Source organism: Bacillus rossius, chromosome 12, assembly GCF_032445375.1.
Source record: "Bacillus rossius redtenbacheri isolate Brsri chromosome 12, Brsri_v3, whole genome shotgun sequence".
NCBI classification, from domain to species: Eukaryota; Metazoa; Arthropoda; class Insecta; order Phasmatodea; family Bacillidae; genus Bacillus; species Bacillus rossius.
The window spans coordinates 49,967,521-50,111,699 of NC_086339.1; the positions used below are offsets into that span (position 1 = coordinate 49,967,521).

General features: G+C 38.3%; 2 protein-coding genes across 13 annotated transcripts; one reads left to right on the forward strand and one right to left on the reverse strand.

The window, feature by feature from the left end:
* Positions 1–27,205: 27,205 nt before the first annotated feature.
* On the reverse strand, positions 27,206–48,819 carry LOC134537927 (uncharacterized). Of its 10 annotated transcripts, XM_063378901.1 has the most exons (5): positions 42,886–43,113; positions 42,328–42,533; positions 40,650–40,762; positions 39,537–40,521; positions 27,206–28,615 (listed from the first exon to the last, which is right to left on the reverse strand). In XM_063378901.1, exons 4-5 carry the CDS (start codon positions 39,768–39,770, stop codon positions 28,304–28,306), a joined length of 546 nt encoding a protein of 181 aa, XP_063234971.1. In that variant the 5' UTR covers positions 39,771–40,521; positions 40,650–40,762; positions 42,328–42,533; positions 42,886–43,113; the 3' UTR covers positions 27,206–28,303. The 10 variants fall into 10 exon arrangements, with proteins under 10 accessions (XP_063234971.1, XP_063234970.1, XP_063234969.1 ...); XM_063378900.1 differs by lacking the exons at positions 40,650–40,762; positions 42,886–43,113 and adding an exon at positions 48,801–48,819 and having other exon boundaries at positions 39,537–39,775; positions 42,356–42,533; XM_063378899.1 differs by lacking the exon at positions 40,650–40,762 and having other exon boundaries at positions 39,537–39,775; positions 42,356–42,533; positions 43,079–43,096.
* On the forward strand, positions 43,393–119,233 carry LOC134537926 (mutS protein homolog 4-like). Of its 3 annotated transcripts, XM_063378891.1 has the most exons (9): positions 43,393–43,732; positions 54,437–54,576; positions 74,264–74,367; positions 78,137–78,356; positions 78,909–79,010; positions 92,993–93,106; positions 104,981–105,189; positions 112,103–112,292; positions 117,144–119,233. In XM_063378891.1, exons 1-9 carry the CDS (start codon positions 43,711–43,713, stop codon positions 117,378–117,380), a joined length of 1,338 nt encoding a protein of 445 aa, XP_063234961.1. In that variant the 5' UTR covers positions 43,393–43,710; the 3' UTR covers positions 117,381–119,233. The 3 variants fall into 3 exon arrangements, with proteins under 3 accessions (XP_063234961.1, XP_063234962.1, XP_063234963.1); XM_063378892.1 differs by lacking the exon at positions 92,993–93,106; XM_063378893.1 differs by lacking the exons at positions 43,393–43,732; positions 54,437–54,576 and having other exon boundaries at positions 74,315–74,399.
* The last annotated feature ends 24,946 nt before the right edge of the window (positions 119,234–144,179 follow it).

Sequence of the window (144,179 nt, forward strand, 5' to 3'; positions counted from 1 at the left end):
TGAAGAAAAAAAGTCGGTAAAATGGCAAGCAACGGGTTCTTTTTTAAAAATATACTTTTCTTCAGTAATGTAAAATGAGAGAATTGGCTAAATTATGTTTTTTAAATGCTACAAATTGCTAAATTTCAAATTCAAAATGCGAAATGTCATTATTTTAAATGCTATAAATCACCATCTCTAGTTATAATTTGTTTAAAATTAACAAGAGCAACAGTAAGCAGTGTTGCCAAATGCGTAATATTCAAAACGTTAATAAACTGAAAGACGCCATCTTGGTTTCACATTATTATGCCATTATAAACGTCTTCATAAACATCAGAGGGTTTTATGTTTTAGTAGTTGGTCATTATGTAAAATGAAAGTGAACAATTAAAAACAAGTGGTATTTTTAAAGTACGCGAGATAATTATTTCCGGTTTATTTCATTATTAAAAAAAAAAGGGTAGTTTATACACTTGTGTGAATGATGGAACCTGGCATTCCGGCAGTACCTAGCAAAAGTGAACCAGGTGTATCTTCTGCGCCTATTTGGAAGTTCTTTAAGAAATTACCAAATAACAAGGTGCAATGTACTTTGTGCCCTTCTGTCCTGAAAACGGAATATTGTTCCACAACAGGTATGCACAGACACTTAACATAACATCCGAAGGAAAAAAATGAGTTGGCCATTCTTCAAGAAAAATACACATCTTTCAAATTATCAAGCACAAGTGAGAAAAAGGTAGTTAAATCAGATGTACCAACAAATCAGCCCAAGCTAGCTAATTTTGTCACCTGGGGTATTGACCACCCCTAAGCAAAAGGCTTTGACAAAAGAAGTACATAGGTAAATGGTTAGCAAATGGTTGCCATCCATACAGCATTTTGTCGAAAGAGGCCTAAAAAATGTTTTAAAACTGGCTAAGCCTCTGTACAGTCTGCCATCGAGCAAAACATTCAGCAGGAAAATAATTCCAGAGCTGTACGAAGAAACTGTCGACAGTTTGAATACTAAAGTAGGCAGTGCCGTTTCCACTGATAATGTGGATGGTTTATTAAAAAAAGACTTTAAAATATGCACATTTTAAAAGTAAATATAATTTTCTGTACATCAAGCTAAGAGACATTTTACTGCTCTTGCTCCCGATCCCGATCCCGAAAATCTAATGTATTTCCCGACCGAATCCCGTCCCGAAGTAAAAATGCTATTCCCGTCCACCTCTACTTTGAAGCTATTTTCACTCCACGCCGCTAGATGCCAGTACTTTAACACACTTAAAACACATTGTAAAAAAACGTAGTTACACTCCACACTGCTAGGTTCGTTAACATCACTTGTCTCGCGTATTTATTAAGCGTTTACTTCCCCTATTACAATATTTGCTGAAACTACGTGTTTTATTTGTCAATTCTTGAGTGATTTTTGGATTTTAATTACGCTGTTACTCTTTGCATAAAGATTGAGGGCGTACCGGTGTTGTGGTGAAATTATCGGTGGAAATTAATGGGCGCCACCACATGAGTGGGCACGTGGACCCGGCTGAAAGACTCTACTCAGGGCGTTACGTGGCCCGTGTGCGGGGAGATATTAGCCCTCAAAATGTTATACGCAGCTCCTGTCCCGACCTAAGCCCGCTCTCAGCGTCGGGCACGCTTCTAATTCCCGCAGTGGGCTCTCAGGGCGTCCCACACACCGCTGGCCAGGTTAGGGACCCACGTGGCCCCCCGAACACAAAACACGTAACACAGTTAATTGGCTTTCATTCTACTCACGGTACACGTCCTTACACGATCCTCCACTGATAAAACTGTAAAACGCCGGAGGCACGAATCAGCTTAGGTGAGGAGGCGAACCACGCACGTGGCCGCCTCAAGCCGTTACTTAATACACCGGTGAGATAAAAACTCCGAAGAGTGAATAATTATTACGTAAGCAGTCTCTCCGACCGAGAGAGGCCCCGAGGATGAAAAGAAAGCGATTTAAATAAAATAAGTTACAGAATTACTACTCTGTGAACCAACGGTGATGTCCTCGGGGTGTCCGCAGAGACGTCTGCTCTCGGCCGGCTGTAGAAGGAGACTGGGCTGAGCTCATCGCTTGCAGGTGGCAACATGGCGCCCCTTCGCGCCGAACACAATTACCGTTACACTTTGCTGTAGCGTGCCCCGAGTTACTATTATAAAATACATAAATCCTTTTACAATAATTATTAGATTACTTCCATGTCCAGACCGTCTGTAATAATTACTTATAAACATAAAGCAGGGTTCAAATGAGTTTCATGCTAGTTCCTCCGTCGCCCGCTAGGGAGCGTCCTTGTTCGTGCTTGGACTTATAAAAATAACAAAAGATCATGAAGTTATTAATTAAAAACACATACATGCATAGCCATCGTTACACTGTTTTGGGGCGGAAAGAAAAAGGATTACAATATTAATTATCATATTTAGGGGTGCGGCGCACTGCAGCTAAGCGCCCTCTTGCTGTAGTTCGTGGCGCGCAGTTTGAATCGCACACGGCTACGTACGTCACGACACAAATGCCGGGTAGGAAAGGTGGTGGGAAAGGGAACGGAGGATGATCAGGCTCGTAGGGCGAAGCCCCGGCTGACGTCAAGATGTTGATTGGATTATGCAGTGATGAACAAAGTATTTTTCTTATTGGACTGCCTAGCTGTCAAACAATATGGTGCAATTTTCCCGTCTAATTAACAAGTACCGTATATACTCGTGTATAGCGTGCCCTTTTTTCCCCTCAAGTAAAGGAAAAAAATAAGGATGCGCGCTATACACGGAAAAAAAAAGTTTGTGGTGGGGGGGGGAGGCGGGGAGGAGTGGAAGTCGTTAACTGCCGGGTGATGTTTCTGGCCAGCCCCCACACATATGCACAAGCAACAAGGCATCTGTTTTTCACACACACACGCACGCACGCATGCACGCACGCACGCATGCACGCACGCACGCACGCACGCACGCGCACACACACACACACACACACACACACACACACACACACACAAACACACAGATATATGCGCGCAAGCTCGCACATCATGGTCTCTTGTTTATTTTTAGACCTCCCCTTTTTACAGAAAGCCAGCTCAGAAGCTAGTAAAAAAAAAGAGAGAGAGAGAGAGAGAATGTTGTCACCAGTTCTCCCCCCCCCTCCTGTCCACTTTCTTCACTTCCTCCATTCCTCGTCCCAGCAGCGACCGGTGAGTCATCTAGTTCTCCGCGCCAGCTTAGCAACGTAGCGCGGCACGCCTCCCTCCCTCCCTACCACGTACCAGATGTGACGATACAGCGCTTCATTATCTTCCGTCTACACAGCAGAGTTTAAGTATTTTCCTGATGCATCACCACACATCAATTTAAATTATCAGGTACCACAAAATGTTAGTAAAGTTTATTTATGGGAAAACAAATTTTTCAATTTTTTTTTCTTTGGAATTTGTTGCAAAAATCGTGGTGCGCGCTATACATGAGGGCGCGATATACACGAGTAAATACGGTACTCGCTGTCTTGTTTTATAATATTTGTGAAGTCAAGCTGACTGTCAGTGAAAGTGTAATCTTGTGATTAGGGAGTTCATTATATTTTGGGAAAAAAACAAGAATTCTCACAAAGCCATTTATTTACAAACTGCATGAAGAAACTCGTTGATTTATATCATGTTTGGAGAGACCTGCAAATATTGTAAGAAACATCAGGAGACTTTTGAGAATCGTGAAAATAATTTTAAAAAAGATCTGGATAACTTATTTAATATTGCACATGCTGATGCCTTTAAAATAATGAGAATAGCAGAAGACAAGGCATTTTTGAAGAAACAGAAGAATTTGGTCGACCGGGTTGCTTGGCTGGTGTAGACAAAAAGTTGGCGGACAAAGAAAAGAAGAGAGAGCTAGGCAAAGACGATTACATGAAGAGGAAAGAAATATAAGACAAAGAGAGTTATTGGCTGTTGCATCTACTTCTACTGCACATAACTTGGAACATCCACAAGTTTCAGATGAAGAGATTCTAATCTCTGAAGTCAGCTTGCCGGAGGTTCTTTGCACAGAAACAAGTTTGAAAAGAGGTAATCTGATAACACCTAAGCTTGTTTAGACTTTAGATTGATGCCAACTAAGCATAAGAGACTGTTTGTATTCTTCATGCGGTCGTAGAAGCGCTCGGTCTTAGCAGCAATGATTTCCCCATTAACAAATCCTCGATCCAGCAAATTTGTACTCAGACGAGAAAATCCAGGGCTGCAGCTATAAAAACTGACTTCCAGAACAACGTGCCTGATGTAGTTACAGTCCGTTGGGATGGAAAACTACTATCAGGCTTGGATGTGCGAAGTTCAAGAGAAGAATGTTTGCCAGTTATCTCTTAGTTTGATGACAGAGAACAGCTTCTTGCAGTACCAAAACTTAAGAATTCTTCTGGAAACATCAAGCCAAAGCTGTATCAGCTGCCCTCTATGACTGGAACCCTTAATGACAAGGTACAAAGAATGTGCTGCGACAAATCATTGAATACTGGCAGCTGTGCTCTTCTGGAACAGACTTTAGAAAGAGAATTGTTACTTTTCGCTTGTCGCATCACATTTATGAGTTGGTACTAAAAACTGTATTCGAAACCAAGTTAAAGAAATTAACTAACAGCCCAGACATTCCGCTCTTAAAAAAAATAAGAGACAATTGGAAAAATATTGATTAAAATGACGTTGAGCTGTGTCTTGATTTCGTAAAAGAACATGTTGCTGAGCCACATCTTTGTTAATGTTTTATAAGGCAGAACTGGACAAAACGTTTGTAAAAGATGATTATAGCGAATTGGTTGAACTATGTGTGGTGTTTTTAGGAGGAGATTCAGAGAAGAATATAAAAATCAAGCCCCCTGGAGCTATGCATCAGATGCAATGGATGTTTGCTTCAGTCTCAACTCAGAATGATCGTGAAGGATAAAAAGGCCCTACAAAATGTTTGCTTGTTTATTGTCATATTGTATGTAAATGTAAAACCTTGGTGTGAATGCACAGTGGCGATTAAGACACCTAACCAAGATTTGTGCTTCTTGATGGTGTTAAAAGACTACGAAAAAGTTAACCCAACGATTTCTAAAGCTGCTTAAAGCAAGTTTAGCCATCACCTGTAGTATTTACAGTGGAACCTCATTATTACGAGTACGGGATACTACGAGACCTTCGAAGATACGAGAGTTTTGTAATGCACCGTCAGTTTGACTAATCATACTTAATTTGTCTGGTAATTACGAGTGTTTCCCTGTTGCCCCTTCCATAAGTACGAGTGATTTAAATGGTATTTTGAAAAAAAAACATTCACGCAGTTAACACAAAGACTGTTAAAAGAGTGACGAAGAAGGAAGTGGCATGACTGGTGACAAGCAACATGCCTTGTCTCTCGTTCCGCTTCTTTCCCCAGCAGCAGGGAAGGGGGAAGAGGAGAGGCCGTGGGCGGGATCGTGGTGACTGACATGCGCTCACTCTTTCTCTCGCTTGAGGCAATGGCTACTTCCCCTTCTTTCCCTTTATTCCCCAGCATTGTCCTCTCTCTCTCTAACCTAGGTTGAAGGTTGACATTGAACAAAGGCACATACTGCAGGGAGTGAAGAAATTTTTCAGCACCTTAGAGTGAATGTGTGTGTTGTTACGTCAGCCAAGGTTCTCCCCTAGTAGCTAGCTGCTGCGCTGGCTTTCGACTATGGGGGGAATCTGAAAATAAACCAGCCTTCACACAGCCTTCTCTCGCACTGTGATAATAGGCCTCATCACAGAGGTTCTGACACGTGTCGTGTGGTTTGTTTATTTTATTTTTTTCTTCGTTTACCGTCGCCTGGCAACGAGACGTGTGCAATAACAATCTCAAGTGTTTGTTTACATTTACTATAAAACAGTTTTATGTACCAAAGACATTTTATATTTATTTTGATTAATTTAGAACTGATTATTTTGGATAAAACCACCCTAAATAACTTTTTCTTTCGGCCGTTTTCTTTGAATTTTGTACGTTATACGCAACGGAGGCCGGGGTTTGGCCCGAGGCCGGCGGCGCCTGGTTTGAAGGACCGGCGCTAGGCATGCCGGGGAAGAGAACGTTTTGGACCCATCTTGGGAAGTGCGTTTGGTCTGACGACAGCTCTGGTCGTCAGGCGTTCAGTGATCCAAAAACTCCGTGTGCGAGGCTTAAAAACATTGTTAAAATTACAGCGACATTTCACGGCAGTCGCCGATGTAAGATTTCCTCCGATCTGCACAATACACAGGATTATATGAATGGTTGAAATTGGACCCTGCGCATCACCAGGTAACCTTATAATGGTTCGTTATATACAAAATAAAACAGTTCAACGCCGATTGCAAATTTTGATGTTTTTTATTATTTTTTATTTTTCTAAACAGAATGCCCGACGAATCCAAACACTTACAATAGTTCATTCACTCGTTCCACACATATATCTGCCCATCGAAAAACTGCTGGTAGCTCGCATGACGAGAAATTACCGAAAATTAATGACGTAGATGAAGTCCCTCAGTAATGTTTTACTGCGAGTACACGAAGATGGTGCGACCTCGAAGAGGACCGCACCCAGCGAAAACGAAATCCGCCCCGAGCCAACTGCCGACGAAGGTGGCCGCAATTTCTAATTCATTGTCCGAAAGAAAATAAAACAAATTAGGTTGATTTAATATTCGGCCTGGCTCCGACCACCAACGTGAAATTATCTATTAGTACATTACATAATAATTTGGTGAGAAGCCACCGAACGCGACCTACTTGTCCAGCGTTCGACAGACGACTGGTGAAGTCTGGCCACTCTCTTCTCCACGCAGGGAGGAGAAGTCACCTGACCTCACCGACCAATCACACGCACGCTTCATTCACTCTACAGATATCAGCCAATCAGAGAACAAGTTACAACACATGAAAAAATCTTGTACACACAGAAATCTGGGCTTCCCCTGATCAGTCTCTTTTCAATTTCACTTCGAAATCGGGGACTTCCATTCTCGTTCTCTCTCCCACACCGTGAGAGAGCAGTTATCACCCGGTTCCCATGCAGGGGGGGAATTACCGTCTTTATCTCGGTTGGCGGGGAAGCACTGTTCCTTTCTCACTCCCACTTACAGGCCTCTCATGCCTCTCTTTCTAACCATCACACCAGCCCAGACACAGTCCCGTGATTTATAATTATATTACAATACGTTAATAAAAATTAAGAACAGTAATCATAATACAAATTACTTTACAACATTAAAATCATTTAGAAATAACCTGAAAAAGTAGGCCTAAACACGTAAAAATCTAGAATAGCGGCTCATTTGTGAATAATTACATAAAAAATAGTACTGATTGAAAATGTCTAATAAAATAATAAATACCTTCTTAAAAACATAGCAAGTGAAAAATATCAACCCTAAAATATATAACAAACGGTAAAATATCATTAGAAAGACTTTTTAAGAAATATTTACATTCATAAAAATAGTTTAAACGAAAAATTATTTAATTAGGATGGCAGGGTCTTGCAACATTACATTACCCCCCAACTTTTCAATTAAATTAACACTATATTTAATTGAAAAGTTACAAAAGTGAAAATCTAACTCGTACAAAATAAATACAAAAACATCCTGAGAAATAAATGCATCCAGTAATTAAAAACACTTGTTTATATAGAAATTAAAAAATTGTTACTTAAAAACTGTAATAACATCAATTCCTTTGTTAAAAAGCCAACAATTTTAAAACATATCTCTTACTACAAAGTGTCAACAACTCTTCACAAACGGTTATCTCCCTCTCATCAGTGCAAAATACAAATAACTTTGAAACTGGTTTCTCTACAAGCTTCAAGCAGACACCCCTGGTCAACGAAGAATCTTCAATAACAACAAAAAACTCTGAACAACTTACTTGTACAACTGTGGAAACCTCAACACCAGCTGCAATAAACTCCATAACTACCTCAACGACGACGAAAATCTTAAACTCCAGGAATTACGTCTCCATGACCACCTTAACAACGACGACGATAAAAACAAAAACTTCAACTTCTCAAACACTTACACCTCGGCAGAAACCTCAACGACGACAATGAAAAACCTCAAAACACATTATTTCCTTTAAAATCCCTTAAAAAACCAGTTACCATTATTCTCTGCTGCTCATGGAAAAACTCCTCAAATCCCATGAAATAACCACTTTAACCCACAAATCCACCAAATTCTTCATTCTTCATATCCGCACTAACAAAAACTTGACAACACTATTACTTCAAAACTGTTGGCACAAAATTTTCCTAAATTCCATCCAAAAAAAACAAATTCTAAAATTCTAAATATCTCTACAATAGCTCCATCATAACTTCAACCACTGGACAACACTTATTTCAAAATCAGAACTAGTCTGCTCAACATTGATAACCCATGAACTATAATTTCTAATATAGATGCATCAACTTCATAAGACACAAACTCCTAGTAAACTTTCCACAACAAATACAACTCCAAAAAACATTAAATTAGTTATTTGAAACTTTAAAAATTTTTTTTATAACACACTACCTTATCACTCATCATATTCAAATTTTCTTATTAAAAAGTTACACCACCTTATACTATTTACACCAAAATATAAACTTAATTCTGTTTTAACACCCTGCATTTTCATTCGACATTATTCGCTTACATTTCTTAGTATGTATCATTGACCATAATATAAAAATTACACAAAAACATTAATATCATCACCCATAAAAAATACACACATTTACTCTTATTCCAACCTCCTTCTCCATGATTCCTAACTCCTGAGCTAGCCGAAAGGTAAGGGGCGCTCAATTACAACCCTTTTAGCTGCTAGTCAGCTCGGCCAACCTATACACATAACAAATACCACAAATTACATACAGTTTTTCCAAACTCCTCTATCATTCCTTCCTAACTCCTGAGCTAGCCGAAAGGTAAGGGGCGCTCAACTACAACCCTTTTAGCTGCTAGTCAGCTCGGCTAACCTATTATACATAACAAATACACACAGTCCTTCCAACTCTCTTCATCTTTCCTAGCTCCCGAGCTAGCCGAAAGGTAAGGGGCGCTCAATTACAACCCTTTTAGCTGCTAGTCAGCTCGGCTAACCTATTATACATAACAAATACACACAGTCCTTCCAACTCTCTTCATCTTTCCTAGCTCCCGAGCTAGCCGAAAGGTAAGGGGCGCTCAATTACAACCCTTTTAGCTGCTAGTCAGCTCGGCTAACCTATTATACATAACAAATACACACAGTCCTTCCAACTCTCTTCATCTTTCCTAGCTCCCGAGCTAGCCGAAAGGTAAGGGGCGCTCAATTACAACCCTTTTAGCTGCTAGTCAGCTCGGCTAACCTATTATACATAACAAATACACACAGTCCTTCCAACTCTCTTCATCTTTCCTAGCTCCCGAGCTAGCCGAAAGGTAAGGGGCGCTCAATTACAACCCTTTTAGCTGCTAGTCAGCTCGGCTAACCTATTATACATAACAAATACACACAGTCCTTCCAACTCTCTTCATCTTTCCTAGCTCCCGAGCTAGCCGAAAGGTAAGGGGCGCTCAATTACAACCCTTTTAGCTGCTAGTCAGCTCGGCTAACCTATTATACATAACAAATACACACAGTCCTTCCAACTCTCTTCATCTTTCCTAGCTCCCGAGCTAGCCGAAAGGTAAGGGGCGCTCAATTACAACCCTTTTAGCTGCTAGTCAGCTCGGCTAACCTATTATACATAACAAATACACACAGTCCTTCCAACTCTCTTCATCTTTCCTAGCTCCCGAGCTAGCCGAAAGGTAAGGGGCGCTCAATTACAACCCTTTTAGCTGCTAGTCAGCTCGGCTAACCTATTATACATAACAAATACACACAGTCCTTCCAACTCTCTTCATCTTTCCTAGCTCCCGAGCTAGCCGAAAGGTAAGGGGCGCTCAATTACAACCCTTTTAGCTGCTAGTCAGCTCGGCTAACCTATTATACATAACAAATACACACAGTCCTTCCAACTCTCTTCATCTTTCCTAGCTCCCGAGCTAGCCGAAAGGTAAGGGGCGCTCAATTACAACCCTTTTAGCTGCTAGTCAGCTCGGCTAACCTATTATACATAACAAATACACACAGTCCTTCCAACTCTCTTCATCTTTCCTAGCTCCCGAGCTAGCCGAAAGGTAAGGGGCGCTCAATTACAACCCTTTTAGCTGCTAGTCAGCTCGGCTAACCTATTATACATAACAAATACACACAGTCCTTCCAACTCTCTTCATCTTTCCTAGCTCCCGAGCTAGCCGAAAGGTAAGGGGCGCTCAATTACAACCCTTTTAGCTGCTAGTCAGCTCGGCTAACCTATTATACATAACAAATACACACAGTCCTTCCAACTCTCTTCATCTTTCCTAGCTCCCGAGCTAGCCGAAAGGTAAGGGGCGCTCAATTACAACCCTTTTAGCTGCTAGTCAGCTCGGCTAACCTATTATACATAACAAATACACACAGTCCTTCCAACTCTCTTCATCTTTCCTAGCTCCCGAGCTAGCCGAAAGGTAAGGGGCGCTCAATTACAACCCTTTTAGCTGCTAGTCAGCTCGGCTAACCTATTATACATAACAAATACACACAGTCCTTCCAACTCTCTTCATCTTTCCTAGCTCCCGAGCTAGCCGAAAGGTAAGGGGCGCTCAATTACAACCCTTTTAGCTGCTAGTCAGCTCAGCTAACCTATTATACAAAAAAAATACACAAAAATACTCGAAGTTCTTCAAACCTCTTCTATCCTCATTCCTAGCTCCTGAGCTAGCCGAAAGGTAAGGGGCGCTCAATTACAACCCTTTTAGCTGTTAGTCAGCTCGGCTAACCTATTATACAAAAAAAATACACAAAAATACTCGAAGTTCTTCAAACCTCTTCTATCCTCATTCCTAGCTCCTGAGCTAGCCGAAAGGTAAGGGGCGCTCAATTACAACCCTTTTAGCTGCTAGTCAGCTCGGCCAACCTTTTAATGAAATTTAAAACAAAAAATTATACAAAGCTATACACAAATATACACTGCACTTGTCATTACCCCTCAAATTTTAAGCTTTAGATATCTCACTTAAATTTCCACAAACAACAAGTTGACAATTCTATAGTCATGGCATGACAAATACTTCATTAAGATTCAGACGTTTGCTTCTATTCTTCAAAAACAAATTACATGAACCAATGCCCTTCCTTAGGTTTCAAACCATATCTTCCCTTTCAGCAACAGCAGCACATAAAATTAACCTTGATGAGGGGTGGGAGCGACCAAGGAGAAGGGTTGCACCCTTGCAAAAAGAAAAAACATCGGACTCCAGGCCGGAAACATATTTAAAATTAACCTCCTGGCCCCCCAGCTGCCTCACACACCACATTAATGTGTGTAGTATTTTCATTTGAAATATTTAACCATTTCAAAATTATATCATTTCCCAAAAAAAAAATAACTCATAATAAATTTTAGTCAACATCTTCCCATGTCACAGCATTAAATAAATCAAACATTAGCCAAGTGCAATACAATTCTCATAATGTAAGCATTTCTTCACATAATATTTAATAACTGTCTACTCAAAAATAATTTATACCATTATTATTATTACAACAGAAAATATTCACATTAACTTTGATGTATTTATCTTCCTTATCTCTAAGAATCTGGTAAAAATTTGCTTTCATAAATCTTATTTGTGTATTTCTATATTATACTATAACTATTCTTCAAAAAATACAAAAACTCTACAAAATACAAAACATTATTAAAAAGTACACAATTCAAAAATACCAAAAAATTTTGAAAAACTTTACAAAAAAAATGGCAAACATGGCAACAAATTTAAAAAACATCAAACACCACAAAACTGGATTTGACTACACCCCTCCATCTAGGCCGTGGGCCAAACACGCCAACACTCACTGTTTCCAGAGGTTGCATCACCCCTGTCCATTTACTATTACTTTCTTTTGCCTTTGAATAGAACAAAAAACTGTTTACTATCTCGGCGATAGTTCTGTACACATGCTTCCACACAAACACCCTCTGATCATGTTGCACAATTTTTCTCACATGAATCAGTGAGAGAATTTTAGTTTGTAACCTATTCGTTACACACAACCCACATCTTGGTACATTACTGCTTACACTTGGAAAAAATCTCCATTTTAACATCTCTCCGCAATCTGCAAAATTTAATTCACTGATTACTTCTTCATCAAATTCATCCTTAAATGTATTTGAGAATGCTTTCATCTCATTCTCCACTCTTTCCATCTGTTTACACAAGAACCTGTTCACATGTCTATTAACTCTACATTTACTAATTTTTTCCACCACATTGTCCAAACATTCCCTGTTTACCTCATCTAGGAAATTTTCACATTTATTCTCAATGTTTACATGCTCATGTACATCAGGCACAATAAATTCAACATTTTCTTTTGACACTATTATTTCCCTTTCACATGTTTCTAAACCAGTTTGTTCCCTTTCCACTTGCATTTCTGCCACATTATTTGCACACCCATCTACTTTGTTTGTATTTGTGGCTACCTGTTCATTAATTTTAAAGACATCAAATTTGTTCTCCACCCTGCCGAATTCCTGTCGCAACTGTGTGCCTATTTCACTCCTTAACTTAGCAATCTCTTGTGAATTTACCTCAATTTTGTGAATTGCCTGATCTATTTTGTTGTTGATTTCATTCTGTCCCTAAACAATTTTCTGTGTCATTTCCTGTTGTCCCTGTTTCATTTTCTGGTTCATTGACAAAAGTAACTGCAAGATTTGGTCTGACCCCCCCATAACCTCAACTGGGCTACAAATCGTCATAATGAAATATAGAAATTACAAAATTTTAACACAAATATTATTTGAATGCTCAAAACAAAAAACAAAAAATGCAAACAATTAATTTAGTTCCATTTTTCGACTTGCTATTTTCGGCGATTCATCCCGCGATGTCCCGCGAAGTGACGATCTCGATGTCTGGCAATGAGGACCTGAAGTCCCTCGTTGAGACAGGCCTGAAGTTCCATGGTGCCTTGGGTCGCTCTGTCCCGCGATGTACCGCTTTCCGCCGTCTCTCTGGAACACTTCACTCGCCGAAGCAGCCCGTCGTCTCTTGCCGCAATCGCCGCTCAGCTGCACCGACAGTTCTGGATACACTCGCCGTTTTCTTCCCAATTGTTCAATATTAATCGTAAAATTTTTGTTATTGCAGGTTCTCGTAGTCACAAACTGTTTTAAGAATGTTTATATTTTATATTTATTGCCGAAAATGTCTGTCTTAATCTCAGGGTCGTGTCCAAATTCAAGCCGCGCGGCCGGGCGCCAAATATAACGGTTCGTTATATACAAAATAAAACAGTTCAACGCCGATTGCAAATTTTGATGTTTTTTATTATTTTTTATTTTTCTAAACAGAATGCCCGACGAATCCAAACACTTACAATAGTTCATTCACTCGTTCCACACATATATCTGCCCATCGAAAAACTGCTGGTAGCTCGCATGACGAGAAATTACCGAAAATTAATGACGTAGATGAAGTCCCTCAGTAATGTTTTACTGCGAGTACACGAAGATGGTGCGACCTCGAAGAGGACCGCACCCAGCGAAAACGAAATCCGCCCTGAGCCAACTGCCGACGAAGGTGGCCGCAATTTCTAATTCATTGTCCGAAAGAAAATAAAACAAATTAGGTTGATTTAATATTCGGCCTGGCTCCGACCACCAACGTGAAATTATCTATTAGTACATTACATAATAATTTGGTGAGAAGCCACCGAACGCGACCTACTTGTCCAGCGTTCGACAGACGACTGGTGAAGTCTGGCCACTCTCTTCTCCACGCAGGGAGGAGAAGTCACCTGACCTCACCGACCAATCACACGCACGCTTCATTCACTCTACAGATATTAGCCAATCACAGAACAAGTTACAACACATGAAAAAATCTTGTACACACAGAAATCTGGGCTTCCCCTGATCTATCTCTTTTCAATTTCACCTCGAAATCAAGGACTTCCATTCTCGTAGTCTCTCCCACACCGTGAGAGAGCAGTTATCACCCGGTTCCCATGCAGGGGGGGAATTACCGTCTTTATCTCGGTTGGCGGGGAAGCACTGTTCCTTTCTCACTCCCACTTACAGGCCTCTCATGCATCTCTTTCTAACCATCACACCAGCCCAGACACAGTCCCGTGATTTATAATTATATTACAATACGTTAATAAAATTTAAGAACAGCAATCATAATACAAATTACTTTACAACATTAAAATCATTTAGAAATAACCTGAAAAAGTAGGCCTTAACACGTAAAAATCTAGAACAGCGGCTCATTTGTGAATAATTACATAAAAAATAGTACTGATTGAAAATGTCTAATAAAATAATAAATACCTTCTTAAAAACATAGCAAGTGAAAAATATCAACCCTAAAATATATAACAAACGGTAAAATATCATTAGAAAGACTTTTTAAGAAATATTTACATTCATAAAAATAGTTTAAACGAAAAATTATTTAATTAGGATGGCAGGGTCTTGCAACATTACAACCTTTGAAAAACGTTATAGCTCCAGATGACGCTTTTTCGATTAAGGCCGAAATAATCATCTGAGTGCAAAAGTATAAGAGTAATATTTTTCATCATTTGGGAACAGCTACATTTTGATATATAAATCTTAAAGGCCAATTTTTTTTTTGTTGACATTCAAATAACACACAAGACTTTACGACCGCAGGTCCAGAAGTCTTGAACGATAGAATTTCGAGCCCTAACGACGTGATTTAGCCGGAAGACAACCCTGAGATAAATTTAATTTGATATTTTTTTCAACATAATCTTAATATTGGAACTTTTGTTTTGTTGTGTCCGACGTATTGGCAGCGATCAGTTTGTTGATTCTTGGCCCCCTTTTCATACTCACTGTATAAAGTGCTGGAGTGGTCTAATTTATGTAAACAGCAATAATAAATTCAATACCATCTTGGTTTTCCATTATAATATGTTTGTTACTACTTTACTAGATTCGCCATTCGCCCGTCACACAAAATTTTTCTATTTCCAGTATTTGTTTACATATTTTTATTTATGTTGATAGCCCTAGTTTTTACAGTTATGCACCCTACAGAGTCACATCTGTAGTCCCCTTTTAGGTAGGTATAGTTAGAGCACTTCTTTTATTTTCCTTTCTCTGCTTCAGCGACCTCCACTCCATGTCGCGACCGTGGCCCCAGCTGCTATCTTAGCAGTGTTCCGTGCTCCCTCATGCGCCAGACCAATTCAGTCCCGATTAAAACGAAAACCATTGCAGATACAAAATAAATCATAGAGTCCTTTTCAATTTGTACTTTAATTTGCTACAACTTTTATTCAATGCATTTTTCACTAAAATGCACCGTTTTCAAGTTAAGGGGCCTCCCTAGTAAAAATGTTTAGCGCGTAGGGCCACTGGCCACGTGCTACTGCCAGTGGTTGGGCGGGGCGATATACCTGAGACTGTCGCCTGCGCCGGGGTGGAGGGGGGATAGGGCGATTCAGCGAGGGGGGCGGCATAATGGGAGGGTTGTCATTGTGTGGAGTCCATTTACTACTTATAACTGCGTTATCTGCGAACAAGATTGTGGCAAGAAAGGTGACTGTTTTTCCCTTTCGCTACATTCAACCCAAAGGATAATGTTCTCGCATTGCCTTGCTTGCTTCCTGACAGTGTTTATCATCTTGAAACATTAAATTAGTGTTGCGATCCAGTCCATATCCATGAAAAGCAAACAATCGTCAATTCTGTTTAAAACATGTATTTTTATTTTTTAATTAACGTTCTACATAATTAAGAGATTTACATACATTACAAAAAATGCTGTCACCAACAATCAATGTGTTAGCTTGTGTTTTCAGGAAAAAAATTGTAAAAATTATATAATTAAAAAAATTTCCAACATTAAACTTTCTAACTGACATTTGTGTGATGAATGGTTTTGCATGAACTGTTACGCTTTCATTCATAAAAGTCTTCCGCACCGCGACGAGAAATCACGTCCTACTAATAGATTGAGTAATAAAACTGGGAATAAAATGATGAAAATAATATTAAATATTTTTACTCTTAGACACAAATCAACTTTATAAATCGCAATAACGACAAAGAAATTTTTAACTTACTTCCTGAAGAAAAAGTGCATGTCAAACTCACTTTAAAATTCTGTAAAGAAAAAAAAAATGTCAGGAACAAACAAGTGTTCCCACCAATGTCACATCGTCAACTTTGTATTCTAGGGTTCACGTCGTATTTAGTTACACTAAATATTACTGCATATTATTATTTTCTGGCACTTATTACATGTTTAGCATTTTATTTTTGCATATTTTTTAATGACTTTAACGTTGCATAATATGATGAATAAGTATACACGAATGAACTGGAATCCCGTTCCGAGTTACATACAGACTGTTCACTACGAGCAGTGTAAATTTCTTAGCTGTTGCAACAGCGGCCTACAGGTGGATTCAGACTGCAGGCTTAGTCAGTCATGCTGAATCCACCTGAGTTCAGATTTTATCGAAGACAAGCGCGGGTGTTATGTAAGAACTCAGTGTGCACTGACTGTTGTGCTCAAGGTGTCAGTGAAATGTATAGCTGGAATCACGGGCGAAAATCTGTAGGATTCCCATGAGGCCCGCGGAATAACGTGAAGATTTTGCAAATGCAAGCGGGCCCCCTCAGACGGACTTTTTTATTTCAGGGAGGTTCGGGCCACCCTGAGATTCTCCCCTCCTCCCGGAATCTACGCATGCAGCTGGAATTAATTTTTAGCCAAGTACGTCATTTGGTGCTGTATTTAGGCTGTCAAAGAAGATACGAAATATGGCTGCTTTGATAATTGACGATAACTCCTTTTTATTGTGAAATAGTAGTCTACCCATCTACAAAGAAATCCCTAAATATACCACCACTACTGTTGGGGATTTTCTATACAAACTATCAAAATAATTTTGGTTTTGTCACTGTCACTAGCTGTTATTGTATCATACGAAAACATGTATGTTTTGTGTATTAATTTACGGTATTAATCACTGTCAAAAAAAAATCTTTTTCGATAATAGAGTGTAAGCAAGGTAGAATACAATGGCTAATTTTTAAATAAAAAAGGAATAAAGTATTTTTTGCTTGCAGTAGTTCAAATTTTTGAATTAATTTAGTTGTTTGTTTAAAAAAACCTTCTAAAATCAAAGAAACTACCTACTTCCTAAATAGATAAATAGTGCTTTAAGATCACACGCTTTCTTAAAATTATTTAAACGCCAACATTTCAAATGTAGATTTCACATAATGATAAAATCTTATCTATTTTCATGGTCACGCCTAATGGAAATAATACACAACAATTCGTCATATATGTTTTTTATGCTTTTAACAACTACTCTACACATGAGCAAATTTCAATATACATAAAACTGAGGAACTGCATTACATTTTTAATCTGTGTACGACACTAACAGAAATTGAAGCATAAAATAACATTTTTATTTTTTAATTAATAAGTATTTCATCAACGTGAGCTTTACTTTCATCTCAATGAAGCCACTCTACATAGAGTAAGTGCACATGTATTCAGTCATAACAACAGACCCTCCGGATCACAGAGTAAACGAATGAATGGAATTCATAACATTACGCAGGGTTTTAAGACATATTTTCCCTTCTACTCAATCGCAACATCTCACTAGCGCGTATATGGTTTCAGTAAACATAACATAAAAAATATTCGCCCCATGTACAGTAGAGGAAACTAAAATGTTTGGAATACTGTAAACTATGTAATTGTATTGTCATTTCTGTAGTCGCTCGAAGCGGCAAACTATGTATCTTTGTTCAATAAAACGAAATATTAAAACAAACAAACAATAACATTACGTTCAGACAATTCGTTACGTGAAGTGAATGTAATAAAATACACAAGACAGTTACACACACCATTACCAAAACACAATCGAATAAAAATCATTTAATATTACATGTCGACTTAAAATTATTATTATTCTCCATTATAATTTCTTGCGGGTAGCCAGCAGCAAAGGGACACAATTTTTATTCATTTAATTAACTTTGACAAAACTTGTAAAACCTGGCATGAGCAAAGTAAGCTAATTCACAATTTTATTTTGCGTCAAAATATTAAACATCAACTAGTAATGAATTAAGAGTATGCTTCGCTTGGTAGAACACCGAATATAGTAATCTCCAGGTATTAAACTGAATTTTGAAAGAGGGACTCAAGTTTCTGAACAAGTTGTTGACATTCCTGATGATCCATCGACAGTTCGTAAACGGTCTCATCGTCGGGATGTCGAGCTTGGGACCTTTTTCCTCACTATAGACCCGTGGTCTGTTCTACCATTCGCACAGCTATCCCAACCTATACAAATAGCCGAGTGCTACTACTCCCGTTGCTTCTATCATGGAGCTCGCCCGCAGTCGTACTTCCCCATCCAGCCTGCGTAATACACGCGTCCTACCTGCTAGTCGCCAAGAACGCGTCCATTTGTGAAAAAGCCTCACCCGCCAACAATACTAACTCATTAATTATAATATGCAAAACATAAAAACATTACATATGCGATAAAACAAAATTTGCTGCTGTCATAAGCCGAAGAAAAAGAATCAATTTGAAATACGTATAACATAGACAGATAAATATAAAATAGAGTTATCGATACTAATCTATATATATATATATATATATATATATATATATATATATATATATATATATATATATATATATATATATATATATATATAACTCGAAGGTGACTGACTGACTGACATAGTGATCTATCAACGCACAGCCCAAACCACTCGACGGATCGGGATGAAATTTGGCATGCAGGTAGATGTTATGACGTAGGCATCCGCTAAGAAAGGATTTTAATTCTACCCCCAAGGGGATAAAATACCACTCACTGACTCACTCATCACGAGATCTCTAAAACTATACACCCGATTGACTTGAAATTTAGCATAGTTACTCATTTTGTGATGTAGACGCTCACTAAGAAAGGAGTCTGCGGAAATCCGATCCCAAGGGGAGTTTCGGGGGCGTAATATATCAAAATTTCCAGTTTTTTGTAGGAAATCACCATGGCAACGGCTGTTGCTTTGTTGATGCTTTATTAGTCTCTATGGCAACGACTATTTCATTGTTAGTGCAGTCCTCATCACCGTTGAAATTTTGGCGGGTACTTAAAATTTTCAAAAATTGCCCTTTTTTTTCAAGTATATATATTTTACAGACTTGAAACTTCATGGTAATGTACCTTATGTTACGTAGGATGACATTATCCGAAAATTAGATCCCATGGGTGGTTAAAACCAGGCAACACTGGGTAGTTTGTCTGCATGAGAACAGGATTTTGCATTGTTCATGCCTTCTGCGTCTCCATGGCAACGGGCATCGCGCGGCAGTGGCGTACCCACAAGGAGGGGCAAGTATAATGAGCAGCGGAAGAGTGATCTGCCTGTAGACTGCCGTAGCGAAGTACGGGTACATCAGTTGTACGTTGCGTGCACGAGTCGGGAAACCATCGGTGCTATTCATTTTCTCTCCGGTACATTATTCAGCATTGTAATAAATTTTCACTGAATTTTTTTTTATTTACCATTACTGTAAATGGGAGATGTGGTTTATTTTTTTTTCCATTAGTATAGCCGTGCGAAGCCGGGTCGGGCAGCTAGTGTTTTAATAAACAGAATAATATATGTCGTATTACACTAAATACGCGTTCTTACTGACAACCGAATTTAAAAATAATATAAATTACTTTTTTTCTTTTTCAACCATAACCGCATAGAAGAAACACTACTTTTGATACAATTTTTTGCATAATTATACGACAGGATTAAAAGTACATTGTACGTAATAAGTATTTGCTTATAGGAATTAATGCTGCAGAATATACGACTAGATTCAAATGCATAGAATTTAATATATTGTAAAATTTATTTGGCAATATGCATGTAACAAAAGATTGAATTTGTAATGAATTATCTGTTTTTAACTACAAATATAATTTTATCATATCTCACTTTCATTCAAACTTAAGAGTGTCATTTTCAACAACAAAATAGCCACAACTTCACTTAAAAATATTTTAACTTGATACTTATATTGTATAACTTTTGATAAAATTAAATGTTAAGAGGTTCATTTAAGTTTGTAAGGAAACATAAATATAACGTTCAAAATAAATAACAAAAATTTTGTGTAGTTAGGAGCTCCGCGTCATGCAAATAAAGGAAAGTTAAACTTTTCAGTATACGGCTGCAAAATTATAGAGGAAAATGTTATTTATTCATAACTTTTAATTCCCGTTTGGAGAAAATAAATCGAAAAGTGCTATACCGAAAGTATAAAGTTGAAGTTCAATATCGCTTGTCAAGTAATTTCAAGAACAAAAAAAAAAAAATTTGTTTTCTTGAATCTACTTTTTTTCAGAAAAGTATACATACATACAATATTATTTAAAATAAAAATAAAATTTTTTAGTCCTTTAGTATAAATTTACTGAAATATTTTTTTAGTTAGTTAATTTTTTCATGCGAAGAAATATTTAATTGTTGAAATCACGAGAACATAATTTATTATATTTATGTATTCCAAAAGCTTATGTTAAAGATCGACTATATGCTATTCAATTTGCCCAAAAGTTTTACTGCAATAGGAGAGCATTACAAAAACACAATTTAAATAAGGTAGGTATTATCACAATAAGTTATGTTCATAAACTATATTAATGGGAAACAAATATTTATCATTTAATGATATGCAACTTTTTTCCTTTGAGGTAAAAATTGAGGTATATTTAATGTAATAAGTAAATCCTCTCATAAAATTTACTGAAACTAATATTCTTCATTGTCCGTCATATTATGATTCCAAACAGTTTAAATCAACTGAAACATGAAATAAAATAGTAAGGTTAACCATGAGGTGTGGAAGAAATTAGAGATTGCTTTGTAAAATGTTTTAAAATTTTCTCATGAAATATTGTGATTATTATGTTCGTACATAATGTAAAAAAAATTAAATACATGAAATTCAACACATACTTTGTATTGCAAGTTATTAAACATATATTTTAAAAACACATGTGCGTATCTAAGTCGAATTGTTATGTAATACATGATGAACATTACAGATACAACTTCCCTTCCAAATAACTTTCACCCAAAGTTAAGGCCGCGGACAAATTATACACACTGGTCGCACGAGGAGCTGAAATAAGTCTTATAAGAAAGCCGGCCGGTATAATTCTTTTCAAGCCACAGCTGAAAGTAATGGATGTTGTTTGTCTAAAGCAGGCAGTGAAATGACATACAAGTTTACAGAATAGCCATATAAGATCTTTGACGCTTCTTATCCCATCAGTGGACTGTACGCGAAGAACCAACTGCATCATGGCCCGCCTCCAGTTTTATACTTACGTATGAATACACTTGTAAACGTTGGTTTGTATACTTATGTATGTTGCCGACATCGATAGGTATTCTTTGGCAGCTCGATGTGGATTCATTCGAACACGTTTGCGCTAAACACGACATATTTTTACATAAGAGTGACATCGCGCACTGAAAAAAGTTGCAGGTCTGTAACGCAACAGTGATACGAATATTACATAGTTCGAACATTTTCTGGAGCACGACATTCACTTTGGGTAATGCTAAGCTACTTGATATGTACACTTTACCCGCTTTAAAAGTGATAACTTAAAAAAAAAGTGTACATGAAAGCAGACTCAGCCATATGTTTATTGCTGTTGTATTTTCATAAACCTACTACGTTCAATACGGCCTGTAAGTAGAACCATGTTTTTTTTACGACTTGTGTACAAGCTGTGGTTGTAAAGCGAATTTATTTTCTTAGTTAACTAACGTCTATCATAACATATTTGGAATAAGGCTACCTTCATTTTTTTTTCTAGATTGCTCTATATATATATATATATATATATATATATATATAAAAAGTATTACTTCAACGGAAATATCTGGTAATAAAAATAAATGAAAAAAAGCATGAAAGATTAAGGATTATTTTTTTTCAACAACAAATAATTTATGGTTTTAACTGCTTTGTGTACTATATAAAAACAGAACAAGCTTTCAAAATTTCACAATTTCTTTGATTATCCGTTATAGTTATGTTTTGTTTTAACTCATAAATATTTAAGTTGATTGCCAACGTCACGAATGTACAATAATTTATTTCACACCGCTCCGGGTTGCAGGTAAAGTAACAGGCGTGCAATTTGATCTGAAATGCGTTCTACTTATTCAGGCCCTTTAATTGGGCGTGACGTACTATGTGCCAAATATGTAACAATTATAAGTAAGTGAAGTATTTTAAAAAATAAAGAACTTGAATGCAAAATAATGCATCTAACAAAAATAATTTGCAAGGTTCTTTCGTGGATGTTGTAATGTGTGGGCAATATTTACTTTTGGTTTTTGGATAAATTAATTGTGGTTAGTAAAATTTTAATAATTTTGTATAATTGCTGTAAAAAATTTATTTCCTGCCCTTATTAATTAATCGAGCTGTAGAAATAAGTTTATCTGAAAATTTACGTCATCTTTATTAAACATTGCCACTAATTATACTTTTTAACATCAAAATGATTTTTGAATTTTGTAATTAATAACGTACCATCCATAACTACATATGTGAGCGATCGGTCACTGACCTCATCTTCAATCCTCCTCGTGATTCCTGCGCCAGGAGGAACATTTACATAATTCTGACTAGCTTATTTAATATAGAACTTCCCTAGTTTTAATTTTTTATTTATCATTCCATGAACAATTTTAAAACAGTGCAGACAATCAGATATCTATCTAACCAAAAAGCATAGCAAAATGACATTTAGTTTTCAAAATACGATTTTTCTTTTAATTTAAAATACATTTTATATAAACCTACATTTTTAATTATTAAAACTTTTGTAAATAGTTAACAATTTGGTTAATACCATTATACAATTTTTCCCCGGCATTGTAAGATGTGTAAAATCATTTTGGAAAACTAAAATAATTAAAAAAAATATTGGGTAGTATAATAATTGTTTCTTGAATTTTTATTAAAAACAGAAGGAAAGACAATAAAGTGTATTTTCATGTTAAAAATTAAGTATAAATTTTGTCGAATTAGCTAGCGAGACTGTAAAGCCACCAATAAATAGTTTGTAGGACAACTTTCAATGTGTTGATTGATTAGTTTCGATACTTTATTTCGTAATACATGTTCTAGTATGGTAAGCTTTAGGATATTTGTAGTTTAAACAAAAGCAATGTTTTAGAGATACACGAATATACACACAGAGTAAGTCGAGCACATGGTACTCTGGCGAGGCACACTAAAAGCAATTCTGAGAATTTCTTTCAGTCACGGGATTATCTTTTACCGGTGCCGGTTGTGGGTTGTCTCCCTCTCACGCACGCACACACAGGTAGCCTGCCTCCCCTTCGGGCACTGGTTCCCTCACCCCGCTACCTGAGCTGTGGGCTGCGAGCTGGCTTCGCCGAGCGGCAGCACAAGACGGTGGAAAACTTTCAGGATTTTCAGAGATTGCGGAAAAGATATCTCGGAATTCAAAGCGATGACTATATGTTTTAAATACATGAATTTCTTCAGAAAAAAATTATCTTTTTTTCTAGACTTTTACTTTTTTTCTGTCATTCTCCTAAGCAGTATAAAATGGCCCCAAAGTTGGACAAGTTGGTGATTTTTTATTTCATATTTTGATAGAAAAAAACAAAAATGTAAAAGTATACAGACAGTTTGTGTAGTATCTTCTCGTGGTGAAAAATTTTCAGATTCGTTGTGTCGATTAATAAAGTCCCATCATTATTTTAAAAACATAGTGTTCCGCTAACTTCTGATGCTACTAGGGAGGCCCCTTAAGGTGTGAAATTAAGACATTTTTAGAAAGTTCAAGAATCTTAACTTTGACTTCAAATTTTCTATGTTCGGTTATTACGAGTATTTGTAGTAGTTACAAGAATTTTTTCCACCATTGTCAACTCTCGTAGTAACATTAAGAGACATTTGTTTTATCACTCTTTTACAATGAAGTTGATAACCGAAGGTGAAAATTATTGCCAACTTAACCAGAGACCAAATGTCAGATTTTGGCAAATGCTGCTTTCCATCGAAGGAAGAAATATCGGAAAAGTTGTTCTAAGCTAAACTTTTTTTGTAATCTTTTGATTTTTTTTCAGAGAAAATGCTGAATGATTTTGTATATCGGAAAAGAGCAAACAATTTCTTTAAAGTTTTTTTCATGAAGATGTATCTTCTTGATGATAATACAGCTTTTATGGAAGCTAAAAGAATAATACCCTGTTTTATCGCATAATCGTCACACATGCATAATCATTACACCGCTGTTTTAGGGCGTCAAAATTTGGATAAAAAAAAACTCTCGCGTAAACGTTGCATAATGTTTTTGGTTCCACTATTAGATTCCCAGCGCTTTGTGTAGGTTTTTTCCCTGTATAAAATGATGTATTTTAAAGTAGAAATCGTGTTTTGTCTGTAAAATTTCGTTCTTATGTAAAATTATTAAAAATTCATTTTATGAAGTAAATAAAAGACAAAATGAAAGAAGAGAAATATGTGTTTACACAATGCAAACACTACACTTCAGCCAGTGGTTTTGGCGTTAATCCAATGTGGGACAGGCCATGAGTTGATAAAAAAATTTGGCTTCACCCACCTACTATGTAACCATGCAGACATGGCTCTCCCTCGTTAAGTCAATACGTAATAAACAGAACAACATGCAACTATTTCCATATCACCCTAAGTGCCTTTTGAAGTGAAATGGAAAAATAACTAAAGCTGGAACATTAAAACTCATGAAAGTTATATCCCATAATTTCACAAATTTAGCAGTAAAGCAACACGTTAACGAACTTCAGGATAACGTACACTTCACTATAACGAACATCTCCTACGGTCCCGCCAAAATGCAATGCAATTATATGTAAATTATTTTCAACTATACAAATTTTCCAGCAATATTTTGCGGGAGGTTTACAAAATATTCACGTTAATGAACACAATATATACGCTGGACAGTCATCATAAAAACTTCCGTCTCAAAATTCTGTTATAAAATGATAACGAAATGTAAGAAGCACAACAATACGGCACACAATGTCAGCAGAACACATCAATTAGGTAACAGCGCTATTAATATCTAACGTCTTTTGTTGACACGCCTACAGTGCTCCCACTTCTAGCATCTGCCGCCACCTTGCATTGGCGCGCCTGCTGCGCTCCTACTTCTAGCATCCGCCGCCAAAGGCCATTTTCCGTTGCGGATGTTTTGTATTCAGCATTACGTCATATCTGTGTTGTGTGTTTTTATTTCACGCCCGCAATACAAAACATGTTACATAAATTGTAAAGTATCGTGTGAGTTTTAAGTTTGTGATTTTTTTGTTGACGTTTTGATATTGTTTTGGCAAAATGTTGCTGAGAAAGCAAAAATCAATTGATAAGAAAACGAAACTAGCTATAATTAAAGCAGTAGACGACGGGAAGAAGAAAACTGACATCGCAACAGAATTTGGAATCGCGAAATCTACTTTGTCCACGATTTTAAATCGGCTGTCTGAAATGATGACAAATGATTTTTTATCCCACAGCCGAAAACATATTTCAGCGGCACCATATGAAGTGCTGGAGAAACGATTGTTTGATGTAACTCGGGAACTGGGGGCAATGAAAAAGCAGTCGTGAATTAAAGACTTTTTTTTTCCAAAATCAAAGTGAATTGAGTTTTTGTTGTTGAAATCAATTTAGTTTACTTCATATAATTACATAGTCTTACTTTTTTATTTTAGAACAGTGTTTTTTAATGTGTTCCCATGAACTTGAGTCTGCACCATCTGTTTTTAAGAGATCAGTTAAACTAGAATTGATAAATATTACAAATTTTTATTCTTAATGTGTTTACAGTTATTTACAAGTTTTCATGATTTTTTTATAGTGATGAATTGAGAAATAAGTAATTTTTATACAGTTGCTAACGTACTTTTTATGTTGTTAATAGGCACAACCAAAAATAATGCAATTTTTATGATTTCAGTATAAAGAACTTCACTACAACAAACCACTGGCAATCTTGGGCCCTTCAAGTTTGTTGTAGAGAAGTTTTACCATATATCTTTTACTGAATAATATTAGGTTAACATTTTTGACATATTTTAAAATATATACCTAATTGTAACATGAGCAGTTTATTTGATTTGTAAATCTGTAAATAATTTTAAAATTAAATTTAAATAAGAATGAGATCTTTATCCTGTAGATATCTAGGTTTTTATCATATATATATTTTAATAAACTGCCCTAATTTTCTTATTTCAGATTTTATGCACTATCAGCCGCAGCAGCCTTGCTTAGATACATAGAATATTCCCGGAACAAGATATTTGTTGCCAAGTCCTTAAAAGTCGAATACCAAGGTTCACTCAACACTACCATCATTGGTAAGTTGTTTCTTTGCTATCCATACATTTCACAGTCTTATACATCCAACAAAAGTAACCACTTTTTTATTACTTATTCTCAAGGGCGGCGCCAGCCGATGGCCTGGGGGGGGGGGGGGGGGGGGGGGGGGGCAAGTTGTGGGAAAAGTATGTATTTTTTTTGCATTTGGCTACATTATTTTATATCTCTAAGGCTCTAGGGGGGGCGGGCAACTTCACCCCCCCCCCCCGCCGATGCCCATGCTTCTTCCTGAAACTCAAATTTATGGCTTCTTTTTGGCTACAGCAATAAATTATTTTAGTGTGGCCAACTCCCCTTCTACCGGGGTAGTCGCACACGTCCGCACTCACCACGCCAGTCCCGCGTACGCGTCACCACTGACATACTGATAATGAGAGTGGTAAAGAAATTAAGTTTAACAGACGCGCATCGACTGGTGTAACATTCGGCATGCGCGCAAAAAAATATATTAGCATACTAAATTTACCGACAGTCCTGGAAACTCTATCGTGATAGGTATAATAATGAATTACCAAACCAAAGATGCTCAAACTTAAATACCGTAAAAAGGCAAAGGGACTTAAAAGGTAAATTCTAGGTATCATTTAAATTGGTATAATTACATTCACAGTGTAACGACATTGGTTTACAGACCCTCTTGCAGTATAATTAATTCTAATCCAAAGTCCCAAAAAAGTCTATTACGGAGGAGGGGGGAGGAACGGAAATTATGACGTTCTTTAGTCTATATAATCCAACCACTAAATCCCGTCGCCACACTCTGTTTTCAATACACATCTTCTGTAAATCGTACCAGCCGGGAAAATAAAGTACTAAAATCCAGTTCTCACACTTACTTGGTACTGAAGCATACCTCTGAAGCCGGAGACTCCCGGGGTCGGGCGTAAACCCCACTCACTATTTGCGCTTCTAGCAGCGCTCGTGTACCACCACGTTTTTCGCTTCGCCAAACGTGCCATGGCATTACCGTCATATTCCCATTAATTCTTGTTCACGTAACATAACACAACTTCCCCATGGCTGGGATGCGATTCCTCATTCACGAACAGTTCCGCGGCCGGTGGTCAAAAACACACTCCTCGCAAAACAGCTGGCAGCCGCCTCCCACTCGTCACGTCAGCTGACGTCACCCCCCTCCTCTGCTACCACCCCTCACTCCGCAAGATCGTTCTCGTTACTTCTCGTACGTCCCACTACAGAGTAAGAGTAGGTACTTAACGTAAAATAAACCAAGTATACTATTAAAAAGTTACAATAAATAAATATTAAAATACACCATTAAATAATATAAGGACATAAATAGTGTTATAAAAAATTAAATCATCTTAGAATAAACTTTACGCAAAATAAAAATAATAATAATAATATCCAAGACGACTGAGGCCGCCACAAGTGGCCTCATTAGTTAAGTTACATGAAGATAGATTTCCTTTTTGAAACTTGTTTCTCTATACTATTCATACTTCTTTGTCTTATTGTCAAGGAGATAACTTAATAAAACAACTATTTGATTATTCAAAAGACAGTAAACACCATTTTTACGAACTTCATTAGAGCGAACAATTCATTACTACGAACTATGTCTTTGGTCCCGTCAGGCGTCATATAACATAACGTAAAAAAATTTCACTAGTACGAATTTTCTCGCTATAATTTTTAAAATATTCTATAAATATTCATTTGAACGAACACTTTTCTGCCCGGCACGATAAACGACAAACAGATAAAATCGTCGCCATTGGTCGCGAGACTGTAAGAGCAGGTGGTGTGCAGACGTGGGGACGGCGCGCCGCCTGGAGCTGGTGCGCAGCCAGCGCGGCAAGGAGGCGCGCCACAGCCTGCTGGGCGTGCTGGACCGCTGCTGCACGGGCGGGGGGTCGCGCGCGCTGCGGGCCAGCCTGCTGCAGCCGCCGTGCCTGCACGAGACCCTCCAGCAGCGCCTGGACTGCGTGCAGGAGCTGGTCGACAGCCCCGAGCTCCTCCGCGCCCTGCAGGTACCACGCCCGCCTCCTCAGTCACAGTTCACAACAACACAATTTACAATTTACAATTCTTGTTTTCCTCAAAAACAACATTTTAAACAGTTTAACAACTAAAAATAGTTCCGTATATGATTTGTGAAATGGCGGCGCCATTAATTTCCCTGGATGTTTGGAACGGTGTAGTAGATCCCCAAGCATAAGCTTATCTTCACAAAATAATGTTTATAAAAATATTTTATGTTTGTTTCTTAGTAACGAGACGCAACCCATTTGTGTCGATTGTTGTGGTCATGTCTCGGGACAGCCGTAAAATCACCTCGCTCTGCTATCGCACAGGGTTGTCTAAGGAGGCGGATACTGAGTTTGTGCGCCACCACGTGGTTTGTGGGCAAGTGCACCCGGCGAGACTCCTTCTCGGGCCGTGACGTCGCCCGAGTGCGACGAGACGATGCTTCGCTGGTTCCTAACACCCGCTCTCAGCGGCGGGCATGCTGGTACACTCGCGTAATGCCCTAATCTTTACCTAGGTGGGCTCTAGGCATCCCACATGCCAGACAAATACACCGGGGCACCCGTGACCGAAATAATATACACTCGAGATTCACACCTGATATTTATTAAACATTGCTTGTCTCTACATTGTTCATGCGAAGCGGATATAAAGCCGATGGCAAACAATCGGTTTAGGATGTGGGCCAGGTCACCACGTGGCCTGACCAAAGAAACATAACGAAGTTAAATTTAAAATGCTCGAGGAGCTTAAATTCTTATTGAAACGGTCTACCACCCGGAGTAGGCCTCGAAGACAGAAAGAAAGCGATTTAGATTAATATATGCAAAACGGATGCTAACGGATCAGATAAGGTAGATGTACCAGTAGTCGTCATGCTAAGAAGAGTTTTATAAAAAAAAAAATTGTGTACATAACCTTGTAGGTGTATTACTGCCCCTACATGTTTGTTTTTAACCTCAAACTTTACTCTACAATGCTATCCAACACTCTTCGATAAACACAAATTATTTTTGTAGATTTATAATTTTGAAAAAAGTGTGATTTCGAGCCAGTAGTCGTCATGCAAATTTTCGTGTTTGTCAGTGTTCGTCACATGTTTGTGCCAGTAGTCGTCATGTGCGATTTCGGCTGCATTAGTTTTAATTCATGGATCCAGAATGATAGTATTGTACTATTTGGGCTTCAAATTTTATTTGGTACTATATTTTAAACATCAAAATGGCATTTCATAAAGATCGTTCAGTAATATAATGAATAATCCTCATTAAATTTTGAATTTACTTACAGCACTCACGGAACAAAGAGGGACAGCACATAGAGCTGTAGCAAACCGAATGTATTCGTTACTGAGTAACGGGTGTGCCGTCTAGTAACGAGTAACGAAACGTTACACACGGCTGCATTTTGTTACTCGCATTTCTCGTATATTTTACGCATGCGCGCGCATATTCAATGAATTTACGATACAAAGAACGATGTTTGTTTATTAATAAAGTATAATTTGGAAATTCCTCGTCTAAGTTTTTTTACTGTTTATTAAAGGTATTATGTGTGTAGACAAAGTTTGAGATTGGAACAGAAACAACGTAACAAAGTATTTTTTTACAAATTAGAAATATGTATGTTTTTGTTTTTCACTATCGCGTATTTTCACGTTTTTTTTTGTTCTTATCTTAAAAGAGATATAATAAAGCCGCTCTAATGAGATTTAATTGTTTCTTGGTTAACAAAAACTGTTTAATTATCAAATATTGTTAATTGTTTATATTATATTTATTATTATTTGCGCGACGTCATACTGTACGCGTACGCAATACGACTCAATTCGTTGCTGCAACATAACATAGCATGTTATGCGGTATCACAAGTAAAATATAAAAATGAATCAGGGCCCGCCCATCTTCCTACCCAAGGGCGATTTGCCTTTGTGTTTATCGGACAATGTGTTCCTTGGCACACTATTTTTTTCCGCTGCTCATTTTATACTCATACCATTCGCTACATCTTTAAGAGCAGCTTCCATGGCTGACTCTTCATACAACAGTATTTTCCGTTTTGGCATTTTGCCCTGTAATTAAAGAACGAGACACATTACAATGTTTAGTTTACTTATTAATGTCAAAATATATATCGAATGACCCCTAAATTAATGTAAACAACAATGCCTACACAATTTTTGCAATCAATAAAGTAAAGTAATTTCCGACCCAGAAGTCGTCATACACATGCATCGGAAGTCGTCATAGGTGACGACTACTGGATCTGATCGTAATAACGTACTTTGTCTATTAACAACAAAGAACCAATATTATTTAAGAACTTTAGGGTGTAACTTAGCACAACTTTAAATAAAATATTAAATGTACCAGTGCTCCTCAGGTATGACGAACACTAGCAATACAAGGTTTTTATTGATCCGGTTTTCGTCACCCTAACTAAATCATACAAAGAAAACGAATTTTTTTAAATAAACACTTTCACCTCTTCAAGAACATTTAACTAACACATTCAGCACAAAACATCACGAATAAACATGAAAAATTACAGAATTAGAAGTAAAAATGTGCACTAACGTCCTTAGTGTTTTAGTATAGGAATTCCCCTATTTATCTTCACTGCTCTACGAACTTTTGATGCACGGACTTTTTTTGATTGAAAATAGTGTTTGTTCCGAAAACTATTGTGGTAATTTCAGCTAGAACGTCGACCAAATTTTTGTCAATATTTAAGTTGGCGATATATTGAGCTACTTCACTATTATTTACATTTGAAGTTGCTAGTGACGACCATTGGAGCAGTGACGAGTACCGGGGCACTTACCTTATTACCAAACAATGAAGTCGACAAGGTGCGGGAGCATCCCACTCCGGGCAGCCATATATATTATATGCGACGGTGATTCATTATAGATATTTAAATGAAGTCTCAGAATTAACGTAATATTTTCTTGAAACGGTAATCTTGTGTACCATAATAATTTAAGATGTTGATATAAGATACAATGGCTGCCGTTCACTTTCTGTAAATACAAAAATAACAAACATCCAAAAAATGTTTTTCTAAGATTACGTTTTTAATCATTAAAATATTACACACTAAAGCGCATTGCTTTTACTGTTTATTTAAAATAAAGTACGTAGGGTACGGAAATAAAATTAACCCTGCTTAATGTAACATCTAACAATTCTTTTCACTTGAGTGAATTATTTTTAATATCAAATGTTAATTATTGGAAGTTATTTATTTCTAACAAACTTCAGTACGGTAGAGCTTTTACATACATTCTAGCTTTCTGGCAAGATAACATATGCATTATATACAATACACAGGGAATGGACATTAAATAATAAATAGTACATGTTTATGTCAGTATTAATTTTCACGTACGTATGTTGCACATTAAAATTTTATCACTGAAATAAAATCCTTCGCTGGAAAATTCTTTCGATCGGTCACTGGCAGAAACCTTCGTTTTAGGCATTATCAAAATATTTTTAATCACATAGGAAGAATTTAACCTTTTAATACGCAAAAACTTGCCGTGCTGGAAAGATCAAAACAATGGAGAATAGATGCAAATACAAACGCATACCGAATACCAACATACAGCATCTCTGAAATTTAATTTTATACTTCACAATATATTATTTTTAATGTTATATCGTAATATGATTGACAAGTATATCCTAACAATGGGGCCAACAATGTGTAAAATGTTAGATAAAAAAATATAGGTGTTTGAAAATCTGAACAAAGGCACATGTTCAATGGTTATGGCATGTCCACTGCCCCGTCCCTCCCAAGTTTCCCGTACGGCTTCCTTGCTCGTCTCATCTCGTCCACGCTCTTCGAGGAAGCCACAGTGAACCCACGGCAATTAACAGCGCAATTTGCTGCACTGCCGGGCGACCTCACGAGAGCTTCAGTGTTGTACTGTCAATAATATACAAGTCTGCTTCAGAACTATATTTAAATTTCTACGTCACTTTCAAGCTAACTATGAAAGTGGGACGATGTGAGTTTATTATATTTATGAATAACTAATATGGGAAATAGTTTGATGTTTTATGCGACCTCAGTTATCCAACTTTCTTCTACCTAAAGAAAAAACAACTTTAAATGAAGCTAGTTCAGTCATTTATGTGGGTTTAGATGACTCCCTTAAATGAATCACAACATGCTCCAGGACTTTTGATGACGGGCACCGAGCTCATGCGACAGCTGCGAAGAAGTCATGCGCGTAAGTCAATGACTTTCCCGCGCTTGGTTTCAAATCTTCCTTGTTACACCCAGTTACACAATCAGGTTTTCCACAATATTACTTCGGTCGATTTCCCTGAGTTTTTCCATATTTCCATGAGCCACCTAAAATACAGGATGTCGATAAAAGAATGTTCCAGTTTAATGATATATAACAGTTTAATTTAGACTATTTACAACAAATCATACATCAAATTGAAAGTAAACTAACCTAGTTTTTTCTAACAAATGTTCAATATGTGCACCTTTAGTTATATGGCACACCTCCAACCTAAGGTCCAATTCTTTCAAAACTTGGTTAACATGTCCGGAGTAACTGAAGCAATAGCCTCTTCAGTTCTGTGTCTCAACTCTGGTAGCAGCGGAACGTAGGCTCAATCTTTTGTAAAGCCCCAGAGGAAAAAAAAATCGCACCGCGTTACGTCAGGTGAACGTGGAGGCCAGCGAAAAAGAGCTCTTATCTTCTCGACCATTACGACCAATCCAGCGGTCAGGGACTTGGACGTTCAACCACTCTAATGCAAACAAAACGCACGTTAAACGGAAATTACAGATTCACTCTTATCAAATTGCGAAACAAAAAACGCTTTAAGTAGGTGACGCTGCATACAAGAAAGCAAAAGCAGTAGTCACGCATGCTCTTATCTAGAACTGTTTGAGTAACATCTTAATTGTAACCTTGAACCAACACGCCACAACGCTTACAGTTAATACTATTAAAATTATAACTAGGACATTCTTTTACAGACATTCTAGCTTTCTGGCAAGATATATGCATTATATATAATACACAGGGAATGGACCTACGTTCTCAGAGAAATTGTTCTTCGCTCATCCCACAAAACGAGACAGATACATAAGCAAAATCTTTTTCCGTGGCTACTGTACGTTCCTGGAATGACCCGAGTCCATCAGACATCAAAATTACCTTTCCATGTTTAAGAAAGCATTATTCAGGTACTTACTTACCTAACTCCCGTGCTCAGGTTAAATGCGCGTGAATACGTGCAAAAAATTATTAGTAAATGTCTTAGTATTTTAGGATTAATAATGTCTTTGGTTTGTTTTAAAAAATGTTGTCTGTAAAAATGTTAATTTATTCATTCTTTATAATATAGGTTATATCTCATGTTACGTTAAATCACTTATAGAATATTATATGTTTTTAATTTTAACATTTTTTCATACTTGAAAGTAATTTTATATTTAGTTTCTATTATGTAAAATGCTTGTTTTAATTTTCTTACTTATCGTTTTATTTAGGTTTACTTAGTTATGTAAATTTTCTTCGATTATAACTATACAGATAGGTACAGTAGAACCCCGATTTTGCGAACACGGATTTAACGAAAACAGCGATTTAACGTAAAGGTTTTCAGGAACCAACAAAAATCACCAATTTATTAAAATAATAATATAGATTTCCAAAAAATGCAAGTAAATAGTAATGGAATCTTATTAAAAAAATACACTCTGTGGTGTCAGTAATAGAATGGAGGTACTATATATTAATACCGTATATACTCGTGTATAGCGCGCCCTTTTTTCCCCTCAAGTAAAGGAAAAAAATAAGGATGCGCGCTATACACGGGAAAAAAAATTTTGGGGGGGGGGGGGAGGAGTGGAAGTCGTTAACTGCCGGGTGACGGGTGACGTTTCTGGCCAGCCCCCACACATACGCACAAGCAACAAGGCCTCTGTTTCACACACACACACACACACACACACACACACGCGCGCGCGCAAGCTCGCACATCATGGTCTCTTGTTTATTTTTAGACCTCCCCCCTTTACAGAAAGCCAGCTCAGAAGCTAGTAAAAAGAGAGAGAGAGAAAGAGAGAATGTTGTCACCAGTTCCTTTCCCCCCCCCCCCCCCCCGGCAACTTCTTCGCTTCCTCCATTCCTCACCGGTGAGTCATCAAGTTCTCCGCGCCAGCTTAGCAACGTAGCGCGGCACGCCTCCCTCCCTTCCTTCCTTCCACGTACCAGTTGTGACGATATAGCGCTTCATTATCTTCCGTTTAGACAGCAGAGTTTATGTATTTTCCTGACGCATCACCACACATCAATTTAAATAATCAGGTACCACAAAATGTTAGTAAAATTTATTTATGGGGGAAAAAAAATTTCAATTTTTTTTTCTTTGGAATTAGTTGCAAAAATCGTGGTGCGCGCTATACACGAGGGCGCGCTATACACGAGTAAATACGGTATGTGCCTTTGCATCATCTGTCCAAATACGAAAAAAATTAAAAAAATTGTTCAAATTGCTTAAAAACTGCGGGCGCTGTAACTGAATTGCGTAGGTGCGTGCCAATGCGCGCGCCTGGATAGATAGACTGTCCGCGACACATGACGTCATGAAGGGTTTCTTTGTCCGCATCCCCCTCCCCCATCAATATCCCTGGCTTGACTCACCACGTTATCTTCCAAATATGTACGCCCGCATAGTAACAGTGCTAGCCAATAATCACACGTATCCAAATAATCCCTTTTCCATCCTCCAGGTTTTTTCAACTTGTGACCACGTCACACCAATACGCCATTATCATTATTCTCTAGATGTGTAAAAGTAACGAAAAAAAGCGTACCCGTATGTATTCGTTACTATAACAATTAGTACTAGTTACTATCGTATCGTTACGTTACTCGTTACTTCTGAAACCGCATTAATAAGCTATGTTATGTTGCACCAACGAATCGAGTCGTATTACGTACGCGTACATTATGACGTCGCGTAAATAATAATAAATAGAATATAAACAATTAACAATATTTGATAATTAACAGTTTTTGTTAACCAAGAAACAATTAAATCTCATTAATGCGGCTTTTTTATATTATCTCTTTTAAGATAATAAAAAAAAAACGTGAAAATACGCGATAGTAAAAAACAAAAACATACATATTTCTAATTTGTAAACAATACTTTCTTACGTTGTTTCTGTTCCAATCTCAAACTTTGTCTACACACACAATACCTTTAATAAACAGTAAAAAACTTTGACGAATTTCCAAATTATACTTTACTTAATAAACAAACATTGTTCTTTGTAAAGCAAATTCATCGAATATGCGCGCGCATGCGTAAAACATACGAAAAATGCGAGTAACGAGATGCAGCCGTGTGTAACGTTTCGTTACTCGTTACTAGATGCCGCACCCGTTACTCAGTACCGAATACATACGGTTTGCTACAGCTCTATATTCTCAGTAAGAGCTTTGTGCGCTGTGTTTAGTTTTTGGAATACGTTTTTTATAAATGCTGCGCAGCTCAGCGAACAAAGAGAGTCAGCCGGCGGCCACGCCGCGCCGTAACAGCAGCTGACCGAGTAAAATGACCTTTCTCCGCGTACGGCGCGCTATGGACGGTAAATTTCCATCAATTTGCGGCCTTTTTTTTTTTTTTTAATTTTTTACTGTGACGCAATGTGTATGTAGCTCGTATTTGTTATAAACGCTGCAGGTTGCGACTGTATTTTAATAAACTTTAACGTATTTCTTACACTTTACATATTTTTAAACTTTTTTTTATGCCTCATTTTTCACGGTTTCTAAAAATATGTATGTACGACCGAGGTGTACGTACGAACCGGGGGCCGTACGAGCGAGATCAAAAACGTTGAAGATGGAAAGTTGACGAAGTCTGAGATAGCACGGCAGCACAAGATATCAGCGTCGACCCTGTCTACGATATGGAAACGTAGGTACGCGATTATGAGTGCGGGGGTCATTGAAAATCGGTAAATCGGATTTAACGAAACATCGATTTAGAGTAAACATTTTCGGTAACCGTAGCACTTCGTTAAATCGGGGTTCTACTGTATATAATATAAATCAAAAAATATTTCAGCAAACATACAACATGCAGAATTGACTATAAAACGTTTTACTGTACAATATACAGTTGAACCTTTACCATTTTCAACTAACCAACTGCTACTGAATTATGGTAAAAGAAATTTTATTTTTTTCCCCTTTAAATTAAAATCAAATAAAAAATACTAACTTAAATTTTGTGGCAAATTCACGATTCCTTGGACTTGAGATTGATGAATTTTTATCATGGGACAAACATACGTTTGGTTTGCTAAAGAAATTAAACAGTATGTGTTAAATGTTCAAAGTACTTTCTCATATAACTACCAAACAAAGTCTATGGTCTGCCTACTTTGGCTATGTTTATTCTTTAATCAGCTATGGAATTATGTATTGGGGGAGTAATAGACATCATCTACAATCAGTTTTTATTATACAAAAAAAAATTAATCAGAATTATACTCCACATGAAACGTTTGGACAGTTGTCGTGATATTTATAAATCCTTAGGTCTTCTTACTGTGCCCTGTATTTATATTTACAAAGTATTATTGTTTATTCATAAAAACAAATTAATTTATTTAAAAAATACTAATATTCATGAGCATTTCACGCGAATTAATGCAGATTTTCATCTGCAAAGGGTTCATAAGAAAGAAAACTCTACAGTCAGTTAGAAATGTTGGTATTAGATTATTCAATAAATTACCATAAGTTCTAAAAAAATATGGACCAATATAATTTATTTAAAAAATTTTTATTTCTTTATTTAGCACATAAGGCTTTTTAATATAGACGATTATGAACAGGAGGTAGCTTCGTATTTTTTTTTTTATGTAAATCAAATCAAATCAACAACCCACCAGTCTGAAAAAATAAAATTGCTTGATCCAACAATAAAACATCGAAATAATATACTACTGACGAAAGGATATAATATAGTGATTCAGTTCCAAATTAGTACACAGTAGCTTCAATCATTTACGTTTTTAAAAATGTTAAAAATCAGATACGGATTAATAACGAAACGCGAATTTATAATTAACTAGCGACCCGCCCCGGCTTCGCACGGGTGTAATGCTGATACTAAATATACTAATCTATACTAATATTATAAAGCTGAAGAGTTTGTTTGTTTGTTTGTTTGTTTGTTTGTTTGAACGTGCTAATCTCAGGAACCACTGGTCCGATTTGAAAAATTCTTTCAGTGTTGGATAGTACATTTATCGAGGAAGGCTATAGGCTATATTATATTATCAATAACATTAGTGATCCTTACTATAAGTCCAATTTAGAATCAAATGCATTGGAGGGGGTTACCGTATTTACTCGTGTATAGCGCGCCCTCGTGTATAGCGCGCACCACGATTTTTGCAACAAATTCCAAAGAAAATTTTTTTTTTTTTCCCGTAAATAAATTGTACTAACATTTTGTGGTACCTGTTAAGTAATTACGTATGAAACAAATGATAATTTAAATTGATGTGTGGTGATGCGTCAGGAAAATACTTAAACTCTGCTGTGTAGACGCAAGATAATGAAGCGCTGTATCGTCACAACTGGTACGTGGGCGGGAGGAAGAGAGGCAGGCAGGAATGTGACACGGAGTAGATGACTCACCGGTAGCAGCTGCGACGAAGCGAAGGAAGTGGGAGGGGGACTGGTGTCAACATTCTCTCTCTCTCTCTCTCTCTCTCTCTCTCTCTCTCTCTCTTTTATTTTACTAGCTGTAGAGGGGGAGGTCTAAAAATAAACAAGAGACCTGTGAGCTTGCGCGCGCATGTGTGTGTGCGTGTGTGTGTGAAAGAGAGGCCTTGTTGCTTGTGCGTATGTGTGGGGGGCTGGCCAGAAACGTCACCTCCAACGGGCAGTTAACGACTTCCACTCCTCCCCGCCTCATCTACTCACTTTTTTTTTTCCGTGTATAGCGCGCATCCTTATTTTTTTCCTTTACTTGAGGGGAAAAAAGGGCGCGCTATACACGAGTATATACGGTAGATACAACATGCAGTACATGTACGAAGTGTGTGTTGACAATGCCGCAGGCGCTAGAAGTTTATTTCCTATTGCCTATTAACATTGTTGCCACGCAGTAGATGCCTTATCATTCTTAATTTTCCCATACAAGTAAAAAACACCCGTGTGATATTAACAACGAAGCAATCAGTACCCTCATTAGAGTTCAATTAGTATTTAAATACTTTTTATCACTTTAAATCGCAAACCTAAACTATTGTTTTTTTCCTCTCTCTCTGTGTTTAATTTGTTTTTTTATTGCCCTTTTTTTTCAAGTACATATATATATATTTTACAGACTTGAAACTTCACAGTAATGTTCCTTATGTTACGCAGGATGACATTTTCCGAAAATTGGATCCCATGGGTGGTTAAAACGAGGCAACTGTGGGTACTTTGTCTGCATGAGAACAAGATTTTGCATTGTTCATGCCTTCTGCGTCTCCATGGCAACGGGCATCGCGCGGCAGTGGCGTACCCACAAGGAGGGGCAAGTATAATGAGCAGCGGAAGAGTGATCTGCCTGTAGACTGCCGTAGCGAAGTACGGGTACATCAGTTGTACGTTGCGTGCACGAGTCGGGAAACCATCGGTGCTATTCATTTTCTCTCCGGTACATTATGCAGCATTGTAATAAATTTTCACTGAATTTTTTTTTATTTACCATTACTGTAAATGGGAGATGTGGTTAATTTTTTTCCATTAGTATATTTGTGCGAAGCCGGGTCGGGCAGCTAGTCCCTAATAAAAAGCAAAACAGGTTTAATTGTTGGTTGTCGAGGTTCCACTGAAAATACTAATGTAGGTATGAACATAACCTGGCGGCAGGTGGTGATGCCGAGGCTGGCGGACGTGGAGAAGCTGCTGGGGCTGAGCCTGCACTCGCCCCAGCAGGAGAGCGCCCGGGCGTCCGAGACGCAGCTCAAGTACGTGATGCTGCTGAAGACCAGCCTGGAGCTGCTGCCCGCCCTGAGGACCACGCTGGAGCCGGCGCGGTGCCGCCTCCTCGTGTCCGTCAAGCAGGTGGTCATGTGCATGTAGACATGCTGCATTTGGTCTAAAACATGTAACAGACCTTCGATCGCCTTTTATAAATATGAACAATGCGACCAAATCGGAGAGGCTTGGAACGTGCTCAGCAGAACAGTTACTTATCCAGAGGAGGAGATCTGAAGGAGCACGTAAATTTAGTATACACACCGCTCAAGTCGAGTGTAAGTGTGGATCGACAAAGGCAAACTCAATAAAACACTGGATATCTGGTTCTAATTTACTGGCTAGTTTCGTTGTCACCATATTCAAGCGTACAAAGATATATCAGATAAATAAAATAAACAGGTTACTTTCAGTCATGGTAAGAATTAGGCAATCACCATTTATGGATGCCAAATTTGTAACAGTCGACAATTCATTTTTACAGAACAGAATTATAATTTTATCAATTTTACATAATAATTTTTCTCAGGCCGGCTTGTTAGTTGTGAAAATACATTAAGCAATTTTTCATGATACTAAATTAAGTCAAGGCTATTACTGTATAATATTACAAAAATATATTTGTCTATTTTTCTAATTTCTCAAGATCCTAAAAGGTCCATTATGAAAGGTCTTCGCACTGTGGTAATCTGTTGATTATGTGCTTTTTTTTTTAAAGGTTTTTGGAGATAATAAATGTTACATTTCAAATGTATTGTCTACTCATGCTGCCGGCCAGTACACGACGCAAGCACCGGGGTGGCACAGGCGGAGAGCAGGGGTGGTCCTCGGGCTGGAGTACGATTCCCGCTCGGGACATGGAACCCACTGCGAAACAGAAGGTCACACAGTGGTAGAAAAAGGAAAATAGCTAAGCCGGAAGGATCAGAGGTTAATTATAAGGCCAAAAGTGGGGCTAGTGATATCTTAGTGATAGAGAGGGAGAGAACACTTACCACAAAAGTGGGTACGATCCGGAAGATTTACTCCATGGATGGGGATCGGAGCACCGCGGGAGCCAATCCGAAACACACTACCGCACGCGACATGGTGACGACTTTCAATACTTCTATAAAGGCAATATTTACACTTTATAGAAAGTAAATATTTAATTTCCTTTAATATTTATTTAATTTAATTATATTTTATTCCATATGTTTATTTGTACTCTATGATTAACCCAGACTGTAAATTTCTTTCGTTATCGTTTGTCTATGTATTACTCTATGTTATTTTAATTTTAAATATTGTCAAAGTTAGCATAGCAGTATTTTTTGAATTAACTATTAATTTAAAGATGAACACACCAGAAATGGTCAGTAATTTTACTATCTTTTGTTTTAACAACAAACTAAAGAAAATCGTTTACTAATGACGGAAAAATATTCTTTTAGAACGAATTAAGACTTGAGGAAGACAACAGCTAAAACGCAACGATTATGAAATTGATTTATTATTGAATATTTTATAGAAGATTGGAAATGGTCATTAATGCAAATATTAGCTGAGTTTGGAAGAGAATAATAATTTTAATCTACGATGATTCTACTCAGATATCAAGATTTCAAATAATTCTTTAACCTCTTAATGCATTTGCCCGAGTTAACTCGGGATAACAAAGAGTTCCTAAAAAAAATCTGCCCGAGATAACTCGGGTTCAGCGAAATTGTGTGTGTAAAATTTTATTTTCCCCGAGATAATTCGTTCTCCTTTTCTTTATGGAATTAGTTTACTCTTTATTCGCCAGATAGCAGCCTAAGCGTATATTGAAATGTGTCTCTACGTTTCCTCGCTAGATAGCAGCACTTGTTTTGAACATGGAAAACATCATTTACCGCAGTGATTATTTGGCCTTATTTAGTTGCTCTGTCTCCTAACAGATCACACTAGCGTATACATAGTGTATAGTTATTCAATATCCTACAGATAGCAGCATGTATCCGATAGCAGACAGTAGCAGATAACTCCCGCTATTTTTTCGGCTGTGCTTATTAGGTATTGCACTGTTTGCTTGCATGTTTATATTACGTTCGCGGAAATAATTAATTTTAGGGAAGGTGAGTTATTATATTAACTTTTGTGCAGTTTGTAGTACATTTTATGCAGTTTCCACTCATAGTTTAGTAGGCCTTTGTTAATATTCAAATTTTTGACTATAAAAATGAACAGTTTATTATTCGTATTTGATTCAATTTTGATACTAATACTTAGAAAAAAAAAAAACAAATATTCAATCGTTTACGAATATGACTGTGTGGGATCTTGAAAGTGTGGAAAAATTTCAAGATAACAGATTTTCTCGTAGAGCGGGACAAAATTTCCACAGAATATTCGTAATTTAGAGTTATTTATGTGGATTTTTTTTTATTCATTTGGCCATGTAAATTTTGAGGGACTACTATAGCAAACCGATTTAACACAGTAATTAGGAAACATTATTAGCTAAAGTATTTTAAATTAAATCCTATAGTTTATGAAATAAGTGTAGTACATCTTTGCCGAGACCAATATATTCGCAATTCAATTTGACTAGGCAAATATTTTAAACATTCTATTTGATATTTGTTTTGCATGAAGAAACTAGTATTTGTCTGTTGCAGTGTAATAGTGTAATGTGACTGCTGTAGCGAGTACCTGTACTGCATGCAGTGCTTGAGCTGACCTGGTTGCTCGCGCGGCCAGGCCCTGGTGGACGACCGCTTCCAGCTGATCCTGGACAAGATCCTGGAGGTCATCAACGAGAGCGCGCACCCGGAGAAGAACTACGCCAAGTCCCAGATCCAGCAGTGTTTTGCAGTCAAGCCCGGGATCAACGGCCTCCTGGACGTAGCTCGGAAAACCTACAGCGAGATTGTGGGCGACATGCTAGGTATGATTTCAACAAAATGACTGAATTCAATGTGAGGAAATTGATGGTGTGTAGGTTTTAAATATTGTATTTAGTGATGGGTCGATTCCGATTCCGGAATCGGTCGGTTCCACCGATTCCAGTATAATCGTGGGATTCAGAATACAATGGTTTTGGAATCCACCATGACCGATTCCTGCATTGTTTTTAAGTTTGCAAAATACATCTCCTACGCAACGTAAGAAAATATTAAAATGCATGCAAATATAATTTTTAAACTACATAATACAATCTTTTTTTACGTTACTGATTTACGAAGTACGGTGATAAACGTATTTATTTACTTGCACCGCCATTTTCCTTACAGTACAAATGCAGTATCTACTTTCCCGCTTTAAGCGAAAGCATTTTTCGGAAATTACGTTGCAGAAGCACTGCATTTAATAGTAAACCTTCAAAAATAATTAGACAAAACCATAAATGTTAAATGGAAATTATGTAAATGTAAACAGCAAGTAAAATAATGTAAACATTAACTATTTGATCATGGCAGCTACATTTGCCATTGTAAACAACCTAATTTTTTTTTTTTGTTTGTTCTACCTGCCATGGTAAACCATACGGCCATGAACCAAATCCGGGTGACGTGAACGTGAAAATTAAGATGTTTCACATCTCTGCACTTTAAACTTTAAAGAATTAAAATGAAATAATTTTTGAATGAGATTTTACCCAAATTAACAGTGGAATACAGTGGCGGCCATATTAAAATAAGTTTAAAACTTTAAAAGCAACATAACCAAATTGCTGAAAATCGGCGTTCTTGTGCGTGTTTAGCGATGCTCGTTTTACGTTAGATATATTTTGGAAAGGCAGTTGGCTAATCTGAATTTCCAAACATTGCTGCTGAAACGTTCGTAAATTTTTTTTACCAAACATAAACAATCTTTTGAAAGTAGTTGTGTTAGTTTAACAGAATTGTTTCCGATAAATTTCTGAAATGAATTAAATGTTAACACGCGATTATTTGAAGACTTTAAATATTTTGTGTAAGAAAATCTCACCATAAAATGTGGAAATTTTGAGATGCTAAAACATGCACATAATTTTCTTACTCAAGAACCGAAAATTTATTTTCTCTTTACGGTTGTGAAGAACTGCAAGACTGGATGGATTTATTCTTTTCACCAGGTGAGATAATTAAGTTCTAGTTAATATATTAAAAAGTAAGTATCTTATTTTAGTGTGGTGCATATTTGTTTCCATCATGAGATAAAAATTTTATTTTTACATTTCCCTCTTTTTATTTTTTTTTTGTTTGGCCCTGGTCCCTTGAAATATGTATAAACGAGGTTATATTGTCATTTTGTTTGGATCATTATTTAGTTGTGCTTGAAAATAAAATTCTTTACCTTACCATACAAACCTCTTTTTTTTTACAATTAATTAATGTAAGGTATCTAAAGTTGGTTAAGTTATAACATTATTTACAATTTATGTCATAAGACATTTTTGATTATTGGCAGTGTTTGAACACGTGTTTCGTCTAACTATATGCAAGGTTAAAAGGCCAAATTGTGCTAGAAATTCAAGGTAGCGTAACTTGATGGAAATGAATATACTTTTTAACATTATATAAGCTGTATATAATGTTAATTTCTGCACAGAAAATGAAACATAACGCAATTACATTTTTAAAATCATAAACAACCTTTTCTTTTCTCTGTATATTACTCTGTTGAACATTGTCAGATAAAAATTAAGGAATCAGAATCGGATTCGAAGAATCGACTCTTTAATTTAAGAATCGAAAATGGAATCGGAATCGGTATATTTTAGGAATCGGCCCAACACTAATTGTTTTGTTACAAACGTACACTAGGAGGAATTTTTTTTTGTATATGCTGATGTTAGTTATTCCAGTATGTACTTCTGTTGTCAAGTGAACAGAATTATTGACTTGTATACGCTACAAGATATATATATATATATTTTTTTTGGAAATTTGTATTCCGTAATGTGCACTATTTAATAATTTAACTGGATTTTGTCTTGATTGTTACTTTATGTTTTTTTTTTTAATTATTTTACAAAGCATTTTCTTGTAAATAATTTCACTAAAATTTTCATATTAAATCAGGTTAGAAAATTGGTCTAGATAAATTCAATTTAAGTACCTGAAAATCAGACTATCATAGTATGTACAGTAAGATTATTTTATATCAAAATTACATTGCTTCTATCAAAATACTCTGTACAGCAAATTAATTTCTTAGTTAGGTCGAACTCGTAAAAATTAATTTTCAAGTTCTTCCAAAAGCAGTGATGAAATGTGTGATGAAACTTTGCAGAGAAAACTCTTCAACCCCTAAAAATATTAGCCACATTTCTTTGCAGAAACTTTAGGTGATCTTTCAAGCGAAAAGTATAGTAATTCAAGATAGCAGCGTGGTTACGTTCCAGGTTACCCCAGCTGAGCAACCAAGAATAGACACGTTAATCATTTGAAAAGTTTACATACAATGATTTTGAAGTTTTTTTTTGTTAGTTTTGTTGCCAACATCAAGGATGAATTATTCCCTTAGGATAAAAGTTTGTATTAAGTTGTATTAAAAAAAATTTTTTTTTAACTAGTCTTTTGTTTTATTATTACTTCTCAAAAAAACACTCAAATCAAACTTACATATCCAGATGATTTTCTACACGTTCACTGTAGGCTTAGCTCATCGCTCGATTACAAAAAAAAAAATAATTAAAGACCCTTTGTTAACTTGAACAAAGGTACAATATCCTGTGGATATGAAGTAGCTTGGCTTCTGGGTTGTAGCCGTGAAGATGTTCACCGTGGGCCAATGCCTATGCCTGGGGTCGAATTTCGATTTTAAAGTCCAAAACTAATAAACAGAATTGTTAAGATGCAGCCTGGCCTCGAGCAACAGGCGTGAAACTGGCTATTCAAAAAATCTCACTGCATTTTTGTGAGTTGCCGATGACGCGGTGGCACGCAGTGACGATCGAGCGACAACTTTTTGAAAACCGAAGTTGTCGTCCCTTACAAAGGTGATAACAAAAGGGATGCAACCCCATGTCAACTGACCAGTCACAAAGCATAAACAGTTACATGATCATATAAGCAATAGTACTGGAAAAACATTTTTCTCTGAAAGTCTGGAAAGACACATCACCCTACCTCAAGGTGTTTTCTGATTGGCTGGCAAGGCAGCACCCAGCGAAAGTTCTAGTCCATTGTTGCTACGTGCTGGGTTTTCCCAACAAGGCACTAACTTGAGGTGTGAAAATATAACTTACTGGTGACAGAGTGTTGCACCCGTGTCATTCTTTCTTTTTAAACCTTCTAGAACCTTCAAGAATGTTACGGTCTTACTGCCCAGAGGATGCTTTAAAATTTCAAAAACTTAATAGACATTAATAGACAGTAGAAGCCATGTGTTCTAACTGGACGAACGTGCTTGCGTGAGCCCTCCTGGTTATCTATGTATGAGTGTTTATTTCCTTTGTGCATGCCGTGATTTATTGTCATTAATTCACTGCTGACTTATCAACGTGTTTTTCGGAGGTTTTCATTACCCCTACAAGATGTGACAGCTATTATATTAGAACAAGACACCATTATATTACAGTAAGACGTCCAGCAAAACATATTTCGATCTCCGCCTAAAAAATCTGACTCAAATGTTTTATTTAAAGAAAAACAACGAACAAGTAATGTTTTTAAACTTGAAGTGTCTAACATGGATGAACTCATAAAATCTGTTCAATCTTTATGTGATAAAGTTGAAGATCTGAAAAATTCAAATGCAATCTTAAATACCTTCCTGATGGATTCAAGATCTGAAACAGCCGAAATTAGACAAGAACTGCTACTGATCAAAGTGTTATTCCTCAGAAAGATTACGACAGCACACATAGTCAATTGTTTGAAAAAGCTCCCCAACACAAGAAAGCCGACCGTGTGGTAACATCGGGAACATCTGGCAACCGCACACCGACCAGTGACCTGGTGCGACTCTGCAAGAATCCAGTCACGAGCCTCCTGGACAACAACCAGCGTGTCGACAGCGACAGATTTACCGTTGTGCAACATGCGCGCAAACCTCGTCCCGACAGGAACATTGATTGCCATTCAATGTAATAAGACAAAAAAAATACAAATTAAAGTTGGAATTAGAAATAGTGCTACCTTAAAAACTGTTTCAAAACCAATTCACATGAAGATAAAGGCCTTTTCCGTCTTGGAAGAGGACTTTGATAGATTAAACAATATTGTTTTCTGGCCGAGTGGATGTCTTGTAAGCCCCATTTTACAGGAAACTTCAGATCAAGTAGCCAGCAATGTCATGATCACTCAGGAGCCTAATAATGCTATCAGCGTGACCTCCAATCCTTCCATTTTGGCCTCTACTTCATTCCCGGTGCCAGGAGGAGCGTTTTAGTGTCTTTCCGTGCAGACATAGCAACGATTGGGTAATTTCTTACCAAAACATCAGGGGACTTTGAAAAAAATTTCTTGAATTTTATGAAAACCTTGTTAACTCCACTAATTACATTTTTTGTCTTAAAAGAAACGTAATTCAACGAAAAGTGTAGTAATTTGTATTAGGTATTTCACGTACCAATACCTGATTTTCGGAAAAGACAAGAACCCTATAGTTACTAATCTGTTCAACTTATTGACAATTTTGATTTCCTGGGAATTGAAGCTGTTTGGCTTTGATTCAAAATCTCACCTTCCAATTTTCTCACACTCTGCAATGTTTACTTACCCCCTAATGTAACCTCCAATACATACCAAGCCTATTTTGAGACTTGAAAATAAACTTGTCATTTGCAAAGATAATTTGTTGGTTCTTGGAGATTCCAATGTTCCCGGTTTCAATTGGTCAAATAACAACAGTGATAATATCCTCCATTACCACATTAAATCAAAGGCTCAGTTATTACTCAACTTTACTTCAAGTCTCGGTCTTATTCAATACATAATAATACTCAGCCAATGTTTACCTTATATTCCTACATGTACTGTTATGCATGCTGTAGAAGCACTTATTAAAGATGATATATATATGATCCAGCTTTATCCATTAACATAACCGTGAGAAAGTTCCCCCGTGTTATTAACATATCTCCTGTGCTAAGAAATTATAAAAACTGCAATGTTATCGGTTTTTACAATTCAATTAAAAACCATGATTGGTCAAATTTTTATAAGTGTAATGATGTCAGTGAACTCGTTAATCAACTATACTCTTGTATTAATGGTAATATAAACAGCTTCTTCCATCTTTATATTAAAAAAAAAAAAAAAACATCTAAACCTCCTGCATGGTTTTATAAGAATTAATCCAAACTTTGAAATCAAAGAAACATTTCCATAAATTCTACAAACAAAGTAAGAATATGTACTATTACTCTTGCTTTTCTCATTCTCTTAAACAAGTAAAATTTTTAATTAACAAAGACAAAATCCAGTGGTCTCAAACGATCAAGAAATCAAGCATAATCCAAAAAATGTTTTACATTATTTAAAATTAATGACTGATGGTTATTATGATCATATAGCACTAAAATTCAATGGTGCTACCATTAATGATCCTGGAGTGTTATCCAAAATGTTTGCTATTTCTTTAGCGTACCTATATTTACCTTCTGTTTGCAATCACCAAGTTCCTATAATGGACATGTCTTGATACTATATTTGTTCCTAATATTACAGAAAGTCTTGTACTATGGGGTATTAGGTAGGGCTTTAAAATCTTCTTTATCAGCCGGTCCCGATGGGATTCCTAATTTCATTCTAAAAGGTTGTTCTCATTAACTTATCCCTCTTTTAACACATATTCATACTATTAATACATATTCTAGTCTAAAATCTTAAGTTTTTCCTTGTAAATTGCAAAAATAATTCCTATACAAAAAATGTTTCAAAATTATCTATTTCAAATTATAGACCAATCTCTTAGTTTAATGGGTTTTAAAAAGTTTTTTAAACAGTTGATATAAATTCTTAAATTTTGAACTCGGTAACAAAATATCCAGTAATTCAACATGGTTTTAGACCTGGAATGTCAACATCTTCTGATCTTATTACATTTCTAAATCCCATTTATAGTGAAGTTACAAATAGATGTCAGGCCAGTGCCTGCTAAAGTTATTTTAAACTTGGAGACAGTGACATTTATCATCAGGTAAAGACCATAATGCAACTTATAGTCAAGTAATTAAGAATTCTTCCACTCACTAGACAGCGAACGTGTAATTTCTCAACGGGACACGGTAAACCGCAGCCAGCCGCGTGACCTACTTACCAGTCAGCAGGAATCCCGCTGCGTCATGAGACACGATGACAAAGAACGTGTCGACAGTACACCATTCACGTTAGTGGAACACAGGCGCAAGTCCAACACAAGAGATACCAGTGACATTAAACGTTCAACGGAAATGAAGAAAACTCCTATGAAAATTGGGATTCGTAACATTTCCACACTTAAAATGTTACCCAAACCAGCACCCAAAAGAATGAAAGCTCTTTTTGTGACTCGTTTTGACCCAAGTGTACAAGAACAAGAAATTGTAGAATACATTTCAAGTGAACTGAACTTAGATCATATTAAAGTAATGAAGATGAAAACTAAATTCAATTCATATGACTCCTTCCATGTTCAGGTTTTAGAAGAAGACTTCAGTCGAATTAATAACATTGTGTTTTGGCCCAGCGGCTGCCTAATAAGCCCCTTCTATGGTAAATTACACCCACAACAAATCTTGAGCAACTCATCCACTACCGAGGAACTAAACACCTGCAACATCGCAACTAATTCTACTGCTATTTCTAAGCCTACATCTGCTCCTACTTCTGCCTTAGCGCCTGGAGGGGCTTCTCACTAGTTCAGTGTGAAACTTAAAAATGAGGAGTTTATTTTATTTTATCAGAATGTAATAGGCTTGAGAACCAAAGCAATTGAATTTTTTGAAAACATCTCGCATAGTGATAATGATTTAGTATGTCTAACTGAAACTTGGTTCACCGATAATAGACTGAATTCTCATTATTTCAACAATAATTACCTTATTTACAGATCTGATAGGGACCCTGTATTAACTTTGAAGAGTAGAGGTGGTGGTGTCCTGACTGCTGTTAATAAACATAAATTCAAAAATGTAACATCTACGCATGAATATGACTATCCAGGAATAGAAGCTGTCTGGATAAATATAAAAACACATGATAAACCTTTAATCATTGGGAATATCTATATTCCCCCTCAAACAACTCCTTCAGCTTACACTTCATACTTAAGCCCTTGAAGTTAAGTTTGTGAATTCTGATGTCTCTTTATTAATAATTGGTGATTTTAATGTTCCAGGCATTGACTGGCCTCAATTGCATACCCAAAATATAGTTCATTCAAATATTAAGTCGAAAGCCAGATCATTAATCAACTTTGTATCAGCAAGAGGTTTAATTCAGCTTAATCATCCTCAACCTTCGGCCCAACTCTTGGACCTATGTCTCACTAATATTGAATCATGTCTGGTTAGCAAAGCTCTGGAACCACTAGTTAAAGAAGATAGCTTTCATCCTGCATTAGAGATAAACTTCCAATTTGATATGTCAATAAACGATAATACATCGTCTTCATATAAAAACTATAAGATTGGTGACTATCTCGGCCTTTTTATTGCTCTTAGGGACCATGACTGGTCAATTTTATACAATTATAAAAATATAAATACCATGGTTGACTACTTAACGTGTACAATGAATGATCTTATAGATTTATTTGTACCTACTACTATTAAAAAGGTTAAAAAATATCCCCTATGGTATTCCAACCAACTAATAAAATCTCTTAAGAAGAAATCGCACTATCATAAATTATATAAACGAAATCTGAATCCTTTTTACTATTTATTATTCTCAGGTTACCGTAAGGAAACTAAATCACTTATGTGTAGGGATAAAACAAACTGGCTTTGTAATATTAACAATAAAATTAAGCAAAACCCTAAAAAATTTTGGAATTATGTTAAAATAATGAGAAAGGGTTATAGTCAGCATCGCTCAATTAAAATTAATAACTCAATTACGGATAATAATTATTTAATTGCGAATTCCTTTGCTGAATATTTTTCAAGTGTCTATGTTACTACAAATAACACAAATAACCAAAACATATCTCCTTGTTGTTCATACAATATTCCAATGTCTAATATCTCGATTAGTTTAGTCCTATGGAGTATAAAAACCATAAAATCTACATTGTCCACAGGACCTGATAACATTCCAAATTTTATCATTAAAGGTTGCTCCTTAATCCTTGCTCCTCTCTTACAGCATATGTATAATTTCAGTATTCTAAATAGCATCTACCCTGATAAATGGAAAATTGCCAAGGTTATTCCTGTACACAAAAAGGGCAAAACTTCTATTGTTTCAAATTATAGGCCTATATCCCTGTTAAATGGATTTGCCAAAATTTTTGACAAAATAATATTTAAACACTTAGCATTTAACGTAAATAATAGATTGTCTGATTCACAGCATGGGTTCAGAACAGGTAAAACAACCATGACAAACTTAGTCTCCTTTCTTAATCCTATTTATTCAGAAGTCATCACACGTGGTCAAGTAGATGTTTGTTACTTTGATTTAGCTAAAGCTTTCGACACTGTTAATCATCAAATACTACTAAGCAAATGTTCCAAAATTGGGCTAAGTGATAAATATTTATCATGGTTAACAAGCTATTTAAATAACAGAAACTTTTATGTTTCAGTACAGAATATAAGTTCAGATCTCCACCCAACTCCTTCTGGCCTCCCTCAAGGTGTGGCACACTATCTCCTTTACTTTTCAATATCTACATTGATGATATAATATCTGGATTAAAGAACTCAGTTGGCACTCTTTTTGCCGATGACTTAAAGATATATAGAAAAATCTCTTCATATCATGACAGCTATCTACTACAATGTGATATTACAGAAATTGCAAATTGGTGCACAAATAATTTGGTTAATCTAAACATGGAAAAAACTGCTATCATTACCTTCTCCAGAAAAACCTACCCGTCGCAATATGAATACAAACTTGATAACTCACCTATTAAAAAATCTCAACATGTCAAAGACCTAGGAATTTTACTGGATCAAAAACTATTTTTTCATCTTCACATTGAAAACATTATCTCGGTATCTAACAAAATACTTGGTCTAATTAAATTTATCACCTTTAACACCTCCAATATTGACTATTCTCTCCCTCTATACCGCTCTAATAAAATCAAAACTTGAATATGGTTCTATTATATGGAATAGCATCAATAACACTGATATTGAAAAGCTTGACAGGATTCAATCTAAAGTACATATCTGACTATATTAACAAAAAATTAAATACCATCAATAACATAGATTTAAATTCCCTCCTTGGTTCATTATCAACTAGAAGAAAGATCTTAGATGCCATTTTTGTCTTCCATTGTTATTATGGTAATCTTATATGTCCTCATATACCCTAGAGTCCCGTTATAGCGAGGTGTCACGGTTCCGGGTTTGATCCTCGCTATAACCGTGTCCTCGTTATAACCGAATTGAACAAATTTTGGGCCCCAAAAAATAAAAATTAACCGGAAATAGCATAAAAATTGTGTTTAAACCTGTATAATTGGAAAATAACAGGTTATATTAACGAAATCTTAATTTCTGTGAGTAGATGTGTGAATTCTCTTTAAAACGATACCCCATAAGTACGGATGCGATCACCGATTGCGTCAAAAGAATAACACGCCACGTAAGTATAGCATCTCAGCCCGCGGCCGACGCAGCATTGTCCTGCTATCTATTGTCGACGCGGGCTGTCTGCTGGCGGCCATGTTGGTTCGGGATGTTGCTAACAGGCGGCGCTAGTGTAGCGTGACGATTTAATTCCTTACAAAAAAAGCAGGAGTGCGGCAACGCACGTACGCCTCAAACGAAATAGTTGCTGGAAAACTATACTGTTTTCATTTAAAGAAACCTGTCAACCTTTTTTAGAAAATAAATTTGTGATTAAACTCAACCATCACCACCCCTTTCCCGGACAGATACCCCAACAACTGACCGAAACAAAAGTTACAAGAAAACTGTCCTAGCGATTCGGAAATAAATACGGTAGTGCCTACTAGAGGTGTAAAAGTAACGAAAAAATGTGTACCCGTATGTATTCGTTACTATAACAATTAGTACTCGTTACTATCGTTACGTTACTCGTTACTTCTGATACCGTATAACATGCTATGTTATGTTGCAGCAACGAATCCAGTCGTATTGCGTACGCGTACAGTATGACTTCGCGTAAATAATAATAAATAGAATATAAACAATTAACAACATTTGATAGTTAATAGTTTTTCTTAACCAAGAAACAATTAAATCTCATTTAGAGCGGCTTTTTAATATTATCTCTTTTAAGATAACAACAACAAAAAACGTGAAAATACGAGATTATAAAAACAAAAACATACATAAACTTGGACGACGATATTCCAAATTATACTTTACTTAATAAACAAACCTCGTTCTTTGTAACGTAAATTCATCTAATATGCGCGCGCATGCGTAAAACATACGAAAAATGCGAGTAACGAGATGCATTCGTGTGTAACGTTTCGTTACTCGTTACTAGATGGCGCACCCGTTACTCAGTACCGAATACATACGGTTTCTCTAGTGCTGACGGATGTTTGATAAAAGAAAGAACGGACGGGATTCTATTTTTAAAGCCACGCACTTAGGTGGCGACTGCAAGGCTGAAGAATGTGACAGGCGTCAACGGCAAGATGTCTAGTGGCGAGCGAAAGGGGTGGAGATAAAGCAGACAAATAACAAAAGCGCGCTTCAAGCGATCACGCCGTAAATTCCTCAAAAATACCTCGTTATAGCCGTGTTCTCCCTATTACCGTGCTCGCTATAACGAGATTCTACTGTATTTGATGTTCCTGGCATTAAAATTCCTTCTTTTAATAGCCGTAACCCACCTTTTTTGTGCACACTTTTAAATACAAATGATATTATATATAGACTTGTTAACAATTTTAATATGTATGTTAATCACTTACAACCTATCAGAGAGAAAAAACTTGTTAAAAAAATTATTCTTTCGGCATCCAAAGATTAATTATCTTTATGCTCTAATGTTATTACCTAAATGATTTAATACCAGATGTATTAATCTAAGGATACTAACTGTATTTATGTACATAATATTATATGTTCTGTACTTATACATTTATTACTCTCATGAAACATTTTTGTTATTTTAAGTACTTTTTAGAAGTTAAGCACTCATATGGATATTTGTATGTTATGTTGTCTTGTCTTTGTTTTTGTCCTACTATTTGTTATTCTTATAATTTATTGTTTTGTTCTTATTTTTGTTCTGTTACTGTATTTGTTTTTTTACATGTCTTACATGTTGTGCGCACCGTTGGAGCCTTGTGCTGTTGGTGTGGCATGTAACAAATCAAATAAATAAATAAATAAAATAATTATTGTGTTACACTTTTTTTTAACATGGGATGGCAGCAAAAATTAATTCTCGAAACAAATTTATTTTAATAACAAAGTAGCAGTTTTGTCAAAGAATTCTGATACCTACATTCTTAAACAACCAAAACACTAAAAAAATGTTTTCATTTCAAATTTTTGCTCTGGTTTTATTTTTGTTTGCTGCAGTACATTTCATTTTCAAGATTATGCAAGTAATTTTTTATTATATCAAAAGCTAAATAGTTTTTAGTATTTTGTGTGTGAGTGTGTGTGTGTGTGTGTGTGTGTGTGCATGTGAGTGTGTGCGTGAAGGGAACATGAGGGTAGCAGTGATCTCTCCACCAGACACCATGAAGGAGCTGTCGGAGAAACACTCCTTGCCGCTGACGCTGACGAGCACGGCCACGCGCGGACTGCACCTGCAGCTGTCCGTCCCCAACAAGAAGCTGCTGAAGGACTTTGTTCTTCCTGCTGAGTTCATACAGGTGCGAGCACCAAACTTTGTGTCATTTTCTGAGCATTTATTTGCTTCATCATCTCAAATAGATTCACCCAAGTTTTGCAACACTGTGGCTTGCTAGCTCAAATATGTTACAGGATGTCCAAATTATGGAAAGGAAGGGAAGTTGGAATTGTTCAGGGAAAATCGGTGAATTTACTTGAAAAGTCATGGAAATTCCCCTTTTAGTATGTAATATGAATGGGAATTGTCATGCTGCAGTCTATCATCACCCAGATAGTGGAAGCAGGTATTTTATCCAGTGGTATTTTTTAATTTACAGTCAATACTCAATGTTAAACCTGAAAGGACCATAATTTTGTCACTTTGCAATAACAAGGTTAGTAATAACTACTTTATAAAATTTCTAAATTATATTAAATACAGTTAAAATTTGAACACAATTTCATACTGCACCGAAAGTACTTTTTTTAGGGATTGTAAAATACAATTTTGGGATTACACTTATGGAAAAAAAAAATATTTTCTACTGTATCTCACTAACGATTTAAGAAAAAATGTATAAAGTAAAGGTTGTTACGTTGGGGCAGTGTAGGTAAATAAGATTAAATACATAAATACTACCATTGACATTACACACTGCTGTAACAGTGGACCTTTTAGTTTAACAAGGACATGAGTAATGAACAGAAACAAGGTGTGATTCCGTCTGAATATAATTACTCAATATTTATTTAAATGATGAAACTTATAACAGTTGAATGAGAGACAAATAAATAAGAGGTATTAAAATGCGTTAAAATACAAATTCAATTGCATAATTAAAAAAAGCTCTCGGATATGTTTAAAAATACGGGCCGGCCCTAATTAAATTATTAAAGGTTTTATTTAATATAAATAAACAAAATCAATTAAAAAAAATACAAAGAGGCACAAACAATCCCAATGTAAGCGCTTAAAGTCCAGAACGAAAGATTTGTATAGTTCTTATCTCTTCAAACGTAGTAATTAAAATGATATTCCAAAGGTTCATCAATATTGTAGGACCGGAGGTCTGATGCTCGCTGGCCGGAGTCCTGCAGTCAATATGGCGTCAGGGCGCCTTGTTTGTTGGAGAGGGAGTGTGCGAAAATGCGGCTAGGTCCGCATCCGGCTCTTGGACCTGTCTGTGAACAGTCGGAATCAAACATGATCAGAACTGGTACACAGACAGTTAGCAACTGATAGGAAGTCACCAGACAGGGAAGGTAGCTTCTGGAGCCCGAAGCGTAGCACGTCCGGATCTGAAGATCGCGGAATCGCAGGAGTTGCGGGCGTTTACATAATTTCAAAAAAAAAAAAAAAAAAAAATTGGTTGTCTGTAAAGTCGGTTTACGGACGATAGTTAAACGTGACAACGTAATAATAAAACATTGATGAAATTATTGATCCAGAAGAAAATGAAATATATTCGGCCTGAGACTGAGCCGTAATAGGTTTTTGCAACCAAATCATTTAGGCATTAAAAATATTATATTCTTTGAGGAAGAAATTTTTAAAATTGTTTCTATATTTTGTATGATAAAATCTACCTCTGCATACTTTTATGAATAAAATTGAATCATTTTTATTGAATTATCACTATTTTGTATGGATACAAAGAAGGAGTGAAATGAAATCTACATGTTAATTAATAAATTTACTTTTATTTGCATTCATTAATTCAAATATATTTATTACTTCTGAAGTTTCGTGCGCGCCGTATTTATTTTTACAAGTACAAAAAAATGTCAGCCGCCGGGATTTCAACCGGCAACCTATCGATTGGTAGACAGCGTCGCTAACCGCACAGCCACGAAGCCATATTGGAAATAATTGTTTCAGATGTTATAGAATAATAATATTCCACGCACAATATTTGTTTGAATTTCTTTTAACTAGCATATTCTCTGTTGGACTGGAAATATTTACACGCTCGTGGGCTCATAACTATAATATGGTGTGTGATTTAGTTGATCAAATAATAACTCATGACAAATAATTACCAATATCAAACTAAAGCGTGAAAAGTATCATACCAGCAATAAATACAATACTCACAACTAAAACAATTCTCATACAACACTGTTTAAATATACTGATTTACACTAGTAATTAAAATAATACGTACTTGTAAGAACGCCATTTCCTTGCAAATATACTCCCGTGGCGCGGTGCACAACAATAACCTCGAACCCCGGCCGAGTTCTCTGTACCGTCCGCAACATACCAGAGAGATGCCACGCATACACATCCGTAGTGGGACATCCGTAGTGGGACATCCGTAGTGGGACAATTTTTCGTGCATGCAGCCAGCCTTCATCGATTTATTTGACGTCACGTCAAAAATTATTAAAAAAAAAAAACAACTATGCTGTGTACAGACGAACTAAACTACTTAAAAGAATTTATAGGGATAGCATCCCTTGTCTAACTGACTACATCTTTCGTTACGGCCGGTCAGAAGTCTTGCTGTGCGTCTCGCCGATCCGTCGATAATCTAATGCAGTCCATCTGGAATCGCGACGCGAAGTGTCCCCGGAGGGGCCGCGTCTCTTAATTAAAAGGAATAACTCAATCAAAAGGTGAGGGGTGGTGTCCGGACCGAAAGGCTCCGAAGTTACACAAAGATCCTAGAAGGGCTAAGCAGTAGGGTTCTGCGAATATTCAAAATTTCCAAATTCGATTTAGAAATTTTTATATTCAATTTGTAAATTCGAATCAAATTCATTTAAAATAATTTGACTTGCAAAATCTGGCCCGGGTATACTAATATAAGACATCCCCCTCCCCCATTTTTAAAGGAAATGTAAATGGACGATTACATCTTCCACCTACAAAAAATTATACATCAAAACCCCTTATTTACGTTACCGTTATTTGCGTTTTCACGTTATTTGAACCATTTTATTTCTGTCCCGTTGTTTACAACGCGCCTATTGCTTTACGCAGTTTACGCCGTTCGTTCTGATAAAACTGCTTACTAACTTAATTAATATTATTACAAAGTAATCTGATGTGTAAATCGTGTTTTAAAGACGTTTTTAAAAGTTAAAAACTTCATCTTTAACGTCTCGGGAGTCGCTTTATACCGCTTATAAAAACGTAAGCAGCGCCAGTTTAGTTGTGTTGATTCCTGTATTCCTGTATAGAGCGCGCGCACGTAGTCGAAAATTGATATCGATAGCTCGCAGACTGCATGCACGCGCGCACTCTGTCAGAAACCGAGTTAACCTGCACAATCGTTATGCGTATATTTAGAAATCACGTTCTTGTTACGGGTTTCTTTTTTTTTTTTACGTTTTAAAGGGCAACCTTAATTAAATATATGTATGTCATGTTTATTTTAATATTATTTAATATCATTGATGTGTTAGTTATAATTTGTGTATTATCATCAATCTCTATGGTTGTTTAAAATTTATAATCAATGCTGTAGTCTAGTACGATATATTTTATCTTTGTTAAAAGAATGGAGAGATAATAAGAATGTTTGGCAGAGCCATTAGCTTGTGAAAGGGATTTTATGAATAAATGTCAAGTCCGATATCAGTAATACTAAATGTTCGTAAGTTACTGAAGTCGCATCATAAAATTATTTAGTAGAATTATAGAAATAGACTATAAAATTACTTCAGTATTTTTGAGTGTACTCTCAAGATTACTATATACTATTGTTGTGGATGGATTCATCCATGTCGGTACGATTGATTTGTCGCGCTAAAGAAGAAACTACCGACTTTACAAGTGAATTAATCGTGCGATTATACATACCGAGAGACGCACTATTAAAATTTGATCTACCTTAACATGAGAGTCTTTGAGAACTGATGGTGTGCGTGTAATCACTTCAAGAGCCGCACCTTTACCATTCTATGAATCAAAGGAAGAGTCTTCGAACAAACACCAGTCCTTCGAAAACTACGACCACCAACCTATAGAAGCCGGATTCGAGCATCATCCGTGTTAAAGATCACCAAACTGTGATAGACGACGCGAATTACGTTGATTTTGGTGACGTCGGCGACTAGATTGTCGGAAACACCGAAACGAATATACAGACTTCGGTATTGATATGCAGTAAGTGCAACATGTAAATACCAGAAGACGGAACATGTTCGAGGTTCTAACCCCCGGAAAAAACATCAAGAGGAAACTACGACCGATACAGAGACTAAAACTTCAACAATTGTGCGAACGCTGGACATCCTTGAACTAGAGATAATTTTTTCATAATCCTGAAGTAATATTGAAAAGAAATGAACTGAGTAAGTAATTAATATGTATGTATGTATATATGTATGTAATTAATATTGAGTTCAAATTATAAATAAGCCTTACTTCTTGAACTTTAATAATTTAAGAATTTATTAAAGTACAGAACCTAGCTTCTAAAATTTGCCCACAAATACCCTGCTCTTTAACTAGCCGATGGCAGATATTATTATATCTATAGTAATATTTTACCGACTTAGTTTAAAATTTTCAAATAGTTATGTAGATAAACAACTTTCAACAAATTACTCGTTACAACGTTGAATAAAATGGTTTTATTGCATCACTCATTAATTTAAATTATTTAGCGTGTTTTCGCAAAGTCTACTTTTTAAATAAACGTACTTTCCATGAATAGGTTTTGTTTTTATGGATTACTTAACATTTTTTTTGCATAATAGTATTCTCCGTTCACTCTTACCTGAGTTTTGGAATAAACAAACCCTCTTGTAAAAAATTTTTTTTTTTTTTTCATTGGCTGCTGGCCGCCGCGCACATTATTCGTGCGCAAGAAATAGTCCCTGGGTTACGTACCTTTTGTAAGTATTTTTACACTGCCTTTTTTATAACAATTGTTGTTATATAGCATTATAGCGTTTCACCATTAACAGGGTGGCGACCAACCGGGAAAACCTGGAAAACCGGGAAAAGTCAGGGAATTTTGCCAGCAGGGAAAAGTCATGGAAAAGTCAGGAAATTTTTCAAATAGTCAGGGAAAAAATTAAATCTTGTCTAAAGTTCCTGCTGCAGCATTTTACAGCTCAATATTATTCATAGTCTTTGTTAATTGTATGTAGCGAATTATTAACTGAAATTTTGAATACTATTATTTATAGGAAGTTTGACATTTTAATGAAGCCATTTTTGATGTCGCGGGTCCATGAAAAACTCTTTACTGTGTTTGCGTTGCTGATAACAACTGGCTGGGGCGCGCGCGCAAGCATTGTATTGCCTCCATAGTCATGGTACGTGTACCAAATTATTCTATGCTTACTAGTTTTATAGCTCATAGTACACCGAGATGACCGAGATAGTTTTATTTTTGTTTCTCGTACTATTGGCAACTGTGGTACAAGTACACGAACGTTTTGGGATGAAAACGTGTGTGCTTTTTTTTTGTTCCCTGTCGTGTAGTGCTTCTCTACGTTTTACTTTTCAGATGTACTATTTATTTTATTTTAGTGTCCTCTTTGTGTAAACGTTTTGAATAGTGGCGTGTACAGGTTTTCAGTATTATTTAGTAAGCTAGTCGGGCTTTGTTCTGAAGATAAATAGGAGAGAATAGAAGTAGAAGACAAAGATGAAAAAAAAATGTGCGCGGGATCAGATATGAACGTGTGGGCTTGGGAAGAATATTGCGGTTGCTGAAAGCTAAGAGTAAACGTGAGTAATGAGTTAGTGTTTATTCGGTTGTATTGAAATTTTTAGCCCATTACTTTTATGGAGTAAACCATTTTTTTAATGAATTTCAATACAGGATAAGAAAAGTGAAAGGTAAATATTAAGCGTAGCTAATCATTAGACTTGCGCATAATAGTTCGCGACCGGGAGCGCTCCTTTTATGCTGGAATGACAATGCCCTGTCGGCCCCGACACGACAGGCCCATCAAGTTCAATAGCCAATGAAATACAAGCTCGCCGTGATGTCAGCCCGACAAAATACGCACCCCGACGGCCCGCAAGGAATATATTCTATTTATAATTTCGTCGTGTGGGGCTGCCCGACAGAAAAGAAAACGGCAACGGAAAGGAAACAGTACAGAACTAAATTTCAAAAATATATTCCTACTTGGTAAATATTTTTGCTGAAAAGTGAAATTTCGTTTTACGTGTGGGTGAATTGAAAAATTTTTAGCTTGCCTTAGTCTGTTTGTATGAACATAAACAGATAGTATCTTGATGGTTAAAGACGTTACTTTAGAATCCATCTTTTAACATTTCGTTTCTTTTAAATTCTTCGCACAGCTAACATCAGGAGTATTTTTCTGTCCTTCACTGACATATCTTTATCTTGTTTCCTTGTAACTATAATAAACTACTCTTTGTTTTACAAATCAACTTAACCTTAATTCGTATCGCAGACGACTAAATGTTTTTTTTCGCTTCAACTGTCAATAATAAATAAAAGAGCCTACTTTGTTTTTAGCACATTCTATAATGCATTTTAATTGTTGTATTTAGCTTGGCACGTTTTGCCGAAGGCCAAATTGAAAATCGTCGGGTTATTTTTGTCGTGGTATTGTGACCCTACGCTTTTAAATCTGTCGTGCTGAGATGCTGCACGACAGTTTGTCGGGCCTGTCGTGTCGGAATGGCGTATATAACAGTTCTGTTTTTTATCTTCACTTAACATACACTATAATCGAAAAATTTTAATTTATAAAAGGATTTATTTTACAGCTAGTTAAAGAAATATTATTTATGAAATGTGTTTATTTTAGTGAATAAAATACTGTTTTATAAATATACAAATTTTAATTTTTTTTAAGTTTTAGAAATAATCAACAAAAAATGCTTTATTATTTACAGGCAACAACATTACGTACATTATTTAGAAAAAAGGCCTATTACTCTTCTAATTTGTTACCTTACAATTAGACATAGAAAAACTAATAAAAACTCTTAAGAAAGATTGTTTGCTAATATTGCTTAAGAATGTGTATGTTCATTAGGACCTATATATAATTCACTAAATATTAGCACGTTTATCATCACTTAACATACACTATAATCGAAAAATTTTAATTTCTAAAAGCTATTGTTTTGTCTGATTTTGGTTTGACATATTTGTGTATTTTATCTGATAAGTTAGTTAATATGCAAAAATAAGAAGATTTTACGCTTAAAAAAATTCATGAGATTGTTAGGCATGGTCAGGGAATAAAAATGATTGTCCTGGAAAAGTCAGGGAAAAGTCAGGGAATTTATTCTTCACAGTTTGGTAGCCACCCTGATTAATATCCAATACAGTTTAATGTGTCAGCAAGTATTTACTTACAATTATTTTAGCAGACGCCGTGTGTACAGTGTACAGTTGATGTCTGGCGCAACAGTTGTATTTCGGATTCAGAGCGCACTGTTTGTTATGGCTGACGCCGGACAGAGTTTTGTAAAGCACAGAACGGGAAAGCCTTTGAAAAGTGCACAGAAAACTATTGTGTTGAATGTTTTTAAAACATTTTCAGACAAATATCCGGATCGTCGTGTGAACGATATCGCAAGTTTAACTGCCTAATTTATGAGTGTTTCGAAATGCAGTGTGCTTCGTGCAAGGAAAGAATGTTATATAATATTACTTCTCTGTTATTTTATTATCACCGACTGTACTGAAGTGATACGACGGTGTTTGTTTATTTCAAAACTCAGCTAAGAGTGAACCCACGGTCTCACCCCTAATTATAAACTTGATTTTAGAATAAAATGCTTAAGCGATTAAAACTGTAAATTTGTTATTTTTATTTTGTACCACTTCCTTATGCTGTGATATTTTTATTAATATTTTTATCCTTGAAAGTCAAACATGCTAAATAAAGTGGCAAGTGAGAGAGTTTTCTCTACAGCAGGCAACATAGTTACCAGCCGCAGAGAATTGTTGTTGCCGCACCATTTCGATTAACTCACCTTTCTCCATGACAATTTGAAATGATTTGCGAAGTGATTTATGTTAGTGCTATAAACATATATTTTTTTTTTTTTTTTTTTTTTTTTTAAATTTTGAGAATCTGGTTTTGCTTCTTCAAAATAGTCTCACTTTAATTTTAGTTACTTGATTTAAACTGTGAATTATGTGACAAGTTTTTCAAAGGTGGTATGTTAAAATATTTTAATAATCTATGTTATTTTAATAAATATTCCCAAATTCGATTCGAAACTCGTGAATTTTTTTGAAATTTGATTTGAATTCGATTCGAACGAAAAATCACAATTAGCAGATGTCTACTAAGCAGACGGAAAAAGCGCTCGCCGCGCGCTTACCAGGGTCGCGAGTGAACTAAGGTCGCAATCGCACCGCTACTGCTTCCAGAGTCGATTATGACAAGCTGTCTCTTATGGGAGGGATGAGTAGTGCGCTCTGGCGGCCAAGAGGAGAAACTGGCTGGAGGGTCACAGAAACGTCCGCCAGAGTGCACTGGGCGCTCTCGCAACCAACGGACAGAGCTAGGTTAGGGATTTTTGCTGCCGCTAGGGCTCGCTGAGGGCTCTGTAGGACAAGGACGTATGTCCTTGGAGAGACCATGTACCCTGCGCGGGTTCACTGGAGGTCAATGATCCGGGGCTAAGTTCCCAGAAGCCACAGGGGGGAAAAGAGGGAAGGGGGGTCAAAACTTGCTAAGTCGCCTGGGAAAAGCATCGTGTGGACTGTAACATGCTCCTTGACGTGCTGCCAAACAGATTACCTTTGCTTGCCTCCGAGAAAAGAAAGATGCTGGGGCGGGGCTTGGGGTAGCGTTCGCTAGCACGAAAAGTCATCCTGTTACAGGGAGAAAACGTGATGCAAACTGCGGCCGAGATGCTGCGATAACCAATCGTCAGCTAAAGTATCTGATTGTGCCTGCGAACAAGCGCAGGTGCACTGGGTTGCACAAGATTACGTCGGAGAGTACAGTAATGGAATCAAAATTAAATGAAATTTAAAATGCTACTTTATTTTTTGAGTTTCCTTCTTTAAAAATGAAAAATTAAACTTAAAATTCAAAACTTGTGCCCGAAAATTTATGATAAACGGCACTAGGTTTATTAGTTACAAAAAGACATACTACAATCATTTGGAAGAATATAATTTCTAAGATTTTCTCCCAACCTTCAATCAACCAAACCAATGATATCAGTATTATTTTAATTAAAACTTCACATTGTTTTTTACTAAGATATTTGTATAAATCATACTTTACTACATGTAATTGTTTACCTTTAGAACAAAAATAACTTTGTATTATATTACTTTTGTATTAAACAAATTACTCAGCACTTTAACTCCAATATAATTTCTAGGGGCTTTGTATTAAAATTAGTGTATATTACAGGGTTTTTATCAGCGAGGTTAGACGGTATTGTCATACACTATAAAATGGTGTACGCAAGGTTTTGTTTGAAATTAAGGAAGTGCAGAGACAACTAGGCCAGCTGTGGGGATGCTGGACGCTTGAATTATTTAATAAATGAGTCAGGGAATTGGTAATTCCAGTTAGGGAAAGTCAGGGAAATTCCATTACAGATTTGTGTGACCATTATAAAAAATCATATTGTATATATTTTTTAACAGTTCTATTTTTATTGATGTTTTCGACTCTTATACATGTCCTGTGTTATAAAATAAATGCCGTAATTTATGTATTTTCATCAGTCGATGGCTGCTTACGACTTGCAAGCAGAAAATATATAGCTGATAAGTGCATTAACACTACTAGCTGAAGAGCGTGATTTGATTTACTTAGGTTTAGTTTTATTTCTACAAACAAAATAATTAATTTTATGTTTCAAGACATTACAACAAGGAAATTAAAAAGTAAAATGTCTTAAGACAATTTTTTCTTTATTTAAATGGATGTTTATTCCAAAAAATTTCGGTATATATGTATGTTGTTTTTTGCTAAAATACATTTTTCAATTAATTTTAGAAATTACAAAATAATTTCTGAACTAAGGTTTAAAGTTTAAAACCAATTAAAATTTGGAACATAAACGTGACTCAACTTTAAAAACTGTTAAGAATCAAAATGTGTTTCTTTATTAATGGATATAGAACCAGTTAATTTTTTTAATGATATGCATGGCAACTATTTTATGTAGGATTTATAGATTTGAGGTTATTCCAAATTGTCGGTTCTGGTTCTGAGAGAACTAAACCAATAATTACCAAATATATTTTATTTTCACTTCACTGCAGCAGCCAGTCATTGGAATTGATGTAACAACTACGCTTGGTGGTAATTTTTGTATATTTAATGTAATAACAAGCGACCTGCCCTGGCTTTGCATGGATGTGATCTATGGATGTGGCATTATTTATATTAAATAAGTATCAAGTTCTCGTAAATACCCAGTGTTTTCAAAATTATATACCTACTAACATGTACTGCCCATATTTGAATAATTTCCTTGTAAACAACGTTGACAACTTTTTTCTCATTTTTTTGTTTAGAAGTCACACGTGAAAGGGCTACATGTAGCTGTCCATGTGAAAAGCACCCAACACTCAGATCTGTTCCTGCAGCATGAACGTTTGATCATGTGCTTTATTACTGTCATCAGCGGTGAAGTGTTTTCAGAATTTTCCCTTTTCTTCTGTTATTTTTCAGACAGCTCCAAGGATGAGCGACCAAAATTTCAAAAGGGTGTGCCACCGTTGGGTGATCAAAAATTCTATAAGTATTTTCAGAATTACTCTATGGAGTATATTTCCTAAAATGCCAATATCTATAATGTAAAATGTGGTCTAGTTGGGCGCCGTGAAAACTCTATAAAGTACTAGTGCTGTGATTGTGTATGTAGCACAACTACTAACCTCTACAGAATATTAACTAAAATATGTCTTGTTATGTTGATAGTGAAAATAAATTATTCTCAAGTTGTATGTACTGGTGTAGTTTGACTCAGTGTGAATACCAAACAATAAAATGTCGTATAATTCCTTAGCAGTATGTCTCCTTCTCTTTGGTGTAAGTATTCTGACCTTAAAATCAACAAATATAAGTAGTGTGTTTAAAAGCATTAACTTCTCTATGACTGCTGATCTCAGTGTAATAAAAACTAATTATTCTTTCAAGACAATCCAAGCTAAATATTTCTGTCTATCTGGTTTAACATACACATGATATGTAAGTATGGTTATCAATCGGAAAAATAAAATATAATGAAAATTTAACTTTTTACTAGGGTCAAAATCATGGTTGTATGGGTGACAATACTCTTTTGCAACATATCCAACTGTAACATGAAAAGTGACAGAGTCAATGATTAGCAAGCAACATACAAATACCTTTGAGACAATTATTCATGTTTAAATAGGTTTTTCATTAAACAAAATTTCAATATCCGTTATACTTAAATGTCTTTCAGAACTAATTACGTTTTACGTAATTGTATCACTGAATAATAGTTTGGTTATCAGTCAATATTTTAAATATTATTGAAACACATTTTAACTGGCAAATTAGTCTTTTCTTTGTTTTTACTAGCTCAGTCTCTTTCGGTAGATCAAACTGTCTCAAGACTTCTGGACCTGGGGCTATTCTTTAAACATTCAAGACAATTAATGACTTTAACAGATTTTAACTTTGATATCGTACATATTACTGATCAATGTCAGTTAACCAGGTCCAGTATGTACAAGCTACAAGTCTTTACGTAGTTAAGTAGTATTAAGTTGTTTTTGCGAGTTTCAAATTAGGTCTTGATCGTAAACATCATAGTTTAAGATATCTTGCCATTAAAATAGGACAGGTAACTTCTCGCTGTTCTTGTTAATTCGGGGATGGGGCAAACAAACCTCGTCGCGTCGTTACAATCCCAAGAGGCTGTGGAAAACCTCTCCGAACCCCTGTCTCTCCTCCGATGTTGCTGGTTAGATCTCACTCTCCTCCGATGTCGCTGGTTGGGTCTCCGTCTCGATGCACCTCCTCTCGTGCTGCTGGTACTCCAGCAGGACTGGCGTCGGTCACCTGGAGTCGTCTAGAAGGATGATGTCCTCCGGTACACCGTCTACGATGCCGTCTACCGCTGTCGAACTCCTTCCATCTCGAAGATTGATAGTCCTTTTCTTCTTTTCTTCTTAATTCGTCGTTGATCCAGTTCTATTTATGCTGTTAGTCAAAACTTATCGTCGTCGTCGATTCTTTAGTAGAGCTTCGAACATCGGTAACTAACTCTTCTTCATTGTGTAGTTCCGGTATTTATTATAAAATCATCAATTTCACGTAGATTCTAGCTATTCAGTCGTCGTACCAATGTTTTACGTGATATTCTTACATTCATTTATGACTAAATCACGGAGCTCTTTCTCTTTAATCCTTCTCCCATGATAGTAGAACAGAAACTCAAGTTCCAATTTGTTTCAAACCGTCAAAGCTTTCTCTATTGAACACTCTCCGAAATCACACTGGAAATACTAAATTCTTTAAATAAAATATATGCGCAGTCGAGCGTCCAATCACATATACTCTTTCCTCAGTAATGACCCAAAAACAATATTAAAAGGTGTAAGCTCATTTCCTATTCGTCGCCGTTTAACAAATGTTTGCAAAGACATTTCATAAAATTATTACTTAGATAAAACATGAAAATACTTAAAGAGTAAAACCAAATTGACCTGACCATAGAGATACAATACTGGTAAATATAATTCATAACAGGACTAAGACAAAGTCATAGAGGTAAGAAGTAAAATAATAAACATAAAATTCATTTCTATTGAGGGCTTCTCAAATACCTCTATAGAATAGTCCCCTTCAGAAATGTGACTAACGAACTATACGCTGATATAGGTCTTAGGACCATTTCTCATCATACAAACATCTCATCTATATTCTAATTATTTGCAGAAAATTTACATTTCATATTATTGACCTTATTTACATACTTACTTGCAAACATAGAGTATTGTCACCGATATATGTCTTCAAACGGACATATGTGTAACAGTGTATACTATTCTACAGGAGTGTAATATTTCCTCAACTGCGTTATATTATAGTGTCCTATTACTTGTTTCGTTTTAATGTCAGACAGTTCGTAACAGTTACTTCTAATAATCTTTGTGATCATATATGGTCCATCGAAGAGTAGAAATAGCTTCTTAGTGACGTACTTCCAAAATTGGCTTACTGGATTCATTCTCTTGAGTACTAAATCTCCACAGTTAAAACTCATCTTGCTGGAATCTTTCTGGTATCTTCTCCGAAGATCCGCCGTGGATGTCAACTTGGCTGCGACCAACTCTTCAGTTTCCTTCTGTATGATTGCAATGCATTTTTCCGAAACTTCCCAATTTTCAGTAGTTTTCGTATTTTCTGTGTCATCCATAGCAGTTACCATCCAACCTGCAAAATTCAAAATTATTTTATGGCTAGCTAGAAAATCTACCCCGAAAATTACTGGTTTGGCCAATCCTTTTACGATTAATACATTAATGTACTTGGTGCTACCTAAACCTTCTACTTCCAATAAGGTCTGACGATTAATGATGGGACTAGCCCTTGATGTAACCCCTAGAATCTTTAAACTCGGTACTGGCATTCTCGGTAATGATATTCCGGTGCTCTCTATCATGGCTACGCAGTCTTCGCTGATGCAGGATATCTCTGCGCCGCTGTCTAATAGTACAGGCACTTTAACTCCGTTTAAAGTTAACGATATCTCCGGACATAGTGCTTGTTTCGCTTGAACTTCGGTTTCTGTGGGCTCGCTGAGTAAAAATTCACGCTCGTTTTCTTTGAACATAATGGTGTGTATGCTTCGACAATTATTCTTGTCATTTGCGTCGGGATCCAATTTTATACTAGCCCCGTCTAACTTACAATTAGGGACTGACGTGCGGAGCGGGTTTTCGCCATCCCTAATTAGTTTACCGCACTGTCCTTAAATCCTCTAATTTGCTCTTGTGACAAATTAGCAAATCCAGCAAATCCATTATTTGCATTCGGTGAAATCAAAAATGTGTTATTACCTCCTTGGTTTGTATCTGAGCGTCTGCTAGATTGCATGCGCGGCCATTCCGTGTTGCTTTGCTCGTGACTTGGCGCTATAGAATATGAATTTCTTTCTCCTTGTCGCGCGTCGTGAATGGTGGTGCTAAAGCTGTTCCCTTTTGCAGACGGTACAAACGTTTGTGCATTTATGCTGTACTGACCTCCGGAATGATTATTGTAATCTGCCGATCGTTCTTTCATTGTTCGATTTTCGCCTGAATTCTCTCTGAAATTAACTGTCCCCTCCTGACGTTTATTCTCCCACTGTGATTCATTTTCGCGTCTGTCTTGTCGCTTCTCATTTCTACGACGATAGTACTGTGGTTTATAAAATCCGTTACCATATCGCTGACCTCGATATCCATTGTGATACCAATTACTTCCGCAGTTTTCAACGTTCAGTGTGTGAATTTGAGGTTGTTTGTGTCCGCTGTTCTGCCCTTCATTTCGGTTGCGCCAGTTATTGTATAACGGTGTCTGTTGGTTCGTGTTCTTGCGCTCGTTAGTTTCTTTGTGCGTTACCGTTTTATCGAGCTTAACGAGTCGTTCATACGTTAACAGTTGTTCCTTGAAATCTACAATATTACTGTATTGCCGTCCACTAAGTTGTAATTGATAATTGAGTGGTAATTGCGAAATTATCATGGCAATAAACTCTTCGTCTTCCATACGGCAATCAAGATAACGAGTTCTCTCGTACATATCGCTGATATGCGCCTCTAAATTTTGAAATTTACGATTTTCGAATTTTTCAGAATGCAACTGTATTCGCAAATTGCTTTGGATACGAGTATTCCAAAATTGGGATATGAAAGCTTTCTGAAACGATTCGTATGCGTGTACCGAATCTTTCGCCAACTCCCACCAATAATATGCCGTGTTTTTCAAGCAGTGGCTAACACATTTCAATTTTTCTGCGTCTGTTAACTTAAATGTGTGGCAATATTCTCCAAACTGATTTAAGAATCTTCGAGGGTTTTCATTACTTTTCCCTGAATATGTTGGAACGTCATCCAACCATTTCTTAGAAGGGTGGTGTAGTGTAAGTACCGGATCTGCTGACATAATTGCAGTACTAATATTCGCGGGATTTCGCTCGGCTTCTATCGTTATCGATTTGTTTACCGGCGTGTCTTCCTTGTCGGTATTACATTCGCTAGTGTGGTGAGTCGTTAGTTGGGGCGAGAATGTTGCGATGTGTCTGGATTCTCTTTCTATTTCCCCTATTTTCGCCTCTACCATATCTAACCTTCCTGTTAGACGCTCGCTTAAGTGTACTACTTTATCGTCAGTGCGTTTACTGAATATTTCTACACCTTCAATACGAGTGTGTACACTGGAAAACTTCTGTTGCATCTCGTGCTGTGTTTCAGTTAAGTCATGCCTGATTTCTGCTGTTTCATCTGCAATCCTGCCTAAAGTGTTATTTAAGACTTGCACTAAATTGTCTAGTCTTTCGGCGTTTTCTCGCTCCTTTTGTTCCCTTTCTAACTTCTCCTCCTGTTCTATACGCTCCCGTTCTTGTTTCTCCCGTTCCCGTTCTAGTTTCTCCTCCTGTTCTTTACGCTCCCGTTCTTGTTTCTCCCGTTCCCGTTCTAGTTTCTCCTCCTGTTCTTTACGCTCCCGTTCTTGTTTCTCCCGTTCCCGTTCTAGTTTCTCCTCCTGTTCTTTACGCTCCCGTTCTAGTTTCTCCTCCTGTTCTTTACGCTCCTGTTCTAATTTCTCCTTATTCATGAACTGGAACAGTGCATCTAGGGTAACAGTTGGTGTCGGCGGCGAATGACCCAACTCCATTTCCTGCTGTGACTCCATACCAGTAGTCTCGATGTGCTGTTCTGGTACTACTTCTCTAGGTTCTCGTTCAGGACTAGAGTCAGAAGTGTCATTGCTACCTCTCAAAAAATATGACTTCCTACCTGTGTCTGTCATCTTGACAAAATAAAATTACTGTCTGTATTTTTCAAAGTGTCTTGAGTTGTTCAAAAAAAAATCATAAAATAGTCCCTAACGTTGGCTTACACGTTGTGCGCCAAAAATTCTGAAGTGTTTTCAGAATTTTCCCTTTTCTTCTGTTATTTTTCAGACAGCTCCAAGGATGAGCGACCAAAATTTCAAAAGGGTGTGCCACCGTTGGGTGATCAAAAATTCTATAAGTATTTTCAGAATTACTCTATGGAGTATATTTCCTAAAATGCCAATATCTATAATGTAAAATGTGGTCTAGTTGGGCGCCGTGAAAACTCTATAAAGTACTAGTGCTGTGATTGTGTATGTAGCACAACTACTAACCTCTACAGAATATTAACTAAAATATGTCTTGTTATGTTGATAGTGAAAATAAATTATTCTCAAGTTGTATGTACTGGTGTAGTTTGACTCAGTGTGAATACCAAACAATAAAATGTCGTATAATTCCTTAGCAGTATGTCTCCTTCTCTTTGGTGTAAGTATTCTGACCTTAAAATCAACAAATATAAGTAGTGTGTTTAAAAGCATTAACTTCTCTATGACTGCTGATCTCAGTGTAATAAAAACTAATTATTCTTTCAAGACAATCCAAGCTAAATATTTCTGTCTATCTGGTTTAACATACACATGATATGTAAGTATGGTTATCAATCGGAAAAATAAAATATAATGAAAATTTAACTTTTTACTAGGGTCAAAATCATGGTTGTATGGGTGACAATACTCTTTTGCAACATATCCAACTGTAACATGAAAAGTGACAGAGTCAATGATTAGCAAGCAACATACAAATACCTTTGAGACAATTATTCATGTTTAAATAGGTTTTTCATTAAACAAAATTTCAATATCCGTTATACTTAAATGTCTTTCAGAACTAATTACGTTTTACGTAATTGTATCACTGAATAATAGTTTGGTTATCAGTCAATATTTTAAATATTATTGAAACACATTTTAACTGGCAAATTAGTCTTTTCTTTGTTTTTACTAGCTCAGTCTCTTTCGGTAGATCAAACTGTCTCAAGACTTCTGGACCTGGGGCTATTCTTTAAACATTCAAGACAATTAATGACTTTAACAGATTTTAACTTTGATATCGTACATATTACTGATCAATGTCAGTTAACCAGGTCCAGTATGTACAAGCTACAAGTCTTTACGTAGTTAAGTAGTATTAAGTTGTTTTTGCGAGTTTCAAATTAGGTCTTGATCGTAAACATCATAGTTTAAGATATCTTGCCATTAAAATAGGACAGGTAACTTCTCGCTGTTCTTGTTAATTCGGGGATGGGGCAAACAAACCTCGTCGCGTCGTTACAATCCCAAGAGGCTGTGGAAAACCTCTCCGAACCCCTGTCTCTCCTCCGATGTTGCTGGTTAGATCTCACTCTCCTCCGATGTCGCTGGTTGGGTCTCCGTCTCGATGCACCTCCTCTCGTGCTGCTGGTACTCCAGCAGGACTGGCGTCGGTCACCTGGAGTCGTCTAGAAGGATGATGTCCTCCGGTACACCGTCTACGATGCCGTCTACCGCTGTCGAACTCCTTCCATCTCGAAGATTGATAGTCCTTTTCTTCTTTTCTTCTTAATTCGTCGTTGATCCAGTTCTATTTATGCTGTTAGTCAAAACTTATCGTCGTCGTCGATTCTTTAGTAGAGCTTCGAACATCGGTAACTAACTCTTCTTCATTGTGTAGTTCCGGTATTTATTATAAAATCATCAATTTCACGTAGATTCTAGCTATTCAGTCGTCGTACCAATGTTTTACGTGATATTCTTACATTCATTTATGACTAAATCACGGAGCTCTTTCTCTTTAATCCTTCTCCCATGATAGTAGAACAGAAACTCAAGTTCCAATTTGTTTCAAACCGTCAAAGCTTTCTCTATTGAACACTCTCCGAAATCACACTGGAAATACTAAATTCTTTAAATAAAATATATGCGCAGTCGAGCGTCCAATCACATATACTCTTTCCTCAGTAATGACCCAAAAACAATATTAAAAGGTGTAAGCTCATTTCCTATTCGTCGCAGTTTAACAAATGTTTGCAAAGACATTTCATAAAATTATTACTTAGATAAAACATGAAAATACTTAAAGAGTAAAACCAAATTGACCTGACCATAGAGATACAATACTGGTAAATATAATTCATAACAGGACTAAGACAAAGTCATAGAGGTAAGAAGTAAAATAATAAACATAAAATTCATTTCTATTGAGGGCTTCTCAAATACCTCTATAGCGGTCTGTTGTACTGGGAATTGAAGACGTTTTAAATTGAAATGGTAGATGCATTGGTATTAATAGAACTCGCTGAATCAAAATGATGTATCGTATATGATATGATATAAAGATCAATTTTTATCTAAATTAAATTCCTAAGGTAACCAATATATTTAATTGGATAAGGATTATTGCTACACAAAGAACTCATTATTTTTAACCAATTCTGAAACTAAGAATGGTTACTGTGAGTCGTCCTAAGAAGGTAGACATGCTACCGTGGACTTCTTCAAGACCTGGATGTCACCGGGGCTGATCCCGTCTGGCGTGGTTGGTGACAATCCCGCTGCTCAGATCGGCGGTAGAGGGGTTCGAGCCTCGTGGCCCGAGGGATCTAGCCCAATAAAACAGTTCATTAAGGATTGCTGCTTGTAATACCATGATCCATGCGCATGCATGGGGCCATCACTGTCGTCCCCTACTCTGGCTCCGGCACCTGAGCGCTGCGCACTCGACTGAAGCGACGGCCACGACTGTTCGGCACGTGTCTCCTCGCCCCGCACACGCACTGGAGGTGCCCTCGGGGCAACAACGGTCTGGGAAACTGAGGCGACGTCAATCCACTTTTCTGTAGTACATTCGTAGCGTTAGCCATGTAAGTGCCCTAAAAGCGTTTTGCAAAACATTGATATTCATCCAATATCTTTAATTTTAACGGAAGATATTCTCTAAATGATGGTGAAAACCGCAACAAAAATCATTGTAAAGAGTAGAAGAAGTAAGCAAACAAGCAGACACGAATAGCGACTTTGTTGCATGCTATTCAAAGATAAGGATAAACTATCTTAGCTGTAGAAGTGGTAGATTGTACTGACATCCACTCTGCATAGCAGCAGGCATCGATAGGGTTGCAAGAATCAACAGTTGATATTGCACCTGTGTAGATCCCTGCTGCTTCACATGGCAGAACGTGGGTACACTGCTTGTACAGTAAACACCCTATTATGAGCGGGCGAATTATCCGCGATGCGGATTATCCGCGCATGCTACGAAAAAATTCAGCACATGTGTAAATCTGTATTTTATTACAAGTGAGCAAATTTGAACTCTACTGACGAGTGTATTGTGTGCAGTACACAGTAAAACACCACAGGCCTTCTCGGAACTCACGCAGTGTCTAATGAAGTCTCCGAGTACGTACAGTACAGTATCCTTTTTATGAAGCAAGTACCGAGCACTTTTATGTTCACATTACTGAAATGTATTGTATGTTAATTATTCAGTAAAATACTAAAATTTTAGATTCATTCAAAATTTTTTACTGTTAAGTGTAACTTTTACTGTACATAAATTTTTAGATTTTTAAGTTGAAATTAACGTTTCCTTTTTTGTTTCCCATTTTCGGCTCTTTTGCGGATGATCCGTGATTTTCACCATCCGCGGTGGCCCTGCCACTTAATGTGGCGGATAATCGGGAGTGTACTGGACAGGGTCAGGAATGATGGAAGTCCTGAATGTCGCGCTGTGAACAGGTTCAGAAGATCCGGAGTGGGTTCAGCTTCACCACCTACGAACTGCAGCATGCCAGTGATCGCTGCCAGGAGGTTCTCAGGGAGATACACAGCATCAGCAACGTGTGAGTGCTGCCTGGATGCACTTGTATCACAAGTATGCTCCATTACTAACTGTTTTATAGCATTCAGTATATATAATGTATAGAAGTCGCGAGGGGATACGATTTATTCTGCCAGGTTTTGGATCCAAACTAAGGTAGTTGGAAGCTCCCCAGCCAGACAGCTCTGCTTTCGAAAAGACGTCACTCGTGGTTACAGTCTCCCACGCTAGAGCGCTGTAGCATCGCTTGTCTCAAGGTCGCGGGCATATTCTCTCTCTCGCTCTCTCATTCTTTTGTATTTTGTTTCCGTTGCTGTGTGGAGGGCCAGCGCATTGTCAAGGCGGGAGGTTATGCTCGTCAAAAAGATGCGCAAATATTTCTAACACAAATGTATTTTGTTTAAATAACCAAAAGCAAAAAATAATTCCTTGAAGTATTATACAATTATTTAAAAACAACCACGTAAATCAGTAATTTCATTGGTGTTTGATTCCAGATGGTGTAATAATTATTGTATTTTAATAAAAATTGGTCCATTTGAATATAAAATAAATATTTTATTCACCAAATTAATTCAAGTACAGGAGAATCCCGTTATAGCGCGCACGGTAATAGCGAGAACACGGCTATAACGAGGTCTTTTTGAGGAATTTACGGCGTGATCGCGTGAAGCGCGCTTTGTTTATTTGTCTGCGCCGCCTGTTAGCAACATCCCGAACCAACATGGCCGCCAGCAGACAGCCCGCGTCGACAATAGATAGCAGCACAATGCTGTGTCGGCCGCGGGCCAAGTCGAGTAATCGATTGCGGGCTGAGATGCTATACTTACGTGGCGTGGTAGGGTATTCTGGTTATTTTGACGCAATCAGTGATCGCATCCGTACTTGTGGGGTATCGTTCTAAAGAGAATTCACACATCTGCTCACAGAAATTAAGATTTCGTTAATATAACCTGTTATTTTCCAATTATACAGGTTTAAACACAATTTTTATGCTATTTTCGGTTAATTTGTATTTTTTGGGGGCCAAAATCTGTCCAATTCGGTTATAGCGAGGACACGGTTATAGCGAGGATCAAACCCGGAACCGCGACACCTCGCTATAACAGGACTCTAGTGTACCTCAAAGAATCCACTTCAATATGAATTCAACCAAATGTATGCAAAGTAAAAATTATAAAATACCAGTCACTGTTATCTATATGGTTGATCAGTGTAAATCTTTGCACGAACTTAGTCATACATTCATAAAAATTTTAGTAAGCTATAAATAACATAAGCAACCTGTTTTTATCGGGGGGAAAATTGTATGTTAAAGTAATAACTAAACAGAAAACATGTACATACGTATTATTTATGTTTGAATATGTGCAGTGAATATTATTTTGCAGTGATAAATTAATATTTTATTAACATGGCTAGATCTTAAAAAAAGCTTATAGAAAATTTTAAAAATATTTACTACCTATACTTTTCAATTGTAAGGTTTGTGAATTCAACTTCAGGAGCATTATACAACACAGTGCATTAAATTGCATTACAAGTCACATAAAAAAAAAATTAAAATGGGTAGAAGTAAAATAAAAATATCACAAACAAATGATTATATGTACTATTTGTGAATTATTTGCCAAGGACACGGCTACAACCCAGAAGCCAAGCTACTTCAGACAATGGCCGTGAAAGCTTGCAAAAATTATTAGATGGTTTTGAGTTGAAACAGGTAGAAACTTTCATGTTTCTAGGAAGTGTATTGGAGGGAGGGAAAAAAACAAGGATGAAATAGTAAGGAGAGCATTCTACAAGTGTATGATGAGAGATTTGGTAATGGAAGACAGAGGTGCCATTAAAATGCAAAGAAATGTTGTACGATTCTTACTATGTGCCTATAGTCACTTATGTAGCAGAGACTTGACTGTAGATAAGAGAGATGCTGGGAAGATCAGAGCAATAGGAATGGAGTTTATTTTTTATTTACGAGGCGAGACAGGATCAGGAATGGGATGATGCACGCACGAGCAGTACAAGACTTGAATGAGATAATTGAGAAAGCAAGAATGAGATGTTATGACCATGTCCAGAAATGGAAAAAAAAAAGAGGCATCCTAGGAAAATGATGGAGTTGAAGTACACAGGAAGAAGACCAAAGAGGAGGTGGGAATAGCAAATAGTTAAAGGAGTGCAGGAGAGAGGAGGAGATTAGAATAAAGTGAAGGATGTGGAATGGTGGAGTGACAGGGGAAGATGGAGGCAGTATGTACTTTGCTGACCTGGCCACAGGCTGGAAGCAGTTGATGATGATGATGATGATGATGACGGTTTGTAATGTTTTTATTGGTTGGTTTATGTTTAGGTTGATCTACAATCTGTAATATCTGTTTGTTTTTTACTAATTGGTGCTGCAGAAATGGTAAAATTATATGAAATATCTTGAACCACATTCTCCCAAAATAAAAATATATACAAACAAATTTAAAATTAAATAGGTATCTCCACAATGCAAAACATACTAACTTCCTTCTTTACAACAAAAACAATAAAAAATCTAATTGATATTGATGTCGAGTGGAGCTACGCCCTCCCTGAGCCCCATGTGCCTCACTTCTCGCCTGGCCCCTCCTCCCCCATCTCCCGCCATCAGGAACCAGTAGAGTCTGTGCCACGCACCCCACAAATAATAATTAATATAATTTGTAATTTTACTTATGGAATTTTAACCCCTAGTGTTTGGTTTTCTTTCAGCGTAAGTAAGGACGGAGTAGCGCCCTATGCAGCCGTTGCCAGAACTACCCCCGGCGCGGGTCTCTCTCATTTGAACATCTTTGTAATTAATGTTTTATCAGGGTAACATGTATAATTGTTAGGTAACTAGTTGTAAAGGGTTGGTTCTCTTACACAGTATTCGGCAACTAACGTTAAAGATGATGCTTCTGCCATGACACCCTGGCAAAACCCCAGTCTCTCTCGATCGCCACCCGGAGTAGGACGTAGCCGCTACACCTCGTGGACTTAACTGTTGCATCTCTGATCTGTTAACATCCATCTGGTATTAATTAATTATTGAACCTTTTATTTTTCTTCGAGGCCTACTCTGGGAGGTAGACTGTTTTAATAATCATTTAAGTCCCTGGGCGGACATTTCGAACCAGATGACGATTATAACTACTAGGCCAGAACTGGAGTGTCCTGGCCTGCTGTAAGCTGATTTCTTTGCCGTTGGCAGTTTGTGACTGATATTGCGAGATGCGAGGGTGATACAGGTGTAGAATGGAGAGTCAATAAAACCTGTTCAAACTGTGACACGTGTTCTTCTCTGCGCCGAGGCTGAGGCGTGGGGGCCGCCTGGAGAGCCCAGACAACCATCCTGCGGTAAGATTACAGCGGGCTGGCAGGTCGTATTTCGTTGTATAGGGGGTTGCGAGCCTCGTCACACTTGGGTTACTTCACGACCCTGAGAGGGTATAGCCGGGTCCACATGTCCTTGAACCACGTGGTGGCGCCCATGTCCGGTAGACACTCACAGCGCGTAGCTATTTCCAACCCCAGTGCGACAGCGATGTAATAATGAAACAATATAAATCAATAGAATTTTAAAAAAACTAATTACACAACAAAAAACTCACAAAAGAAACACTATAGTAAAAAAATCTGACACATTCCATAGCAAAAGAAAACCATGGAATCCAATTTTTTCTACTAAAAAGGAAGTAATATCACTTAAAAGTTACCAGTGCAAGAATAATTGTATTGAGATATGGTACACTAAGTGTTCTTGTACCGATGTTCCCCAGAGTGGTGTTCCGGCTCCTGGCGGACATCCGAACTCACATTGGCTGCCTGTACAAGCTGTGCGAGAACATCGTCCTGACAGACGTGCTCCTCTCGCTGGCTCACATCAGCTGCATCAGCAACTACGTTCGCCCCAGGTTCGCCAACCTGCTCGACCTCAAGCGGTGTCGCCACCCCATGCTCGACTTCATCTGCCGCACCGAGCCCGTTGCAAACGATGTGGTATGCAAATTGCAACCTTAACACTGGTGTGTTTGTGTCACAGTGAGAAGCATTATTTTGTAATGGAGAAAAGTGGTGCAGTTTTAAGTTGCTAGACTCACATTACAAAGAGTCAGTAAAATGTTGCAAATACACAACATTAGACAGTTTTTTTTATAAAGGATTCTTTCTTGTGGCTAACACGGGAGAATGGCATAATATGTATAACAATACTCAAATACTGTGAAGCCTACTCTTTCTTAGGTATGTTTATTATAAAAATTACTTTTATGGAATTCATTATTGTAAAGTACATGCGCCTAGTAAAGCTGTAGGTGATTTAGAGTTGAAACATTTCTTACCTTCGACACATTGCCTTAGTTTAGATTGTGGCTCAGGTAATACCACCTTATTTTTATGAGTTACTAGAAGTAAAAAATTCAGGTGTTCATGCAATTACCAATCCAGCCATAGAATATTTTTTTTCTTCAGCAATAAATGTTTTAGTTTCAGAAGAATGTAAATGTTCTGAATTGCATAAGGTGTTGCATATGTTCCTTTGTTTTCTTACAGTCCGCATCCAGCAGTTACAATTTTCATTTTATAACTGGCCCCAACATGAGTGGGAAAAGTATCTACATTCGGCAGATCGCCCTATTGCAGATCATGGCACAGGTAACTCAGGCTTAATTTCATAGTCATTTGAAGTCAAGCATTCAAAATTTTGTTACAAGCAATCTTGTTACTTAATATTTTGTGGTCTTCAGCTCTTTGTAACACAACAGATCCACTGCCCCAATACTAAAACAAGAAGCCAGCAGAGTTTTTTTTAAATTTCATTAAGGATAAATATTAACTTTTTTAAAATTCTTGTTATGGTTTTCCTCAATGCATACAGTATAACACTCTTAATAAAATCCAAGACAATTTCCTGCATAAGTTTAAAATCGTAGCATTTGACATATATCATATACAATTTACCCTTTTAATAATTTTTCTCTTGTGGTGTCTAATTTTCTAAGTACTTTGAGAAACTTCTTAAATGCCATTTACTGTACTTGGCAAAATTTCTTATAAATTCGTGTACACCAATCTCTCTTAACATGTCTTCAAGTTGCATGAATTCATTTAGTGCGTGTTAATTTTACTGCCCCAGTCTTGAATAGCATGTCTGTAAAATCACCACGGGCAAAAAACGTCGCCATGAGGCCACGAAGTCTGCTTCAACTCGGTAAACTACAGATGTGCTGTGGCATGCAGTTTTCTATATGAGGGGGGAAGAGATGCACACATGTCTGACTACGCTATCGGCCGTTGTGCAAACTTCAGCTATGGCAAGTTCAGTTGCAGCTATGGAGTGTAAAGGACCCAATTTGTTTTTACGTCTGCGCGTATGCCTCCGTGCCGTACCGTTGTCACTCGGCCACAGACCGGGCCGTGAACTCAGTCTAGCCAGTGGCAGGGAACTCGCACAATACACAGCGTCTGCTCATTCGTCTGCCAGTAACTGTACGTGCACAAGCACCTGTAGGTGGAATCATATTGGAATCACAGCTTCTAAGTGAGAGCAGAATGCATCGTTTTCAAGTATTTTGAGACAAAACTAGAAGTATTACGGCGTGCAGAATGTCATGAAGGCCACACTTATGTTGATCGCACTTTAGTTTTAGTCAAGTCAACTGTGCGCACAATCGTACGAAATAAGGACTCTGTGAAACGTCTATATGAGTCTGATGCTGTTGGTTGTACTAGCGGTAATATGTTTGTATATTTTACATTAGATACCGGAACAGAAATGAACAGATGATTCACATGGAAAGGTTGTTAAATTAATGGTGCAATGAAAAAAATAATCACGGGCCTGACAGGATTGGTGCGAACCAAGCGGTGATACACAATAAGCATAATATTGTATTTACTCACGTAAAGGCCCCGCCCGCGTATACGCCCCTCCCCCTTTTTTGTAAACATTTTTTTGAAAAAAATTAAAAATGTGTTTTTCTGGGTTTATCTGAGGGCAGGGCAGCTTGGCATGCATCAAACAGCAAGCCATGTATTGTAAGCGGCAGTGATACAGAGACTGTTGTTACAGTTTGTCCACCCTCAGTAGGACTGTCGTGAGGCGTGACACACGTACGCAGTTAGTCGCATCTCAAACGACATAAAGATAAAGAAAGCTGAACTCTCGCGCATGTGTTGATGCGTAGCGTTGTCGGAGCGGAAGAGGGGAAGTGAAGGAGGGAGAGAAGTGGGTGGAGCAGTCAGCAAGCGCTACTGGCAGACACAGTGTTGCCATGTTTCACACACTCGGGCCGACACAGTGTTGCCACGCTTCACGCGCTCGGGCCGATTCATGCTACATGTTGTCAGTTGCATTGTTGCATTGTTTGAGCGTGCGTGTTTCGTTACCGTAAACATGAAAATGGGCGGGAAAAGGGGGAGCTACACAGTCGAGTTTAAGGTAAAGGTCATAGCTTACGCGGCCGAACACAGTAAACGCACTGCCGCGAGGAAATTCGACGTGGATGCAAAATGTGTCAGGCGTTGGGTTAGTGAACGAGAAAAACTGGAAAAGGCCCCAAAAAATAAACGCACCTTCCGTGGAGGAAAATGCAAGTACCCACAAGTTGAAGATGAAGTTTATACATATATAATGGACACAAGGAATTCGGGATATGCTGTGACAACGGAAATGATACAAGTCGAGGCAAATCAAATTGCAAGACAAATGAACATTCCACACACCGAATTCCGTGCCAGCTATTGCTGGATTCGCAGATTTATGGGCAGGAAATATCTTTCAATACGTAGGCGAACTACGGTTTCACAGAAACTGCCAGAGCAGTTTGAAGAGAAAATGATGGCCTTCCAGCGCTATGTGATATCGCTACGAAAGCAGCACCAATACATGCTTTCCCAGATCGGAAATGCTGATCAAACTCCAATTTATTTTGACATGCCTGAGAACACAACGATAAACCCAGTGGGCGAGAGATCAGTTTCCATTAGGACGACCGGCGCAGAGAAACAGCGCGCCACTGTCATGCTCGCGATAACGGCTGACGGCCGCAAACTCCCGCCGTACTTGATCTTCGCTAGAATAACTATGCCGAAGGAAAAAATGCCGGATGGTATTTTTGTCCGTGTACAGATAAAGGGGTGGATGACGGAAGACTTGATTGTCGACTGGCTGAACAAAGTTTGGAATTCACGGCCAGGTGGTCTTCTACGTCAACGCTCCATGTTAGTGTTGGATAGTTTTAGAGGCCATCTGACGGAGAAGGTGACATCGAGGGTTAGAGAAGAGAGGTGCGATCTTGTCATAATACCCGGAGGTTTAACTAAGATTTTGCAACCTCTAGACGTTGTTGTGAACCGGTCTTTCAAAACCCACTTCAGGAAACAGTACAGCGAGTGGATGAGATCTGCCGAACACACGTTGACACCAACAGGAAGAATGAAGAGGGCTTCCTTGTCTACTGTGTGCGAGTGGATTCTTGCAGCATGGCGTGCCATTCCTGTGGAAACTGTGGCAAAAAGTTTCAATGTGACTGGCCTATCGAACGCACTAGACGGCACGGAAGATGATGAAGTGTGGAAGAACCGCGGGGAAAGCAGCGTAAGTGAGAACGACACTGAAGATTCTGACGCCGACGATGTTGACGATGTTGACGAGGAGGGGGAGTAGATGCAGATAAAGAATGATATGCATGCTAACTGTTAACAGAACATATTAACTGTATGTAAATATTTTCTACCTCTACCTACTATGCCTTTAGTGAAATGTGTTTACCTGCTTTACGGTGATAAAAACGGTACTCTAAACGTGTTATGCTGTGCGTTTACACCATAACTATTGCGAGGTATTTTTGTAAACCATTTTTTTAATGTAACATGACCATCACAGTTAAATTTTTTAAACTAACCTTATGTCTAAAACTGGTTTTCGTTTTTTGTTTACCGCTACCTAATGGTAAATAATATAATTTTGGATTTCTAAAACTACGACAAAAGAAACTATACCGGTAGTACGACAAGGAATTACCTATGAAAACTGGTACTCGTACCATGAAATCGGTATTTCTAACATTCCTTTGTCTGGTTGGCTGGCTAGCTGGCAGGAGGGAGGTTAAGCCACGCCTCTGTCTCTCCCTCCTGTTGCTCTTCCTCCAGGCCATCTCTACCTCATTAGCACAAAGACGCACGTCGCACTAGTGGCTAGTTGTTCCGTCAGCTGTTTTCTTTAAATCAAAATTTAATTGGCGTTTATATAAGATTTGGCGGTATTTCATTTTGCTTTTAATAAATGTTGGTTTTAATGCCTGAAGAAAAGAATAATCTATAATTTTTTCTTCCAAATTCGCGTAGAGGCCCCGTCCGCGTAGAGGCCCCGCCCCCCTTTTTGAAGTCGAAAATTTGGGGAAAAAAGGGGGCCTTTACGCGAGTAAATACGGTATCCAGTCGGTAATATCGGTTTCATTGCCAGTAAAGGATGTTTTGGAAAGTTCATGGAATGGTACGTGATGTGAGTTGGTCACGCCCGGGGAGGCAAGCCAACCAACCGCTGATGATAAGTACGTAATCAGAATCACCTATCTCTCTCTACGCAGTGTCATATTTGTTATCTTTAAAAGATTTGTGCAATGGGAGTGCATGACTTGATGTAAGTTTTTGGACATACGCCATTGCTAAGAACTTTTTCTGTTGAAGAAAAACTAAATAAATAAAATAAATAAATAAAAATACCCAAAAAAAACTAAAAACACACAAAATTAAGCAAAGAATTGTTGTTGTCAACAAGGATATATGCAGGTTTTACCTGGGCCCAACTTATCTAGTAGTTTAGAGTTAAGAGTGAGGGGAGTTAGACATGGTGCCAATCGCTGCCATGGCTGGCCAATCCCCTCCTAGCACACGATGCATGCGACCCTCTCCCTGCATGGCTAATTCCAGCATGACTAAGGCGTATAGGTAGGGCCACCTGAAAGTGGTGAATAAAAATGAGGTATTTCGTCATTATAAACAGGTAAAAGTGGTATAAAAATTCGTTAAAAAAACTGAAAAGCGGTGTTAAAAATCGGCAAAAAAAATTACTGGCAAATAATATTATTTTTTTAAATTATTTTTTCATTGAATTTCCTATACAAATATGCATATATACACTTTATTAACTTTAGAATAGCATATTAAAACTAATTAAGTTAGCATATAATATATAATGCATTTATATGCAAGCCACTTAATGCATATACCTTGCAATAAATTTTAAAAAAATATACATATATATAGGTATACTGTATTTATATTGATAATTTATTTAAAATGTACAACAATGCTTGAAATGGTTGGCCTGAAGTATCAGACTGCAGTTACAGGAATCAAGTCTTTTAGCAGCCACTCCACACTATATACAATACTTGTGCAATACTTGCACATCATAATTTTACTTCCTTCATCAAAAATAAAAAAAGCCATCACTTTTAAATTCCTTTACACGTTTTTGGCATGTTGAACTAACCAACAATTAATTACTTCCAAAATTTTTTTTTTTAAATTTCAGGACCTGATGTGTTGCATACATTGTGAATACTGAACATTTCCAGAACGGCGCCATTTTGGAATAGTGGCAATATTGCCTTTTAAAAACATTGTGCTGTATTGGATGGATAACTTACAGTTCAAATAGAAACCACAAGCACAACCTGAAATCTTCCGAAGTTAAACGTTATCTTAGGTTAGGTTGGCGTTATTTAAAATACTTAATGACAGTAAAATAAAAATATTTTAATCCTTTAATTATGGTGCTTTTTTACTTGCGATCGGAAAACTTCGGAACTGTTCGGGTGAGCGGCTTTCTACATCTGGATAGACACATCTATCCATAGAAAGAGTCTGTGACTCTTCGGTCAAATTTGCAGTATCAACAAAGAAGATGGCGCGTGACTTCGTTAATAACATATATTATCACAATCGTTTCGACGGATGGTTCTATTTAATTTTTTTCCGACAGCTTTATATATACAAGTTATCTAAGGTTAGAAAAAATATATTATAAATTGGTAACGTTGCTACGGGGGAAAATAAATACCATTTGGATTCCAATCCACATCCCTTACCGCATGAATGTTTGAGAATAAAAGTTTTATACTCTACTCACGTCAGATTTTTAAGGATTGTTGAAATTTCTTGCCGTGTTTACAGTTATAAACCGTATTGCATATTATTTTTGTAGTAAAGTGGTACAAGTTGGCACTGTCTCTGTTGTGTTGAACAAAGGAGTTAATAAATATTATTTGCGTTTTTCGCGTGTTTTATCGTGAATTGTAAAAAAAAGGTGAATTTCGTGGGAAAATCAGATTTAATGAATATTTTGCGTTTTTCGTCGTTTTTTCGCGATCGCGAAAATTGCATGGCCCTACGTATAGGCTTCGGCCTGAGACACACTTAGCTCCCTCCCTAACTCGGACCCCTCCCAAATACACTTAGTTTTAGTTAGGTTAGGAAAAATTTAAAATTGGCTATTGTTTTGTGCTGCAGGGATGTTTCTCTCTTTATCAAAGGGATCCACATATTTTTTAATTCAATGCTCTGCTGGCTGAAAATATTTTTATTGCTAATGATGAAGGCTGATTCTTTGATTTTCCTTTTCATTTTATCGGATTCCTGTATGAGTGGTGTGGAGTCTTCCCAGAGAATTTTGTGGCTATTTTCCCATGTATATTTAGCAAGTTTGGATTTTAGGGTTTCACCCTTCTTGCAGTTGTTTTTGTGTTCTTTGATTCGGGTGGATAGAGCTCTGCCCGTTTCACCTACGTACATGTGGCCACATTCACAGGGGATCTGATACACACAGTTGTGAGTTTGTAATTTTTCTGTGGCTCGTTCCACCTTTGTAACAATGCTTTTAATAGTAGATTTATAATGGAATGCTGTTTGAAGTCCATATTTGTTTCCCAGGCGTCTTATTTTTTCTGAAAGCCCTTGAACATACGGAATGACTAGGGTTCCTGCAGGTTTCTTATTTTTATTTATTTATTTTATTTATTTAGTTTTTCTTCAACAGAAAAAGTTCTTAGCAATGGCGTAGGTCCAAAAAAAAAAATTAAAATAATCGCTACATTGATAAATAGACCCACTAGCCAAAATTATTAAATTACAAATAATAAAACTTAATAAAATAAGTTAATAAGAAATAATATCACAGCCAAAAAAATATCTAATTCTATAATAATATGAACTAGTAAAAAAAAAAAGTAAAAATTAAATATAATAAAAAAAAAAATAATATATGAACTAATCATCAAAAACCATAATAACAAAAAGGGATTATAAATTTAAAAAAATATAAAAACTTTAACATTGTAATAAATTAAATGATATAAAATAATCATTACCAAACCCACGAATTAAATTAACCAAAAGTGATAACCCTAAAGTAGCCTCACAAACCCAAAAAGTAAATATATTTATTATAAAATACAAATCAAAAACACTAAATATTATATAAACAAAAATTAATCAAAATAAAGATAAAACAATATATTCCAATCTCAATAAAGTAATTAAAAAATGATCATAACTAAAAGAAAAAAGAAGCAAACCACAAAAAAAATATAAATAAAGGAAATACAAAATATATTAACACTAGTTTTAATAATTTATAAAAAATATTGATCTTGTAAATCAAAAAAGAATTAAATATTCTTAAAACTTCAAAGGAAGAAAAAATCTATCAATAATTCCCAAAACTATTATTTTTAATAAACTACCCTGTATTTTTAAATTTTCATCATCTTTGTGTTTAAGGAACAAAAATTTTCTGTTTTTAAGATAAGTGAACATATGTGACATATTGTTCCTTCCATAACGTGGTATGTACGGAAAATCTTTACTTTAATTTGTTTGAATATCAATACAAAATTTCTGTGTTGTGTGTAATATAAGTTTATACATGGATACATCTTTAGTAAAAATTGTAAACTCTTTGGAATTATAAAATAGCAGATATTTAACACTGGTTGAACACCTGTTCTTTAAATGTCATTTCTTATTCCTTCCGTAACATAGCAGAAAAAAATTAATTACTTGAGATTCTCAGGTGCTACATTTAAGTAAACCATGGTAAGGTAGAGTGTTGATGTAAAGTGTTTTGCTGCATAAATGTCAAAATTCTATTTGTTTTCAGTTTTCTGTAACATTGAGATGTACATGGGTGTGTCTTCCTTCCGTAACACATTTAATACCATGGCTTGACCCTCATACAAGATATTTGATGGTAAGCTTATAAAGGTAAATAGAGTGACATCAGGCACGGATCCAGGGGGGGGGGCGATAGGGGCGATCGCCCCCCTCTTCACGCAGGGAATCAAAATCGATGGTGCCAAATTCATAAAGGCCCGCGCAATGTCTTACATGAAACAGAAATATTGATAGCTGTGTGTCACATTGACACAGAGTAACTTCACTCTGGGCATGTTTACTTCATCCTTCAACTTTTCAGCTGTCCTGAGCTCAAGGGAAAAGCGTGACTTGGAATGTTGGAAGGGGGTAGCAGGCGACAAGCTGGGCTGTCCCGTTACTGGAGTGGAGGGTGGAGTGAGGAGAGTTGCAGTGTGACCACAACCAACCCCCCTCCACAACTATACGCCGCGCCAACAGACGACTGCCTTGCCTTCTCGGCAGTAACCTACTGTAGGCAGTGACAGGACAGTGTTCAGTGAGAGTAGCATCATGTTCGACGAAACTACTGATGCTTCACGAGTCCCAGTTAACACTTGTTTAGATGTATGTACACAAAGATTCAGTGCACGAAGATTTTTTACAATTTTTAAATGTTCGACAATTTGTGAACAGTGAAGACAAGGACCATGATGAAGTATATGAACCAACTGTAAGTGGCAAAGATATTGGGCAAGTAGTACTTTCTGCTCTAAAGCATCACTGTCTTGACCTAAGCCATTGTGTTAGCATATCCACAGATGGGTGCAGTGTCATGGTGTCAGAAATTCGTGGTGCTGTGGCTGAAGTCAGGCGAGAAGCTGTGAATGCTGTTCACTGTCCATGTCACAATCACACTCTTAATTTGGCCATATCGTAATCTTCCAGCCGCCAAGCAGTTCAAAATACTATTGCAACAATGAAAACGATAATCTCGTTCTTCACTGTATCATCAAAATGCTCAGCTTTACTCAAGAAAGTTTTATGTCACCAACTCTCTGGACAGTGTGAAACTCGTTGGATCGAAAGACACGATGGCGTTGTGCAGTTCCGAACATCTTTTCTGAAAGTAGCTCAGGCTTTAGAGTGTGTTGCATCTTGGAAAGATGCTGCCAAAAGCAAAGACTTTTTTGACTGCACTTTGTGAGAGTGAATTTATTGTCACAGTCATCTGCTTATCTGATATGCTGGGAGACACTCTTCCTTTGAGTAGACTATATCAGAAGACTTCAATAGACCTTAAGGTTGCCCAAGATATTCTGGCAGATACTCTTTCTGTTCTAAATACAAAACGTACACATTGCGAAGAGCTATTTTCTCAACTTTTGAAAGAAGCTGATGGTCTTGCTTAGGAACTTGGTGTATATATAAATATAACTATACCTCGAACCTCGACTTGTGAAAAGGCAAAAACACAGACAAAATTACCCATCAACGAACCCTGTTGAATATTTCCGAAGAGCTGTATTCATTCCCATTCTTGAGCACATTGTCGAAGATTTAAAACATCGGTTTTCGGAAGAAATGCAACACAGCCTGTCAGCTTTTTTTTACCAACTTCCTCTTCTAGTCATGTAAATGCCAAAAAAATTTCTACAAAGTATGGCTCTCTCCTTGGAGTGAATGGGCTAGAAAATGTGGAAAGACAACTTAATGCCAAGGTTCGATAATGGGAGGCGAAGTGTACTCGTGAGAAAGAAATTAACAATACAATACCCTCCACAGCTCTCGATGTTCTCGCTTCGTGTGACGAGGAGCTGTATCCAGGCATCTACATTCTCCTGAAAATCTTAGTCACCTTATCTGTAAGTGTCGCTTCGGCAGAGAGAACATTTTCGACATTGAGAAGACTTAAGACGTGGTTGAGATCTACCACAAAGGAAGACAGACTGACCGGACTTGCATTATTCAGGGTGTCTACTGACCCTGGAAAGCCTGGAAAACCTGGAAAAATCAGGGAATATTGTAATCAGGGAATAATCAGGGAAAAATTAGGGAATTTTGTTAAAAATCAGGGAATTTTTGTTTGGTAGGTTGTAGTTGTCAATACGTTTTTTGTTTATTGATCTGCTTGCATTGACGTAGCATCAAGTGTATCGCGTCCCATTATTTTATTTTTGGATGGAAAATAACGAACAGTTCCCACGTCCATTTTCTTTTATTTACCATCGAATTCGGAAGTGGCGTTAAATCACGTGATACAAACTGGTTCAAGCTGGTCTGTTATCCTGCTGATGTACGTACTGCAGCATGTGCTTCCCACGTTCGGATTATACCGACAGGTGCATTTAATTTTAAGTATCTATGGATGCCCTCAACGTAAACTGGGCATTTTTGTTAGCTTTGAAAATACATATCACAGACACTTTTGGTGAAGATTCACCATCGTTGCTAGAAATTGGTAGCTGTGGACTTCATACGGTCCATGGTGCTTTCAAAACTGGAATTTCTGCTATACAATTGGATGTTGTTAGTTTTTTCAGGCACAGTTACTATTTGTTTATGCATGTACCTGCAAGGAGGGCAGATTACATTAGAATAACTGGATCAGAGCTTTTTTCCAAGAAATTTTGTGCAATCAGATGGAATACTGCAGTTGCTGAGCGTGCCATGAAAACTTTATCCCACCTAAAGAAATTTGTTAGTGAAGTTTCTATTTCATCTGTGTCTTTCAGTGTAGTGAAAAGTGCTCTTGAAGATAATCTTCTAGAAGTAAAATTGACATTCTTCTACTCTGATATCAGAGCTGGAATTGTTTCTCACAATGTTCCAAAGTGAAGCACCCATGGCACCTTTTCTCTATGATTCACTGGTAGACATTTTATTAGCTGGCAGGAAAGTTTTTGAAACCAGAGGTACTGAAGAGCTTTAGGGAGAAACGCAATGTATCTCGATTGGATGTAGATAACCAGGAAAATCTATTGTCTGCTAACAATATCAAGTTGGGTTATGCAGCATGCCATGCCATCAAGAAAGAGAAAGTACCATTAAAGTCTGTCCTGTTACTGAAAAATGATGTTAGGACTTGTTTAAAGGTTATGGTAAAACAACTCAAGACAAAAGTCCCCTGAAGTACAAACTTACCAAGGGAATTTCCTGCTTATGTCCGTCTGTGGCTTTAAATTTGCGTGTGAGGAAACAGCGTGTGAATTACAGTTTAGAATGTTGTCTTCAAAACAAGTGGCTATAAGGACAAGAATTGATAACATTGAGTGATCATATCAGTTGGTATGTTCCTCGCAAGATTCTGAAGCACTGTTCTCGTCTTTTTCTCGAGAAGACTGGCGCTTTGATCACTTGTGGATGCTCATCCTTAAGGCCCATACAGTAGCTGCCAAAACAGGCCTTCTAAAGTTTGTGAGTATGATGTTGGTACTTTCCAATGGAAATGCATCATTGGAAAGAGGATTTTCAGTGAATTCTAATCTGCTCACTGAAAACTTGCAGGAAGAAATACTGATTGCACTAAGACAGATGTACGACTTTGTTCAACGTTCTGGAGGTGTAGAGCATGTTGATATCACCAAGTCCATGTTACAGTATGTAATAAATGCTAGTTGTAGGCGTAAGGAAGCCCTGCAAACAAAACAAAAAGAAAGGAAGCTACAGACAAGAAGAAGGCAGAAAAAGAAGAGTTGAAGAGGAGATCAAGGCATTGCAGTTGAAGAAGGCTCGAGTGTTGGATTTGGCTCGTTCTGAAGCAAGTGCAATAGACGCAAAAGTTGAGTCACTGGGAAATTGATGGGAGCTTCCTTTTACTTATGTTTTTGCAAAAGTGTGTGAAATATTTGTAGCAGCATGTTTTATTTGCCATCAATTGAGTCACTTTGGCCACGTCTGGAAGTTTTTTTTTTAATAATTTAAGTGAGTTGAAATATTTTGAAACCCGTCAATGTACTGTTATGCAGTTTTTTCAGTTTTGTGGAATGTCGTAATTGTGTTACAGAAAACCTGGAAAAATTCAGTTTTAGACCTGGAAAACCTGGAAAAATCAGGGAATTTCATTTACTAGATCTGGTAGACACCCTGATTATTGCATATCCATTATGGCTGCGAGGTTGATAAAGAAAAACTGTTGTTTTGCAACTTCTAGTTATGCACATTCATTATATGTACAAGACATTTTAATTTTAGTTATTACTACAAATGTATGCCCATTCTTTAATTATTGTATTTTTTTTATTACTTTATCTTTACTAAAACTAATTTTCGGTGAAAAATTTTACCGACTATACCAAAAGTTTGACATTTCAAACCCACCATTTTGCATGCGAAAATCTATAATTTTTCCGTGGGGTGGACCCCAGGACTCTCCCATTTTAAATACTTTTGAAACATACGAGGGTTATTTTTTTTTCAACCTCCGATCGGCTGTAATAAAAAAACGGGAATGAATTGGGAAATTATTTTAATGTCAAAAGAAACGTACATCTTTACTCTATTTTTCCACATAATCACAGTGCAGATTGAGGCATTTGTCGTACCGATGCACCAGCTTTCCAATACCCTCTGCATAAAATGATGCCTCCTGCCTATTCAGCCACGTTTTAACAGTGCTCTGCAGTTCATCATTGGTGTTGAAGCGTCGTCCTCCAAGCCACTTTTTCAACGTGGGGAAAAGGTGATAGTCACTCGGTGCCAGTTTATCGTTGCAGCCATGTTGACATTCCCATAACCAAGCTTCAACTGAGGTGTGAGTTGGCCGCTCCACATGGTTGGTGGAAGGGGGTAAACACTACGAGACGTGTCGATTCGTGTACGAGCGATTAGGGTATCGATTAATGGGCATGCCATGGAGAAATGAAACTGTAATCACACTGCAGGGGACTGTTAAAACGTGGCTGAATAGGCAGGAGGCATCATTTTATGCAGTGGGTATTGGAAAGCTGGTGCATCGGTACGACAAATGCCTCAATCTGCACGGTAATTATGTGAAAAAATAGAGTAAAGATGTACATTTCTTTTGACATTAAAATAATTTCCCAATTCATTCCCTTTTTTTTATTACAGCCGATCGGAGGTTGAAAAAAAAATAACCCTCGTACATTCGCCCCCCTGAAATCAAACGCTGGATCCGCCCCTAGGTGACATTTATCATTGAGTGTTATTCTATGCATTTATTTTATGTAAATGATATTTCCCTGCTCATTTGGAACACATTAAGTAAATAAGTTATGCTATTTTTGGAGACAAATGCTTCAGAAGACGCGATTTTGAATAACATGAACATTTTTAGGAACGCATCAGTCGTGCTAAGGAAGGGATTGGTGTACAGTTTGAGGATGCTGTGAATTAATTTTTAGTTCTTTTGGTTAAATTACTATAATTTTTTTTATTTTGGGACAATCATTTATTACAAAATACATTTTGTATCACTGTTAATATTTCTAGTACTGTATCCTTTTCAGCAAGTTGAATCTATGTTGCTGTTGTTTGTGCATGTGTTACGGCAGACGTCCCGAGCTATATTTAACTTGAGGCGCATGGAAAATGTATTTAATTGTGCTGAGAAACACGTGCTCTACAACCAGTAGGAATCATTTTGCCAATTCTACCAAGCATGGAGATGCTTAGCTCTGTTGTTGGGTTGTAGCATGCTCAGTACCACTTTAATTTAGATATGTGCAGAGGTTGGGTCATTGACAAACCATTACTCACCTCATTTTAATATAATGTTGAATGTTGTGGGCAGTAGCTCTTTCTAATAACACTATAGTTCTTATTGTTTGAATCTTCTCTCTCTCTCTCTCTCTCTCTCTCTCTCTCTCTCTCTCTATATATATATATATATATATATATATATATATATATATATATATATATATGTGTGTGTGTGTGTGTGTGTGTGTGTGTGTGTGTGTGTGTGTGTGTGTGTGTGTGTGTGTGTGTGTGTGTGTGTGTGAGAGCTAAATTTTGTGTGTGATTTGGTGCTATAGAATTTGTCCAACAGTCGTGTGACAGAGAGACATAACCTCAATGGAACTGTCAGACCTGCAAAGTGATGTTCTCCAACTAAACCTTTTAGTTGAATTTGTGTTTTGCGTTTTTATGTAAATTGAGGACGACGAAAATCAGGACAACAACATGAGTTTTTTTATTCAGAACTATTCAGTACTTGTGATGTTTAGATCCGTTTTGTCTAAACCGTTAAAAAATGTTATATTATTTGAGTTGGTGGCTGTGATCCTGTTACTACTCCCATGTGGAAGGAATGAACAAACTTCCATTTATAAATTATTCTTCGGAAAATTATGTGGTTATAACGAATGCATATTTTGCTGAAGATTTCAGTTAGCATCACCAACTTTAACGTTTCTATGATATCATTAAATGTAGTCACATAAAGTAGTGTTGTTTGAAAAGAATTTTAAATAATACTGAGGAAAGTCTGTGAAGAGAATTAATATGTAGTTTTATTTAGTAACTACTGTTTATTTCAGGTTGGTTGCTTCGTTCCTGCAGAAAGTGCAACTTTTCGCATTGCAGATCGTATATTTTCCAGAATAGGATTTGATGACAGCATTGAAACAAATGCATCAACATTTGTGTTGGAAGTAAGCAGTCGGTTTTATTTGCATGACCATTGATGTTAAACTTAAAACAATGTACCTTTATAGAGTGAACGTAAATGATACATCCAATGTAATTGTACATGTATTTTCATTGATAAAGTAAATTCATTAGTTTCACTCAATTCTTCAGGATTTAATTTTACTTTAGAGGATCAAAATTTGTAGGATACTGATTATATTTATCTAATTTTAAAATTGCCCATGTGAAGATTATGATCCCATGATAAGTATTCATTAGGGATGGTGATTTTTCGTTTTCGTGAAATAGATGCGAAAATATGCTAAATTATATTTTTTCCGCTATAAAATGTGAAATCTAGACTATTCCGAGATAAATGCGAAATCAAGGTAAAAAAGTAGATTCATCTTCACTCTACACAATTTATTTAACAATTTTATTTTGTTTTAGTTCAGTATTAAAAGAAACCATCATTTTATGGCGTATTCAGCACAAGTATCTTATTGTCACGTCATTCACAACAACTATTGTTCGTAAATAGTGAATGAAGAATGGCCATCTGTGCCTCGCGATTGTAAACAAAGCAAAGAACAACTAGATGGAAGATTGTCCGTCATCTTGCAGAGTACAAGTTTTTAGGCCACCATATTGCGAAATCTCTACTTCGCTGCGCTAACAATTGTAAGTCTCATTTTCTGGCTGTGTTTCACGTTGGTCGGTCTAATTAGCAAACCTCGTAACTCCACTTTTTGTCAAAAATTGGTTTTTGGTACTACTATATACTCAGTTATGTGTTGTATGACCATTCCAAAGATCATAACAATATACTACCGTATTTACTCGTGTAAAGGCCCCGCCCGCGTATAAGCCCCCCTCCTTGTTTTGTAAACATTTTTGAGAAAAAATTTAAAAATGTGTTTTTCTGGGTTTATCTGAGGGCAGGGCAGCTTGGCATGCATCAAACAACAAGCCATGTATTGTGAGCGGCGGAAGGTGATTTTGTAAGCGGCAGTGATACAGAAACTGGTATTATATTTTTCAATCACTACTATTTTTTATGTAATTATTCACAAATGAGCCGCTGTACTAGATTTTTGCCTGTTTAGGCCTACTTTTTCAGATTATTTCTAAATGATTTTAATTTTGTAAAGTAATTTGTATTATAATTGCTGTTCTTAATTTTAATTAACGTGTTGTAATATAATTATAAATCACTGGACTGTCTGGGCTGGTGTGATGGTTAGAAAGAGAGGCATGAGAGGCCTGTAAGTGGGAGTGAGAAAGGAACAGTGCTTCCCCGCCAACCGAGATAAAGACGGTAATTCCCCCCCTGCATGGGAACCGGGTGATAACTGCTCTCTCACGGTGTGGGAGAGAGAACGAGAATGGAAGTCCTTGATTTTGATGTGAAATTGAAAAGAGATAGATCAGGGGAAGCCCAGAGTTCTGTATGTACAAGGTTTTTTCATGTATTGTAACTTGTTCTGTGATTGGCTTGTATCTGTAAGCGTGAATGAAGCGTGCGTGTGATTGGTCGGTGAGGTCATGTGATGTCTACTCCCTGCGTGGAGGAGACTGTGACAAGACTTCACCAGTCGTCTGTCGATCGCTGCACCAGTAGGTCGCGTTCGGTGGCTTCTCGCCAAATTATGATGTAATTTGCTAATGGATAATTTAACGTTGGTGGTCAGAGCCAGGCCGAGTATTAAGTCAACCTAATTTGTTTTATTTTCTTTCGAACAGTATTAAATTAGAAATTGCGACCACCTTCGTCGGCGTTCGGCTCGTAGCGAAATTTGTTTTCGCTGGGTGCGGCCCTGTTCGAGGTCGCATCATCTTCGTGTACTTGCAGTGAAAGACTACTGAAGAATATTATTTTTCGTTAATTCGCATCGCACAAACTGTGAGCATTTTTCGACAGGCAGATGTACGTGATGAACGAGTGAGTAAAACTGTGAAAATAATGGGATTCGTCGGTGCATTCTAATTGTGAAAAAATGAAACAAAAAAACTAAAATTGGCGGAACATCTGTTTATTTTTTTGTATATAACGAACCGTTATAAATTATGCAACACGTTAATTAAAATTAAGAACAATAATCATAATACGAATTACTTTACAAAAATAAAAATCATTTATAAATAACCTGAAAAAGTAGGCCTAAACATACAAAAATCTAGTACAGCGGCTCATTTGTGAATAATTACATAAAAAATAGTAGTGATTGAAAACGTCTAATAAAATACAAAATATCTTCTTAAAAACATACCAAGTAAAAAATATCAACCCTAAAATATATAACAAACGGTAAAATATCATTAGAAAGACTTTTTAAGAAATATTTACATTCATGAAAATAGTTTAAAAGAAAAATTATTTAATTAGGAGGGCAGGGTTCTGCAATGCTACATAACCCCCCCCCCCCCCAACTTTTCAATTAAATTAACACTATATTTAATTGAAAAGTTACTTAAGTGAAAAAGCTAATATGTACAAAATAAATACAAAAACATCCTGTGAAATAAATGCATCCAGTAATTAAAATCCTTGTCTATATAGAAATTACAAAATGTTATTACTTAAAAACTGCAATCTCAATTCTTTGATAAACACCCAAAAATTTGAAAACATGTCTCTTTCTACAAAGTGTCAACAATTCTTAACAAATGGTTATCTCCCTCTCATTAGTGCATAATACAAATAACTTTGAAACTGGTTTCTCTACAAGCTTCAAGCAGACACCCCCTGGTCAACGAAGAATCTTCAATAACAACAAAAAACTCTGTACAACTTACTTTTACAACTGTGGAAACCTCAACACCAGCTGCAATAAACTCCATAACTACCTCAACGACGACGACAAAATCTTCAACTCCAGGAATCACATCTCCACGACCACCTCGACAACGATAAACACAAAAACTTACACCTCGGCAGAAACCTTGACGACAACAACAAATAACCTCAAAACAAATTATCTTCTTTAAAATCCCTTAAAAAACGCTGTTACTCTGATTCTCTGCTGCTTCTGATAAACTCCTCAAATCTCATGGAACAACCACTTTAACCCACAAATCAACCAATATCTCCACTCTTCATATCTGCACTTATAAAACTTTGACAACACTATCGCTTCAAAACTGTTGACACAAATTTTTCCTAAATTCCATCCAAAAAACAACTTCTAAAATTCTAAGTATTTCCAATACCTCTATCATAACTTCAAACACTGGACAACACTTATTTCCAAATCAGAACTAGTCTGCTCAACATTGATAATCCATGAACTATAATTCCTAAATAGATGCATCACTTCCTAAGACACAGAAATCCCTAGTAAACTTTCCAGCACAAATGCAACTCCAAAAAACATTAAATTAAGTATGTAAAACTTTAAAAACTTTTTTATAACACACTACCTTATCCCTCCTCATATTCAAACTTTGTTATTAAAAAGTTACACAACCTCATAATATTTACACCAAAATACACCCAAACTTAATTCTTTATCAACACTGCATTTTCATTTGTTGACATTCACTTACATTTCTTTGTATCATTAACCATAATATAAAAATTACACAAAAACATCATTATCACACATAAAAAATGCACACAGTTCCTTTCCTTCCAACTTCCTTCTCCCTCATTCCTAGCTTCCTTCTTCCTAGCTCCTGAGCTAGCCGAAAGGTAAGGGACGCTCAATTACAACCCTTTTAGCTGCTAGTCAGCTCGGCCAACCTATTGATGAAATTTAAAACAAAAAATTATACAAAGCTATACACAAATATACACTGCACTTGTCATTACCCCTCAAATTTTAAGGTTTAAATACCTCTCTTAATTTTCCATAAACAACAAGTTGACAATTCTATAGTCATGGCATGACAAATACTTCATTAAGATTCAGACGTTTGCTTCTATTCTTCAAAAACAAATTACATGAACCAATGCCCTTCCTTAGGTTTCAAACCATATCTTCCCTTTCAGCAACAGCAGCACATAAAATTAACCTTGATGAGGGGTGGGAGCGACCAAGGAGAAGGGTTGCACCCTTGCAAAAAGAAAAAACATCGGACTCCAGGCCGGAAACATATTTAAAATTAACCTCCTGGCCCCCCAGCTGCTTCACAAACCACATTACACAAAAAAAAAAAACATCTGCTTATTTAGGACAAAACGAAAAAATTCACCTGAACTCTGGACGTCATGAACACACAACTGCTTCTGCAGCTTCAAAACTCGACCACTGTTATGCATTAACGTTTAGTATTACATTTCATACCTTTAATATTGGATGTTGTCACCCTGTCATTCAATCCAAAACAAACATTTAGCATTACCGATATGTGGCATTTTCATTAAAATATTTAACCATTTCAAAACTATATCATTTTCCGAAAACACAACTCATCATAAATTTCAGTTGACACCTTCCCATGACACAACATTAAACAAACAAGTGCAATGCAATTCTCACAATGTAAAGCATTTCTTCGCATAATTTTTAGTAACTGTCTACTCAAAAAGAATTCATACCATTATTACTATTATTGTTTCAAAACAGAAAATGTTCACATTAACTTTGATGTATTTATCTTTCATCTCTTTAATAATCTTGTAAAAATTTGCTGTCATAAATCTTATTTGTGCATTCCTATATTATCCTATCACAATTCAAAAAATACAAAACTCTACAAAATACAAACCATTATGAAAAAAGTATAAAATTCAAAGAATAAAAAAAAATTCTGTAAAACATTACAAAAAATTGCAAAATTTGCAAAAAATTTAAAAAACATCAAACACAACAAAGCTAGTTTTGACTCCTCCCCTCCATCTAGGCAGTGGGCCAAACACGTCGACAAACACTGTTTCCAGAGGTTGTATCACCCCTGTACATTTACCATACCTTTCCACTGTCTGTGCCCTTAACAAATTGTTTACAATTTCGGCCATAGTTCTGTACACATGTTTCCATACAAAAAACCTCACAACATGTTGCACAGTTTTTCTCACATGGATCGGTGCGAAAATTTTAGTTTGTAACCTATTCGTGACACACAACCCACATTTTGGCACATTACTGTTATGAAAAAATTTTCCTTTCATCATTTCTCCGCAGTTTGCAAAACTCAATTCTCTGATTACTTCCCCAGCAAATGCATCCTTAAGTGTATCTGAGAACGTTTGCATTTCAATTTCTACTTTTTTCATCTGTTTACACAAAATCCTGTGCACATGTCCATTAACTCTTATCTTACAAAATGTTTTCTCTACATTATCCAAACATTCCCTTTTTACTTCATCATGAAATTTTTCAAATGTGTTTTCAATGTTTATTTTTCATTTACATCATGTCCAATACCTTCAACATTTTCTTTTGACACTATTAAATCATTTTCACAAATCTCTACATTAATTAGTTCCCTTTTCACTTGCATTTCTGCCATATTATTTGCACACTCATCTACTTTGTTTGTACATGTAGCTACCTGTTCAATAATTTCATCCTTCATCTGTGACAATTCCCGTTTTATTTCCTGCGTGTTTTGTGCTAGACCCTGTTCTAATTTTAGAGTAAAATTCTGTTGGAATTCCTTTTGTCCCTGTCTAATTGTATTAATAAGATCTTGTTGTCCCTGTTTAATTTCCCGATAGTATTGTTTCATTTCCTGTTGCATTACCAATAGTAACTGCATGATTTGGTCTGACCCCCCCATAACCTCAACTGGGCTACTAATCGTCATAATGAATTATACCAATTACAAAAATTAAAACAAATCTTAGTTAACTTAGTTGAATGCGCAATACAAAAGAAAAACAATACATACAATCAATTTAGTTCCATACTTGCTATTTTCGGCGATTCATCCCGCGATGTCCCGCGAAGTGACGATCTCGAAGTCCCGCGATGCGACGATCTCGATGTCCCGCGATGCGACAGGCCTGAAGTCCCACGACGCCTTGGGTCGCTCTGTCCCGCGATGTACCGCTTTCCGCCGGTTCTCTGGAACACTTCACTCATTGAAACCGTAGACTCTCGTCGCGGAGAAAAGCTGCCTTCGCCGCACAGCTGTGCCGATAGTTCTGGAAACACGTCGCCGTTTTCTTCTGAACTGTTCAATATTAATCGTAAAAATTTTTGTCCTTAAAGGTTATCGTAGTCACCAACTGTTTTAAGAATGTTTATATTTTCTTCTTCGCTGCCGAAATGTCAGTCTTAACCTCAGGGTCGTGTCCAAATTCAAGCCGCACGACCGGGCGCCATTTGTAACGATTCGTTACATACATAAATAAACAGATGTTCAACGCCGATTGTAATTTTGTTGTTTTTATTTTTTCAATTAGAATGCATAGACAAATTGAACCCAATGTTTCATTCACTCGTTTCACACGTACATCTGCCCGTCGAAAATACTCGCAGCTCGCGCGATGAGAATTAATAACAAAATAATGTCGATTAAGTCTTTCAACAATCTTTTGCAGGAAATATCCGAAATATGTGCGGCCTAGAACACGGCCACACCTAGCGAAAAACCGCGAGCTGCCGAAACGCGGCCTCGCCTGGCAGCGATCGCCCGACGACTACTACTGAACTCATGACACGTCTCCTCCACGCAGGGAGTAGACGTCACATGACCTCACCGACCAATCACACGCACTCTTCATTCACGCTTACAGATACAAGCCAATCACAGAACAAGTTACAATACATGAAAAAACCTTTTACATACAGAGATCTGGGCTTCCCCTGATCTATCTCTTTTCAATTTCACATCGAAATCGGGGACTCCCATTCTCGTTCTCTCTCCCACACCGCGAGACAGCAGTTATCACTCAGTTCCCACGCAGGGGGGAAATTACCGTCTTTATCTCGGTTGGCGGGGAAGCACTGTTCCTTTCTCACTCCCACTTACAGGCCTCTCATGCCTCTCTCCCTACACATCAGACACAGTCCAGACACAGTTCCTTGATCTATAATTATGCAACACGTTAATTAAAATTAAGAACAATAATCATAATACGAATTACTTTACAAAAATAAAAATCATTTAGAAATAACCTGAAAAAGTAGGCCTAAACCGGTAAAAATCTAGTACAGCGGCTCATTTGTTATTAATTACATAAAAAATAGTAATGATATAAAATGTCTAATAAAATACAAAATACCTTCTTAAAACACAGAGCAAGTGAAAATAACATATATTAATATTCATAAGGTCTGATTCTACCGTCTCATAACATACACACCACTCTAAAAACATTGACTTATTTATATTTACTTATACAAAAGAAGTTTAAAAGAAAATTATTTATTTAGGAGGGCAGGGTTCTGCAACGCTACATAGTTGGACCAGAGGCCACAAACGATCCAAATAATTCCCCAATCTTAACAACAAATGAAAATGAGGACATGCTACCGAATGAAGTAATGCCAGTGTTTCCAGGTGATGAAGCTAATGACAGTATTGCAAATGTAGTGAAAGAAAACCCACGAAACTTGTACAATGATCATAGCTATTGCCTGGCTTCAGCTATGATCTCTCAAGTCCCACAAAACAATCTGAACAATATTTCGCCAACAACATCTCGAGCAGAAAATAATGAATCTCTGTCTTCAAAGAGTAAAGAAGGAAGCGGCATCAAGTTGATGGAAGTTTATGGAATGTCAACAAATGGAAAAATGCACACAATTTGGGGAAAGAATACAAAGGAAAGAAATTGACAGAAGGTGGAAAATGGAAGTATGATGTACAGAGTAAAGAACGTAAAATGAAACCCCATTGCAAGTGTGTAAGAAAAGAAAACAATGCTCTGAAGTGCTGTTCTATTACAGATGCAGTGAGAGAACAAATTTTTAAAGAATTCTGGTCATTGGAATGGGGAGAGAAGAAACTCTTCGTGAACTTTCTTACTGAGAATAGTTCAGTTCAGAGAGCTACAGATAGAAAGGATGAAAATAAATCCAGGAGGAAATTCTCCTGTAAGTATTACTTGAAGACTTTGAATGACAAACAACGAGTTTGCAAAACCATGTTTTTAAATACTTTGTGCATTGGGGAATGGACTGCACTGAACTGGCAGAATGAAGGAACAAATAATGATGATGAAGATAACCCTAATGAAGAGATAACACAAACTGTTTTTTGGAGAAGCTGCAAATAGAAGAGATTGTAAAGTAATTCCTAGTGAAAATATGGGCAACAATGCTGAACCAAAACTTCGGAAAGCTCAAGAAAGAAAATCTTTGGAAGAATTTCCTTCAAGTCTTGCAAAAGTCGAGTCCCATTATTGCAGAGCTTCGTCAAAAAAATTATACTTAGAGCCAAAGTGGACATCCAAAATTCAGTTGTACAGAACATACAAAGATGAGTGGTGCACAAGTAAAGGAGTTCAACCTCTCTGTTCTTGCATATTCACACAAGTTTTTGAGGACAACAATTTAAGTCTATTTAAGCCCAAGAAAGATCAGTGCAGCACATGTGTAGCCTTTAATACAGGCAATCTTAATGAAAAAAGCCACAAACACCATCTACAAAAGAAGATGGAAGCAAGACTGGAGAAAGAATCTGATAAAGCCAAGGAAGAGCATGTGTATACAATGGACTTGCAATCAGTACTTTTGTGCCCAAAATCAAATGTGTCTAGTTTGTACTATAAAACCAAGTTAGCAGTACACAATTTTACTGTTTTCGATTTGAAAACCAAAGATGGCTTCTGTTATCTGTGGAACGAGACTGAGGGGAGGGGGGGGCTTTGGTTCAAATGAGTTTTCTACAATAATTTGCAACTTCATCTTGTCGCAACTACCTTTGAGGAACAATGACGACAAATTGATACTGTATAGTGATGGTTGCTGCTATCAGAACAGAAATATGACTCTCGCCAATGCACTCTTACAGATATCGGTGACAAAGTGTGTAACGATAGAGCAAAAGTTTCTGGAGGTCGGACAAACACAAATGGAGGCAGACTCCATGCACTCGAAGATAGAAAATAAGCTGAAAAACAAGAAGATTAATGTTCCAGCTGACTACATTGCAACTTGCAGGGAAGCACGCAGAAATCCACGTCTGTATGAAGTTCATTATTTGACTCACAGTTTGTTAAGAAATTTGATCATGCTCAAGTGTATAGCTCTATCAGACCAGACAGAATAACTGGGGATCCATGTGTTACCGACATCAGAGCCTTGAAGTACACTCCAGATGGGGTTATTTCCTACAAGTTGGGTTTCACAGAAGAGTGGAAGAACTTGCCTATTCGCAAAAAGAACATTACTGCTAAGCCATTTGATAGTTTGCCAGCACTGTACACTGAGAGGCTGAAGATAAAGAAAACTAAATACGACCATTTGCAGTCCCTGAAAACAACTATGGAGTCAGACTATCAATTATTTTATGATAGCCTTCCTTTTCAAAACTGAAGTGTAGATTTTCTGAAGGGTAAATTTTTTTTTCTCTAATTTGTTGGAGTAATTTTGCCTGATTTATCAGTATTAAAAGCTAGTTTTATCTTGATGTTATTTCAAACGAAATCATAGTCAATGTTGATTTTATGTTCTATACAATATTGCTGTTGTGTATTGTATACTGTCCTGTTCAATATCGGAAATAACCCTTGTATTGTTAGAGATACTTTTTATAATACATGAATAAATTTAATGTTATGATTATTCATCTCAAAATTTTTCTAATATTAATATTAAGTTACGCCAATAAGAAGATTTATTTCTTATCAAACCTCGTATCTCCATATTTAGTTTGAATTTATGATTGTAAAACCTCATAACTCCATTAAAAAAAGTTTTAATACTTAAAAACTGACACAGAGTTTATTGACACACGTCAGGGTATGTTTTAAGTTTTATGTGATGATTTAAACACATATTAAGTACAAACAAAAAAGTTATTCAGTTTTTTGCTTCTCTTGTAAAATTTGTCTTCAGGGAGTTACGAGGTTTGCTAATTAGACCGACGATATTGTATGCTGTTATTTCTCGTGGTAAAAATGGGGCGAAACGTCATTTCCATTCGCGATCACATAAATGAATACAAAAGTGAACAGTTCTACGAAAGTGATACAAATATTTTAATGTGCAATTTATGTAATCGCTGTCTGGAGTGGAAAAAAAAGATGTACTTGAAAAGCACATTAAATCTGAGGGACATCAGGATCAGGCTGCAAAAAAAGATTCACCGAGAAATCGGATGAAGAAAAAAAGGCGGTAAAACGGCAAGCAACGGTTTCTGGCATGATCGAAAACCAAAAGAAGGCGGGGGAAAAAAAAAAAGAGTTTCAATAATATTATTTGTGCACTCTATATCAACTATGGCCATGAACACGGCTAAAAAATATTTAATGTAATTTTAAGTAACTTATTCAATTTATTGCACTCATAAGTGGTAAAATGTTGTTTGGAAACCTGCCAAGATAGGCTATCTTTGTAGTTGTGCTAGATCTTTATTTCTATGGTTGTTAATAATTAATATGTGTAGTATTATTTAATGCTTTTTAAATATATACTTTTCTTCAGTAATGTTTAATGAGAGAACTGGCTAAATCTTGTTTTTAAAAATGCTACAAAATGCTCAATTTCAAATTCAAAATGCTAAATGTTATTATTTTAAATGCTATAAATCACCATCTCTAGTAATCATGTATGCTAAAGGCAACCCAAAGCGAATGTTTTTCAGGCAGCTATTAGCTTGTGCTAATTTTTCCATATTTTTTTTGGCATTGCATACCAAAACCAAATACACCATATTTTATTGAAAAAATCCTTTGTATATATGTAACTTGTTCCTTTTTGATGTGAAATGTTTTTTTGGAGGACCCTACTGTTTATCCAAAGCTGACATTAAAAAAAATTAGTACTCCATTTGCCATTCATAGGAATTCCAGGCAATTATTTTTATAAGGTTGTGTGTTGGCTAATGTTCTGAAACACTTCTCTATATTTGTATGTTTATTTTTAACATCCTTATTCATGCAATTTTTGACTTTCCCCTAACTTTTAGTTAAAATTGTTTGTGGACTTAATTTAACTAGTTGATTGCATTCACAAATAATTGATTATAAAGAGTGATCGAAACGAACAAAGCGGGATGCAAGCAGACCCAGAGAGGGCCACGGTGGATGAGTGCTCAGCTCGTCTGCTTCAGACCGAGGTGATCTGGGTTCGATTTTCGGTAAGGTCGGTACTGGATCTATTGCAAGTGGATAATGTGGCGGATGTTGCTGTGAACTGGTGGGTTTCCTCCCCACCCATTCATTCCGTCATTGCTGAATCCTCGTATCACTACTCATCATGCTGACGAGATGTTAAACACATTCATCCATCCATTCATACACTCATTCTCTCTCACAGACCCAAACGTATTTTCAGTGGAAATTGAGGGCTGCGGTGGAGACGGAACAACGAGGCATTTCGGTGGTGAATCCTGTTCCTGGAAATGTTTAGTTACCTTGTTTTACAAAAAAAAAATTCAAAATTTAACAATTCATAATTTGCTCTGTAGTGAGTTTTAAATGCAGACTTTTTTAAATTTCTAGAACACTTATTTTTTCTAGTAAATTTATCTAAATTACCAAAAAAAAAAAAAAATTGTTACCCTCATTGAATTTAGTGATGCATTTTTGGAGTTAGTCACCTCTTTTATGCATTCTTTTGATCCACGCATGGCAACATGTAACAAATTCAAGAAAATCTTACTTTTGAATAATATCTGTATCATTTAATGCAGAAATTTTTTTATTGATTATTACTGCTTAATGCCCGTAGCATATGAAAACTAGTTGTACCAAATAAGTTAATAATTGAGTACGTACCTTTCAGCTTTCGATGTGACTGTTAGTTTGAAGTGGAGTGAGCTAGTAATGATTGAACCAGATGAAGGAGATGATGTACATCAAGCAAGCCCTAACACCGTCGTCGCTGGTGATCGTGGACGAGCCGTGTCGGGGCACGTCTCGCGAGGAAGGCACGGCCATCGCCTGGGCCGTGTTCGAGGAGATGATGTGCGTGCCTGCCTTCTTCTTCGTCACCACCCACTTCCTGTTCCTCACCAAGCTGGCCGACTTCTACCCCAGCGTCACCAAGTTAGTGTTGTACTACATATCTCGGTTGTAGACCTACGAGTAAATGCAGCCTGGTGATTGGGGGTTGCCCCCCTTTCCCCCAAATATAAAAAAAAATGTTTAAAAATCTATTACCCCAAACAACAAAAGGAAAGATTTGAAAGCAAACTGTTGGCAAAGTGGTTTTATCATTCCCCCTCGTCCCCTCCCTCCACCACTCCTGGACGGACCTGTTTTGTTTCCTTCAATTACTATTTTTTATCATGGTTTCATAATTTGCAATTATTGTTTTTATGCAGGAAATAATTCACCTAACTACAAGCAAATTTACATGTTACTGAAGAATTTATTTTTAACAATGCCAAAACAAAATGTTTCATGATATGGGGTGTAAAATCACATGCCACTTTATTCATAAGTTGGACTTTGTTTGGAAATTGTTGGAGCTGTATTTGAGTGAAGTAAAACTTTATTAGGAAGTTTTAGAAGGGTCAAAAATTTTTAGCATATTACTATGTTAGCTAGGAACAATTTTCAAAGGAATCATTAATGTGTTCATTTATAGTAAACAATTTCAAAACAATTTACATTTACTAACAAGAAGAGGGCAGGGCAGCCGGGTCTCAGAATATCTCCGTCCTTGACGTAGAGGAAGGTAAACTCTCGACTATTAAGTGCACAAAGCCTTTGGGCTAGGTAGCGAAGCATACCCAAGAAAGATACCGTTTTGAAATTTTAAATGACTTAGACTGAAAGTTATTCCTTACTCGAGCGAGTTCATTGCTCACCCGGCAGCGTGCTTGTTTAGTAATTGCTAGGTCGCTGGATTAAATCTTGCTGCATGCGTTTTTCCCCCTTTTTTCTCCCTAAGTGATTTTGAATAAAATTATTCAAATTGATGAAAATTTCGGGCTTGAAACAAAAAATAATATTTTTACCAAATTGAAACGAAAACATATATAAATATATTATATACATATAAATTAATATTCAAAAATAAAGGCATGGTATGCTGAAAAAATGTGCGATGAGTGAGAAATTTTATGGATGTGAATGCAGTTTGTTATTCCACAGAAACTTTGAAAAAAATGTTGAAACTGCAAGAATTCGGCATTCATACAATGAGCTAGATGTTGTATAACTTATAGCTTTTCGTGTTTTTATATGAGTACCATCCAGGCACTTGTAAAACCCCAAGTGACGAATAGTAGATTAATTTTATTATGTTAAATAAAATAAGGTGGAAGCCTTTGATGTCGACCAGGACTACGCCCGATGTGCCTCACCCCCTCTCCTCCCACCACACCCTCTGTTTCATGCCTCCTGCCAACAAGTGCGTGTGTGCGGTGCCCACCCTAACTGGAGCAGTGGAGACGGCATCTTTTTAAATAATGTAGTAATACTTAAACAAATGTAATATGTAAGCCTTAAATCTTAATTAACTTGCAATTTTTAAAAGGTTTTAATAGTTATGTTTAACTGTCTTTAATATTAATGTATTAACGGTAAGTTCAGCACTTCCTGCGGCCATGACACCCGGGGCCCGGGACAGTCTCTTCCGTTCCCCGTGCGGGGCAGGACGCATCTCAGCACCTCGTCGACTTCAACTTTTGCTTGTAACTGATCCGTTAACATTCGCCATCGTAACTATTATTTAAACTTTAAGTCAACCTTCGAGGCCTACCCCGGTGGCAGACTGTTTAACTTAATTAATTAGCTCCCCGGAGCATTTTTATATTAATCGGCGGACTTATACTTTCGGGGCCGGGCCACGCAGTGTCCTGGTCAGCAAGAAACATGGACTCTGTGCTGTGTGCTGTGTGCGTCGTCAGTGTACGTGTCGGCGCCAATAAAGCTCAATATTCACCCGACTCGTTGCACCACGAGTTTCCCAGCACAGAGACGGAGGTGTGACCCCACGAGCAGTAACAGAGCGTGCCCGCCGGTGAGAGCTAGCGGGGGGAGTCGATCCTAGCCCCACATGCGTCACGTCACGGCCCTGGGACACAGTCGGTGGCCGGGTCCACGTGCCCATCCACGTGGTGGCGGCCAAAACCCCCACTCACGACACCATAATTTTTTTAATATTAATTTATGTGTGTATATTTTCTTTTCAATTTGGTAAAATTAAACTATTTTTCCTGTCAAAATATTATTTTATTTCACATCCATATTTTCATCCATGCCAATATTTATATTCAAAATATACGTAGGAAGCAAAGAAGATGAATAAATAAAAAAAAGGAAGAAAAAAGAGTGAGATTTGATGTAGCAACCGAGAAGTTATTGGACGAGTATGCTGCCGCGTGAACTACCTGCTCTCTCAAGCAGGAAATAATGTAAAGTCTCATTAAGTTGCTTAACATTTCAAAAAGGTGTTATTCTCGGGTATGCTTTGCTATCCAAACCAATGGCTTTGTGCACTTAGTGGTCAAGAGGTGACTTTCCTATATGCCTAGTATGGAGATTCTGAGCTGCAGCTATGCTGCCCTCTTAGTAAGTTAAGAATCTTCATAAAATGGTACTTTTGAAAGGGATTTGGTTTTGTGTAGATTGTGCTTGAGATTTAATTAAGATATGCTTACTAAAGATGAAACCAGCACTAGTTAACTATTAATTCTCTCTTACTTCATTGTATCATCGACATTTCAAGTTAAATGTAAAATTGATAACATTTTATTTTATTTATTTTTATTGACATGGGTCCTGGTACGTAATATGTTGAGACAGTGAGAGTGTCGTTTGCATAGTTAAGTTTATTCTGTCTCCTTGGCACAGTGAGTGTGCTGAAGGTATTAATAAAGCAATTGGCTAGGAACACCTTTAATATTCTGCTGCTTGGGCTCTTGTGAGACTCGTGATCCTATGCTGCTGAGAAGTCGTAAGTTTAAATCAGTGATGAACCAAATCCCATTTTTCTCTAATTAGATTCTGGCAGAGTGCCTTGAATCCACTTCTCGAAATCTAAACGTAGATCTTAAGAGTCGGAAACAAAATAATACATGAGTAGAACCACAGAAACTGAAGTTTAAAAAAAAATATTTTGCCTTGTACAAAAATGAATATTCATACATTCATTATCTGATTAATTCCTTTTTTGATACACATATTTCTTGCATTGCTGAACAAACACTGAGATTATTTTAGCCAGTGGCCAACACAGATTCTTTAATCATTTCTGCAGGGTAAGATAAGTAATATAAGCCTAGTAAACTAAAGAGTGGTTAGTGTATGAAGGTCTGAATTATTCCTTGCTTGAATATTTTCCCTCAAACTTCAGATCATGGAATAATAAAATAATATGTTTTATATGAGCCCCGCCTCTCACATCCTTTCAGCACAGTACTGAAACGACTGACGAAACTCAGCACAGTACCAAAACCTTTAGGGATATTATTTTACTGTGGACTTCCCCGAAAAGCTGCCTCGCTATTGGCTATACATATTATTATTTCATCTACTATTCAGTGAATCCTCTGTTTAAGGGCTTCCCATATTTCTCTTAGATATCTCGGTCTCTTAGGCACAATTTTGGGATTCCCCAGTCCTAGCGAACATCTGTGTGTGTCTTTCTTACATAGGATGCGTTAAATTATCATCTATCATTTCAGTGCCGTTGTGTCACCACATATTTTCCTTTCTTTCTTTTTACGCACAGCACTGTCTTACGTTCTAGACACGTCACAACCACACCATAAATTGATAACCTGCGAATATTAAACCTAGGTCATTATGACCTTGAAAGCATGTGATCAGCAGATTTACTGCATTACTGCCAAGTATCATAACGTAAAATTATCATACAGAGCTGGAGAGGGCAGGGGTCTTGCAATGTTATAAGTTTTAATGGAAATACCAAGTGTGAAAATAAAATAAAAAAAGTTAAATGTAACCCATTAGAAAACAAGGAAACACTGTACTTCAGGAAAACAGGTAGTAAAGATAAGCTCTGAACGAACTAAAAAAAAATGGGGTTATCTGTAAAGTCGGTTTACGGATAATAATTTTACATGATAATGTCATAAGAAAACATTGATGAAAAATTGCATACTTTTTTAATTTTCAAATATTATTTAAAGTTTTAGCAAATTTAATTTAAACAATTTGTTTAAATACAATCACGAACAATTAGTTAAAAAGCCCACCTTAACCTGATTGACATTATAGAAGATTTTCTCGCACGGTGGTTGGCCGGTTCGTTAACGCTCGGCTCAGGCGGAACGTGACAATGAGTCATGCTTTTTCATGCGTGCAGCCGGCGTTCATCGATTTATAAGACGTTATCACGTCAAGAAAAGCACGGGGACGTGGTAATGCACCCAGGCGCCAAGCAGCGGGTGATGTGTGTTGTCCCTGCAGCCACTACCTGGAGGTGGAGAAAGACTTGACTCCCAGGGACACAGTAGGCTGGTGTAGTAGTAGCTGGTGTGTGTTGTCCCTGCAGCCACTACCTGGAGGTGGAGGAGGACGTGACGGCCCAGGGACGCAGCAGGCTGGTGTAGTAGCTGGTGTGTGTTGTCCCTGCAGCCACTACCTGGAGGTGGAGAAAGACTTGACTGCCCAGGGACGCAACAGGCTGGTGTAGTAGCTGGTGTGTGTTGTCTCTGCAGCCACTACCTGGAGGTGGAGGAGGACGTGACGGCCCAGGGACGCAGCAGGCTGGTGTAGTAGCTGGTGTGTGTTGTCTCTGCAGCCACTACCTGGAGGTGGAGGAGGACGTGACGGCCCAGGGACGCAGCATGCTGGTTTAGTAGCTGGTGTGTGTTGTCCCTGCAGCCACTACCTGGAGGTGGAGGAGGACGTGACGGCCCAGGGACGCAGCAGGCTGGTGTAGTAGCTGCTGTGTGTTGTCCCTGCAGCCACTACCTGGAGGTGGAGGAGGACGTGACGGCCCAGGGACGCAGCAGGCTGGTGTAGTAGCTGGTGTGTGTTGTCCCTTCAGCCACTACCTGGAGGTGGAGGAGGACGTGACGGCCCAGGGACGCAGCAGGCTGGTGTAGTAGCTGCTGTGTGTTGTCCCTGCAGCCACTACCTGGAGGTGGAGGAGGACGTGACGGCCCAGGGACGCAGCAGGCTGGTGTAGTAGCTGGTGTGTGTTGTCCCTGCAGCCACTACCTGGAGGTGGAGGAGGACGTGACGGCCCAGGGACGCAGCAGGCTGGTGTAGTAGCTGGTGTGTGTTGTCCCTGCAGCCACTACCTGGAGGTGGAGGAGGACGTGACGGCCCAGGGACGCAGCAGGCTGGTGTAGTAGCTGGTGTGTGTTGTCCCTGCAGCCACTACCTTGAGGTGGAGGAGGACGTGACGGCCCAGGGACGCAGCAGGCTGGTGTAGTAGCTGCTGTGTGTTGTCCCTGCAGCCACTACCTGGAGGTGGAGGAGGACGTGACAACCCAGGGACGCAGCAGGCTGGTGTAGTAGCTGGTGTGTGTTGTCCCTGCAGCCACTACCTGGAGGTGGAGGAGGACGTGACGGCCCAGGGACGCAGCAGGCTGGTGTAGTAGCTGGTGTGTGTTGTCCCTGCAGCCACTACCTGGAGGTGGAGGAGGACGTGACGGCCCAGGGACACAGCAGGCTGGTGTAGTTTCTGGTGTGTGTTGTCCCTGCAGCCACTACCTGGAGGTGGAGGAGGACGTGACGGCCCAGGGACGCAGCAGGCTGGTGTAGTAGCTCCTGTGTGTTGTCCCTGCAGCCACTACCTGGAGGTGGAGGAGGACGTTACGGCCCAGGGACGCAGCAGGCTGGTGTAGTAGCTGGTGTGTGTTGTCCCTGCAGCCACTACCTGGAGGTGGAGGAGGACGTGACGGCCCAGGGACGCAGCAGGCTGGTGTAGTAGCTGGTGTGTGTTGTCCCTGCAGCCACTACCTGGAGGTGGAGGAGGACGTGACTGCCCAGGGACGCATCACGCTGGTGTAGTAGCTGGTGTGTGTTGTCCCTGCAGCCACTACCTGGAGGTGGAGGAGGACGTGACGGCCCAGGGACGCAGCAGGCTGGTGTAGTAGCTGGTGTGTGTTGTCCCTGCAGCCACTATCTGGAGGTGGAGGAGGACGTGACGGCCCAGGGACGCAGCAGGCTGGTGTAGTAGCTGGTGTGTGTTGTCTCTGCAGCCACTACCTGGAGGTGGAGGAGGACGTTACGGCCCAGGGACGCAGCAGGCTGGTGTAGTAGCTGCTGTGTGTTGTCCCTGCAGCCACTACCTGGAGGTGGAGGAGGACGTAACGGCCCAGGGACGCAGCAGGCTGGTGTAGTAGCTGGTGTGTGTTGTCCCTGCAGCCACTACCTGGAGGTGGAGGAGGACGTGACTGCCCAGGGACGCAGCAGGCTGGTGTAGTAGCTGGTGTGTGGTGTCCCTGCAGCCACTACCTGGAGGTGGAGGAGGACGTAACTGCCCAGGGACGCAGCAGGCTGGTGTAGTAGCTGGTGTGTGTTGTCCCTGCAGCCACTACCTGGAGGTGGAGAAGGACGTGACGGCCCAGGGACGCAGCAGGCTGGTGTAGTAGCTCCTGTGTGTTGTCCCTGCAGCCACTACCTGGAGGTGGAGGAGGACGTTACGGCCCAGGGACGCAGCAGGCTGGTGAAGTAGCTGGTGTGTGTTGTCCCTGCAGCCACTACCTGGAGGTGGAGGAGGACGTGACGGCCCAGGGACGCAGCAGGCTGGTGTGGTAGCTGGTGTGTGTTGTCCCTGCAGCCACTACCTGGAGGTGGAGGAGGACGTGACGGCCCAGGGACGCAGCAGGCTGGTGTAGTAGCTGCTGTGTGTTGTCCCTGCAGCCACTACCTGGAGGTGGAGGAGGACGTGACGGCCCAGGGACGCAGCAGGCTGGTGTAGTAGCTGGTGTGTGTTGTCCCTGCAGCCACTACCTGGAGGTGGAGGAGGACGTGACGGACCAGGGACGCAGCAGGCTGGTGTAGTAGCTGGTGTGTGTTGTCCCTGCAGCCACTACCTGGAGGTGGAGGAAGACGTTACTGCCCAGGGACGCAGCAGGCTGGTGTACACGCACCGCCTGCTGTCCGGCATGACGAGGGTGCAGCACTACGGCCTGCGGCTGGCCGAGTCCGTGTGCGTGCCCCGGTCCGTGGTGCAGGAGGCGGTGCGGCTGGCGCACGAGCTGGACCGGCACGCCAGGGTGAGGCCACTACACTGTTTCATTCACCAGCAAAACAGCTAAGCCAACAGCATAGTTGCCAACTTGTACCATTTTCCCCTACAATGTACGATTTTGCGCCCTAATGTACGATTGTACTATTGGTGTAAATTTTTGTATGATTTCCAAGCTTTTTCCAATTTTTGTCTTATTTGGGTGATTCGTAACAGTAAATCTATACTGATGTCATACAATCACGGGGTTCGAACATGCGGTATCATGATTGTACACAACAGAAGACGTTTAGTAGATAATAAAGAAAGCTTGTAATACTTTATTTTCGGAACTAGCTTACTCCATTTGTAGTAGTTATGCCATATTTTCACTATAGCGTACCGTAATATTCACTCATTGTACGAACGTAACCTTGAACTCCATTGGCAGTGGTTAAATTACCATGTTTGCTACAGGGAGAAGCTACACCTATGCGTACGGGAATTGTTTTTTTTCAAGCATGCGCGGAAATTCGCGGTAAAAATGGCGAGTAAACAGAAAAAGAAATCTTATAACCAAGTATTTTTTGATTGTTATAGTAAAGAAATTCCGTGGGTTAGGCATTCAAAAACTGACGTCAATTATGCTTTCTGTGCTTATTGCTCTTGTGAAATAAATATTTCGCACGGGGGTAGAAATGACTTGAAAGTTCACGAAGGAACAGTGAAACACACAAGGAATGCTTCACTTGAAAGTTCAACCAACATTAGTAATTTTTTTAGTGTTCAAAGTGACGATTTTACTTATTGTTATTCGAGCAGAATGTTATTTCACATCATTTTTTCTGGAACAATCTGCCGGTGTCAGTAGCAGATAATGCTCGACCTTTGTTGAGAAAAATGTTTCCCAGGAGCGAAGAATCTAAGAAATACAGTTGTGGACGCACCAAAACCACTGCAATAATTGCAGAAATGGCAAGTGAGCGTCAAAATGTTACAGCAGGTATGTTGAAAAAAGTTCCATTTTCAATTGCTACAGATGGGAGCAATGATGATTCTAAGCTTTACCCAGTTGTAGTGACCTATTTTAGTGAGAAAGATTCTCAAATCAAAATGTATTTGCTTGAAATTGTACCGTTAGAGGGTGCTGCAACTGGGAAAAACATCGGGAAAATGTTGCTCAACAGTTTAGAAAAGCATTCCATTCCTGTTAGAAATTGCATTGCCCTAGGTTCCGATAATGCATCGGTCATGATTGGCCACAAAAATGGTGTAGCCGCAGAACTTCAGCAACACCATGAAAATATTATTGTTTTGGGATGTGCATGCCATTTACTGCACTTAGCAGCAGAAAAGGGTTCCATAGGGCTTCATGTTCGTGTAGATGAAATACTTGTTGATATTTACTACTATTTGCATAAAAGTGCTAAACGTAAAGAGCAGCTCAAGAATTTGCAAATCCTCTGTGACAAAAAATCAAAGAAATTCTTGAAACATGTCTCCACTAGGTGGCTATCCCTGGGAGAGTGTATCGGTAGGTTAATAGATTTGTGGCAACCCTTAATTTGGTTTTATAAAGAAGTAGATAGTAAGCTTGAATGTCCAGAAGGTTCTTTACATTTGTACAAAATCCCTAAGAAGTTGCCAGGTAAAGTCGAAGAAAGTTCTTGCAGAGTTTCAGATGAAAACAGAAATGCAGGCTTGCGTTCAGGTGAAAGTTCCTTAAAGAGAACTTCAACTTCAGATAACTTTTGTTATGGCAAGAAGATCAAGCAGTCATGTGAACCAGAAGAGCAAAAAACCATTCCAATTTTGTCACGTCAAGAGAGAGTTTTCATGTTTCTCACTGATGACCTAAATAAAGCAGTTTGTTATTTTTTGTGGCATGTTATTCCTGTTTTTGATAAGACAAATGTTATCCTGCAATCTCAGACACCTCACATACATCTTCTTAGGGGATTGTTGACAGACGTGTTAAAAGAATTGCTTGTGAAATTTTGTAAAACCTCATGTCATCAAGACAGCACCAGTACTTGATGTTCTGTACAATAGTGCTACAAACCAGAAGTCCGATGAAGACCTAGTTGTGGGTTGCAATGCATCAAAAGTAGTGGCTACATTGACACAGTCTGACAAATCTAAGTTTTACACATCAGTTAGGAATTTCTTTAAACTCTCATGTGATTACATTACTTTTAAATTTCCCTAGAAAAATGAAATTTTAAAGAATGCTGAAGTGGTTAGTGTGAAAAATATTGAGAGCTCATCATTTTCTTGAGTGAAGTATTTTGTGGACATGTTTCCTGCTGTTCTACTTGTCAAGGATGGGAAGGCACTAGACATTCTTCAACAACAGTTTTGTTCTTTGCAGGTGGACAATGACATCCCACTGGATTCAGTGGAGAGAATAGACAAGTTGTGGTCTTACATAGGGAAAATAGGTAGTGGTGTTGGTGGTCTTAAGTATGACAGAGTTGCTCATGCAATGCTATCAGTGTTGGTTATTCCACATAGCAATGCTGAGTGTGAGAGGGTTTTTAGCAGCATTAAAAAAAAATAGGACCACTTTCAGAGCTTCAATGTCAGACAAAGTTTTAAACAGTATATTGTTGGCAAAACGTACTAACAGCATTTGTTATGAACAAGACTTCGATGAAACTTTTCTCAAGAAAGCTAAATCTGCCACACATGTATCCCTGCTGCAGAAAAAATAAATAACGTATTCAAGCACCATGATATGTATCCAGTGACATGCACTTAGAATCATTAAAAAAAAGGTATGTTTCCAAAACCATATTATTACCATATTGTTTTTTAAAGTTTTTTTCGTGAACATGATATGTGCAAAACAAAATAATTTTTGCCGCGCCTGTATTACGTATAAAAATTGCCTTTCAATGATTGTACTATAATTGTACTATTTTCTTTTGTAAATTGTACTAATTGCTTTTCTGTAAAGTTGGCAGGTATACAACAGTTCATTTTGTTTGTAGAGTTATTTAAAAAAAGAAAAAAACAGGAATAGGGGGAAAAAAATTTGCAGTATAACACCAAGGAAAATGTCTGGTATGCAATTTATGTTTGAAAGTCCAACCAAGAAGCTAGCAAAAATGAACTGCTGTGACGTGATGAGAGATAATTTGCCACAAAGAGAGCAGAAGTTGAATTTTTATGTACCACATGTAGAAGAGAAAAAAAGACTTCATTCATCTACTAAGTGACTCATGCTATTCTATTATCTGTATCAGCGGTTCTCAAAGTGTGCACCCTGTGGTATTCCAGATAAATGTATGTATTGATATCAAAATTAGGGGTGAGCCGATCACCACATTTGCCGATCATGCCGATGCCAGAACTGTGGTACCTACTGATCATGCCGATTTTTTTGCCCGATTAGTGCTTTTTTATTTAAGTTGGTTATAAAATATGCTCCAAATTACTTAAGTTAAATAATTTTACTTGAACCTACTCATTACTGAATACCCTAAACAAATAGGTTACATATATTTATATGACAAACTTTTGATTTAGACACTGATTATTAGTTGTTCCCATAAACTAATCTGGAAATCTAGTAATCCCTTTAACAAAATCTATAACACACTGTTGACCAACTAATCATCATCATCATCACACCATTCAAAAATGAATGTTTGTTTACATTTTTCCGCTTTTTGGCGCGATTTAAAATCCTTTCTGCTTGATATTACGACGCTGTTCCAACTATATGCCAGCGCCCCTGGCTGACATGGTATGGCCACTCACGTAAGGCTGTTCCAAACACTGTTCGTCACCGTTCGCCCAATCATCTGCTTGCTTTTGTATTTATCGGGTGTCACTGTTCCAAGCTGACGTCAGTGCCCCGAGCGGTGTGCGTACGCTTTAAAACTCCGTCTGTTTGTCCAAACATTATGCCGGAAAGGACAATAAACGCCGTAGTTTTACGTATTTTTACAGTATATTTTTGAGTTTAACATTATAACGTCAGCGTGTGTAAGCTTTTGTTTGCTTTAGTGCATTATGACTAATGTTCAGTGGCGGCCATGTTGCGGTGTTTGTTTACCAGTGACGAGACAAGTCTTTTACCCAGTATTTAAATTTTGCTTAAAAACACTGCAATTTCGCGTTTTAATACAAAATTTCGTGTAAAAACGCTGTGTTATGGCGATTTCGCGTAAAAACTGTATTTTACGGTGATTTCGCGTTTATCGTCGTTTAATCGCGATCGCGAAAAGAACAGGCCCCTATGCATGACTTATTAAATGGTTTGGTGTGCTTTTGTTTACTCTTTTTTAACAAACGTACTTTTCATGAATATGTTTACTTTTTAAGAATAACTTTATTTAATTTTTTTCTGCAGAAAAGATTAAAACACGTAAGTAACGTAAATGTTACTTTAAAAACGTCAAGCAACAGTTCTGAAGCAAAAAATATGTCGGCGCTTTTGTGTTACGTTGAGAATTTTTTCGTCTTCAGAAAGCGGTAATCGGCAAAAAGGATCGGCATGCATGAAGCCGATCATGCATATGACAAAAATGACCAAAATCGTCCGATCTTAATAATCGGCAATCGGCATCTGCTCACCCCTAATCAAAATAGATACATTTTCTCTGCTATACCATTTCGTTATGAATATACCAACATATTTTTGTTAACACATCATCATGCATTAATTGAATGACAAAAGAGGTTTAGCTCATGCAGTGATTTATTTCTGCACAGTGCTGATACTGCTCTTTTCTGTTTGTGAACAAACTTGATTTGACCATCATCATAAATGTGTGGTGTTAATAATTACAAACATATTTCTCAGAAATCTGTAGTGGTGTATTTCACTAATGGGCACATGGATAAAGCTGGAGAAGCACTGGTCCGTGGTGTGACGTGCGGATGCTCGCAGCCCGAGCCCGCGACCGTGGCCACGCACGAGGACGCCCGGGCCCTGTACCGCCTGGCGGCCCGCATGCAGCTCCTGCGGGAGGGCAGCGGGCTGCTGACCTCGGAGATGTGCCGGGAGCTGAGGGAGGGCTTCGACCCCGGCGACCCCGGCGACCCCGGCCTGGAGCCGCAGCTCTCCTGCCCCGAGCGCTCCGGCGCCGCCGCCGCCGAGGTGCCGGGGCGACCGCGCACCGTGTGACTCTGCTTTTGGTTGGCAGAACAAGGTAGGTATTCTGTTGTAGTGTGTTTAGCTGTGAAAATGATATAGCCTACATAGTTTTTTTTCTTCATGTTTGTATCTTATTTCTTGTTTTCATGTCCTTTATCTGTGTACATAAATAAATTATCTTTACTAAAAAAATTTTTCATTTATTTGCTTGACAAAAACAACTATGTACGTCATTCCTCATCATATTCTTTCACTACCCTCATGCTTTTTGACTGCATAGATTCAATCTGAGGCCTGATTGTCACGAGTGTGGCTTCGCTGGGAGCCACTCTCGTCCACCGCCATGCTCCGCCGTGCCAGCTCGCATGTGCCCGCCAACCGGGAATCAAAAATATACACTTTCATGTCTGTTGTTTAGCTTAGTGAAGGTTGGCAGCCTTGCAGGTCAAGATTGGTTCTTTGACCATCACTGACATATCGACGATGCTTGCTTCTCCGGTACGACGGCATTCAATGTATTTTTATATTTATATATATATATATATATATATAATATTATGCGTTAGGTACCTATTGGTTTTGCGAGAAATGTAAGTTTTATAAACTATTATTTGCTCTGTAATATAACGAAATCATTCAACATGCCAAAGTCAGTTGTGATTACTAAACAGTATATATAGTATATGATACACTTACTAAATGTTTTTAAAAAAAAACTGCATTTTTTAACATGAATATATTATTTAGCACTGAGCAGAACTTAGCTCTATCCTGCGGCTCTATCCGGCCGCCCGGGACTTAGTGCTTGGGAAAACAACAGCCTAAGTCATTCTACACAAAAACAGCATTTACCAACCAAGTTTTAATATTTTTACGAGAGAATGAGCAGTCATAACGTTAGAGCAGTTTCAAAGTGACCTACATACATCTGTTTTCTATAAACAAAAATTAAATTTACTGTGTGAACCAATGTACAGGTTGTCCCAGGGCCTCTGAAAGCCACCAAAGAGTTTAAATTGCTTATTTCACAAACATGATTTTTTTTCGAGGCCTTTGGCCAATGGGAACGATAGAGCTGATACAAAGAGACCTTCCTAAAGGTATAGGCTTTTAATTAATAATTCAATTACCGAGCAAACTAACGTAGAAATTGTCCCAGGGCCTCTGAGAGACACCAAAGTGTTGTTTTTATTGTGTTGTTCACAAACATGATTTTTTTTTCAGGGCCTTTGTCCAATGGTAACAATAGAGCTTATACATAGGGACCTTCCTTAAGTTATAGGCTTTCAATTAGTAATTTAATTACCAGGAAAACTATCGTAGAAAAAGTTCCAGGGATTCTGAAAGCCCCTAAAGTGTGGTTTTTATGGAGTATTTCACAAACATGATCTTTTTTTTAGCCTTTGGCCAATGGTAACGATAGAGCTGATACATAGGGACCTTCCTTAAGATATAGGCTTTCAATTAATAATTTAATTACCACGCAAACTATCGACGTTCTCAGGGTATCTGAAAGCCCCCAAAGAGTGGTTTTAATGGAGTATTTCACAAATATGATTTTTTTTTGGAGCCTTAGGCGAAAGGTAACAATAAAGTTGATGCATAGGGACCTTCATGAAAGTAAAGGATTTCAATTAATAATTTAATTACCGTGCAAACTATCGTAAAAGTTCTCAGGGCCTCTAAAAGCCCCCAGGGTATTGTTTTTATAGCGTATTTCACAAACATGATTTTTTTTTTTGGATCCTTTGGTCAATGGTAACGATAGAGCTGATACATAGGGACCATCTGAAAAGTAAAGGATTTCAATTAATAATTTAATAACCCTGCAAACTATCGTAAGGCTTGTCCCATGGCCTCTGAAAGCCACCAAAGTGTTGTTTTTTTGTGTTTGTCGTCGTTCTGCTTGCCCTCCCTCGTGGTTCGACGCCCGGCTCTCAGTTGTACTAGGTAGAGTGGGGTTCGGCCAGTGTGGCCAAGGAGGGTCAAGCTAAGAATATAATTATCCACCACCAGTCTGTGACGAACACCTGATGCACCTGATACAGGACCCTGTACATGGGACTGTCCCCGCCCCGCCTGCGACGACTGACCCCCCCCCCCCCCCCCCCCCCTCCAGTCATGCGCCGACCCTGACGTGTCGCAGACGGGTGTGACGTAGTCGCCCAGTGAATAATGATGATAAAACAAAACATAAACACTTCAATGATTAAATTAAATATGTACAATAATATAACGTTAATAAAGAATATTTACAATATTTCTCCCGCGGTAAATACAGCGTCCATTCTTTCCAAAGAAAGTTCGTCTTCCAGTGTTGGTTCCCCTGGCGTGCGAATCTCCCCCGCCCCCTTGCCCAAGCCGCACCGCACTACACTAGGGATGTGCATGCTGAAAATACATCGATGGTTTTTTCTATGTGATACATCGTAATGTGGCATCGATGTTTTCTATGCATCGTAAGAAACATTGCCATAAATAAGTTATATATTTATAAACTATCTAGTAAACATTTTGCTAAGACATTAAAAATCTTCAGGAAAATCTACTCTAACAGATGACTTAAAAATTTCAGCTAGAGATAATTATTATAATGTTATTAACATATCTGTGCCACCGATTACGGAGAGTTTGATTAGGTGGGTCATTAAGAAACTGAAGTCAAATAAAGCTACTGGATCTGATGGTATCCTTAATTTCATAATAATTAAAGAATGTATAGTGACATACTCAATTATTAACAAATATTAACACTAGCCTCAGTAATGCCTCTTTTCCCTATACCTACATGGTAAAACAGAATTGTGACATCAGTATTTAAAAATGGGGGAAAAATCATATCTTAACAAATTAAAGACCTATTTCTTTATTGTGTAGTTTTTAAGAAAATTTTGAAAAAATTATTTTTTAGACACATCAATTTTCATTTGAAAAATAAGATTACTGAAAATCAACATGGTTTTCAATCTGGAAGATCCACTCTCACAAATTTATTTAGTTATGTAAATGATCTTTATAGTAAAATAACATCCAGATCCAGACAGCAAACTGATGATGTCTTTTTTTGATATGAGCAAAGCATTTAATACATACATGCCAACATAATCTTATTCTTACAACAATTATGCATTTTAAGTATTGACAATCAGTACTTAGACTGGTTGTCAAACTATCTGTCTAATAGAAATTATCAGTCAGAGTTGCTAATGCATTATCATCGTACTTTAACATTACGTCGGGTGTCCCTCAAGACAGTAATCTATCTCCACTACTATTTAATGTCTTTATGAATTACATAAAAACTGAAAGATTCTACTATATGCTGATGACATTAAATTGTACAAAAAGATAAAACACCCATGATAATTGTATAGCCATACAACAAGATATCTCAACTGTTCAGGCATGGTGCTCTGAAAACAGAATCTCAATTATGACAAAATATTTTGTATTACTTTTACAAGGAAAGCTAATAATTATCTAATAACAATTATCAAATAGCATTAAACGTGTGGATCATATAAAAGATCTAGAAGTTATCCGGGATACAAAACTTTACTTCCATCCTCATGCTCATGTAGATAATCTTCCTGCAGTACATGTAGAACATAAGGTTTAATCAAACATGTCACTTTTTCAGCAAAATTCTGAACAGATATAATACAAGGAAAAAGGGTCTCTCTGAAAGAGCTGCACTATTGGTAGGGCCTGGAATTTTTCGCGATCGCGAATTTTGCGAATTTCGCATGAAAACGCGAAAAGTAAGTACATTCGCGAAAACCACAACATTTCTATATTACACTGCGAATATATCCCCGAAAAGTATCATTACAGTAGAATCCCGCCGATGCGACCCCCCTCTGATGCGTCCATTCCGTTTATACGACCGTTTTTTGAGAAACCGTGAAAAATTTGAGCAGAGAAAGTCGTAAATTTGAGTAAAATCGGCTGAAAAACAAGTCTGTTACACTTTGTTGGGCACTGTGTTCAACTGTCCACGCGGCAGTGTCTAGCCGAGCTCGGCGCGTCCACTATCGCACGAAAAGCCGTCTCAGCTGTCATGTTATCTTACCCGCGCTGTGGTAGCTTCTGCGAGAGCTTAAGAAACTCGTCCGGCCAGGCTGCATACGTGACGTGACGCTTACCTCTCCATCCCCTGCTAATTCCTCAAGGCTCATCCCTCCCAGAGCCACACACCATGAAAAAACACCCCCCCCCCCCCCCTTCCCCACTAACATTTCAACACATTTCCTCCCTTATTTCAACCTTCTGTGTGAGAAACTGTCAGAATCCTCCTCCCCTCCCACACCGCGTGCGCCAAAAGCCAGGTTGTATAGTCCATTCTCGGTAAAATAAATATTTTTATGGGCTTATACGACTGTCCTTCGCCGTTAATAAATACTTTATAAGTTTAAGTTATTATGAAACAATTTGTTTATTAGTCACACAGCAGTTTCTGCTGAAAAATCAGTAATACCTCGAATTTTATTGAATAGAAAAATTTAGCAGGGCCGTAAATATATTTATTTTACTGCATAGTTACTTTTCCATCTGCATTCCAACGTGTTTTTATCTCTTTTTTTTTTACGCTGTGAAGGGACGTGGACAAGATAATTGCTTGAGCTGTCAAAATAAACATCACTGACGGCAAAGGCGGGCGCACATCCTGTCGGTCTGTTGCTGTGATTATCTACTCCAAAAACATGTCACAGCATTTCAGGATAGCATTGTTCTTATATCTTTCGTTTGTAGCCGAATGTTTTCTACCTGATCCACACAAGTTCCTTCGTCAAGTTTTGAACGAAAATAACCACCAGCTGGCTAGCATATCCTAACTCGCGTGACGCGAATTCACTTAGCGCGAGTATTTATCGGACCCCATTGTTCAGGGTATGCGAGTCCGAGGTGTAAAATGAATTTTAAAAAGTTGTCTTTTTTACTCCATAGACTATTTGAATATGAAATCTATGCGAACAAAGGCGATTTTTTATGTATTTGGATATATTTGGGGGGGGAGGGGGGGGGGGGGAATTGGCTCGAATTCTCTATTGCGACCATTCTGTTTATAAGTCCATTTTTCCGGGAACCGTGAGGGGTCGCATCAGCGGGATTCTATGTATTTGCAGATCACTTATACTCACGTACCTAAGGTTAAAGTATCATTTAACCCAAAAAATTCCATTGACAAACATCTAAATTGGGCTAAGCATGTGGCATCGGCAGCCGAAAAAAAAAAAATTGTAGTTGCAAACATCTATAGCAACATGTCTGTTTTGTGTAACTGTTTTGGATTTAATTGGCTGTTATTATGCATATTAGTCTATTCATAGTATACATGGATTATTTATTAAATATGTAAACTATTATATTCAATAACTGCACAATTTAGTCAACATTTAAAATACCGGTAAAATTTTCATTGCATAACGAAAATACCGACTTTAAACCACCGCTTTTCTAATTTGAAAGTACCGCTTTTTGCATACTGAAAACACCGAAATTTTCCAGGCCCTAACTATTGGAAATCTTATCTAATTAGAAATTAATTAGTCCAGTACTCTTTCTCCAAACTTTGCATGAATAGGATTTTACCGACCTGTTTTCCTTGTATTCTGTTATGTTGTTGACTCAAAACTTGTGAAGCTTTAAAAAAAGTCTTTCAGATGGTACTGAGCTAGCTACCAAAGTTAAATATTTATAAGCTACTTTGTACAATTTTGGAAACAGTTGTTTATAATCGGACCATATTTCTAATGGATTTTCATTAAGCCGGCCAACCGGGGTCCTCAAGTAGAGAGACAGTTCATCAGGAACACTCTGCTCTGTCTTGTTTAGTTTCCAGTTTTGGTGAACTAATTTGTGATGATCGTTCCAAAGACTGAAATTCTCCTATGTGAATTATCCGAATCAGTTTGAGTTAGCTTTTCTTCCACGAGATCCCTCTTCATCATGTCTTTGATCTTCTGTACTGCATTTGCACAAGCCACCGGGTCTTCAAAATGTAGTTTTTTGAACCGGGGGTCCAATATTGTCGCAATAGCCAAACATGATACATGTTCGATAGCGCCCATCCATTTGCTGATTTCTTTCAATATGAGTTTATGTACTTCAATCATTAATGGTTCATCAATGACAGAAGATTGCGATTTGAGTTTTGAAATTATTCAATGCACTAAAGGGATGACTTTACTACTGGTACAATATTTATCTCCAGATATGTTCTTAATTGCAGCTTCAAGTGGACGTAGAATGTTAAGAAGAGATGATGCTATGTTTAATTCTGCACCAGTCAACATTGGAGGTGCTGCTTTATGGCACATCAGTATTTCACTCACAACATTTTTAAGCTCCAAAAATCTTTGGATCATATAATATGTGCTGTTCCAATGTGTTGACACGTCTTGTATCAACTTTGTTTCAGCGTTCACTGACTTCCTCAACTCATCACTTGCTACACAGCTTTGTTTGAAGAAAGTAACAATTGTCTTTATTTTTGACAAAATCATTTCTAATTCAGGAATTTTGAGAATCGTTTGTGCAACTAAGTTTAGCGTGTGAGCAAAACAAGGAATATGTTTTTTTCTTCCCAAATGCTAACTCCACAGCTTTCACCATATTCGCAGCGTTATCAGTAATGACTGCAGAGATTTTGTCTGTGTCAAATCCCCAGTCGTTGCAGGTTTTAAGGAGCATTTGTGCTATATATTCCGAGGTATGTCTCTCATCGAGTTGATAAACTCCCAGTGTCACTGACTCGAATGCCGTGCCTAGACCAAAATGCGCTGTGACACTCAGAAAGCTGCGCATCTGCACATCGGACCATATATCACTAGTTAATGTGAGGTGTTCAACACTGGAGAGTTTTGATTTCATTAATGTTGACAGAACATCATACTTGTCGTCAAGCCACCGTGTCACAGTATATCTACTAGGTATTTCATAATGAGGAGCAATAACTTTAAACAAATTTTTAAAGTCTTGGTTCTCTACCACAGAAAAAGGTTGATTGTCCGTACAAATCATGTACAATAAAGCATTGTTAATTTTTCTCGCCTTGTCACCAGTAACAAATTTGTATGAGTCAATTTCTTCGAAACTGTTCTTTATTGACTCCTGAGCTTTAATAGGCTTTAAAGATAACTCTTTGTCGCAATCAGAGTCCATAGTCTGGTCTGCTGGAGGTGTCGGTACGGCATTTGATGTTGATGGCTTTGGATTTAGGGTGCTTGTGCTGGTGCTGGTGCAATCAGTAACTGCGTCCATCTGTTTTGTCCAAGTACTTGGCTTCAAACATTTGAACATATCGTTGTTTTTAGTTCTAAGTCAATAGCTTTGTGAACATTCTTTATGTGCCCCATTAAATTTGTAGTGTTTCCAGCCGTTCAAATAGTTTTTTGACATAGTTTGCACTTTGCAGTTTTGTCATCTATTTTCTCATAATATTTCCAGGCTTTACTTTTTTTAATTGGTGAAATTGTGAAATAACACTGAAACAAAAAATACAGTTATATAATTATATACATAGTGCTTTAACAAAATCTAGTGATTTAAATGAAAAACAAGTTCCAATGTTATTTATCATAGAACACAATGCCCTTGCTATAAAATCTGTACCACACAATTGAAGTATACGCTCCGGAAGAAGCTTCCAACAAAACTTTCAGCCATGGAGGTAAGAAGTTAGGGAGTAGTTGTGATGTGTCCCGGCAACAGCGTCCAGTGCTGGGGTGGCTTGAGGGGGAATGTGGCGTCCTCCGTCGTCACTTGACAGCTCCTGTAGTCGGCAATCCACCTTGCAGAGAGGGACTGGTCCTCTTGCAGGGCTTTGATCAAGGAAGAGGAGGGAGGGAAAGCTCCTAGAGCGATATCCTCGAAAGGCCGCTCCAGGGGTGGACGGATGCTAGAACGAAATCCCGAAAGCCGCTCCAGAGGAAGGAGAGAGAAGGATGACTGAGGATAAGTTAGATTCAAATTAGAGAATCAGATTAAAAAAATTCTCGGGTTGTACCATAATTAATGCAGGGGTGCCCACAAGGGGGGGTAACGACGCAGACTGCGTCATAAAAATTTCAGGGCGGGGGGGGGGGGGGGGTTGTTAAAAGACGAGAAAAATGTATATATTATTTACATAATTATAGCTTCTAATGTGAAAATACGTTTCTGGTGCTTTGATAATTGAAAGGGATCTTGTAAATCAAATTGGCAACCCCGCACTTTCATCAACAAAAGCAGTTTGGCATCTGTCGAATCAGGATGGAAATATTACCTGATATGACCAAAATTATTATTAGAAAATCAGTTTTAATTAATGCAAAATGTGATAAAATATAATACTAAAAAGTGTAATATTATAAAATAATTGAGTAAATCATTGAGAAAATGGCATAAAAAATTTCGGGGGGGGGGGGGGGGGGCATCATTAGGTTAGGGGGGGGGGGGGGTGAGTCATAGTGTTTGGGGGGGGTGGGCACCTCTGATTAATGTACATGCCAGAAAAAAAAGAAATTCATTTGTGCAACAACAGCCTAAGTAAATTCCTTTAAATAATGTGTGTATAACAAAAAAAATATATATCTATATGTTTATCAACTTATACACGTTAATAAAAGGTAATTACTCCAAGAAAGTTCCTGAAAAATTAATCCAAAAAATATTTAAATACGATAAGTAAGATTTTACAGCCCTCCCCTAGCTGTGTAAATCTTCATTTTTAAGGACTATAAAATTAAACTCGATATTGGTACACTATAGCTAGGTAACCCACCTTGACCACCGTATTGTGTAGTACCAACCAGCATACCAGATTCATATTTATATCCGTTTCTGTAAATTTCGCAGTCATCCGAACTTGTCATTTTATTTCGCATATCTACGCAAATCGTCATGTTGAAGGGGCTATAATATAAACACGAAATTGGTACACTATAGCGAGGTACCCCATTTTGACCATCGTCTTGTGTAGTACCAAGAAGCATTACAGATTCATATTTATATTGGTTTATGTACAGTTTACAGCCCTCCAAACATGTCATTTTATTTCGCCATGGTGAGTAAATTGTCTTGTTTAAGGGGCTTTAAAAGAACACTCGAAATTGGTACACTATATATACCTACATTTTATAGCCCCTTAAACTTGACGATTTACATAATGTACCAATTTCGTTTTTATTTTATAGACCCCTTAAACAAGACAATTTACTCACCATGGCGAAATAAAATGACATGTTTGGAGGGCTGTAAACTGTACATAAACCGATATAAATATGAATCTGGTATGCTGGTTTGTAATACACAAGACGGTGGTCAAGGTGGGGTACCTCGATATAGTGTACCAATTTCGAGAGCTAATTTTATAGCCCCTTAAACTTGACAATTTACACACCAAGGCGAAATATAATGACATGTTTAGAGGGCTACGAAATTTACAGAAACCGATTAAATATGAATCTAGTATGCAGGTTGGTACTACACAAGACGGTGGTCAAGGTGAGGTACCTCGCTTTAGTGTACCAATTTCGAGTGTTATTTTATAGCCCCTTAAACATGGCAATTTACACACCAAGGCGAAATATAATGACATGTTTAGAGGGCTGCGAAATTTACAGTAAACGATATAAATAAAATCTAGTATGCTGGTTGGTAATACACAAGACGGTGGTCAACGTGGGTTACCTGTATATAGTGTACCAATTTCGAGAGCTTATATTATAGCCCCTTAAACATGACAATTTACACACCAAGGCAAAATATAATGACATGTTTAGAGGGCTGCGAAATTTACAGTAACCGATATAAATATGAATCTAGTATGCTGGTTGGTAATACACAAGACGGTGGTCAAGAGTGGGTACTGTAATGTGGGGTGACTTCGGACAATGTGACAGGTCTGTAATTTTAGTGCTGCAACCTGGTGTGAATATGTGCTATACCATGTTTTAATATTTTTCATACATGGCATGTATGGCACTGTACATTGTGCTTGTTTATATTTGGTGTGTTTACACATTTCATGCATAAACTATTTTATTTACAAAATGTCACAATTACAACTTAAAGAAAGTAGTTTTTAAGAAACTTGTGGCAAAAAAATTATATTTAAAGTTTCAGAATTTCATGTAGTGTATTTAATAGCGTGTATATTTCTGAATGTAATACAAAAAAAGATTGAGACAAATAATTTAAATACAACCCATTAAAAATATTTTACTTTTTACAGTGTAACAAGTGGGGTGATTTCGGACATGCCAAGGAATTATACAAAAATATTTTATCAGCCAATAATCACTATTTAAAAGTCTTTACTTTTTGCGATTCACTGTAGTGTTAATATAGTGTGTTGTGTCCTATATTTGCCCTCGGCCTCCTCTCTCTGCAACCAACATGGCCGCTTCACAAGGAAAGCCGTATCCCAACAGGCTTCTCTACACCAGCCGTGGGATATAGGCTACGAGTGGTGCCGTTTACATATCATAGATGGCAGCACGCATCTTTTGAACGGAGATCCTTTCCCCAGAGAAATCTGGGGAAATACAGCAGTATCATTGGATTGGTGTATTGTTATTACTTACTGCTATCCTCTCCCTTCTCCCTCCCTCCTCTTCCTCAGGAGTGGCATTCGGGATTACGCTTTGGAATCCTTTGCTGGAGTGGCCTTCGGGATTACGCTTTAGCATCCTTCCTCCCCTGAAGCGGCCTTCGGGATTACGCTTTAGACTCCCTTCCCCCCTTGGAGCGGTCCTTCGGGTGCTCGCTCTAAGGCACCAACTATCGCCTCTTCCTCGCACTGTACCTGACTCCACCCCTCCTCTACCCCTGGCCCAGCAAAAGGGCAGGGTAGAACAATATTTGTGAGTCAAGGAGCAGCTGCCAACCTACCAGTGGGGCCTGTTGCCCCACCTCATGCCACTCCATCACCCGACGCTGCTGCCGGGACACGTCAAGTGGCATTTTTAAAGTGTATGTTTTGTGGGTACTGCAGTCTTTATTGTGTTGCTTTATCTTTGGTTTCTGCAGTTTGTTGATTACAGTTGTTTACTTAAATTCTGAATGTGACTTTCAAGCAAAATAATTGACATTCTAGTAAGAATAAAATAAGTTTACTCTTGGACTGAGTGTATTAAATGGTATATGTATGTTTTGTTTAGCTTTACATTGACGCCGTCCCCGCTGCCTGATTTTAATTTACGTGAATTGGAAGTGTTCTGATTAATTTTGATCTCAAGGGCGGGGTTCCTGGCCTCGTGGCTGCAGGCAGGGACGCGTCGGCAAAGGGCTCCCCGGGCTGTTATGGCCTCCCAGGACGCCGTATTAGTAAAAACACACACGTACTTTTAACTGGTTTATTCCATCGCACACGTTACACTTGACACGCTCACGCGACTGGCCGCTTCATCGTCGACCTATGCTCCACCTACACCACCCTCTCTTGGCGGTACTCGTTACGGCTGCTCAGTGGCCCGGCGGCTAGTACATTAAGAGGGGTAGTTACCCGGCAAGAGGCGAGATGAATGCCCAGGCGAGCGGCAAGCCTGGTTCTGCGCCAAAGAGAGTCTGGGCGGGGCGTGATATGAAGTACGCTTACGGTGGGTTACACAAAGTTATTAACACAGAAACAATACACTTAAGTCACTAGGGCTAGTCCCGGGTTCGGACCAGGTCCGGGTGTCCCACACAGGTGGTTACACAATGGCGGCTACTTCGCGTGGTGGCGAGGGCCACGTTATGCTGGGCACGGGCACGGGGGAATCCGGTGGGATATCACGTCCATGACCGTCGCACGTCCCAGTTGATGAATCGTCCGTAAACTTATTCTCGCGTTTGGCACAGTGCCGCCCCGCGTGGGCGATGAACTAATTCCCCGTGGGGGGGTTTTGATAGCGTGAGGCGCAGGCGCCACGGCGGGTCGCCTATTTAACCTACGTATCACAAGAAAGGCTCGGTGGCGAGCCACACATTATATTTAAAGACCGTACGAAATCTCATACGGCCGGTTAGGGCCGACCGGGAAGCTGTTGAAACGGTTTGACTATAATTACCTATTGTAGTTAATGATGAATTGGCCCGAGAGGTGAGTGCTTCCCGTGCGCGGGGCTGCCGGCCCTGGCGAGTCACCGATGACGACTGACTAACCTCCTTGGCCACCGGGGCCAGGGAGGGGGGAAATTCCACGGGAAACTGCGGAGCGCGGGAAGATGATTTCGGCCAGTTTTGTGAATGATACCAGTTTACAAAATGATTATTGAATTAACATTAATTATTAGTTATTTTACAAGTATTAGTTTTTGTTTGTTTTATCGAATGCATGAACCAATTATTTAGTTGCGCAGTGCCACACCCGGCCGGGCACTTTGCACACGTAAGAGGCAGTGACTGACGTCACGCCGTTCGGGGCACTGCACTACATTGCACGCACGGGCGCGTTCGAGGCGCGGCACTGATCAGGTGTTGAGGACACATAACGGCCTGTGCTCTCAGAGGGAGTACTGACGGCGGCGTCAACATACAATTATATTACGACAATAATATCAACTACTGTTACATAATGTGAAGCAAGTTTCACTGTGTTCCACGAGAGTACCTGTAGGTATCTAGTAAAATCAGACATGCCAAGGGAGTACAAAAAAGTGGTTAATGGTCGCCCATATCGAAGATACCCAATTGAAAACATTGAAAGAGCTGTAACTGATGTGAAAAATGGCAAGATGTCAATCAGAGCTGCAGCAGAAACATATAATATTCCTAAGAGTATGCTGTGTGACAGGTTGAAGTTCGGTGAAGGTCATCGGTTGCCTGGTGGTCAGCCTGCCCTTTCAAAAGAAGAGGAAGACAAATTATGCGAGGGACTCCTTAAATGTGCAAATTGGGGATTCCCATTGAGATTGATCGATGTTCAGCTAGTTGTTCAAAGCTATTTGCACAGATGTGGCAAAACTGTGAAAAAATTCCAAAATAATCGCCCAGGTATAGAGTGGGTTCGCAGTTTCCTTGCACGTCAACAGATCCTTACGCTAAGGATTGAAGAAAATATCAAAAGGGCTCGTGCTGCTGTTGGTGCGCATACGGTGTCAGAATACTTTGACAACTTAGAAGAAGCAATACATAATGTTCTGCCAACAAATATTGTAAATTACGATGAGACCAATTTCTGTGACGACCCGGGTAAGACCAGAGTAATCGTTAAAAGGGGCACCAAACATGCAGAAGTTATCAAGGACACCTCAAAGACAAGTACATCAGTGATGATGGCAGCTTCAGCAAGTGGGAATATATTGCCACCATACACTGTATACAAAGCGACACATTTGTATCCAACATGGATTGAAGGGGGGATCCCAGGAGCCCGTTACAATCATAATCCCAGTGGGTGGTTTGATATGGAAATTTTCGAAGATTGGTTTTTGAATACTTGTGTGCCATACTTCAAAAGTTTACAAGGACCAAAAGTAATCATAGGAGACAATTTATCAAGTCACATTTCCCTTGAAATTTTGAAGCACTGTGAAGCTTTAGATATCCGTTTCATAGTTTTACCACCTAACTCCACACATTTATGCCAGCCATTGGATGTTGCCTTTTTTTAGGCCAATGAAGGCAGCTTGGCGTAAGTGTCTTGATGAATGGAAGAGGAAAAACTATGGTACTCTACCCCAAGAATTCTCAAGAAGGCCATGGAAATGATTGGAGACTCAGCCGCCGCAAACGTACGTGCAGGGTTTAGAGCAACATGTATCGTGCCTCTTGATCGTAACTGTGTTCTTGCTAAGATTCCCACTCATGAAAATTGTGAATCTGAGAAAGACAACCAGACATGGACTGAAGCATTCACGACGCTTCTGCAGGAAGCTCGTTTCCGTGAACATCCAAAGACCAAACCTCGTGGAAAAAAAAATTACACTTCCAGCAGGTAAAGGTATAAGTCCATCTGATTTTGCTGCTCCTGAAGAAGAAACACCATCATGTTCTAACGAAGAACCTTGTGAAGAACAAAATCAAACAGATGAAGAAAATGTTTTTCAAATGGAAAATGTGCTGAGTTATACACTTAACTCCCAGGACTTCATTGTAGTCAAGTTCCTAACAAACAAAAGGGATCGATTTTATATTGGACAGATTATGGACATTTTGGGAGGTGATCCATGTCAGTACCAAGTTAAGTTTGTACGTAAAAAAGTATCAAAAAAGGACACATACTTCATCTTTCCTGACATAGCTAACGAGTGCTCAGTAAATTACACGCAAGTTGTGCGTAAACTGAAAACTCCACATGACATGCGAAGAGGACGCTTTATATTTAGAGGCATTGACGTTGGTTACATAGAGTAAACTGTGGTTCTAAACCATTTATATGGACTGTTGTTGTCTATTTCCTATGTCAAGCAATTATATTCCTGTCCGAAGTCACCTAGCATATTTTTAACTTCGGTTTTCAAGTGAAATATATTAGTGTCCGGAGTCACCCCACTGTATGGGGTGACTCCGGACACTTTATAAAAATTTGTATTTTGTGCATTTTTTATAATAAATATTTGATTGTGTGCTGTAATGATACCTTGAAAATGCATTTATATTGTAATAAATTTTCATAATCATATCTTGAAAACATTTTTTTCATTGTTAAAAATAGAACGAAAAGTGGTCTAAAGTCACCCCACATTACGGTACATCGCTATTGTGTACCAATTTCGTGTTTAATTTTATAGCCCCTTAAACTTGACGATTTACTTAGATATGCGAAATAAAATTACTTGTTTGGAGGACTTTAAAATGTACATAAACCGATATAAAAATGAATCTGGTATGCTGGTTTGTACTACACAAGACATTGGTCAAGATTGGGTAGCCTACCTTGCTATAGTGTACCAATAGCGAGTTATATTTTATAGCCCCTTAAACGTGACGATTGACATAGATAGGCGAAATAAAATGATAAGTTTGGAGGACTGTAAAATGTACATAAACCGATATAAATATGAATATAGTATGCTTGTTGTTACTACACAAGACGGTTGTCCAGGTGGGGTACCTCGCTAATGTATACCAATTTCGAGTTTCATCTTATAGCCCTTTAAAAATGAAGATTACACAGCAAGGGGAGGTCTGTAAAATCTATCTTATCTTAATTAAACATTTTTTGGATTGTTTTTGAGGAACAGTCTTGCAGAACCTTTTATTAACGTGTATAAGTCGATAAACATGTAGATATAATTTTGTTCTGTTTTACACACATTAATTAAAGGGATTTACTTAGGCTGTTGTTGCACTAATGGATTTCTGTGTTTTTCTGGCATGTACGATAATTATGGTACGATCCGAGAATTTTTTAGATCCGAATCTCAGATTCGAATCTAACTTATCCTCAGTAGAAGGATGCTAAAGCGTAATCCCGAAGGCCGCTCCAGCGAGGGATTCCAGAGCATAATTCCGAAGGCCCCTCCGGAGGGAGGAAACAGAGAAGGAATGAGAGGAGAGAGGAGCAGAAATAATACACCCATTTCTAGATTCCTGTTGTGTTTCCCCAGATTTCTCTGGGGTAAGGATATCTGCCTGGTTTTTTTTCCTAACCTAACTAATTACTAAGTGTATTTACGTGGGGTCTGGGTAGGGAAGACTCTAAGTGCGTATCAGGCCGAAGCCTATACACTCTAGGCATGCAGGTTATGAACCATGCAGGAGAGGAAGCATGCATCATGTGCTAGGAGGGGATTGGCCAGCCATGGCAAAGTTTTAGCCATGACTAACTCCCCTCACTGACTATTCTAAGTTAAAACTAGATAAGTTGGGCCCAGGTAAAACCTGCATAGACACAGGGAAAACCCTGGGCACTGACATGCGGGATGCAAAATTTCATGCATTAATTACAAGCAGGTTGGTTACAGGAACAGAAGGATGGTTCTGGAAGAAGTGTTGGACAGAGTAGAAAGGCTACTAAGCAAATGGGCGGGAGCTTGGACATTTTGTCCGCATTTGGTTTTGGTGGCACTGGTTGTTTTGGGGGCGACTTAAGTCGTTCCCGCCAGGCTGCCAGCCAGCCGAAAAGATAAATAATAATTTAATATAATTATACGGCCACAACGCCCCGGTTGCCCCAGTTGCCGCGGTCGTGTGTGCCGACTCATTGTGCTGCCAGCCTGGGCATGCCAATCATCGGCTAGTCCAATGTTGCTTATTTCCGCCGCAGGACGTGGTCAGGCACATGGTCAGAAACCTATTAATCAAGAGTGAGTCTACTCACTGAATGATTATATTTAGTTTAATCGCCGTAGCTGTGGGCCTCTGTACAGTCCGCAACGGCGAGGCGCCCTCTGATTGGCCAGCCAATCAGCGCGCGACCCCTCCAAACAAAACTAGTTGCCCGGCGCTCGGAGCAGCCTTAGATTAAAATATTCAGTGAGCAGCCTCACTATTGAATAATAGGTGTCTGATCATGTGCCTGACCACGTCCTGCGGTGCAAATAAGCAACATTGGACTAGCCGATGATTGACATGCCCAGGCTGGCAGCACAATGTGTCGGGCATGCATGACCATGGCAGCTGGGGCAACCTGGGAACTGCGGTCATATAATTACAGCTGTAATAATGCACTTCTCTTTCAGCTAACCTGGCTGGCTGGCTGCCTGGCTGCCTGGCGGGAAACGACGAAAGTCGCCCCCTAAAAACCAGTCCTACCAAAACCAAAATGCGGACAGAAATGTCCAAGTGCCCGCCCTTGCTTAGTAGACATTTTCTACTCTTCCAACTCTTCTTCCTGAGCCATCCTTCTACTCCCGTAACCAACCAGCATGAAATTAATGCATGAATTTTTGCATCCCGCATGTCAGTGCCCAGGGTTTTCCCTGTGTCTATGCAGGTTTTACCTGGGCCCAACTTATCTAGTATAGTCTAGAATAGTCAAGTGAGGGGAGTTAGTCATGGCGCCAATTGCTGCCATGGCTGGCCAATCCCCCTCCTTAGCACATATGCATGTTCCCTTTTCTGCATGGTACCCCCTGCATGATTAGAGCGTATAGGCTTCGGCCTGAGACGCACTTAGAGTCTCTCCCTAACCCGGACCCCTCCCAATACACTTAGTTTTTAACTTAGATTAGGAAAAAAAATTGCAGCTTAGTACCTCCCGCGCCGGCCTTCCACGGACTAGTGGCAGGCTGGCGAAACAAATCTGCCTATGCTTCCGCATAATTAAGGGCAGTGTGCGCATGACAAATGAAATAAAGCTCGCGCACAATACACATGTGTGCTGGCAACTCTTAGATAATAAGTAAACGTTAATTTAATATAAAATTAAGGTTTCATCCCCTTAGTTATAAGTTAAGTAAATTAAGAACATAAGCGCCCTAATTATCATACATGACAATTAATTATGTGATTATGTAATAACCAAACATGATTGTAATAATTCAAAATGGTCCGAAGCACGCAGGTGTATGATCTGACCCACTCGGGCTCTCTGCCTTGCTGTGTTAGGGCTGACTCTCCATGCCTGATGGGCATGGCTCGCCTGGTTGGCCTCACCTCCAGTGCCGGTCGTAATCCTGACGGCATGAGATTTTGAATTACAACTAAATAAACACACAGATGGCTGTAATACATGTGATAACCAAACATGATGCTTATTCAAAATGGTCCGAAGCACGCAGGTGTATGTACTAACCAACCTCTGGGTTCACTGCCTGTGTTGTTAGGGCTGAATCTTTATGCCTGATGGGCATGGCTCGCCTGGTAGGCCTCACCTCCAGTGCCGGCCGTGTTTCTGATGGCATGAGATTTTGAATGCCAGCTACCATTGCAACCAGTGTGACATCGCACACACACAACATACATACCCAAACATATGTATGCGTATATATATATATGCCTGTGCATATGTATATGTATACATAACACATTTTTTTTTCCCCTTCTCAAACACCAGGCTAGCTGGCAGCCAGGTGGGAAACGACGAAGTCGCCCCCTAAAGACCAGTACCCAACCAAATAAAGTATAATGCGGACAAAAAGTCCAAGTTCCCTCCCAAACTTGCTTAGTAGTGACTTTCTACTCTGTCCAACTCTTCTTCCTGAACCATCCCTCTGTTCCCGTAGCCAACCTGCTTGCTATTAATGCATGAAATTTGCATCCCGCATGTGAGTGCCCAGGGTTTTCCCTCTGTCTATGGAGGTTTTACCTGGGCCCAACTTATCTCTAGTGTTAGTCTAGAATAGTCAAGTGAGGGGAGTTAGTCATGGCGCCAATCGCAGCCATGGCTGGCCAATCCCCTCCTTAGCACAATATGCATGCTCCCTTGTCTGCATGGTATTCCCTGCATGAGTAGAGCGTATAGGCTTTGGCCTGAGACGCACTTAAGTCCCTCCTAACCCGGACCCCTCCCAAACACACTTAGTTTTTAGTTAGGTTAGGAAAAAAAAACGCGAGGCCCTTGAAAATGAAAGAGGATTCGGCGCCCGGCTTCCGAGGAGAGAGGACGTCCCGAGGAGCTGCTCTACAAGACCTTCAAGCCACAGCGTGGATTGAAGAGTTGCAGAGAGCCACAAAGCTGTGCTAGCACTTATTAGTGCTGCACAGCCACCGTTAGCTTGCCTGTGCGCTTCTTAAGCGCGCAGGGGTAACAAGTTGAGCTGTTTCCCGACTGACATAGACCAACAGCGCCCAGCGACTGATTACACCCGGGGTTAAGTCCCCCTTGGCCTAGCCGCTTGCGGTCAGTGGGTGATTCAGTTTAACGGCAGTGACGGACTGAGACAACATGATGGACTCTTCGACGATGGCTCCCATGCCCTCCGGCGACGCCACGAGCGACGGCCCATGGCAAACGGTCCAGGGCAAGTGACCTAAAAGGAACCACGACGACATGGTAGGCGTGGCCGGGGGCCCCTCACTACCCGCACCCTTCGCAGCGCCCTCAGCGCCCGGCGCGCCCGCAGCGCCCGCACAGCCGCAGCAGGCAGCGCCCAGCCGAAAACAAGCGATCAAGCCGCTCTTTGTCTTCCTGGACAAAGGGCACAACTACCCGACCATCTTCAGCGCCCTGAAGAACTCCCTTCAGGAGAAATGGTCGGTGTACAACCGAGGCCGCGACCAACTCCAGGTCCAAACAGCATCAGTTACCGAGTACCACACCGCGATCAGGGCCTTAAAGGCGATCGGCACCCAGTACTCCGCTGGTGCAGCGGGCCCCACCGCGCTCCCGACTGCCCCCACGGAGGACACCGCGACCACGTGAGGTGCGCAAACTGCGGCGGGCCTCACGCGGCCAACTACCGCGGCTGCTCGGTGTATAAGGCCGAGACTCGCCGACACCTCCCCCCTCAGCAGAGGAAGGAACGCGAGCGCCAGTCCAAACTGGCCATGCGTGAGAATCGGTGGGCTGCGGCTGCCTCACAGGCGCAGCCCCAACATCCAGGCCCCTCTGGCCAGCATCCAGGCCCGTCAGGCCAACAGGGACCACCGAGGCCCAACCCATGGGGCCCGCCCAGGTACCCGGAGCCCCACTACTTCGGCCAATACATAGCAATTTATAAGCAGTAGGAATAAATCTGGTAATAAACAGGCAGCAAATTAAATTAATTTCTATTTAGGCGCGACCAGGCAGATCACTAGCGATAGCAGACCTAGATTTATTATTTGATGTAGGCCCTTCGTTTTTAGCTATCGGCGATATAAATGCGAAACATATAGAGTGGAACTGTAGGTACCAAACAGCGAATGGTAGACTACTCTACATGCACCAATTAAATAGAAACTATCATGTCTATCTCCTTCAGAGCCCACGCATGATTCTGGTAGACAAAACACACGACCAGACATTTTAGATATTGCACTTAATAAAAGAGTAACTTCCGGATTTGAACTTCAAGTCGTACATGAAATGTCTTCCGATCACTTTCCTGTACACATTGTATTTGATGACGCAAAAACAGAGTCAAACACGCCTCGTAAAATCAAAGATTATAAAAAAAGCCGACCAGGGGGTTTTTCAAAATTATCTCCGAAAAAATCAACCAGACGCGGCCGAAATAAACATAACAGACAGTAAAAATCTAGAGGCAGCAATAATTGAATTAACAACAAAAATTCAAACCGGAGTAACCAGGTGCATTCCAGAAAAGGAGATTAGGTTTATGCATGACGAGCTGCCAGCATACATAGGCCAATAATTAATTATTAATCACACAAAAAAGTCGACTGCGCCGCGAATACACACGACGTAGAATGGCCCAAACCAAGCGCCGAATAAATGAATTACTAATAGTAATATCAGACGAAATTGCCCTTTGGCGAGCGAGCACATGGGACGCAAAAATATCTAGGCTTAAAATCCAGGACAATAACGCCTGGACTATGACCAGACGTCTCCTAAATAAAACAGATAAAATACCACCACTACAAACAGACACTGGTATTGCCTTCCAACCCCGTGATAAGGCTGAGGCCTTTGCGAACACACTTGAAACTGCGTTTCAGCCACACAATCAACCGTGCGACAGGCAATTTACAGCCCACATTTACAGGGAACTGCGCCTAAAACTACAACAACCTGTAGTGGCAGAACCAGTCCCTACACTCGCGCAAGAGGTCAAGCGAGTAATTAAACGCATGCGACCTAGGAAAGCCCCGGGGAATGATAGTATACAGGCTATCGTCCTAAAACAACTTCCCGACGAAACACTTGATTACTTAGCTGCATGCATAAATGCAATGCTAACACTACACTACTTTCCGACACAATGGAAAGAGGCAAATGTTATAGTATTTCACAAGCCAGGGAAAGATAAATCCTTACCACAAAATTACAGGCCAATTAGCTTACTAAATACACTCTCTAAAGTAGCAGAATGTATACTATTAAACTGACTTAAAACACACATACGAGAAAACAACATTCTGCCCAATGAGCAATTTGGTTTTCGTAGTGCACACTCCACTGTACAACAGCTAGTCCGCCTAACGGAAGAAATAACTAGCGCATTTAATGTCCGGGACTATGTAGTAGCTACATTCCTGGACGTAGAAAAAGCCTTCGATCGAGTTTTTTACGCAGGCCTAATCTATAAAATGTATGAAACAGGCTTCCCTGACTGTTACATCAAGTTAATTACGTCATACTTGGCCAACAGGACATTTAGAGTCACCACAGAGGGCTCTAAATCAGACATCAAACCTATTAATGCAGGCGTACCACAAGGTAGCATTTTAGGCCCAGTTTTATTCAATATATACGTGAGCGACATGCCAAAACCCGCACACCGCCTCGTAAAACTAGGCTACTATGCAGACGACACAGTCATATACAGCCGATCACATAACCTACAATTAGCCACAAATAGACTACAAACCGCACTCAGCTCCATGCAAGACTGGTGCACAAAATGGCGCATAAAAATAAACACTACAAAGTCAGAAACTGTAATTTTAACGCGTAAAAATCTACCACCACACGATCGCAGGCCTGAATTAAACCTGTTCGGCGACCAAATTCCCCATAAAGACGTTGCTAAATACTTAGGTGTTCTAATGGACCGCAAACTACTATACAGGATTCACATAGATTCGAAGAAGGGACAGGCACATGGCAGAATGTGTGCATTGTACCCAGTAATGAGTAGGCGCCTCGGAGGCACAGTTAAAAACGGACTGCTGCTCTATAACGCACTCATCCGCCCAAAAATTACATTTGCAGCCCCTGTGTGGGCTATAGCAGCTAAATCACACCTTGTAAAACTACAGCGAATACAGAAACGATGCATTCGCATCGCCACAGACGCTCCCCGATACTGCCCAGTCGAGGCTCTCCATCGGGAAACGAACACAGAAACATTACATGATTTTTACGTCCGAACCACACAGACATTTTATGACAAATGTGCAACACACGAAAATCCACTTGTTTCATCACTGAATCAATATAATCCAGATGAAATAATTAAATTTAAGCGACCGAAAATGGTACTTGCGCACCGACCACCGTAGAGCGCTGTGATTGGCCGGACCCTCCGGCCAATCACGCGCCCAGAGTCCGGACCCTGACCAAATGGTTGCGGACTGTTCAGAGAATTCCGTCCAGCGCCGAGTGTGGCTATACTGTAATGGGTGGCCATGCCGCTGGGCACAATACACGAGCCTGCTGGCAGCTCAAACACTTACATCAAGCTCTCACACAGCCCGTACAACACCGTTAGAAATAAAGCGTAGGAGTTGTTGTTAGGGACTCGCGATGAAGGAGTGGGCAATTTCTCTAACCGACCGACTGCCTTTTGCTGGCGACAGGCGATCTGAAGCTATGTTCTCTCCAGAGTGTGTCCCGACACATCAACTTGCGGGTAACATAATACAAATTAATTATTCGTAGCTTCATATCGTATATGTTGCGGCTAGGGTCTTGCAATGATGGATCAGGCAATTTCTCTAACTGCCGACTGCCATCTTGGCGACAGGCGACCTGAAGCTATGTCTGTTCCGGAGTACGACCTAGTGCCAATACTCGCGGTTAATTAATGCAATGAACAACATTGTGCGTACACAACATATTACACTTCTTCCTTAGTTTAGGTACGCGAGCTGACTGGCAGCTTGGTGGGAACAACAACATGTTGCCCCTAAAGACCAGTGCCCACCAAAACAAATGCGGACAAAAGGTCCAAGCCCCCAAATTGCTTAGTAGAATTTTTCTATCTGCCCAACTCTTCTTCCAGGACCATCCTTCTTTTCCTGTACTCAACCTGTCTGCTAATAATGCATGATATTTTTGCATCCCGCATGAAAGTGCCCAGGGTTTTCCCTCTGTCTATGGAGGTGTTACCTGGGCCCAACTTATCTAGTAATTAGTCTAGAATTAAGATAGGGGAGTTAGTCATGGCGCCAATTGCTGCCATGGCTGGCCAATCCCCGAGCAAAGCACACGATGCATGCCTCCCTTTCTGCATGGCTTAAACCCAGCATGATTAGGCGTAAGGGCTTCGGCCTGGGACGCACCTAGAGTCTTCCCTAACCCAGACCCCTCCCAAACAAAATACACTTAGTTTTAGTTAGGTTAGGAAATTGCGCGCGCGCTGTGATTGGCCGGAGGGTCCTACCAATCGCAGCGCTCTACGGTGGTCGGTGCGCAAGTACCATTTTCGGTCGCTTGAATTTAATTATTTCATCTGGATCATATTGTCAAACCTTACAGTCATTTTGCCTAAATTCGTTCTGCCTAAAGTCGTTTTGCCTAAAATTTTAGGCATCTGTTTAGCTTGCCCTACAGGCATTTTGCCTAAAGTCATTTCAACTAAAAGTCGTTTTGCCTAGAGTCGTTTTGCCTAAAGTCGTTGTGCCTAAAGTCGTTTTGCCTAAAATTATAATCGCCTGCTTAAGTTCCCTTAAAGTCGTTTTGCCTAAAATCTTAATGCCTAAAATTAATTTTGCCTAAAGTCGTTTTGCCTAAAGTCGTTTGCCTAAAAGTCATTTTGCCTAAAGTCGTTTTGCCTAAAGTCATTTTGCCTAAAGAATATTTTAAGCTAAATATCTTTAGGCAAAACGACGTATACTCATAGAATTTACGTTAACGGATATGACTGCCCCTCTGCAAACGAAACTAAGTAAGTTAACCTCCTACTGATATCGAAGGAAAAAAAAAGCAAAATAGCGAATCAAACACTTATGTATATAGGCCTCACGAAAAGCTTTGGTGCATGCGCGGAGGGGAAGGTAGGGAAACAATGTGAATAACACAAATTAGCACCCATAAAAAATGAGAAACAAGTGGCAGGATGGAGAGGGGAAAGCAGTGAGACAAACTAAAAAAAGGGAGGAAGGGGTGGGGATGACATGCGTGAATACGAACGAAACGGCCGTTTCAAGTGTACTTTGTCCTAATTGTGTGTTATTTTTGTGTGAAGTGTGAGACCATTGTTTTTACTGTGTGTGTACTTTGTGTCCATTACTTGTACTGTGTTTCCATTGCATTTACTGTATGTCTAGTGCGTGTACTGTGTGTACGGTGTGTGTAATGTTTGTGTACTGTGTATCCAGTATGTGTACTGTGTGTTCTTTTCTTTTGTTGAATGTGTGTCGTTTCGTTAATTGTGCGTAGTCGTTTAGTAGTAGCTCTGAATATTTTCTGGATCTGGATCTTGGTGTTGATAATACATTTTGCAACGATTTTTGGTCCTTTAATAAGAGTGAAACATTTTCCGTTGGTCTAATTGCTTGTAATTGATTTTATCGATACTTTACATATGACAGTTTGAAGATTTGACTTGACTGTTTGAAATATATTAGCTATTTACGAAGAAGGACTTCTGGTTTAGAGACGTCTGGCCTATACGTCAGACATTGTACATGACCTGGTCTCGTAGTCCGAAGACACTAGGCCTATTCGTATAGCATTATACCTGAACTGATTGAAATGTATTTCATGCATCGAAAAAAAATAGAAATTCGTATAAGGCAGCACGACAACATATTTAATTCGTCAGACAGGTTTCTTGTCTAGATTTTAATTTTTCGTATAGTGAATGATTAAAAAACTTTGAAAATGTAATGAATTTAGAATTATGCTTTACAGTATCTTATCACTGGTTCTGATTCAAACCAAGGATGAGAATCGTTTGAGTCAATAATTATTTTAATGATTTTTGGAATTTTTCCCGAATTTATAGGTTATTATTACTAATTGTTAATAAAGGCGTAAGTATGTTATTATCGGTTTCATTAGAGGCTGGGAGTAGAAGAAATAAAGTTTATTTTAAAATATTTCACCTTATTTAGTGAAATAATTTTTTTCCCACAAACTTAAATTTTTATATCGGTCAAGTATCGAACAAGGACAGAAACTGGTCGAATCATTAAATATATTGAGTGTTTTTTTTGATGAAAGTGGCTTTCGTGGAGAAATTAAATGTATTTTTTTTAATCTGCCTTTACTGGGTTCAACTCGCGTGAACCACAATTTAATTACGTTTTTGTAAACAAAAATTTTATTAATTTATTTAAAATATATTTTAAATTTTACAATAAATGTTACAAATTATCAAGATGGTGGTCGTGACATCATCAACCAATATTGCATAATGTTTATTAAAATTTTTATTTATAAAAGTTTGATAAACATAAATTTTTTCCCGATTTACTAGTTTAAAAAAACGAGGTTTTTCAAGATTTCAGTGTAACTAAAATTTCTACGGTGACGTCATAATTTAAAATTACTTAAAGTTATAGAAAACGAAAGGGTGGCTGTAACAAAATGTGCAACTATGACATCATACACATCCACGATGGTAGACGTAATGAAAAATGCAACATTTATAGAATCAATGTTGACAACCATATCGAAATGTGAAACGTTGATGTCTTAATTCAAGATGGCTAAATTTTTTTAGAAAATTAATTTTTTTTTTATAAATTTAAAGTTCACCCCGTTTTCCTAGGGTAAATATACGAATTTTCATGATGCGGTCGTGACGTCATAATCCATGATATTGGAATGTTTTTTTTTTAAAAGTATTATTAATTTTTCATTATTTTAAAAAAATTACCGATTTCCTAGCATAAAAATACGGAATTTTAATATGGCGGCCGTAATGTTAATTGCAACGGTTATGTAACAATTTAAAATGGTGGCCAGGCATCCTTATTGACAAAGTCATGATCTCAGGGGCTTATGGCGGCTCTATTTTAGGACTTTTAAGCTTATTTTAGGAATGTTTAAGCCTTTTTCATTTTTGAGAAATAAAACGGGAAATTTTCCCTCGAAATAGGAAGATTATTTCCTTTTAAACATTTTTTGTAAAACTTTTTTCCTAAAAAACTGAGAATTTTGGTGAATTTTGGCCAATTCTGGTAGATTTTGAGTAATTGTCGGCAAATTTTGATAAATTTTTAAGGTAAAAGTCAAAGATCAAGGTAAAAGTTAGCCAAGGTGGCCGCCGTGACGTCATAATTCAAGATGGTTGTCGGAAAACCTCAATCCAGACCCCCACTCATGTCCCAGACCGACATTTACATGGTTCTTATAAGATTATATTTTCCCTGGTTTTAAAAAATACGCTTGTTTAAATCAACAATTCAAATATAAAATGATGCAACAATTTTCTTAGTATTATCTCGAAAAATGTATTTTGTTAATGCAAAAATAACCATAGCCACGTGCTGTGCAAAGGTACGATATCTTTTCTTGGCATCTGGTTTCCAAAGGAATCTTGTAAAAGTACTGAAAATGTTTTCCTGCATATGCATACTCAGCTTGAGATTCACAAGCAGACTCCTGAAAAAGGTATTGCCTAACGAGGGAAATTCCCGGGTAATTCCCCGCAATTGTGAAAGGCGGCAAAGGTTGCCGTCAGCCGGTGCATGTGGTAACTCACCAACACCTTACAACACTGCTTCACCTTATCATGGCATCCTTCATCGTCTCTAAGGTCGGCGAGACTTTGTAAATCATTATTGCATCATGCAATCAATCACATACCACAGCTTCTACTCGGGCTTCAGCCCGCCCGCGCCCGTCCAAAACTGCTCATGGCTTCACCGCCCTACTAAACATTGGCACCGGCTTTTCGGTTGAGCACTGTCCATGAAGGACTGAAGACTGTATGTAGCACACGCAAAAAAGCAAGTACCCACATTTCCGCGTATGGCATGCATACTAGGCTTTAATGTGTTTCGGCAAGAAACTTCCAAATCTCATTAATTTTAATGGTTTTCATGAACTATCTGCCCCTGATGTAAGATAAAACTTCCTTTTCCCTTACACAATATTTCAGCTAACTACAGAGAAAATATGGTGTAAAAAGTTATTATTATTCACCTTGGTGTAGAACGTCATTTTAATTCATTTCGACTCGTGCGCTGCCATTG

What these genes read in the sequence shown, in the direction of transcription:
- LOC134537927 (XM_063378900.1), bottom strand. Translation starts at nt 42,428, where the DNA reads ATGACCTCCAGGATCTTGTCCAGGATCAGCTGGAAGCGGTCGTCCACC. An exon ending in CTGGCCGCGCGAGCAACCAG is followed by an intron (nt 39,776 to 42,355) that starts GTCAGCTCAAGC and finishes TACATGTTTTAG; the next exon opens with ACCAAATGCAGCATGTCTAC. An exon ending in GCATCACCACCTGCCGCCAG is followed by an intron (nt 28,616 to 39,536) that starts GTTATGTTCATA and finishes TGGTACCTGCAG; the next exon opens with GGCGCGGAGGAGCTCGGGGC.
- LOC134537926 (XM_063378891.1), top strand. Translation starts at nt 43,711, where the DNA reads ATGGATTTATTCTTTTCACCAG. An exon ending in GGATTTATTCTTTTCACCAG is followed by an intron (nt 43,733 to 54,436) that starts GTGAGATAATTA and finishes TCTCTCCACCAG; the next exon opens with ACACCATGAAGGAGCTGTCG. An exon ending in AGCTGGACCGGCACGCCAGG is followed by an intron (nt 112,293 to 117,143) that starts GTGAGGCCACTA and finishes GGATGCTCGCAG; the next exon opens with CCCGAGCCCGCGACCGTGGC.